This window comes from Impatiens glandulifera, chromosome 6 (assembly GCF_907164915.1).
Source record: "Impatiens glandulifera chromosome 6, dImpGla2.1, whole genome shotgun sequence".
NCBI lineage: Eukaryota > Viridiplantae > Streptophyta > Magnoliopsida > Ericales > Balsaminaceae > Impatiens > Impatiens glandulifera.
In genome coordinates this window covers 30,997,056-31,141,234 of record NC_061867.1, presented here as the reverse complement: position 1 = coordinate 31,141,234, position 144,179 = coordinate 30,997,056, and the positions used below count along the sequence as shown (strand labels likewise).

The 144,179-nt window shown below is 32.1% G+C and overlaps 3 protein-coding genes and 1 pseudogene across 3 annotated transcripts; 1 reads left to right on the top strand and 3 right to left on the bottom strand.

Annotated features, from left to right (window-relative positions):
• Nucleotides 1–53,784: 53,784 nt before the first annotated feature.
• LOC124943490 (LOB domain-containing protein 30-like) lies at nucleotides 53,785–55,058 on the bottom strand. Its single transcript, XM_047483987.1, has 2 exons — nucleotides 54,843–55,058; nucleotides 53,785–54,120 (listed from the first exon to the last, which is right to left on the bottom strand). Exons 1-2 carry the CDS (start codon nucleotides 55,056–55,058, stop codon nucleotides 53,785–53,787), a joined length of 552 nt encoding a protein of 183 aa, XP_047339943.1.
• A 23,424-nt stretch (nucleotides 55,059–78,482) lies between these two features.
• LOC124943489 lies at nucleotides 78,483–89,380 on the bottom strand (annotated as a pseudogene).
• A 34,802-nt stretch (nucleotides 89,381–124,182) lies between these two features.
• On the top strand, nucleotides 124,183–124,728 carry LOC124943488 (keratin, type II cytoskeletal 1-like). The gene has a single exon (XM_047483986.1). It carries the CDS (start codon nucleotides 124,183–124,185, stop codon nucleotides 124,726–124,728), a length of 546 nt encoding a protein of 181 aa, XP_047339942.1.
• A 17,216-nt stretch (nucleotides 124,729–141,944) lies between these two features.
• Nucleotides 141,945–143,293, bottom strand: LOC124943487 (LOB domain-containing protein 30-like). The gene is made up of 2 exons (XM_047483985.1): nucleotides 142,997–143,293; nucleotides 141,945–142,283 (listed from the first exon to the last, which is right to left on the bottom strand). Exons 1-2 carry the CDS (start codon nucleotides 143,291–143,293, stop codon nucleotides 141,945–141,947), a joined length of 636 nt encoding a protein of 211 aa, XP_047339941.1.
• Between the last annotated feature and the right edge of the window lie 886 nt (nucleotides 143,294–144,179).

The window sequence follows — 144,179 nt, the reverse complement described above, 5'->3', positions numbered from 1 at the left end:
ATATATATATATATATATATATATATATATATATATATATATATATATATATATATATATAAAAGCAAAGTAAAAAAAGTTTTGTTAATATCTAATAACATAAATATTGTGTTGATATATTTTAAATATAAATATATATATATATTTTAAATATAAATATATATATATATTTTAAATATATATATATATATATATATATATATATATATTTTAAATATAAATATATATATATATATTAAATATAAATATATATATATATATATATATATATATATATATATATATATATATATATATATATATATATATATATATATATATATATATATATATATATATATATATATATATATGAGATAAGTTATATTAAAAGAGGATGACTTCATTTTAAATTTGAATATTACCATAATCTAATATAATATTTGGTAATTTGTCGTGACGTCAATTTTTATTTTTGAAACGTTTATTTTGTGAAAAGTTTTTCTTTAATTAATAATGTATTTATGAAAGTGACGTCTATGAGATAAACAAATCAAATTAAATCAAAATATTATAATATTAGCTAAATGTTAAGTCAAAATGACAAATAAGATAGATATCCTTAACAGCGTTACGACGTTGATAAGAAAATAAGTAATCTAAATTAATTTTTACAAAATAATTAAGCAAACCAATTATTTCATACGACCAAACATACAAATAAGATCACCATATAATTACACCCAATTGTTTTTAGAAGATTTGACCTAACTATTGTTCTGATTTGTTTCTAAATTGATGTGATTAATTAACTCATGTTAAATCATGTTACTATTGATATTTAAATACATAAGTACCTGATTTTGGAGACCAAAGATTTGAGATACGCAACCATAGATAGGATCTTGGAGACGAGCATGAGCTTCATAGTTTAAAGTCCTAATTGCCTCTGGCCGTTTGTCGATCGGAATATTCGCTAGAAGTTTTGTAACGTTGCTTGCTCCGAAAATCTTATGAATCGACGCGAAATTGGCGGTTCCTTGATCGGAATCAAAGTAAGGTGCGAATATACAATTGTCGAGGCATTTCTTTCGTAAGTATCTACATGCTCCGCATGGTCTAATAATAATTTTGGCGCTGGAATTGGTCTCGGTGCACATTATTTATTGTTTCCTAAGAGAAGTTGGAGTTTTTTTTAGGTAAAAACTTAGGATGAATAATAATTATCTTATATGTGTGTTTTTTTAGATTGTTGAGGGTTGGTAGATTTCTTTTTTCTTGTAAAGTGAAGGGATAGAAAAAGAAAATTGTGTCATTGGTTGTAATTAAATACTATTTATCTTTGATATTTTAGAATTTTTTCATAAAATATTGTTATCACATCATCTATATTTCAAAATTAGTATTCTAATATCTTTTATTTTATTTTTATAAAGTAGATTTTAAAATATATATATATTTTTTAATATTTATTTCAAATAATTATTTCAAAAAGTTTTGTCAACAAAATAAAACAAAAACAAAAATAACAACAAAAATGGCAAACAAAAAACTTCTTCTATAGATGAAATCAAAAACTCTAGCCACAACTTGGTGTTTATCACGGAGATTAAACTAAAGATCATACACAAAACGAGTCTCACTAACAAAACGTCAAATTATTTTTACTCTTCATCTAAGCACTAATCCCTAATCACTTATATCTTGTCGCTTTAGACCGGGTATACACTAAAATTTAATTATTCAGTCTCAATAAGGTCCTAAGTTCGAATTCGTGAGACGAGAAGATAATTAACTCGCGGAGATTTCAAAAGAGTTGCGGAACCCAGCGTTTTAAAAGAAAATTAATTTACCAAATTTATAGAAAATTAAATAATTTAAAATATTATAAGACTCGAAAAGGGATTTAAAATAAATTAAATAATTATTTATGAAATATGTTGTATTCATTTATTCCAGATAATTAATTCAAAGGCCTCTAAATTAAATAATATTATATTTAGAAAATGTTATATTCATTATTTCAATGTAATTAATTCAAAGGCCAAAAATAAATTCAATAATTATTTAGAAAACATGTTGTATACAATTATCTCAAATAATTAATTTAATGACAAAAAATAAATTAAATAATTATTAAGCAAAATTTTTGTATTCATTTATCTCAAAATAATTAATTTAGCGGCCAAAGAAAAATTAAATAACTATTTAAAAAAATGTTGTATTCATTTATCCCAAAATAATTAATTTAAAACGACAAAAATAAATTTAATAATTATTTAGGAAAATGTTGCATTAATCTATCAAAAAATAATTAAATTAAGAGCATTCATAAATTAAATAATTATTTGAGAAAGAATGTTGTAGCCATTTAAATTTTAAAATAAAATTAAAACTCTAAAATACACAAATAAATTAATAAATAGAACAGAATAAGCAAAAATAAATGTTAGGTTTATTAATTTATTTTGTAGATAAAAATAAATAAATAAATTTATATTTATATATATTAAATGTCGTGAAGAATGTCAAACATGACCAAAGTCGTCTGGTCCAAATCAAACCGTCTCTAGACCACACTTAGCTTAAGCGCGGAATGAGCAAGACCAAACGGAAGCCTAGACAGAAGGTTAACGCCAAAGACTCGAGACGCCAAGCGTAGACAAAATCCATTAATCATATTTCACTTCTTAGTCACAATTCGTTGCTTATGGCCACTAGAGTCTATGAGAGCGTAAGGAAAATGATCTAAACGTAATGAGGTTTTTTCCCCTTTTAAATTAACTAATTTGGTAACCAATCAGATATGATTTCAACAATTTTTAAATGAGCCCATGCATCTAGGGCTAAAATGACACTGATCTTGTATCCTCCAAACGCGGCTGTGTGAGGGTGATTGATGATGGTTGATCTCCTCTATGTGCGTTGACCTTTCACGCGCAACGCAGTTTGGTCTTGTTTTTTGCATGAATTGTGTCACGACCCAATCTTCCTTGCCCAAGAAGAGGAGGCTTAAGGAGTATGTCACGACCCAATCTTCCTGACCCAAGAAGAGGAGGAGGCTTAAGACCGCTTAAGCCCAATGCAAGGAATATTCTAGCTGGAAGGCAGGTGCTTGATTAACGCATCACTAATTGAGAGTTGAAAGGCATGTCCTTAATTAGCGCATCACTAATTGATACTTAAAAGGAATGTCCTTGATTAGTCCATAATTAATTGACAATTAGAAGGAATCCCTAAATTAGTGCATCACCGATTGACACTTATAAGGAATGCTCTAAATTAGTGTGTCATTAATGTAATAACTAGAATTAGTCCTATAAATACCTGTGAGGTATTTCATTGTAAATCACCAAGTATTCAAGTGATATAATATTATTCTTTGTAAGTGTTACTCTCTCTCTAGAATTCTTGTGTCAATTATATTAAACGTCGAGGGTTACGTCGAGTAAGGCTAACTAGTTACTCGTTCTTGCGAAGATCGTAACTAGTGTCGCACAAACCGTCAGTGAAAAGACTGAACTCGTGACAATTAGTATCAGAGCTAAAATGACGAAGAGATCGGAAGAAAATTCAAAGGTCGTGGATGAAGTAGAGAATCTTCCCCACGGGACCGGAGAAGATAGTAGGAACTCTCGCAAAGTTCAGGCGAGAGGAACCAAAGCTACCAAAGAAAGAGAAAGATCAAGAGACGCTATCGTTGATATTATCGCCAGGCAGGAGAAGGTATAACTCACCGTGGCGTACAGACAAGATAATGTCGGGGACCTAGAGGAACACATTGCCGAGCTTGAGAAGGATAGAGACGAGCTCCGAGAAGGAATTCAAGGTGCCCTGAACGAAGGCTTGTTCAAATGTCAATAGCAAACTCAGATTCTGGAGAAGACCCTCCTTGGTGAAATCAATACCTTGACCGAGAAATTCGAGGTAATGTCATCTAAATTACAAGCTACTGAAGAGGATGTGGCGTTACTCAAGAAGAAAGTTGCGCAAGAGTGCGGACGCGCGCTTATAGGAGTCCCCAATCCGATAAGGATAGACGTTCCAATGCCTAAAGCGTATTTAGGCGAGAGGAATGCGAAGGAGATTGAATACTTCTTATGGAGTCTGGACCAGTATTTCAAAACACTCGGCCTAGTAGAAGAGGCGAGGAAGATAGATACTGCCACGACATACCTAAAAGACACCGCAATGCTGTGGTGGAGGAGAAGAAGTAGTGACATAGAAAGAGGTCTATGTTCGATCAATACCTGGAGTGAATTCAAGGAGGAACTTAAGAGACAGTTCTATTCAGAAAATGTCATTCGAGAAGTAAGGGCCAAGTTGCGGCGGCTCTCACACAGAGGGAGTACTAAGGAGTATGTCAAGGAGTTCATCGCCACTCTCCTTGAAATCCCTAATTACTCAAACGACGAAGCCTTGTTTTCCTTCACTGATTGTCTACAAATGTGGGCGAAGCTGGAGTTGGAACGACGTGGTGTCCAAGATCTAAACACCTCTATTGTCGTGGCTGAATCACTTTTCGAAATGAGAAGGCAGGAGAAATCAAAGTCGACCTATGAGAGGAATGACAAGGGAGGAAATGGTGGAAACCATATCTACAACAATGAAGACCCAATTAAGTCTACCAAACTCAATGGTAGAGAAGATCGGGATGAGAAATGTGGAGAGAAACCCCGGATAAAGTGTTTCTTTTGTGAAGGGTCATATAGAGCAAGAGAGTTCCCTATGAAGAACAAACTATCAGCATTGATGGAGGAGCAAGAACACCCTCACGATGAAGCTCGACTGGGGTCGTTAAACCTAATAAGTGATGTTACATCAAAGTTTAATGAGCCAAAGTCCACGAAGAAAGGATGAATATTTGTGGAAACTAAAGTAAGAAACCACATGGTTAAAGCTTTGTTGGAAACGGGAGCCAACAACAACTTTCTAGAGGTAAAGGAGGCAGGAAGACTAGGAATCCGGTACACTAAGGAGAAAGGGTGGCTTAAAGCAGTCAACTCGGCACCAAGTGCAACTTCTGGAGTTGCTCGTAATGTAAAGATCAACTTGGGGGAGTGGACTGGCCTTCTGGATTTCTCCATTATTGACATGGACGACTACAAAATGGTTCTCGGCATAGAGTTCCTAGACAATGTAAATGCCATCCTACTCCCTTCTACCAATATGATGTACATTCTAGAGGAAGACAATACTCGCACAATACCTTTGATAGGATCAGCTTTATCAATAGAGATGGGGGTCTGGCTAATGATGAAGGCTTACAAAAAACGGTTTGATAGAAATCCTGTTAGGGATTAATATCTGTTTCTATTCTACGCAAACTTGTGTAAACACTTGAAACAGATTCAAGGCGGAATTGTTTACTTGGGTTTGAAGCAGAAGATAAAATATGAAAATATGACAAAAATGAAGAACACAGCAGTTTGTTTATGGATGTTCGGAGAAACTCTCCTACGTCACCCCTTCTTCTAATCACCGGAAGGATTCACTATATGATGAGAATCAAATACAGTTTACACACACACTTAGCTCACTATTGAACAGAATACTTTCTGTTCAATTACAAGAAGATGAAGAATATCACTCAGCTAATGGTGTTTTGATTCAAGCTCTCTCTCTCGATTCACACACAGTACAATCAGAAAGAAGCTTCACAGAATAAGTCCAGTAAGAAAGATGATTGAGTAGTCTCTCTCTACAAAATCAGATTGCTTGTTCGTAAGATTGCTTGAAAAACCGATAGGTTGATTCGTGAGACAAATTGTCCGTTGCCCTTACGATTGATTAAATACTGAGTAGGAGCTAACAGTCGAATCTTCAAGAATGATACGTGGAGCTCTTCAATTGGAAAGCCTCCATTATACACAGTAGGTTCTGAGGGCAAGGATCGTGGCCGTACCGAACTAGTAGTGCGCCGTATATTCCATCAGGGATGTACCTACAAAACGGGTAATGTGAAGAAAATTCTCTTACGTGGCATTCCTTGATTGGATGCATATAGTTGTTGTACTAATCTTCACTGGAAAGTGGAGCAAGAGTAGGGTACAGCTATAGCACGTGGGTAGCAGAAATGCTAGATTCAAGCGTACTACTTAAACAGAGCATTAGACGTATTTCAGTTAGACGGATTTGAGAAAATCAGTCTAATGAAATAAGTCAACTTCTTTTAATGAGAACGTCTATTAGACCGCCTGGTCTAATAGAATTAGACTCGCGTCTAATTACAATAACCATTAGACGGGTACATCTAACTCCATTGAGTTAGACTACCACGTCTAATTGTGGTTCTACCTCAGACCAGTCTGAAGGAGTTAGACTTACGTCTAACTTTCACTAATTAGACAACCCGTCTAATTATTACATAACCATTAGACGGGTACGTCTAACTCCACTGAGTTAGACTGTCACGTCTAATTCCGGTTCTACCTCAGACTAATCTAAAGGAGTTAGACTCACGTCTAACTTTCACTAATTAGACAACCCGTCTAATTATTACATAACCATTAGACCGACACGTCTAACTCCACTGAGTTAGACTGCCACGTCTAATTTTGGTTCTACCTCAGACTAATCTGAAGGAGTTAGACTCACGTCTAACTTTCACTAATTAGACAACCCGTTTAATTATTACATAACCAATAGACCGGCACGTCTAACTCCATTGAGTTAGACTTCCACGTCTAATTCCGGTTCTACCTTAGACTAATCTGAAGGAGTTAAACTCACGTCTAACTTTCACTAATTAGACAACCCGTCTAATTCTTTACGTCTATTAGAATTACACATCTAACTCCGATGAGTTAGACTGTACGTCTAATTCTATTAGACTCACGTCTAATTCCATTAGACTATCCGTCTAATTTCGTGTATTCATTAGACTATCCGTCTAATTCTTTACACATCTATTAGACTTACACGTCTAACTCCGATGAGTTAGACTGTAAGTCTAATTCTATTAGACTCACGTCTAATTCCATTAGACTATCCGTCTGATTTCGTGTATTCATTAGACTATCCGTCTAATTCTTTACACATCTATTAAACTTACACGTCTAATTCTGATGAGTTAGACTGTACGTCTAATTCAATGCGAATGAAAATCAAGATCGATCTAATGGCCCTCATTAGATCCAAATCTAGAGACATGCTGTCTCAATACTGTATTAAAACTTATAAATTATTTCTTCATCAAAATATCAGGGGATAAATTATTTCAACACTTAGTCAAAATAATTTGACCCAACAATTTCCCCCTTTTTGATGAAGAAATTGCAAACCTACATACATACAACAAGACATGAATTCATCCAATAAATAAATAAACAACTTGTTCACTTACACCAATCATTCAAAAGAGCCAGTATTCGAAAAAACTGATCAAAAACCATGTTCAATAAGTTAAGTAGAGTAAAAGAGGATAGATCATTGTTCTTCCCTTTTCACTCGAGGTTCGGTTGGACTCATTTCTTTCCCGGGAAGCATGTTCATGAAATGAGGATAGCCGCGACCAACACGACCTCCTGCATTCGATCTTCCTCCACGCTCAGCAACACTGCCACGTCCACCTTGATCATCATTAGATAGCCTACTTCGGCCACCACCGCTTCTTCCGCCACGCTCAGAACCACTTCGAGCACCACCTCTCTTGGTTGTCCTAGGATTGTCATCAGAACTTGGGGCCCGCCTGGATCTGGTCCCAGTTGCTACACCATCGTTCCTTCTGCTTGATTCACCTTGAATTGGTCGAGGTTGAGCATTTTCAGCATTATTCAAAGCATCCTCTTTCGCTTGAAACTTCCTGGCATTGGTCTCAGCAAAAGCTTGTCGTTCATTGTCATTTCTGTTCATGCAACCTTGCATTTCTACCAGCTGATTTTTCACTAAACTGAATTCATCCAAGGTTTCCTTGTGGCGTTCATCATTGAAGTGCCTCTCAATATTAAGTAGTTCACTGTGGTGATTGAAGCTTTCCTGTTGAAATTTTGAAAACTTTACATTTGAGACATGGGTCTCATACGTATTCATTTTCAGGGTCTTATCCAGCTCAGTTAGGATATTGAAGATGTTGCTGAAATTCGCCCTTTCTTCTTCCCTAGAGATCATTGGCTGACACATAGTCTTCTGCATTGAGGAGAGCATAGACCTCATTGATTTTAACATTTTATCTCCTCCAGCAGATGGACCTTCGTGAGAAGACACTTCTTCAGACTCTACAGCCATACTTTGAATAGGTTCAAAGTTTGTATGAATCTGTAAGGATTGATCAGGCTGATTTACTTAAGCATCCTTAGCCGCTTTCTCTTGTGCCTCTTCTTCGTCAATTTCTCTTTGTGCCCTTTCAAAATTTCGAGCAGGCTTCCAGAAAAGTGACGGGGAGTGGTTATGTTTTCGTGAACACTTCCCACAACACCATCAGGAAATAGGTAGGTCTTAACAGCCTTTGGTTGCTCATCCTGTTCCTCCTCAGATGAGGAACTTTCTTCTTCATCATTCTTCTCTTTAGAGGGTTCCCCCTCAGTTCTTGCAGTCTCTGGATGAGTTATCTCGGCCAGTTTTTCTTGAACACCCTATGTTCTCGCAACAGGGGTTATAAACACATCTTCTTCAATAGGAGCTTTAAAGCCTCCTCAGCTACATCTTCTAAGATCGCTTCTTCAACATTTGTCACAAGAGCTTGTTCAGGCTCTTGAACATTCACCATTCCCTTTTCTTCATTAGGAAGCTCTTGAACAGGATGATCTTGAATGCGTCTCTCTTCGGCAGAAAGATTCCTGAATTTGATCAGGAGAGCAGCATCTGATTCATCAGCGTTCGGAATATCCATTGCCTCTTCTTCGTTGAGCGGTTCTGCGCCAGAGCAATTGGCGCCATGAATGTATCTGGAAGTAGCAGAAACATAGCTTTCCATGATATCATTCAACTTCTTTAGCACTTTGCCTTCAACAACAGCTCCTCTTGCGTCAGGGTTGAATTTTGCTTTCCTGGCTTCATATATTGGAAACAAGGTTTTCCCAAGAATGCAAGCTTCCACCAGTTCCCTTTTGTTCAACGCTTCACCCACATCTGAAGTTCTTGCCAATTTCAGGACTTTCTTCTCATTTGCCACTCTCTTCTTCCATTCTTTCGTTATCGTAGCATTGGATAGAGAATCGTTGTATTTAGAGGACAGCCTATCAGTACACCAGGAATCATAGATTCCTAACTTTTCAGATGAAAGAACCTTTACTTGATTCAAAATGAGATCAACGATTCCTCTTGCTTCAGACACCTTCTTAGGAGCTTTAAAAGCAGTAAACTTCCCTTTTCCAACAACCTCTATAGGTTTTGGAGCTGGTCTTGGTTCACCAATAACAATTCCTTTTGTCCCTTTCCTGGCCCGCAACAGTTCGAAGGCCGATTGAGGTTTCAAACAGAGCTCAGCAGGAAGCTCTTTACAAACAATTTTTCCGACCACCAAGGAATCCTTGGGAGCGGGAATGATGGGTTCATCAGCGACAAAGTTAGAAACAGCACCTTGTTCTGGCATAGACGACTTTGTAGTGCCGACGGCTACATGATCAGATTGAGTAACAGGGGACTCCGCCCTGTTAATAGATTCAACATTTGGACCGACTAACTCAACAACAGGCCCTTCAGCAGATTCTCTCAAGGGAGAGAAAACAGATTCAACTTGTTCCACTTCGGGAACAACAAATTTTGGCACAGCAACCAAAGATTTAGAAGACGTTACCTTAGCAGATTTAGACGCGCGGGGGGCGCCTTTGTCTTCTTCTCCTTTGAGGCACAAGACCTCGAAGGTTTCCTCAAGAAGGTTGAGGGAGTAGATAATGATGTCATCGGGGTTACAGCAAGTACGCTTGGACCTTGCTTCACCCTTGAATCGACAGATTCTGTGTCCTTCTGACTTGGACTCTTCATGCTGGAGGAACTGGCCTTTGATTCATTCACAGTTCTGGTTCTATTTGCCCCTGTTGACACAATAGAAGTAGAGGGCTTTGATCGGGTGGAAGGCCTTCCACCAGTCTTGAAACTAGATGCCCCAGATGTAGACTCTAGGTTGTTCTTCACCCTAATCAGAGTTTTGTCCACCGTAGAAGCAGTAAAAACTCTTGCAGAGTTAATCTGTGTCGGTTCACCAACAGGAACCCCCAAAAACTTCAACAGGTGGCTCAGTTGAGCCGCATACATGATACTCTCCTTGTTCGTCTGGCTGATAGAGTAACACAGATTCTGAAACAGGGTATGACCCCAATTTACTTGGATTCCTTTAGAAATGGCGCACATATAGTCAAAACAGTCTTGACTATAGAGATTGAAAGAGCCGACCTTCCCCTGCAGCGCCTTCGCCACCACGTCGTTTAGGAGAATAAAGTGGGGTTTGAATACCTTCTTATATCCATTCACATGGATCTTAGAACCGTCAGCGGAGAAGGAAGTCTTCATTTCCTCCATAATTTCTGAAGGGAGCACCAAGTCGAACAGATGACCCTCCGTTGGAAGTTCAAAAAACTCCGCATACACCGCTTCATCAAAAGAGATCTCTTTTCCGTTAACGGTTGCTACGATGGAATCATCCACCATAACTGCCGTTTTGAAGAACTCGCGAACTTCATCTTCATAGAAGATGAACGGTCCGCCCAGATATTTCCTCAACCCATAATATTCTAGGGTTTGGAACATCTTCACCCCCTCCGGCTGATCAAAGGAGTACACCGATGGAAAGTCCACCTGCAAAGTACAGTGACCGAGCGTGATTTTCTTCGCCATTTTGAGAGAATGTGAATCGATACGATATTTCTGAGAGTTTTAGTGAGAGAAATGCAAGAAAACTAGGGTTCTTAGAGATTTCGAGAGATTGAAAGTTTTCAAAATCATGCAGGAATGTCCTTATATAGATGAAAATGGAAATACAGAATAACTGTCTATTCTAGGGGTATGGCCCATTAATAAATGTTAGACGTCCTTTTTCAAGAAGTAATCATTAAAAATGAGGGTATATCAATCATTTTCTCTAAACTTGATAGACACGTGTCTTCATGTTATTAAAAGATGATTGTTCGATATTTTGAGCGGGAATAGAAGATAGCTCTCAGCGTGTGACAGCTGTCCCTGATCAGTCTAATCGGCACGTAGTTAGACGTTTTTCTTACTTCACAAATAACACAGCGTCTATTAGACGGATGAGTGTATTAGACACATACGTCTAATTCCGTGTAAATACCAATTCCGTCTAATGTTTATTAGACGTGTACGTCTAATTCCTCATAAACACCACGTGTTAGACGTGTGTTTATTAGACGTGAGCATCCTTTTGCTCAAGACGTAAAAACGTCTAACGTCTATTAGACGTGTCTGTCTAATTGCGTGGATATAAAATCTCAACATATAGACTTAGATGTATGAATTGTGAGCAAAAATACGTCTAAGTACATACTTTTTCTTTTAGACAACCTTGTCTAATTAGACCGATTAAGGATATTCGTCTAGAGAATATCTTTAATTCCAAAGAAATTTTTCTTCTCAAAAATGAATATGGACATTAGAGTTTTATAAACAATTTTTGTGGTCCAAAGACCAAAAACATTTTTAACAATTAAAAACAATTATTCTTCCAGAATGGCAAGTACAATTGTTGATCTTCCAAGATGTGTACTCAGATGAGTACTCTTCTAGCTTCCTTCCTGCTATCCTCATGCATCACCTACAAAATAAACTATTTACAAATCTTGGTACCCATACTCAATTGGGTCCTCGATCAATTAATCCCTTAGGAATCCATATTTGAGTTATTCTGATGGATTTCCCATTTTGTGTTATGATTAATGCATAAGATTTTGACTTAGCAGATGATTTCCTGCTAGCCACTAATCCTTTGACTTTTGAAGAAGGTTTTAGTTTTCTTTTAAAACTCCTTGACTTAGAGTCAGGTTTTAATTTACCAAACTTATTAGTCTTTTCAAGCTTATTCTTAAGCCAGCTAACAGTTGGTGGAACATAAACTATTTTATTTTTTAATGCAACTTCTTCATGAATAGGATCAGATTCAATGTCAGTCATACTTCCTTTGACAAAACTTATTGGCTTATGTTTGTCATTTGACTTTGACTTTTTGCATGACAGGTTATGATCATTGCTATCAAATCCCAATCCGGATATGGATCCAGCAAGTTTCAACATGCTGATCTGATATTTGACAGCATCACCAGACCTTGTCCATGCACAGACAACATAGTTAAGACTTTTGTTTTCAGATGAAAGAGTTTGAATCTGTTCTTTGAGAATCTCATTTTCAGATGAGATCTCTTCAATTTTCTTTTTAAAAACATGTGACTCTTCCTCTTTAGACAGATTTGGTTCATTTAAATCTAATGAAGATTTAGTTTCATTTAGAGATTCTGCTAGCTTTCTGTACTCGGTGACCATTTCATCTAGTGCAGCTACCAGTTGTTCCCTTGAAAACCTTTCGGAGGAGAAATCAAATACCTCTGTTTCTTGAGTTCCTTCCTCATCTTCTCTGGCCATGAAGCAAGTCACGTCTTCTTCATCGCTTTCACTGGTTGAGAAGTACGAGCCACGGGGTATTCCTCTGTTCTTTCCGTCACCGGCAATAAGAGCCTTCAACTCTTTTCCATCTTCCTTGGCGTCTTCACGTTTTGGCTTCCGGCATTCCGATTCATAATGACCTTTAATACCACAGTTAAAACAAGTAACATTAGCTTTAGATTTTCTATTATCATTAGAATTTGAAGAGTTTGAGTTAGAGTTGCTCTTCTTCATGAAGTCGCCAAACTTCTTCACAAAGTGAGACATGGCATCGCTGCTCAGCTGCTGAGCTGCCATCTTCACGTCCAGAGCATTTGGTGGCTTTTCAGCAGTCACCAACGCCTTGGCAATAATAACGGACGAGGGTTAATCTTCTTCCATCCTATAGTTCAGCTCAAACTCATAGGCCTTGAGGTCAGCGAAGAGATTAAAGAGAGAGATCTTGTTTAGATCTTTGGATTCTCTCATCGCCATAGTCTTTATGTCCCATTCCCTTGGAAAGCACGCATGACCTTGATAGCAAGCTCCCGGTTGCTATAGGTCTTGCCTAGGATGGACAGAGAGGAGACGATCTTACTGAATATGGTGTCGAAATCGTTCATTGTTTCACCAGGATGCATTTTGAAGCTGTCGAACTGTTGAGTGGCAACCATGATTTTGTTTTCTTTGGTTTGCTCGTTGCCCTCACACAGTTGAGTGAGTCTGTCCCAGAACTCTTTGGCAGTGTCACATTCGATGATGTAGTTGAACATACTGTCATCGAGAGATCTGTATAGAACATTAAGAGTCGTGTTGTTGTGTTCTGCCTCTTTTCATCAACAGTCTAGTCAGCCTTCTCCTTATCAATCTTGATAGGACCTTCTGTGACAATACTCCACATATCATCATGAAGAGAATAGAGATGAACACGAACTCTTTTCTTCCAAACAATGTAGTTTTCACGAGAGAAGGTTGGAATGGCTGTAGCACTGGCATCTTTGGGTACGTTTGACATTTTTCAGGAAAGGCTTGAGAATAGAAACAGGGCTCTGATACTAATTTATAGGATCGGCTTTATCAATAGAGACGGGGGTCTGCCTAATGATGAAGGCTTATAAAAACGGTTTGATAGAAATCATGTTAGGGATTAATATCTCTTTCTATTCTACGCAAACTTGTGTAAACACTTGAAACAGATTCAAGGCGGAATTGTTTACTTGGGTTTGAAGCACAAGATGAAATATGAAAAGATGACAGAAATGAAGAACACGGCAGTTTGTTTATGGATGTTTGGAGAAACTCTCCTACGTCACCCCTTCTTCCAACCACCGGAAGGATTCACTATATGATGAGAATCAAATACAGTTTACACACACACTTAGCTCACTATTGAACAGAACACTTTCTATTCAATTACAAGAAGATGAAGAATATCACTCAGCTAATGGTGTTTTGATTCTAGCTCTCTCTCTCTCGATTCACACACAGAACAATCAGAAAGAAGCTTCACAGAATAAGTTCAATAAGCAAGATGATTGAGTAATCTCTCTCTGCAAAATCAGATTGCTTGTTTGTAAGATCGTCCGTTCTCCTTAGGATTGATTAAATACTGAGCAGGAGCTAACGGTCGAATCTACAAGAATGATAAGTGGCGCTCTTCAATTGGAAAGCCTCCATTGTAGACAGCAGGTTCTGAGCACAAGGATCGTGGTCGTACCGAACTGGTAGTGCGCCGAATATTCCATCAGGGATATACCTGCAAAATAGGTAATGTGAAAAAATTCTCTTACGTGACATTCTTTGATTGGATGCATATAGCTGTTGTACTAATCTTCACTAGAAAGTGGAGCAGGAGTAGGGTACAGCTATAGCACGTGGATAAGAGAAATGTTAGATTCAAGCGTACTACTTAAACAGAGCATTAGATGTATTTCAGTTAGACGAATTTGAGAAAATACGTCTAATGAAATAAGTCAACTCCTTTTAATGAGAACGCCTATTAGACCGCCTGGTCTAATAGAATTAGACTCGCGTCTAATTACAATAACCATTAGACGGGTACGTCTAACTCCATTGAGTTAGACTACCATGTCTAATTCTAGTTCTACCTCAGACTAGTCTGAAGGAGTTAGACTTACGTCTAACTTTCACTAATTAGACAACCTGTCTAATTATTACATAACCATTAGAAGGGTACGTCTAACTCCACTAAGTTAGACTGCCACGTCTAATTCCGGTTCTACCTCAGACTAATCTGAAGGAGTTAGACTCGCGTCTAACTTTCACTAATTAGACAACCCGTCTAATTATTACATAACCATTAGACCGGCACGTCTAACTCCACTGAGTTAGACTGTCACGTCTAATTCCGGTTCTACCTCAGACTAATCTAAAGGAGTTAGACTCACGTCTAACTTTCACCAATTAAATAACCCGTCTCATTATTACATAACCATTAGACCGGCACGTCTAACTCCACTGAGTTAGACTGCCACGTCTAATTCCGGTTCTACCTCAGACTAATCTGAAGGAGTTAGACTCACGTCTAACTTTCACTAATTAGACAACCTGTCAAATTCTTTACGTCTATTAGTCTTACACGTCTAACTCCGATGAGTTAGACTATACGTCTAATTCTATTAGACTCGCATCTAATTCCATTAGACTATCCGTCTAATTCCGTGTATTCATTAGACTATCCGTCTAATTCTTTACACATCTATTAGACTTACACGTCTAACTTCGATGAGTTAGACTGTACGTCTAATTCTATTAGACTCACGTCTAATTCCATTAGACAATCCGTCTAATTCCGTGTATTCATTAGACTTTCCGTCTAATTCTTTACACATCTATTAGACTTACACGTCTAACTCCGATGAGTTAGACTGTACGTCTAATTCTATTAGACACTTGGAGTTTAGAGGAAACCGAGTGATAGTAAAACTTCTACTCCATCAAGAGAGACGATTTTCCAAAGTTCACAAGGGGCTTGTGAGGTAATATGAAGACCCTTTCTTAGAGAAGAACCGGTTTGGAGAGCCAGTATGTCACTCAAAACTTCTATCTTATGTGGAGACATCATCCAGGTCTACAAGGAGGAAGCGATGAGGACGTCGCCAGATTGAGTGGGGGAGAATGTCATGGCCCAATCTTCGTGGCCCAAGAAGAGGAGGCTTAAGGAGTATGTCACGACCCAATATTCCTGGCTCAAGAAGAGGAGGAGACTTAAGCCCACTTAAGCCCAATGTAAGGAATATTCTAGCTGGAAGGAAGGTGCTTGTTTAACGCATCACTAATTGAGAGTTGAAAGGCATGTTCTTAATTAGCGCATCACTAATTGATACTTAAAAGGAATGTCCTTGATTAGTCCATTACTGATTGACAATTAGAAGGAATCCCTAAATTAGTGCATCACTAATTGACACTTATAAGGAATGCCCTAAATTAGCATGTCATTAATGTAATACCAAGAATTAGTCCTATAAATACCTGTGAGGTATTATATTGTAAATCACCAAGTATTCAAATGATATAATATTATTCTTTGTAAGAGTTACTCTCTCTTTAGAATTCTTGTGTCAATTCTATTAAACGTCGAGTGTTACGTCGAGTAAGGCTGACTAGTTACTCGTTCTTGCGAAGATCGTAACTAGTGCCGCACACACCGTCAGTGAAAAGACTGAGCCCGTGACAATTGACTTGTGACTTGACCTTCTATGTGTGAGTTGGACCCTTAGTTTTGCCCTATTTGGGTTGGGTCTCGGTAGTTCGCTAGTTACGGTTGTTCGGTGACTGTACACGGCGGTCGCCGGTCACCTTCGATCAACATTTTTTTAAATTTTATTCCAATCTACAGAATAAACATAATTTATATTAATTAATAAGCACATATTTCATTGAACCTATTATGTATTTATTAATTTCTTTGTATTTTTTAATTTTATTTGAAGATAACCTAGATTTTAATTATTTTAGAATTAGATCGATTTTTAAACTAATTATTCATTTTAATCTCGTGCAATGAGTTGTTTTAAACATTGACAAATCATTGATAGATTATCTATTTCTTTTTGGAATGATAATTGGCTACCCATTAAGAACATTAGTAGTGTGTTTTAATTGAAAAATATCTAAGAACCTTATCCCGAGTATAACATATGAACCTTTATTTTTTAGTCGTGTTATTAATCACTCAAAACATCGGGATACAATTATTTTACATGAAATATTTGGTAAAACACTCATAGATTGTATTCTTAAGCTCCAAATTAGTGTGTTGGATCTTTAAACACATGGAATGATAATTCCAATGGAATGTATTGAGTGAGTTATGGATTTAGTTTTGCACTCATAGTCATAAATCTTCTAGATCAATACCCCATCTTCATCATCAAGTGCACCCTAGACTTTGGAAGTCTATTTGGAGTTTAGAATGTCTACAAAAAATTAGGAATTTCATTTGGAAAACTTGTTATAATGCTCACCCTACTCTTGAGAATTATTTTCGACAATAAATCTCGTCATCCCCTATTATCATAGGTGTTCTTCTATTTTTTTTAAACGGTTGAACACTCATTGTTACTGTCACGTCCCAAAATCAGTCTTTCTAGACCGAGGAATCTACGGCCCTGACAGAGATCTAGGATCGTGGATGATGACACCCAGGACCGAGTGGTCCGACCAATGATTCCGCAAACAAGGAATTATCTGGAAAGTACTTTTCTATACGTTTTATAAACCCATACAGTGCTATTTATTCATGTATTTTATATAAACGATGCATATGGTTTTCAAAGCATGTTTTCATTGCAAGTCCATGGTTTTCTAAAGAACGATGTTTTTTAAGTTAAGGGCTATGGAATCTAAGAGATAATTATGAAAGAATTGACAGATACAGGAGGATGGTTACCAGGATGAGCTCTGGTGGTTCGATGCTCCCAAAATATGGCTGGAGGAATTGACGAATGGATGCCTACCTTGGAGGATCAGCTCTTCTGGCTAAGGGTCCCAAATATGTGCTAAGGTATGAAACTGTACATGATTGACTGATGAGATACTCTTAAAAAACCTCATGAATGCAATGTCTTAAAATGTCTTCTTATATAATGCTTGTTGGGTCTTTAGACTCACTATGCTTGTGTGGTGTAGGAACCCAGCAGCACAGATTTCATATTAGGTGAAGGAAGATTTAGAGTGGAGCATGGTGATGAAGATGTGTGTGGGAGGAGGACCGAGACCGTAGGACCGACTTTTATATCAACATTTTCAATGATCATGTCAAATAGGCACCCTAGTGTTTCCGCATTTATCTTCGAAATCACGTTGATTTAGGTGCATGAAAGTAGGAATTTAGGGTGTAATAGTTACTATGCTAAGAAAATCTTGCTACATGGTCACTATTTAGTTTTTCTTATTATGAATGATGTTTGAGACTATTTTAATTACAAAAATGATGAGGGTGTTTATCGATTGAAACTTCCCAAAAGATGTTGTGTGTTGGATACTGTCGGACACTAACTAGATAAATGTCAACTCTGATGCTTATTGCATGAACGCAGATTCAAGGCATCTTCCGAAATCATTATTGAGGAGCATATAGGGAAACTTGTCATAGTCTTTTGTCCATAATTTCAAATGCCTTAACTATATTGTGGTGAAGCCATAGAAATTCATCAAGCAATGTGGTGTGTTGTGGACAATCAATGGCACAATGTCATTTTCGATTCAAACGCCAAAAATGTTGTCTCTCTCATTCTTGATGTACAAAAAAAAGTCATTGGAGCCGCAAACTTGTTATACAAGATATTAAATAAATTATGTCTTGTCACCACCACTTTAAAGTTTAGTTCATCTGTCACAATGTTGATGAACCCGAAAATTGAGTAGCAAAACAATGTTGAGAATTTTATTTTCCGGTATCGTTTTTCTTGTATGTTCCAGAACTACTGGAAAAACTTTTTTCTTTAATAAAATTATAATTTCTTAACTAAATTAAAGATAATTTATTAAAAAAAATTGAGAGCTAAATAAATTATTGCTAAGTTGTTAAATTGGAGGCAAAATGAAGAATTTAACTTCTCAAATATCAACGGGCCTTATCTATATATATATAATGATGCTTAATTTTTAAAGTGTCCGGATTGCCGGATCGAGAGCTATGGTTAATTTGGATATATATGTGAGAGTAAATGGATACTTGGGTCAGATTGTGGTTGACCCGCCCATAAATTTAAAACGGTTAAAAATAAAATTAAAAATGCTATAAGTATGGTTCGAACTTGCAACCTAACAAAAACAAGTACAACACTTTAACCAACTAGGCCAACAACACTTTATATTTAAAATTCAACACCAAATTTGATGAACGCGAGAGACATTTTAACAATAAAAGTTCAAATTTTTAACTAACTAATCTATATATATATATATACTGATGCTTAATTTTTAAAGTGTCCGGATTGCCGTGTCGAGAGCTATGATTAATTTGGATATATATGTGAGAGTAAATGGATACTTGGTTCAGATTGTGGGTTGACCCGCCCATAAACTTAAAACGGTTAAAAATAAAATAAAAAATGCTATTTGTATGTTTCGAACTTGCAACCTAACAAAATAAGTACAACTCTTTAACCAACTAGGCTAACAACACTTTATATTTAAGATTCAACACCAAATTTGATGAACGCGAGATATTTTAACAATAAAAGTTTAAATTTTTAACTAACTAATTTATATATATAATGATGCTTAATTTTTAAATTGTCCGGATTGTCGGGTTGAAAGCTGTGGTTAATTTCGATATATATGTGAGAGTAAATGGATATTTGGGTCGGATTGTGGGTTGACCCGCCCATAAACTTAAAACGGTTAAAAATAAAATTAAAAATGTTATTTGTATGTTTCCAACTTTCAACTTAACAAAATAAGTACAACCTTTAACAAGTGTGATTGAGATGTGGTTTGTCGAGGAATAATAAGCCGGTATCATTTGAAAATGGTTAACAAATATGAATCAAATATATGATTGACCAAAGTGTGAGTTCACGATGCTAATTTTTAAAAAATATGAATCAAATATTTGATTGACAAAGTGAAAGTGTAAAGTCACGAGATGAGAGATTCATTCGGAAAAAATATGTGATGAAACATGTGAGAAAATAAGTTGTTTTACCGAAGTGAATAAAATGTGAATGAGAGCGTTCTATTTTTATTTTAATATATTATTCGTAATTTATTAAGAATTTTAATTATTGAATACATATTATTATAATTTTTTAATTTATTTTGTTTTTATTCTTACCCGTGTGCATCGCACGAAAATTTTCCTAGTGTTCTTAAAAGTCTATGAGATTATTTAATCTATAAAGGCATAAACTCAATCATGCCAAGCAAATAATTGAACTAATTATCTAGATAATAGCTAATAAAAAAGTTATAATAAATCATCTATAAAGGCATAAACTCAATCATGCCAAGCATATAATTGAACTAATTATTTAGATAATAGCTAATAAAAAAGTTATAATTTAAATAAATAAATAAACTCATTATAGTGATTGATAATTTGTTTGTTGATTATTTAGTGTGGAACCTTTATTTTGGATTGTCCTATTCAAGTAACTAAGAATCGAGAATTTATTTTTAAAATAGTGGGTTAACGGTAAATTAGTAGAATTGAGAGATACTTCAAATCTTAAAAATTTAATTAAAGGAAATAGTTATATATTATTATTATATGTATATAATTAATAATTTTATATCTTAATCATTTAAAATTTTATATATAATTAAGTATAAAATAATTTAAAATAATAATAAGTAAATAACGTTATAAAAAATTATATTTTTTAAATTTACATTAATTTATTTATTTGAATAAATAATAATTTATTTAATTTATAATTATAATTTTTCGTAAAATTTTACTAGCGTAAATATAAAATTTTAAGAATTGGACTAATTTAAGAGTTTATCTAATCAGGTGTTAAAAAAAATGATGAATAATTATTGGACTGGATGAACTTTATATTATTTTGGGTATATTATTTAGTATTATAAGAATATGATTGGCTATTTGGTGTGTTATAAGAATATGATTGGTTAGGTTTATTCTAGAGTATAGTGTACTTGTATAAGCACTTCTCTTTGTTTAATCAAATTTCTAAATCCGAACTTGACCTTATATCCAACAGATTGAATGTATAATACAATATGTCGGTTAAATAATTGTTTGAATATCTTATTCTATATATCTAGTAATTCATATTCAAAATGTTTAAAGTAATTTAAAACAATTAATTATACAAAATCAATTACAAACACACCAATATAATGCCAATTTTAAAGAAATCGTTTTATTAAAAACTGTAAAAATAAAGTTGATAAATTTAAAAAAAAAAATATAAGCTAATAATATGATTAATTAATAATTGCAGGAACATGAAACTTTATTAGAAAGACAGATAAACCAGAGTATGAGAACACAACTTGAAACTGAAACTTCCAAAAAAAAATAAATAGAATTTGAGCGTTTTTATTTTGTTTTAATCAATCAAACCAACTCAAATAAGTTACATTAGTTATGTAGAATTTAAAGAAAGCATAATCGAACTATGATAAGTTAAGTTAGAACACGAGAATCACATATTGTGTTGAAATTGGTTTTTTCCAAAATTCGAATGCTAGAAGATTATTGGAGATGATTCAATTACTTACATTGTTTCTAAGTGGGCTTCGGAATAATATCCAATGACCCCTACTATCGAATAGATTTTTCGAGGTGCTTTAATTGCGAAATTTTTTTGGAGATGTCTTTCTTCTCTATTTTCCTCCCCTTTACAAAAGCCATATGAAGCTTTTATAGGCAGCACGACCTCGAACACGTCGAGTGTCGGTTTCAATTTTTAGTAAATGGCATTGATCGTAGGGAAAATATCATGATCATGGGGTCATTTCCCCATTTAAATAAACTCATTTGGTTCACTAACCATTGAGATATTATTTATATAGATTTTCAAATGAGCCCATGCAACTAGGGCTAAAATGAAGCCGATTTTGTCTTTTTAGGCCTTCCTTCAATGCAAACGAGCGACGGCGATGAGTGATGGTTGGTTTTCTCTATGCGTGTTGACCCTTCACACACAACGTGCATGGGTTTAATTCATGTGTGTTGGCTTGTGGCATGGCTTTCCGTATGGAGGTTGAACCCCAGGTTTGGGTGGAACACGACCGTTCTCCAGATACAATGGTCGCCAGTCATGGTTGAGTCAACATTATTTTTCAATTTTATTTTAACATGCAAAACAATCCTAATAATCATATATTTAATTTAATCTATTTATGTATTTATTGATTTATTGTAAAGTTTTTGTTTTATTTGAAAATATTTCTGAATTTTAATTATTTTATAATTCGACCGATACGAAATCATTTTCGAATTAATTATTTAATTTTAATCGCGTGCAATGAGCTATTTTAAAATTAAAAATTATATTGACTCAAGATTATTTTAAAATTATAAATCAGGGATAAAAATTGAGTATTCTATACAATATAAAATATAAAACCGTTTAACCATAACGACAAAAAAATAACATGAAAACATGATTCAAAATTAAAAAGAATATAATTAATTAGCTCAAAATTTTCTCTAATCATTATGTAAAATTTAATAACTATTGTGAAGTAATTTCAATACTAATATATTAGCAAAAAATAAACAAATAAAATGATAAGAGAAATATAATATTGTTTAGAACTAAACTTAAAATCAAACAAGGCATTACTCTTATAATTTACTATAACACTAAATTAAATTAAATTGAGAGGTAAATAAACTAATGTTAAGTTGTTACAATTGGAAGAATGAAGCTTCTTAAACAAAAATGGGCCTTATGTTCTTACAAGCCCATGAGGTGATATAATCCATAAACTCAAACCTGCTTAGCAAATTATTGAATTAATAGTCTAGATAATGGCTAGTAAAAAAAATATAATTTAAAAAAAAAACATTTTAATGTTTGATAACTTGAATGTAGATTATCCTATTTTGTAATGTTCTAATCAAGTAATTATAAGTACAAATAAATGCGGTAAAAATTGAGAATTTATGTAAAATTATTGGTTAGTTGTAAACTTGTTGGCTAGTTGTAAACTTGCAAAAATCTAGAGTTACTTGAAATAGTAAAAGTTTAATATGAAAAAATAATAGTTATATATTATTATTATTTATATATATAATAAAGTATTTTATACTTAGTCAACTTAAAAAATTTATATATTTAAATATAGAATAAATTAAAAAATAATAAAAAAATAAATAACATTATAAAAAATTTATAATTACAAAATTAATTATATTCATTTATTTATTTGAATAAATAATAAATTTATTTTTTTATTATTAAATATAATTTTTTTTAAACGTAAAATTATATATAATCGTAAAATCGAAATTATTTAGAAACTCGTATAATTTTAAATTCTTAAAATAGTTGATAAATGATAAATTAGTAAAATTGAAAGTTACTTCAAATTGTGAAAGTTTACTTTAAAACAAATATTAGCTATATATTATTAATATATATTAATAAGTTTTATACATTGATAATTTAAAATTTTACATAATTAAGTAAAATTAATTAAAAATAATAATAAGTAATGACATTATAAAGAAATTATATTTATAAGATTAATTGGATTAATTTATTTATTTCAATAAATATTTTTTTTTAATTTAAAATCATAAGAATGTGACTAGTTTAAGAGTTTGTTTAAATCAGAAAATACTTATAAAATCGTAAAATTTTAATAATTTTCATAGTAATATAATTTATATTTATAAAATGATTTTTAATCAAATAGTCATCTTCAAAATAAAGTTATTATCCTCTTATTATAAAACTAAAATTAAGAATTTGGTAATAGTGAAAAAGAGAAGAAATCCTACATTTATATGCCACTAAATACTTATAATTGATTATAATAATTTATAAATGGATTAAGGTGCATAGGAAATGAAGAAAGAAATAATAGGAATGATGGTTGGGAAATTATCTTATTTTAAACCTTAGATTGGTCCATAATTTTATATATCTAATAATTCATATTCTAACACTTTTTAAGTTAATTTTAAAATAATTAATTAAACAAAATCAAATAAAATAACACAAATATAATACCAATTCCAAACTAATATTTTTATTAAACAATAAACGTAAAAATTAAGTTGATAAATTTGAAAAAACATATATTAATCATAAAATTAATTAATATATTTCGAATATAAATCATATTAATTTAATTATTTGAATATATATCTTATATTCATACCTCTAACATAGATTAAATGTTTTTTTTTTCAATTTATAATGGTCTATATAAAAGTTTTATTGTTCAAATTAATTCAAAAGTTCACCTCTAAACTCATTGTGTACTAAAGACATAATTCAGAAAAAGCACCCGATCATTCAAAAGTGGGCTCATATTACCAATAAATTAGAATTTAAAGGAAATTATCAGAACTAACTACCATTGCAAGAAGAAGACACAAAACTTCTAAACATGTCGATATTACTTTTCAAAACCCTAACTATTTTTGTAATTTCTTTCCACTTGTGTTACCAATAATTCAATTATAGTATTAATTTTATTGGAGTGACACTATAGGTACAATGGCACAATACATTCAAAATAAATGAAAATTTCAAACTTAGATAAACAACTTTATTCAAATATGTTTTCATATAAGTATTGAATTTACTTAACTCCTTTATTCAATAAACAAAATAGAAAAAAACAAATTAGCATAGTCATGATCTTGGTAATAATTTTTCGTATAAATGCCACATATGATCAATCAAACTCCAAGAAGCGGCGTATCATGGGTGACCGCGCCAAAAAATTATGTTCACAAAAATATATTAAAAATTTAAATCAAATCAAAACCATACTATTTTACAAGAATTTATACTAATATAGTTTCTTGTTTATATATAATAGTATAAATATATGAATGGTAAAAAGGGTTTTATTAATGTTGAATAATATCAATATTGTGTTAGTTTATTTAAAAAATTAATTATAATTTTAAAATAAAATATCTAAGAGAGAAGCTATATTAAAGTCAGATGACTTTACTTTTTTTATTCTAATATTACCATAATCTAATATAATATTTTTTATTTTGTCTTAATGTGATTTTTTTAAAACTATTTAAAAAAAATCCTTTAATTAATAATATGATTATCTCATCGGTAGATAAAAGAATTAATAAAATCAAAATATTATTATATTAACTAAAAATTAAGTCAAAGAAACATACCATGTTAAAGATAATATAGACATTTGTATAATACATTATTATCAAGAAATGAAGATAACTAATAATTTAAACAAACAAAACAATTATTTCACAAAAATAAACAAACCAACACGAATTCATACAAATTTCAAAACATTTTTTCCTACACCAAACATACATATAAATAATATCAAGATGTAATTAGGCAATTTATATCAAGATGTAATTAGGCAGTACAAAGGGTAAGGCATTACATAGCCCCACTTATAAAGACTCTAAATTTTTCAAATTTATCAAAAACATTTAATTAATTAATATATATTATAAATCAATTAATATATTTTTATCACAATTATATTAATATTTTTATATATATTATGAATTTTTTATAAGTAGATATCTTAGTTATATATTTATTTTACATTTTTTTAAAAATATGATTTGTATTAATATATTTTAATTTTGTGACCACAAATTCTTTTTTTGAATAGTTCCTCAAATACTTGGGACACCCAATGTAATTACACCAAAATATATTTTTAGAAGATTTGACATAATTATGGTTTTGATTTGTTTCTAGTTTTAGGTATTAATTAATTTATAATAAATTATATACATACCATTTTGGAGTGCAACCATATATAGGATCTCAAAGACAAACATGAGCCTTCAAACATAAAGTGAAAATGGTATCAATTCGTTTTTGATCAATATATTAGTTAGAAGCTCATAAATATTGTTCGCTTCGAAAATCTTGTGAACGGACGCGAAATTAACTAATACTTGATCGGAATCGAAGTAAGGTGTGAATATGTAGTCATCCAGTCATCTGTTTTTCAATGAATTGGCCTTGATGTTCATTATTGATATTTTTCAGGCCCAGTAATGATTCTATCACAAGAATTCACATTGATGCTCATTATTGGTTTTTTTCTTTGAGATGAGAGTTTTTTTTGGAAATTTAGGATAACAATAATTGATTTTATAAGTGTGTTTTTTTAGATCGATGAGGATTGGTAGAGTTCTTATTTTTGTAAATGGAGTAATAGGAAAAAAAATTAAAATTAATGTTGTAGTAAACATTAATTATTTATAATTTTTTTGGGGAGTTTTTCATTAAAAAATATAATCAAATCATCTATATTTCAAACATTAGTTAATTTATTAATTAAAAAATTTTAATTATATCTTTTATTTTATTTTACTTTTATAAAATTAAATTTTTAAATAAAAAAATAATAATATCTGTCAATGCCAAAGGAAGGTTGTTGCTTCAAAATATATATATATAAATTTTTAAACCACTAATATTCCTAAGAATGAGTATTCATATAAAATAATATAAGAAGGAAAAGGAACAAACATCAAACATACATATAGATACAAATTTTCAAAACCAAATGTAGAATGACAGGTAATCAGGAGAACATTTAAATTTTTGAAAGTTATATAAATAAATAAATTACAGAGTTTGTTTATTCAATAAAGAAAGTAGAACGGTAATAAATATTTGCCAAATTACCATATATATATATAGTTAATAGTTTAGGGATTATCAAAAGTAATTATGAATTAGGGCCATGGTGGCATATATATATAAATATTGGCATCTTCGTTTCTTCTTTGAAAACGTGTTTAGTAATCTCGATATTTCTAGTCACATAATTTACTATTTTCTCAAATATTGTAAAATGTGATGAAGAATCAAATAGTAAACTTGACTATATGATGCTTAATTTTAAAAGTGTCAAATTACCGGGTTGAAATTTTTGGTTAATTTGAATATATATATGGACGGACCCAGAAATTATTTTTAGGGTGGGCTTAAGAAAATTTAATTATTTCGAAAGACTAAGAAAAAAATAATAATATTTACACTAATGTGATTTTAAAATTATCACACAAAAATAATATTACTTTTATTATTTTTAAAATGGAATATGTTTGTAACTTGATACATCTATGTTAATTATTTTAATAAATTAATTATTTATTATAAACTATTATTATACATAAAATAAATAAACATAATTTAAAAGATAAAAAATATCAACAATTTATAAAAATACTCATAATCATATCAAATAAATCCTAAAAATAATATCATTCAAATAATCATAATCAAACAAACTCTTAGGAAAATAATAATAATGAATACATCTAAATCTTTTTGATATTAGGTATTTTATCATTTTATCCAAAACTTAATATTTTATTATATTTCACTGTATTTATCTTATCATTTATTTTATTTATGAAATAATAAAATATTATTTAATATATTCTCTAAATTTTCTCTTTCATTTATTTAATGGATAAAATAATTAATTAATTTTAAAATTTTAATGAATGTAAAAACTAAATCAAATAAATATCAAAAATATCAAATAAAATAAAAAATTAGCAAACTCTAATATTATCAATCACTCCCTCTCCCCTCAAATCACAGTTGTAATCTCGTCAAACCTATATATATTAAAGAATTCTCAAAAGGTTATATATATAAAAAAATCATAAAATTTTAAGATGGGTTAACGTTTAAAAATTAAATTAAATAAGTTATATGTGTATTTTAACTTGCAACATAACAAAATAAGTATAATCCTTTAATCAATTAGGCTAATAAGATTATATATTTTTAATTTAACATCAAATTTAATAAACGCGGAACATATTAACAATATAAGTCTAACTTTAACTTTGTAACTAGCTATATATATATATATATATATATATATATATATATATATATATATATATATATATATATATATATATATATATATATATATATATATATATATATATATATATATATAAACAAGTAGTCCCGTCCGGAATGAGAGATTTTGGGCTAGGATATGTAGTATAATATCCGGGGCTCAATACTGAATAGGAAGGGAATGGGCGAGGAAGGTATATATTTAGTCAGGAGATGGACTTTCACCTTCCACAACGGAAGACCCATATCTTTCGATTACAAAAAAGAATTAAACATTCCATTAGTTCATGAATCATGATAATCATTCGATCTTTATGAATATGGATAGAAGAAAGAAAAATAAAGATCTCTTTTTTATTTTTTATTGTTATTCCATTCTTTCTTTTCTATTCGAATCAGAAAAGGGGATAAAACAAGAAAGGATTACTTCGTTCCTGATAGTCATTTCTTTAATAAGTGGATAGGAGCATACTGAGTTTTAGTGAACACCTGGTAGTCAATCGAGGAGCTGCACCAAGACTCAATTATATCGAGCCTTCGGGTTCTTAAGAAGAAATAAGTGTAATTTCTTCCGATTGCGGTAGCCCTCTTGAGATTTTATTGGAGCTTTGTAACTAGTGGCCGGTTTCCCGTTGCGTTAGCATTTTTCCAGTGCGCGGAGCCCCAACGAGGAAGGTTTTAGCGGTTTTTTCTTATTTTGTTAATGCGACTCTTTTTGTGCTACTCTTACTCGGAAGAAGATAAGAAAGAATGATCGATTCACCATTGGGAGCATTAACCCCAAAAAGATAAATATTATGGTGTTCTACAGCGGATGACTAAAGTGCCCCCAGAATACTTAGGTGCCGGAGAGAAGAAAGCACGAAGAGTCGATGTAATTGAGCTCGACCGCCCTTATGTGAGAGAAGGGGGTGAAGAACTTCTCTGCTCGACTAAAAGATAGGATTTAACATTTTCCTATATGTTTGTATAGAATTAAGGGGCGAATGTCGCTGCTGATATTTCCCGCCCAGATCAAGAGCGATGAGCGAGTTAATTAGGTTGCATAGCATAAAAAAAATATATATTACTCGTGAAAATACTCCGACTACATGCTAGTTGATAATAATAGTGAAAAAGAGAAGAAATCTCACGTATTCTAAGTTATATATAACTAAATACTTATAAATTATTATTATATGTTATTAAATGGATTAAGGTCCATAGAAAAAGACGAAACACAGAATAAAAATGATTTATGGACTTTATTTTATTTTGGGCCTAGAATTTGGGGTTTTTGTAAGAATGAGTGGCCCAATTATTTGTTGCGTTCTCAAAAGTCATCTTAATGGTGCTCTTATAACTAATTCAAAATTTTAAAATCAACCTCCTTATCCTATGTATTCTATATATTGGATGTATTTCATAATTATCTAAATATCTTAATTCATAAATCTAATAATTCCTATTTAAAATATTTTAAAATAATTTAAAAAATTAATTTAAAAAACACTAATATAATACTAATTTCAAGAAAAATCATTTTATTAAAAATCGTACAAAATCAAGTTGGTAAATTTGAAAAAATATACATTAATCATAAGAATTGATTAATCATTAAATAGGGCTGTAAATGAGCAGAGTCGAGCTCAAACTTGCTGAAGCTCGAGCTCGACTCGATTAAGTATTTATTAGCTCGACTCGAACTCGAGCTCGAACAAGCTTATGAATTTGATCTCGAGTTCGACTCGACTATATTACCTACAAGCTCGACTCAATTCGAAAGCTTGAACAAAAAATTAATTTTCAAGCTCAAACTCGAGCTCGAACTCGAACTCGATTCAAACTCGAACTAATACACTTTTATTATAAATAAAATATTAACCATTTTTATTTCTTTTTATACTAAACTAATTATTATATTTTAATATTATTTTTATTATATATAATATATTAATCTTTTTTTATCATTTTCAATATTATATATAATATACTTTTATTATATATAATTTATTAAACTTATAAGCATAAATTTCTTTTAATACATAAAAAAGATGAACAAAGACTTACCTTATTATTGAGTTCACCAATAAAATAGTTTTTTTTCCTTTCTTAGTTGTTGGATTTCCTTAAGGGTAAAAAAAATCAAAATAAAATGAAAAGCAAAAATAATAGTTATCATAAAAGTGAAAATAATTTTAATTACATGTAAGCCTCTTCTGAATGAGATCGATGTGAAGACAAAAAAAAATGAATAGATGAAGAGTGAAAAATATGTGAAGACTAAAGAATAAGAGATTAAGAGCTAAAGAAATTGTGAAGAATAAATGAAAAAAACATTATGAGTGAAAGAACGGTGAAGAGTGAGGAAAGAAATGGTGAAGATGGAAGAGAAAATGAAAGAAATGGTGAAGATGGAAGAGAAAATGAAGGAAGAATGAAAGAAGAGGCGATTAGAAATGATGAAGATGAAAGAGAAAATAAAGGAAGAATGAAAGAAGAGGTGATTAGATGAAGAAGATTATGTTAGATGAGAATGAAAGAAGAGACGATTAGATGAAGAAGATTAGGTTAGATGAAGAGTCGTAGATATGTTAGAAATTAAGATTTTACTTATGGATTGTGGGCCTTCATATGGGTTTTGAAGAGAAAGAGAGAGAAAAATATATTATTTGAGTTTAATATTAAATAAATAAAAAAATATATATTATATACTTAGGATCGAAAAAGCTCTACAAGCCATCGAGCAAATATTATATGAGCTCGACTCGAATTTTAAACGAGCCGGCTCGAGCTCGGCTCGAGCTCGGTCAAAGTCAAGCTCGAGCCGAGCTTTGACTGAGCGGCTCGCGAGTAGCTCACGAGTAGCTTGACTCATTTGCAGTCCTACCATTTAATTATACATTTTGAATTATTTGAATAAATCATATATTATACCCTACATATATCATATATTTTTCAATTCATATGGTATAAAAGTTTTGACTGCTAATATGGATTCAAAATATATGAAATTTTAAAATTTAGAAACATAAATAAATAAAAAAATTGAATTTGCTTAATAGCGTTATTCGGTAAACAAAGTACAGAAAAGAAAACAAATTACATAGTCATGATAATAATTATTTGCTAAATGTCACATTGATTCAATCAGTGCCAGGTGGCATGCTTGGGGCAGATCTTTTCCTTTCACATTGATTCCGCATCAGTAACTCTCCAGCAAACTCTTCCCCACCGCCGGCCGGAGCTCGGCAAAAGGGTTCTGATCATGGAACTGCTGCTGATTGGCTGCCCATGAATTCTGATGATGGAACTGTTGCTGATTGGCTTCCCATGAATTCTGATGATGAGAAGACGTGACATGAATTATTACTTGTTAAAATTAAATTTTCCAATAAAATGAATTAAGAGGAGGGACAAGATAGTAGTACATAAAATATATTCATATAATATTTTGTTAACGTTTAAATAAAAATAATATCATGTTTGTATATATATACATAAGAGAGAAGCTATATTAATGGAGGAGGATTTCAATTTGAATTATTATATTACCATAATCTAATATAATCACTTTTTTATATTACCATAATCTAATATAATATATTTATTTTGTCAAATAACGTTAACTTTTATTATTGAAATGTTTTTTTTTGTAGAAAAGTTTTTTTTTAACTAATAATATATTGAAAATAACGTTTATAAGATTAAATAATCAAATAAAATCAAAATATTATAATATTAATAAAAAAGTTAAATCAAATAAACATATAAATGTTAAAGATAACATTTGTGCTGCTTGCTCCCAATTGTTCTATGTTCCTTCTTATCGGAATGAGAAACATTAATTAATTATTAATTTAATTTTAAATAATTATTTTCCTTCATAATGTGAGAGGAACATGATTGGAGTAATGAATAATTGAGAATAAGGCATCCATTTACAACTATATTATCAAGAAATGACCATGATAAGAGGATAAGTAATCTAATTAATTAATTTTAAAAAAATTATTAAGAAAACAAATATTTCACAAATATAAAAAAAAAAAACCAACATTTCAAACCAATTTTAAAACCATTTTTCTCTATAACCAAACATACATAACACACTATTGACCTTATCAGTTTGTTTTTTTTCATGTGCACGCTCTCCTATCCGCCATCATTATCCCTAAATTTATTGACATTATCTTCCCATAAAACTAGGCTGCCACGAATGAGAAAGAATTAGGGATAAGAATTCCAACGATCAAATTGAAATTGAATTCATCTACCCCAACCGGGCCTAGTTGAGTATAAATATTACTTAGATGATCCTCCACCAAAATATCAAACAAATATCACATCTTACAACCTAAATCAAAGAATCAAGATTCCGGCAAGAAATGGATTTTTGTAAAATCCTCTCCGGTGATCAAACTTTGATCATAGCTTCGGGAAAGCTTCCAACACATCCTAAAAGTGTTCTTCAGTTGTTGGTAAGCTTCCAGATTCACTGTGTTTCGATTTTTGATTGAAACTTGATTTTTTCTTTCTTTCAAGTTTTTCAAGTTTGATAGGTTTGATTTGCTGCCTTATGTGCATGCTTCTACTCGGTCACAACCGGCTACGCGGAGCATTCTTGGGCGCTGAATGAAAATTTAGCGTTGTTTCGATGGTCCTGGCGTGCGCTAGTTGTAGTTTCGACCACGATCACACATATATATATATATATATTAAATCTTTAAGGATATATTTGAAATTGATTATTCTTTCACAATTTTGAATTTAATTTTGATTTTTCAAATTTACAAAATATTAAACTAAATTTGACAAATATTTTATCAATTTATTTTCTTATATATGTTTTTAGGATTTAAATAAAGAATTCTTTTAGGTGAAAGAGATACAACAATTCATCAAAATTATTTATTTTTGTCCTTTAATTTTTCTAAAATTATTTTGAGATAATGTGAGTACAAAATTACCTCAAATAATTTTATTTTTTTATTTTGGCCTTAACTCATGATTAATTTTTAACTCATGATTAATTTGATTAATTAGCACAATAATTTATCATAATTAATTGTTTTAAATGATTTTTTTGCCACTGGGTTAATTATTTTGATCTTATTTATTTAAAAATAATTTAAAATAATTATTTTAATATTATAAATTGGAGTGCTGATTTTTAGTGCTTACAAAAATGATAAGAGAAATATGACTTTTGTTTAGAACTAAACTCAAAATCAAACAAGGCCTTAGACTTATAAAATTACTATAACACTCCAATAAACTGAGAGTTAAAAAAACTAATCCTAAGTTGTTAGGATTTTAGGCAAAATGATGAATTAAGCTTCTTCAGCAACAATGGGCCTTATGTTTTTAAAATCCCATGAAATTATTTAATCCTAAGTTTTTATAAAATGTACTTTTGGTTTAAATTGGTAATAAGAGAAGAAAATTCACATGACTTAAGTTATATGCAACTAAATACTTATAAATTATTATTCTTTTATAAAAAAAAATTATTGTTTGAGAATGGGTTGTACTTTATTTTTATTTTGAACCAAGAATTTGGCGTGTTTTAGGGATAAGTTTTGTCCAAGTCTTTAAAGTCGGATTGAAACTTCGACATCGAATTTAAGGATCATTATCGACTTCTAATAACATTGATTCATCCATGTCGTGACTATGAAATAATTCTCCTCGTAAAAATCCGATATAGACAACCCTTCTTTAATTGGTTGTCTCTAATAATACATAATCCATCCAAAATTGTACTCAATCCAAATTCTACATTCAACCATATATCTAACTTATTTGATGTATTATTTGTGAGTTTGATAATTGGTTGGATATATATATATAATTATCCCGCAACAGCATTGACGCGCGCGTGACGCAACGTTGCTCATGCGAGCCCAGAGTGACGATAGATTTGACGATTTCATTCTTGGTTTGCGTGTCAGACATTGTTTTAAAATAACAATTCACAACTTAAAATTAATTATAAAAATAATTAATTTAATTCAAATTTAAATAATTTAGGGATTTTTATAAATTAAATGAAGATTTGATTTTATGAAATCCGGTTTAAATCAATTAAACATAATGAATTTAAAAAAAGATTATTTATTTGAAAACAGAGTCGTCAATTGATTTTATGAAAATCAATAAAAATGGTGTATGTGTAAAAATGAATTTTGCACCAAAAGTTCCGTTTGGTTCGAAGTTTGGTGATACTCGAGAAATACTTTCGCGATATGTTCTCCGTACCCGTTAAAGAACAGTCTCTACTTTATAAACTTGACTTTTTTTAAATCGGTTCTATAACGTTTTAGTTTTTAACCGATTATTCTTTCGGTCCTAGTCATGCCTATAAGTTTTAGAATTATTTAAAATATTGAAACAATAATATTAAAATGTTGGTACATGTTGCGGATGATCGCTAAGAAAGATTATACTTGAAGAATATTAGTCATTTTTAAGGATGTTAGGGTTTAGAAATAAACACCAAACGAAGCCTTGGTCAAAATATTTGTTTAAATGACATACCAAAAATATTTTGAAATCATTTTCCGATCTCTCGAGATTATTGGAAAATGGATTGGGGTCCCAAAATTAAAAAAAATAATTTTGGATTTTTTAAAGTAGAACCAAATAGGCCTTAGGACCGCAGTCCTAAGGTTTGTGTTCGATTTTATCGGTCGGGGTCTGGAGGCCTTCGGTCTAGGCTCGGGAGCTCATAGTCTGAGTACCGGAGTCCCTTGTTCAAGGTTGTAAGGACTCAATCTTTGGATGAGATTTACAGTCTAGGTGTAAAAACCTATCGGTCTTGAACTAACATAGGGCTAGGCTTCTCGGTCGGAGTGTAGGGATACTTGGTCCTAAGGTCTTGGAGTCTTGCTCTTAGGTCTAGGAAACTTGGTCCTAGGGTTTGGGAGTATTGGTCCCAAGGTTAGAACTCTCAGTCCTAGGTCTAGGAGGCTCGGTCCTAGAGTTAAAACTCTCGGTCCTAGGGTTTAGGAGTCTCGGTCCCAAGGTTAGAACTCTCGATCCTAGAGTTTAGGATGCTCGGTCATAAGGTTAGAACTCTCGGATCTAGGACTTGGACCTAAATCGTGAATATCGGTCATATATCTCGGTCATAACTCAAAAATATCGGTCATATGTCTCGGTCCTTACTCAAGAACATCGGTCTTAGGTCCTGGTCCTAACTCAAGAATATCGGTCCAAGGTCAATTTTCTCGGTCTTTGGTCTCGGTTCGGACCGATGATTCTAATTTGGTTCTCTTAGTCCTAGGTTCACGGGCCTTGGTCCTCAAGAACACAAGAACTCATTTTTTAAATTAGTTTTTTATCTCAGATTTTTTATCAAGAGTTTGAGTAGCTTCACAAATCTCCCATGAACACATTGATCATCATCTAAAGGTATCAATCAATCTAGATGATGATCAATTTGTTCAAAACAGTTTTTGATCAAAATTTAAGTTTTTGATTTTAAAATTATTTTGAAGTGAAATCGATTTTTCTTTCACTTTTTGGCTTTAATTTTGTTCATTTCAAATACAAAAAATATTAAAATAATAGTGAAATTTACAAATTAAATTTATAATAAAGAATATTATACTAGATAATGAAATGTATCTAGTAATTTTTTAACATGACATGAATAGTTGAAGGGAAGAATATTGACCTTTTCTTGATAAAATGTATTCCTAAGTTTGAAGGGCGAAATAAAGAGATTGTTAATCATTGTAAAAATAAACTACCAATTTATTTTATTTTATTTTTGTATATTTTTTGGATTTAAATAAATAATTCTTTTAGGTGAATTGAATATAAAATTCATTCTAAATTATTTATATTTGTCTTATAATTTTTTTAAAATTATTTTGAGATAATATGGGTAAAACATTTATCCTAAATAATTTTATTTTTATTGTATTTTTAACTCTTAATTAATTTAACACAATCATAATTAATTGTTTTTAATTGATTTTTAGCAATGGGGTTAAATATTTTAATCTTATTTATTTAAAAATAATTCAAAATAATTATTTTAATGTTATAAATGAAAGTGTTATTTTTAGTGTTTATAATATCTAATCATTTTTATTTAACCTAATTAAAACTAATTTCGATCATTAATTAAACAAAATCAAGTAAAAAATTACTAATATAGTACCAATTTCAAACAATCCTTCTTACTAAACAAAAATCGAATAAAAACAAGTTGGTATGTTTGAAAAAAATCAAGTTTCATAATTGTTTGGATATTCTAACTTTTTAAAGAACTTTAAAAATACTAGCATAGTACCAATTTTAAACAAACCTTCTTAGTAAACAAAAATCGTGAAAAAGACCTGTTGGTATATTTTAAAAAAAATATTTTCGAGTTCTAATTGAGTTGTTTATATTCATTTGAATTTTTATGAATCACCAATTCCAAAGACTTCGTAATGAACCGAGGGCTCTCTAAAGGTAAGAATTGAAGCTACCATTGCCAAAAGAAGGAACAATGTTTCAAAATATATAGATACAAGTTTTCAAAACACTAAGTTTTAATATATAAATGGCATGGAAGAATCAAAATATATGAAATTTCCAAACTTAGATAAATAATAAATAAAGGATTGAATTAGGTTATTCAATAAACAGTACGGAAAAGAAAACAAATTACCATAGTCATGAACGGTAATAATTATTTGTTAAATCTCAGATATATTATTAAAAATAAAAAGTGATTTAGTTAGTAACAGGTGGCATGCTTGGGGCAGATCTTTTCCTTCCACGTTATTTCCTCATCGGTAACTCTTCTCCACCACCGCCGTCGCCGCCGCCCACCGGAGCTCCGGTGAATGGGTTCCGATCATGGAATCGCTGCTGAACGGCTGCCCATGAATCCGGCTGATGAGATGATCCAATATTAGGATAAAACTCAAAGAGAGGTGCCATGTCATAGGTGGCACCACCACCAAAAGGGTAGTCCGACATGGACAGAGAAGTCTGTGGCTGTTGCTGAGGTGGCTGCTGAGGTGGCGGCTGCCTGGCTACTTGGGCTTGTAAGCACACAATCTCTCGTTGAAGATTGATCACCTATGTCCACAAAGGTATTAAAAAATCAAAATTTTAAGTAAAATAAAAAGCATACCAATTAACAAGAATTTCTACCTAATATCATTGCTTGGTTAAAATTAAAATTTTCAAAGACATATAATAGTACATAATAATAATAATAATAATAATAATAATAATAATAATAATATATATATATATATATATATATATATATATATATATTAAAAGAAGATGACTTTATTTTTAAATTTGAATATTACCAAAACTAATATAATATTTGGTAATTTGTCGTGACGTCAATTTTTATTTTTAAAACGTTTAATTTTTTTAAAAAATTCTTTAATTATTAATATGTTTATGAAAGTGACGTCTATAAGATAAACAAATCAAATCAAAATATTATAATATTAGCTTAAAGTTAAGTCAAAAGAAACATATAAGGTAGATATCCCTTCACAACGTTACGACATTTATAGAATTATTAAGCAAAACGATTATTTCAGAAGAACAAACATACATATAAGATCACCATATAATTACACCCAATTATTTTTAGAAGATTTGACCTAATTATTGTTCTGATTTGTTTCTAAATTGATGTGATTAATTAATTCATGTTAAATCATGTTACTATTGATATTTAAATGCATAAGTACCTGATTTTGGAGACCAAAGATTTGAGACACTCAATCATATATAGGATCTTGGAGACGAGCATGAGCTTCATAATTTAAAGTCCTAACTGCATCTGGCCGCTTGTCGATCGGAATATTCGTTAGAAGTTTTGTAATGTTGCTCGCTCAAAAAATATTATGAATTGATGCGAAATTATCGGTTCCTTTATCGGAATCAAAGTAAGGTGCGAATATGCAATTGTCGAAGCATTTCTTTCGCAAGTATCTACAATCTCCGCATGGCTTGATAACGATTCTGGCGCTTGAATTGGTCTCGGTGCTCATTGTTTATTTTTTTCTAAGAAAAGTTTGAGTTATTTTTGGGTAAAAACTTAGGATGAATAATGATTGAACTTATAAGTGTGTTTTTTTAGATTGGTGATGGTTGGTAGAGTTCTTTTAATTGTAAAGTGAAGTAATAGAAAAAGAAAATTAAGTTTTATGGTTGTAATTAAATACTATTTATCTTTGATATTTTAGATTTTTTTTCATAAAAATATTCACATAATCTATATTTCAACCATTAGTATTATAATATCTTTTATTTTATTTTTATAAAGTTTAAATTTAAAAAAAAATATTTATTTTAATATTTATTTCAAATAATTTCTAAAAGTTTCGTCAACAAAATAAAACAAAAACAAAAACAACAACAAAAATGGCCAAACAAAAACATCAAAACCTTTAAACTTCTTCTATAGATGAAATCGAAAACTCTACCACAACTCGGTGGTTATCACGAATATTAAACTAAAGATCATACACAAAACGAGCCTTACTACAAAAAAGTCGAATTATTTTTACTCTTGATCTATGCACTAACCACTTATTTCTTGTCACTTTAGAACGAGTATACACTAAAATTTGATTTACAATCAGTCTCAATGAGGTCATGAATTCGAACCCGTGAGACTAGAAGTTTTGCTCACTTAGTTAATTGGTTAAAGTGGCTGCAGATTATATACTTAACTAGAGGAGATTCAAAAAGGGTTGCGGAACACAACGTTTAAAAAAAATTTACCAAATTTATAGAATTTTTTAAAATAATTTCGAGTCTTTAAAATAATTTTCGAAATATTATAATACTGGAAAAGGGGTTTAAAATAAATTAAATAATTATTTATGAAAAATATTGTATTTATTTATCCTAAATAATTAATTCAAAAGGTCTTTAATTATAAAATATTATATTCAAAAAAAAATTATATTCATTTATTTCAATATAATTAATCCAAAATGCCAAAAATTAATTCAATAATTATTTAGGAAACATGTTGTATTCAATTATCCCAAAATAATTAATATAAATGCCAAAAATAAATTAAATAATTATTAGGGAAAATGTTTTATTCATTTATCCCAAAATAATAAATGATGAGTGATAGAGTGAGAAAATTTGGGAGGGTATGATGTGTTATTGGATGGAAAAATAATAAAGGATGAAGAGATAAATTTTGTTATTGTTTCGACCAATTATACCGCACAACGTCATTTTCTCTCCCAAATTCTCTCTCAATCATTTCTCATAATAAATTTAACCGTAAAAAAAATTAAATAATTATTTAAGGAAAATGTTGTTTTCATTTATCCCAAAATAATTAATTTAAAAGGAAAAACATAAATTAAATAATTATTTTGGAGAGATGTTTATTAATTTATCACAAAATAATTAAATTAAGGGTTTATATAAATTAAATAATTATTTGAAAAAAAAATGTTAAGACCATTTAAATTTTAAAATAAAAATAAAACTCTAAAATACACAAATAAATAGAATAGAATAAAATAGAATAGACAAAAATAAATATTATGTTTACTAATTTATTTTAAAGAAATGATATTCTCAACGAATGGTTAGCGAAAGTAAGACCACGAATCCTACGTGGCCTTGCCACGTGGCTAGGAGAGAGAAACCAAAAAACTAATTTTAAAACGTTTTAGTTTCCCCCTCTTTCTTCCTTTCATTGCTCATTTTTTGCTATCCCCGACTTCTGACTTCTTCTCTGGCGATTGATTTGGCTCTCCGGCATCCCCGACTTCTTCTCCTTTCTTCATCGTCTTCCAATCGAAAATGGTAGGTCTTCCTTCGTGTATGTGCACTTCATTTATATTTTCTTCCTTCGTGTATCTTCTTGGTCTAGGGTTCATACTACTATTCTTTTCAGGCTGGTGGTCCAGGTACATCGCCATGCAAGATTCCAAGATCTCCAAAGACTCCAAGGTAAATAAGACATCTTATCTTTTAGAAACGTAGATCATTTTGACGATTTTAAGATCGGTTAGGGTTTTGCGATTAGGGATTTTGATGATTTTAACGATAGAAAACTATGATTATTGTGTATTGCTGCATTATGGGTCCTTAAACCACACTTTCGGGACCCGAAAGTATGATTATATTGTGTTTGGTTGAATTATGGGTCTCGAAAGTGTGGTTATATTGTGTTTGGTTGAATTAAAGGTTCTGAAAGTGTGGTTTCGGGACCCGAAAGTTTAATTGTATTGTGTTTGGATATTATGGGTCCCGAAAGTGTGGTTTTAGGACCTGAAATGAGTGTTTCGGGACCCGAAAGTTTGATTCTATTGTGTTTGGATGAATTATGGGTCCTAAAAGTGTGGTTTCGGGACCCGAAATGAGTGTTTTGGGATCTAAAAGTTTGATACTATTGTGTTTGGCTTAATTATGGGTCCCAAAAATGTGGTTTCAGGACTAGAAATGAGTGTTTCGGGATCCGAAAGTTTTATTGTATTGTGATTGGATGAATTATGGGTCCCGAAAGTATTGTTTCTAGACCCGAAATGGGTGTTTTTGGACCTGAAAGTTTGATTTCTATTGTGCTTGGCTGTTATGGGTCCCAAAAGTGTGGTTTCAAGACCCGAAATGGGTGTTTCGGGAACCGAAAGTTTGATTCTATTGCGTTTGACTGAATTATGGGTCCCGAAAGTGTGGTTTCGGGACTAGAAATGGGTGTTTTGAGACCCGAAAGTTTGATTGTATTATCTTTGGCTATTATGGGTCCCGAAAGTGCGGTTTTAGGACCCGAAATTGGTAGTTTCAAGACCCGAAATGGGTGATTTCGGAACCCGAAAGTGTTGTTTCAGGACCCGAAATGCTTCATTTATTTGATTATCTACTTCGTGGTTTTTAAATGTTTATCTTTTGTTTTTGTAGAGCAAATAAACGTAAAAGGAATGCCCAAGAAACCAAAGTAGCCCCCAAAGTAGCAGCTCCCAAAGCAGTAGCAGCCCCCCACAACTTATTTTTAACTAGGACATCTTCTTTTGGCCTTTTCAATATTCTTCAATTGCAGTCTAATAAAGAAAAAGAGGCTGTGAAGTCAATAGGCTTTGGCTCTCTACTATCATTATCGCTTTAAAAATGCCCTGGGGAGATCTCTCGTTATCTAGTCAGACAATTTGACTATAGTAAATGTGCATTCACCCTAGAGATTGGCAAAGTTGTGAAAATCGAAGAAGAGGATGTTCAAATGATATTGGGTATCCCCAGAGGGGAGCTGGACATTATAGAATACGAGAATAATGAGACCGATGACAAGTTGAAGGCATTTAGGACTCGATGGGGTAACCCTGTTAATGGCGCCCCTTTTAGTGACTGATAAGCCAATGAAAATGATTGAGAACAAAGCGGCTGACAACAATTTCAAGATAGACTTTGTATTATTTCTGGTCAGCTGCTTTCTCTGGTGTGATCACCTGGGTCAAGTTACCAGGTATATCTCATTTCTGTTATTTTCATTTGATGAAAACATATATGTATGGTAAATGCATTGTTAAATAATCTTCAAATCTATTTTTTTCACTTACAGGTATAGAATTCTGAAATCTATTTCAGATATTGATAATATCAAGAAGTTCAATTGGTGCAAATTTGTACTTGAAGGATTAGTTAATTCATGTGAAAAATGGAAGGGTAATGAAAAACGACATTTTCAAAGACTACAGACATTCCTTATTATAAGTTATCACTAATCACTAATTTATTTACCTAGTTTCAAAAATAAATGGTTTTAACATATGTATGTTTTTCAGTTGTTCTACGTGTATAGGGTGAGCAACCCTGAACTGAGAGGAGTTAATGAGCGTCGATTTCCTATACTATCATGTTGGAATGACACGATGTTGAAGTTTAGGCTGTATACGGAGTGGACAAATGGAGGATTCGGACGTGGAAGCGATGTTAGACACATTCCACTACCACTTCTTTAGATCGAGGAGACAAATGGGGTTGAGAGGGAGTAAGAAGAGACATATCAGGATAGGGGGCGAATGAGGATGTGGATATGGATGTGGGGGAGAACGAGGAGGTAGATATGGATGTGGGGGAGAACGATGATGCATATGTGGGGGTGTCTAAGCCTCAAAAGACAGCACCTAAGGCAGCACCTAAAAAGAAGTCAACACCTATGAATTCACCACCTCTTACTTCACCGCCTATGAATTCACTACAACCTTTGAAGATAACACCTCTGAAAACAGAAGGACCTGAGAACGCAACAATTATGAATTTTACAGAGAATTTGAAGTGGATTGCTTAATGTACATTGATGATTGACAAAGCCACGAAAAAATTTGATATCTTTAAGTTCCGGATGGGATACAACGCCATCCACATCATACATACAACAATTGACAAGTATAAATGTTTTAGGGATGCCATGCACAGATACTTCAAAGATCGAACACCCACTACAGAAGTCGGGGTACACGATGAGGGGGGTGATGATGAGGGGGGTCACAATGAGGCCGGTCAAAATGAGGTGGGTCTCAATGAGGGGGGTCACAAAGAGGTAGTACCTGATGTGGTGGTACAAAAAGAGGGGGGTCACGATGAGGTAGTACCCGAAGAGGAAGTACCTGAAGTGGTGGCTCTAAAAAAACTCATAAAAAATCCCTTGCGACATATGAAAATTCCAGCACGCCGTCAATCTCCATATATGACGCAGAAAAAACAAATAAATCAACCGAAGAACTTCGAGTCTGCCCAAATAGATTACTAAGATGAAGTCATACCTGATGTGGTGGTACAAAAAAAGGGGGTCACGATGAGGGAGTACCTAATCTCAACCTTCATGCTTCTGTAACGTAATTTCTACATGTTCTCTCATCGAAAGACATGTTTTCATACCCTCTAGCTTTCACTACAATGGATTGAAATGTTTTGGCCACAATTATTTCAGCTTCATCATTTGTATCCAATCTTCTCTTTATATATCCGTTTATTACTTTGTAGGATCTAACATGACGTATCCTCTTAGGGTTTAATGTATGGTTGTGCTCAAGAAAAATAATTGTTATCACATATTTCCCTTCATTTCGAACAACACTATTAATCTTTGCTTTATAATCTGTCTTTGCTATTGGTTTAGGCTGATGAAACTTATTTTTGGTATTCGATTCTTTCATAAAACTCTTGGCACAACCAATGCTGAAGTATTTCCTCTTACCACCTACATTTTTGCTCCCTAACTTAGTAATGCCGAATCCAGTTAAATGGGCATATGATGTGTAGAATTCAAGAAGTTGTTCTTCGGAGAAAAATGTTATTCTAACAGTAGGAATTTGACTGCAAAAATTAAGTGCAACCGTAAAAAATACGTCCCGAAAATACCCTATTAGGTCCTGAAACCACCTTTCGGGTCCCGAAATCACCCTTTTGGGTCTCGAAACCATCCTTTTGGGTCCCGAAACCAACTCTTCTTGTCCCGAAACCACCCTTTCGAGACATGAAACAACGGTTTCGGGATAAGAAACACGGTTTTGGGACAAGAAACAACAGTTTCGGGACAAGAAACAACGGTTTCAGGACAAGAAACAACGATTTCGGGACAAGAAACAACAATTTCGGGAATATAAACACGGTTTCGAGACAAGAAACAAGGTTTCAGGACAAGAATAAAGGGTCATTTCTTGTCCCGAAACCTCCCTTTCGGGACCCTTTCTTTTTCCGAAACCACCCTTTCTGGTCCTGAAACCACCCTTTGAGGACAAGAAAGCACCATTTCGGAGTGGTTTCGGGTCAAGAAAGGTGATTTCAGGACCCGAGAGAGTAGTTTCGGGACCCGAAAGATTAGTTTCGGGACCTAAAACCACCCCATGGGTCTAGAAAGAGTGGTTTCGGGACAATAAACATTCATAATGTGTCCCGAAAACACCCTTTCGGGTCCCAAAACAACCATCATGCGTTCCTTTACCAACTATTTTTAACCATAAACAATCAATGAGGTCCTTAAACCATGTTTTTGGGACAAGAAACCATTCTTTCGGGACCCAAAAAGACCCTTTAGAATCCTTAAACCAAACTTTATGGTCCCGAAATGACCCTCTTTGGTCGCAAAACCATAATTTCAGGTCCAGAAAAGGTAGGTTTCAGGTCATTTTGACACATTGAAATGTACATTTTTTATACCAATCGGGCAATAGGGTACCTTTCGGGTTCAACAAAGGTGGATTTGTTTAGGTTTAGTTCTTCATCTACTGTGTTGTTCAAGTTTAGTGCTTCGACAGTGCTGGTTTCCTAAAAGTTCAAATAGTTCTGAAATAAATCATACAAAAACAAACTGAAATAAATCTATAAACCTTTAGATCTGTAAATAAATAGATTTGTAAAATATAAACCCTAGATCTATAAAAACAAATAATCTAGATCCTTAAAAACGATACCATGGAGAAGTTTCAGGGGGAGAAATAAATGCAGTCGGAGAAGAGAAATAAATGCAGCCGGAAAATATGAAGCCCTATTGGTGAATTATATATTTTTTACTCTCTCCTACCTGGCAAGGCCACGTAGGATTCACGACCTTGCTTTCGCTTACCATTCGTTATATTTAGCATTCCTCTTTATTTTAGAGGTAAATATATATATAGAATAAATGATGAGGAGATGGTCAAACGAGACCAAAGCCGTTTGGTTCAAATCAAATCGGTACTAGGCCACATGGAGCTCAGGTGCGCAACGAGGAAGGCCAAACGGAAGCCTAGACAGAAGGTTAACGCCCACGGTTCGCGAGGCCATGTGTAGAAGAAAGTCATTAATGATATTTCACTTCTTCGTCGCAATTCGTTGCCACTAAGATTTATGAGATCATAAGGAAATGATCTGAGCGTCATGGGGTCATTTCTCCTCTTAAATTAAATGATTTGGTAGCCAATGATATATGATTTCAACCATTTTTCAAATGAGCCCATGCAATATCCAGGGCTAAAATGACATTATTTTGTATTCTTGGGAGTTCCTCCAAACACAGCGTGCGAGGTGATGGGTGAGAGGTGATGCTTGATCTCATCTATGCGCGTTGGTCCTCACTCACGACGCAACGTGCCTGGGTCTTGTTTTTGCGTGCTTTGGCTTATGGCTTAGCTGTCTGTGTGTGAGGTTGACCTTTGAATTTCCCCTATCTTGACTGGGTCCGGTCGTTCTCTAGGTACGTTGGTTCGGTGCCGTACACGGCCGTCCCCGGTCAATTTCGATCAATAATTTTTTTAAATTTTTTTCCAACCTGCAAAATAAACATTAATTATATTAATTAAAAAGCATTTATTTAATTTAACCTATTTATGTATTTATTGATTTTTTAATGTTTTTTCTTTTATTTGAATATAACTTAGATTTTAATTATTTTTGAATTCAATCGATTCCTAAGCTAATTATTTATTTTATTCCTGTGTAATGATCGTTTTAGAAATAAAATAAAATTTTTGGCTCAAAATTATTTTAAAATTAACGACAAAAACATAACATTAAACATTATTCAAAATAAATAAATAAGTAAAAAAAATAAAAAATACAATTAATTAGCTTAAAAGTCCTCTAGTAGTTATTTATGTAAATTTTAATAATTATTGTAGAGTATTTTCAATTCTAATATTTTAGCAAAAATAAAATAAAATAAAAATGATAAGAAAAATATGGAAAATATGAAATAACATTCCCAATAGTTAGTTTTAATTCTCCTACGAGCATTTGGGTGACTTGTGTGTGGATGTTTAAACCATGATGTGATCAAATGTGAAAGTTTTAAAAAATATATGAAAAATAATTGGTATGGTCCATGAATGCGTTCACAGTGGTCTAGTAATCTTTCGACAACCTATCTCGATGAGCCTCTCGATAAGCCTATTGTCATCCTTTTTAAAAATGTAAATATCAAGGAACTCATTCTCTACACTTCTGATATGGTTGTTTGAGGGAAATAAATACCCAATAATTATGCTTCAATCAAATGAAACACACAATCAAATTAATGGGATATCAAATATTATCACACAAGTGTTGGGTGGCAGTTGGGCCTGACAAATTAATAAAGCCCATTAGGGCATATTTAATTAAAGAAAAAAAACACAGCAATTAATTGGTTCTCTCTCCCTCTTCCTCCATAGAAGCATCTCTTCCTCCATTGAAACAGTAATTTCTCCATTGAAACATATCTATCAATGAGAGAATTTTTTGTATGTTGTCACATTCTAAGTTGCCAAAATCCTTTTGGGGAGAGGCAATGAAGACAGCGGTTGATCTGATAAATCTTTCACCCTCAAGTTCTTTAGATACCGACGTTCCAAAAAGAGTTTGGAGAGGTAAAGACGTCTCTTATGATCACTTGAGTGTTTTTGGTTGTAAAGTTGTTGTTCATGTTCCTCGATATTAGAGAGCTAAGCTTGATAGCAAGACGAGACAATGTATCTTTATTTGGTATGGCCACGGAGAATTTGGGTACCGATGTTGGGATCCGATTAACAAGAAATTCATTAGAAGCAGAGATGTGGTATTCTTTGAAGATCAAACCATTGAAGACTTTCAGAAAAAAGAAAAGCCGAAGTCTACGGAGAAAGATTTACTCGATAATTAGGGCTGTGCAAAAAAACTGGAAAACTGTAACCCAACCGAACCGATAGTTAATCGGTTCCATTTTAACGGTTTATTGGTTAACTAGTTTTAGAGGTTCCGGTCAACCGGTTTTTTACCGGTTAAACGGTTCGGTTTTCGGTTTACCTATTTTTCTAACGATTTAACCGGTAAACCGATAATAATTTAATTATATATTTTATATTTTATAATTTATATTAGTTATTTTATAAATAATATTTAGTACTCTATATAAAAAATTATTTTTAAATTTTAAATTATAATTTTATAGAATTATTTTTAAAAAATATTATAATTATTATAAAATTTTACAAAAATAAATTATAAACAAACTGAAATAATTTATTCAGATAACAATTATTTTATTATAACTTACCGATTTAACTACTCGTTTTATCGGTTAAGAATGAGATTCAATCATATTTGTATATACTTGGTTGGTCAAATACTAATTCACATAATGAATTTGAATTTGATTTTTTTCAAGAAATATATAAAAATTTAACAAAAAATAGATATAAAATAAATTATATTATAACATATTATTAAATATATCAATAAAATATATTATATTATATATTATAACATATTCTTAAATATATCAATAAAATATATTATAATAATATAATATATTATAATATATATATTATATTATAATAATAATATATTATATTATATTATATTATAATAGAGACAAGAAAGGATAGAGAATAGTATAACAGGAAAGTACAAACAATAATTTGGAAAATAAAATTATTTAATAAATTTATTACTTAATTTAAAAAATTAAATTACCGGTTCCTGGTTAAACCCGGTTAACCGACCGGAACCGACCAAAACCGGTAGAACCAAATCCAGTAAAACCGATAACATTAACGGTTGGTTAACCGGTTTGTAAAATAATAGGCAAAACCGGTCTTAACCGGAACCATTTAACCGGTTAACCGATTAACCGGCCGGTTGAACACCCCTACTGATAATGGTAGGGTTCGTACACCACAATAAAAGCCCAATAATGTGGAAAATGCCCAAGTTGAGGTTGATGAGACTGATCTAGTTGATGTTGAGCCAACAGAGGAAGCTGAACAAGGTGATGATAGTTCTCTAGAGCCATCTGATGATCAGCATATTATAAGATCTAGTAGGCAGCGAAAACCTTCTAGTAGGTATCCTCCCAATGAGTATGTGATGTTGACTAACGAGGGAGAACCAGAAACCTATCAAGAAGTATTTTCTCATTAAACAAGAACAAGTGGTCGGTGGCAATGCAAGAAAATATACATTCCTTGCAAGAGAACGAGACTTATGACTTGGTGAAACTTTTGAAAGAAAAAAAGACTTTGAAAAAAAAGTGGATATTCAAGTTGAAGCATCAAGAAAATAGCTCACAACCTCGATACAAAGCAAGACTGGCTGTGAAGGGCTTTGGACAGAAAAAATGGATTGATTTTGAAGAGATCTTCTCACCGGTTGTGAAGAGGTCATCCATTAGAGTTGTGTTAACATTGGCTGCTAGTCAAGATTTGGAAATTGAACAACTAGATGTGAAGACTGAATTTCCCCATGGTGACTTGAAGGAAGAGATCGATATGGAACAACCCGAGGGTTTCAAATTTAAAGGTAAAGAAGATCTTGTCTACAGGTTGAGGAAAAGCTTGTATGGGCTCAAACAAGCGCCTAGACAATGGTACAGAAAATTTGACTCATTCATGGAAGCAAATTGGTATAATAAGACTACTTCTGATCATTGTGTTTTCATCAAGAGATACGGTATTGATTATTATGTTATTCTTGTGCTCTATGTTGATGATATGCTGATTGTTGGACAAGATATTGCGAAAATTGAGAAGCTCAAAAGGGATTTAAACAAGTCTTTTGCGATGAAGGATTTGGGTTCAATGATGCAGATCCTAGGCATGTAAATCACAAAAGACAGAAAGAAAAGAACACTTTGGCTATCACATGAGAAGTACATTGAGAAGGTACTTGAGAGGTTTGCAATGAAAAATTGAAAACCGATTTCAGTTCCACTTGTAGGTCATTTCAAGTTGAGTTCTAAACAATGTCCTACAAGTGAGAAAGAGAAATATGAAATGAAGAATGTACATTATGACTCCGTAATTGGTAGTCAAGTTGGTTGGTTATTAAATGGATTCTCAGATATCTTCGAGGCTCTTCGAAAGCACGTTTATGCTTCGGAAGTGATACTCCTATTTTTGAAGGCTTTACAGATTCTGATATGGCGAGTGATGTTGATTCAAGAAAATCCGTATCAAGTTTTTTGGTTACCTTTGCAGGCAGTTTTTTTTCGTGGTATTCAAGGTTACAAAAGTGTGTTGCTTTATCTACTACAGAAGCTGAGTATATTGCAGCTATTGAGGCATGTAAAGAGGTGTTATGGATGAAGAAGTTCCTACAAGAGTTGGGTCAAAAGCAAGAGAAGTTCACTTTGTTTTACGACAGTCAAAGTGTCATTCATCTCTCAAAGAATTCAGTTTTTCATTCGAGATCCAAACACATCGACGTGAGATATCATTGGATACGTGATGTGCTTGAGGCAAAAGAGCTGAACTTGGAGAAGATTCATACAAGTGAGAATGGTGCCGATATGTTTACAAAATCCTTGCCTACGGAAAAGTTTAAAGATTGTCGGGAGAGATCGGGTTTATTGATGCCCGCAAAGTTGCGCTGACGGGGGAGATTTATTGGGTCAGCTCATTTGACAGTTGGGCCTGACAAATTAATAAAGCCCATTAGGACATATTTAATTAAAGAAAAAAAAACACAGCAGTTGATTGGTTCTTTCTCTCTCTTCCTCCATTGAAGAAACTCTTCCTCCATCGAAACAACAATTTCTCCAATGAAGTAGTATGTTCTTCTTCTAATTTCCTTTATCTCTTCTCCATTTGATTAGCCATCTTTAGTGATGATGATAATGTATGTGAATGACAAGTTAGGATGAGGTTAATTGATAATTTTATTAGATTACCTCTAGGCTTGTATTAAACAGCATTTTATACTCATTTGATATAGTGGATGATTTAAGTGGCCGAAGTGTCTCGTGGTTTTTACCTAATTTGGGTTTTCTATGTAAAGTCTTGGTGTCTTTCTCTCTGATTCTTTGATTGTTTAATTGTTTGATGCTCAATTGAATTGGCTACCTATTTGATTATATAGAAGGGGAAAAAATTTGTTAGGCCTTTGTTGTAGTTTGTCTATTTCTGGATTGCTACACAGGTGTTATTATTCGATTTCTCTAACAACAAGGGATCACCTAAACTTGGGACTTCCTTCTAATGGATCTCCTCTCGATGAGTCTGTTGTCATCCTCTAAGCCCTCCCACGATACACTATTTACACAACCTAATCCAACCCAACTTCCCTTAGATCATTTTCTCATTCCACTACCTTCACCAACCCAACTTACCACAAACTCTTCCATAACCCTACTAACATCAAATGCCACACTTATATGTCAAGATTACCAAAATAATCCCCTCCACTTCGACAATACTAACTACTCTAGTGAGGTAATAACTATAGCCCACTTACCTTGTAATTGTCTTCACCCTGATTCTATAATTAATATCGTCTCTTAAATTGTGGAGGAACCTAAGAGTCTCACATATAGAGTATTGTAGTGTCCAATTGATGATACTCATGGAACACAATTATGAGGTATCATTCCTATATCATCACTCATCTCTAATTTTGATGAATATATATCTCTAAAATGGATAAGAGAGCGTGCATTGAATGACAAAGACAATTACCTAGGAAAATAATTTAAGAGAGAAAGAGAAACTCAAAGAGTTTCAAAATCAAATTAGGTCTTCGTAGAAGAAACAATTAAGATCGATGTTGGTTCGTCGATACAAAACTAGCAGATTTATTAGCCGCAGCAAACGAACGTCAACATCATCCGAGTTGAGAAAATCGACTATAATGTGATTCAAGTATGGTAGATATTCCTATCTTAAGACATGACTTACTTTCAATCTCATCCACAATTTCTTTCTTTTCAAACTCTCATCTTATGTCTACTACTTCCTCACAAAATTCTAACTCTTTCACAAAGGGTTCTGATTGCTGATCCTAATTAGCCATAAGTTCCTCAATGAGTATCTTGTTAATAAACTATCATGGTTTGAGGACTTTTTTTAACAATCTATTAGTTAAAACGTCTTGTTTGAATACATAAAATAGATCAATTAGTATTCTAGAAATTAGTACATTTGTCATTATTTTCAAATTTTTGAGTCATAACTTAGGATTTACACATCACTGTCACATCGATATCTGGTTGACCAATATAGAGGTATTGCATTATTTTGGAATAATATGTCAACATATATTTCTATTTAACTACACAATACTGGATAAATACATATAAACACATATATGTCTTTTAATCATATCCCTTATCCATGGAGACTCTGTTTTGTATATGGATGTATTTGATAGAGACGTTCTTTGAGAAACAATTTCAAAAACTTCCACCAAATGCTATTCACCCTAGCTATATGTGTAAAATTTTAATGACCATCTATATAACTTGGAGAAAGATAGTAGAACTGAGAGTAATAAATTTGGGAAATCTGCTTTTCAAATTATTAATCATGGTCATTTTCTAGATATTGGCTCCAGTAGGTGCAGTACACATGGTGCAATAACCGTTCGGGTGCATACCTCCTGAGGAAAAAAAAGAAAGAATAGGAATGATCGTTGAGAATTTATCTTATTTTAAATCTAAATAGATTGGCCCATAATTCCATATATCTAATAATTCATATTCTAATATGTTTTAAGCTAACTTTACAAAAAGTAATTAAACAAAATCAAATCAAATAACACAAATACAATACCAATTTAAAACTAATATTTTTATTAAACAATAAACGTAAGACTTAAGTTGATAAATTTGTAAAAACATATATTAATCATAAGATTAATTAATATATTTCGAATATAAATCATATTTTTTAAATTATTTGAATATATATCTTATATCATACCACTAACATTGATTAAATGTTTTTTTTTCAATTTATAATGGTCTATATAAAAGTTTTATTATTCAAATTAATTCAAAAGTTCACCTCTAAACTCATTGTGTACTAAAGACATATAATTCAGAAAAAGCACCCGATCATTCAAAAGTGGGCTCATATTACCAATAAATTATAATTTAAAGGAAATTTTCAGAACTAGCTACCATTGCAAGAAGAAGACACAAAACTTTTAAACATGTCGATATTACTTTTCCAAACTCTAATTATTTTTTTAATTTCTTTCCACTTGTGTTACCAATAATTCAATTATAGTATTAATTTTATTGGAGTGACACTATAGGTACAATGGCACAATACATTCAAAATAAATGAAAATTTCAAACTTAGATAAACAACTTTATTCAAATGTATTTTCATATAAGTATTGAATTTGCTTAACAACTTTATTCAATAAACAAAATAGAAAAAAACAAATTAGCATAGTCATGATCTTGGTAATAATTTTTCAGATAAATGCCATATATGATCGATCAAACTCCAAGAAGCGACGTGTCATGGGTGACCGCGCCAAAATAATTATGTCCACAAAAATGTATTAAAAGTTTAAATCAAATCAAAACCATACTATTTTACCAGAATTTCTACTAATATAGTTTCTTGTTTATATATAATAGTATAAATATATGAATGGTAAAAAGGGGTTTATTAATGTTGAATAATATCAATAATGTGTTAGTTTATTTAAAAAATTAATTATAATATTAAAATAAAAAAATATATATATAAGAGAGAAGCAATCTTAAAGTCAAATGACTTTACTTTTTATATTCTAATATTACCATAATATAATATTTTTTATTTTGTCTTAATTTGTTTTTTTTTTAAACTATTTTTTAAAAAAAAATTCTTTATTTAATAATATGATTATCTCATCGTAGATAAAAAAATTAATAAAATCAAAATATTATTATATTAACTAAAAATTAAGTCAAATAAACATATTATATTATATTATGTTAAAGATAATACAGACATTTATATAGAATTTTGTATAATAGATTATTATTAAGAAATGAAGATAACTAATAATTTAAACAAACAAAACAATTATTTCACAAAAATAAACCAAACCAACACGAATTCATACAAATTTCAAAACCATTTTTTTCATACACCAAACATACATATAAATAATATCACGATGTAATCAGGCAGTACAAAGGGTAAGGCATTACATAGTCTCACTTATAAAGACACTAAAATTTTCAAATTTATCAAAAATATTTAATTAATAAATATATATTATAAATCAATTAATATATTTTTATCACAATTATATTAATATTTTTATATATATTATGTATTTTTTATAAGTAGATATCATAGTTATATATTTATTTTACATTTTTTTGAAATTATGATTAGTATTAATATATTTTAATTTTGTGACCACAAATTCTTTTTTTGAATAGTTCTTCAAATACTTGGGACACCCAATGTAATTACACCAAAATATATTTTTAGAAGATTTGACATAATTATGGTTTTGATTTGTTTCTAGTTTTAGGGATTAATTAATTTATGATAAATTATATACATACCATTTTGGAGTGCAACCATATATAGGATCTCAAAGACAAACATGAGCCTTCAAGCATAAAGTGAAAATGGTATCAATTCGTTTTTGGATCAGGATATTAGTTAGAAGCTCATAAATAGTGTTCGCTTCGGAAATCTTGTGAACGGATGCGAAATTGACTATTACTTGATCGGAATCTAAGTAAGGTGTGAATATGTAGTCAACCAGTCATCTGTTTTGCAATGAATTGGCCTTGATGCTCATTGATATTTTTCAGGCCCGGTAATGATTCTGTCACAAGAATTGACATTGATGCTCATTATTGATTTTTTTTCTTTGAGATGAGAGTTTTTTTTGGAACCTTAGGATAACAATAATTGAATTTATAAGTGTGTTTTTTTAGATCGATGAGGATTGGTAGTGTTCTTATTTTTGTAAAGTGGAGTAATAGGAAAAAAAATTAAAATTAATGTTGTAGTAAACATTAATTATTTATGATTTTTTTTGGGAGTTTTTTATTAAAAAATATAATCAAATCATTTATATTTCAACCATTAGTTAATTTATTAATTAAAAAATTATAATTATATCTTTTATTTTATTTTACTTTTAGAAAATTAATTTTTTAAATAAAAAAATAATAATATCTGTCAATGCCAAAGGGTAAGTTGTTGCTTCAAAATATATATATATATATATATATATATATATATATATATATATATATAAATTTTTAAACCACTAAATTTTAATTTATAACTCATATTCCTAAGAATGAGTATTCATATAAAACAATATAGGAAGGGAAAGGAACAAAACAACGAAACATACCTATAGATACAAATTTTCAAAACTCAAATGTAGAATGACAGGCAATCATGAGAACATATAAATTTTTTAAAGTTAGATAAATAAATAAATTACAAGAGTTTGTTTATTCAATAAAGAAAGTACTGAAAATCCGGAAAAGAAAAAAAATTACCATTCAAGGACGGTAATAAATATTTGCCAAATTACCATATATATAGTTAATAGTTTAGGGATTATCAAAAGTAATTATGAATTAGTGCCATGGTGTCATGCTGCTTGGGGCAGATCTTTGATACTTCAGCAGTAACTCCCTAGCAAACTCTTCCCCAATCCCGCCGCCCACCGGAGCTCCGACGAAAGTGTTCTGTTCATGGAATTGCTGCAGATTTGCTGCCCATGAATTGGCCTGCTGATGAGATGATCCAATATTTGGATCAAACTCATAGAGAGGTACTGACATGTCATAGGTGCCAGCGTCAGCAAAAGGGAAGTCCGACATGGACAGAGAAGATGTCGGTTGTTGCTGAGGTGGCGGCTGCCTGACTACATGTGCTTGCAAGCACGAAATCTCCGATTGTAGATTGATCACCTACATATAAAATTCATGTCCACAAAAATGTATTAAAATATTAAAAACTAATATTGCTTGTTAAAATTAACTTTTCAAAAAAAAAAATTGAATTAATAGAAGTGACAAAATAATAGTACATAAAATATATCCATATAAAATTGTGTTAATGTACAAATAACTATAATATCATTAATTATTTAAAAAAATAAACCATAATTTTTAAAACTAAAATAAAATATATTTTAGAAGAAGATGACTTTACTTAAAATTTATATTATAATCTAAAATAATATATATTTTTATTTTGTCGTGACGTGAATTTTAATATTTGAAATAGTTCTTTTGTGAAAAGTTTTTCTTTAGTTAATAATATATTTATGAAAGTGACGTCTATAAAATAAAATAATCAAATAAAATCAAAATATTATAATATTAGCAAAAAAGATAGTTAAAGAAAGAAATATATAACGTTAAAGATAGCAAACCATTATCCTAGACATTTCTCATAGTGGTATAACAATGATAAGAACTTAAATAATTAAAATTATATTTTACAAAATTATTAAGAAAATCAATTATTTCATAAGACCAAATATACATATAACATCACCATATAATTACACCATAATTTACTTTTATAGAAGTTTTGAACTAATTATTGATCTAATTTGTTTCTAATTGACATGATTAATTAATTCATGTTAAATCATGTTATGGTCGATATCTAAATACATAAGTACCTGATTTTGGAGATCACGGATCTCAGACATGCAACCATAAATAGGATCTTGGAGACGAGCATGAGCCTCGTAGTTCAAAGTAAAAACGGTGTCGGGTCGTTTGTGGATTGGAACATTGGTTAAAAGCTTTGTAACGTTGCTCGCTTCGAAAATCTTATGAACAACCGCAAAATTGACGGTTCCTTCACCGGAATTAAAGTAAGGTGCGAACCGCATGCCCTGATTCTGGCGCGAGAATTGGCCTTGATGCTCATTGTTTATTTTTATTCCTTGAAAAGTTAGAGGTTTTTTTGTGTGTAAACTCTTAGGATAAATATTGATTGAATTTATATATGGGTTTTTTTAGATTGGTGAGGGTTGATAGAGTTTTTTTTATTGTAGAGTGGAGTGATAGAAAAAGAAAATAGAGTTTAATGGTTGTAACTAAATATTAATTATTTATAATATTGTAGGATTTTTTTATAAAAATATTATCACATCATCTATATTTCAACGATTAGTTAATTTATTAATTACAAAATATTATAATATCTTTTATTTAGTTTTATAAAGTTAAAATTTAAAATAAAAATTATTTTAATAATTTAATTATAAACAAGTTTAAAAAATTCAATTTTCACAAAAATAAAGAAAAAACAAAAATAGCTAAACAAAAAACATGGATCAACCCTTAAGCTTCCTCTTGAGATGAAATCGAAAACTTGGATCACAACTCTCGTCACGACAAAAACTCAATTATTTTTACTCTTGATCTATGCACTACCCACTTGTATCTTGCCGCTTTGAAACTCACCTAGTCAAAATTACTATCAAATTTCTTTTAATAATTGAAAAAAAAAAATAGAAAACAAGTTGTTATAAATATTGTTACAAAATTTATACAATCATCTTTGAGTTTGAAAAAATATTTATTTTTGCTTTATAATGTTTTTTTTATAAAATTAAATGAATGCTTGCTTGAAATTTGTTAATTATGTTGGCATAATACTGACTCATAATTGTACATTTTTTTATAATAAAATGAAATAAATCTTTTATAAATAAAAATAAAAAGGTATAAGGTTTGTTTCATAATCTTCTCATATTGCTATCAAAATTTATTTTAACGAAAAAAAATAGATAAAATGATGTTTAAGAAAAAGTAATCACATATGAAGTTAACGGAAAGAGAAGCTGTACAAAAAAAAATTATATTTACTAACTAAAATTTATAATTTATTTAATGGATTCTAAAAAAATCATAACATAAATTATATATATATTTTAAATGGTCATAGAATTTGTAACACCCAACATGTTCTTTTCTTCTTTGAAAACGTGTTTAGTAAGCTCGATAGTTCTAGTCACATAATTTATTATTTTCTTGAATATTGTAAAATGAGATAAAGAATCAAATAGTAAACTTGACTATATGATGCTTAATTTTAAAAGTATCGAATTACCAGGTTGAAATTTGTGGTTAATTTGAATATATATCTGGACGGACTCAGAAATTATTGTTATGGTGGGCTTAAGAAAATTTAATTATTTCGTAAGACTAAGAAAATAATAATAATATTTACACTAATGTGATTTTAAAATTATCACACAAAAATAATATTACTTTTATTATTTTTAAAATGGAATATATTTGTAACTTGATATATCTATTTTAATTATTTTAATAAATTAATTATTTATTATAAACTATTATTGTACATAAAATAAATAAACATAATTTGAGAGATAAAAAATATCAACAATTTATAAAAATACTCATAATCATATCAAATAAATTCTAAAAATAATATCATTCAAATAATCATAATCAAACAAACTCTTAGGAAAATAATAATAATTAATACATCTAAAGCTATTTGATATTAGGTATTTTATAATTTTATCCAAAATTTAATATTTTATTATATTTCACTTTATTTATCTTATCATTTATTTTATTTATGAAATAATAAAATATTATTTAATATATTCTCTAAATTTTCTCTCTCATTTATTTAATAGATAAAATAATTAATTAACTTTAAAATTTTAATGGATGTAAAAATTAAATCAAATAAATATTTTTATCAAAAATCTCAAATAAAATAAAAAATCAAGCAAACTCTAATATTATCAATCACTCCCTCTCCCCTCAAATCACAACTTATATATATTAAAGAATTCTCAAAAGGTTGTCCATCCCTATATATATTTGAGTCGAATTGTGGGTTAATTCGCTTATAAACTTAAAACGTTTAAAAATTAAATTAAATATGTTATATGTATATTTTAACTTGCAACATAACAAAATAACAAAATAATAAAATAAGTACAATCCTTTAACCAATTAGGGCTAATAAGATTATATATTTTTAATTTAACATCAAATTTGATAAACGCGAAACATTTTAACAATATAAGTTTAACTTTGTAACTAGCTATATATATATATATATAATGCTTAATTTTTAAAGTATTCAGATTGTCGAGTCAAGAGTTATGATTAATTTAGATATATATATGAGAATAAATGAATATTTGGGTCAGATTGTGGGTTGACCCATTCATAAATTTAATACAGTTAAAAATAAAATTAAAAATAATATCACATTCTTAACGTAATTTTTTTTTCACGATTTTTTATATATTACTCGTGTAAATGTTCCAACTACATGCTAGTTGATAATAATAGTGTAAATCTCATGTAGTCTAAGTTATATTATATTTTATTAAATGGATTAAGGTCCATAGAAAAAGACGAAACAAAGAATAAAAATGATTTTTGGACTTTAGTTTATTTTAGGCCTAGAATTTTGGGTTTGGTAAAAAATGAGTGTCCCGTAACCCAATTATTTGTTGGGTTCTCAAAAGTCAACTTAATGGTTCTCTATAACTAATTCAAAATTTTAAAATTCAACTCCTTATTCTATATATTGGATGTATTTCATAATTATCTTAATATCTTATTTCATATATCTAATAATTCATATTTAAAATGTTTTAAAGTAATTTTAAAATATTAATTAAACAAAATTAAGTAAAAAAACACTAATATGATACTAATTTCAAACCAATCATTTTATAAAAAAATCGTACAAAATCTAATTGGTAAATTTGAAAAAATATACATTAATCATAAGAATTGATTAATCATTAAATAGGGCTGCAAATGAGCCGAGTCGAGCTCAAACTTGCTGAAGCTCGAGCTCGACTCGATTAAGTATTTATTAGCTCGACTCGAACTCGAGCTCGAACGAGCTTATAAATTTGAGCTCGAGTTCGACTCGACTATATTACCTACAAGCTAGACTCAATTCGAATGTTTGAACAAAAATTTAATTTTCAAGCTCAAACTCGAGCTCGAATTCGAACTCGAACTCGAACTCGAACTCGAACTCGAACTCGAACTCGAACTCGAACTCGAACTAATACAATTTTATTATAAATATAATATTAACCATTTTTTTTCTTTTTATACTGAACTAATTATTATATCTTAATATTATTTTTATTATATATAATATATTAATCCTTTTTAATCTCTTTCAATATTATATATAATAAACTTTTATTATATATAATTTATTAAACTTATAAGCATAAATTTCTTTTAATACATAAAAAAGAAGAACAAAGACTTACCTTATTATTGAGTTCACCAATAAAATAATTTTTTTTCCTTTCTTAGTTGTTGGATTTCCTTAAGGGTAAAAAAAATCAAAGTTAAATAAAAAGCAAAAATAATAGTTATCATAAAAGTGAAAATAATTTTAAATACATGTAAGCCTTCTTCTGAATGAGATCGATGTGAAGACGAAAAAAAAATGAATAGATAAAGAGTGAAAAATATGTGAAGACTAAAGAATAAGATATTAAGGGCTAAAGAAATTGTGAAGAATAAATGAAAAAAAGATTAAGAGTGAAAGAACGGTAAAGAATGAGGAATGAAATGGTGAAGATGGAAGAGAAAATGAAAGAAGAATGAAAGAAAAGGCGATTAGAAATGGTGAAGATGGAAGAGAAAATGAAGGAAGAATGAAAGAAGAGACGATTAGATGAAGAAGATTGGGTTAGATGAGAATGAAAGAAGAGGCGATTAGATGAAGAAGATTAGGTTAGATGAAGAGTCGTAGATATGTTAGAAATTGGGGTTTTACTTATGGATTGTGGGCCTTCATATGGGTTTTGAAGAGAAAGAGAGAAAAATATATTATTTGAGTTTTAATATTAAATAAATAAAAAAATATATATTACATACTTAGGCTCGAAAAAGCTCTACAAGCCATCGAGAAAACATTATATGAGCTCGACTCGAATTTTAAATAAGCCGGCTAAAGCTCGGCTCGAGCTCGGTCAAAGTCAAGCTCAAGCCGAGCTTTGACCGAGCGGTTCGTGAGTGGCTCACGAGTAACTTGACTCATTTGTAGTCCTACCATTAAATTATACATTTTAAATTATTTGAATAAATCATCATATATTATACCCTACATATATAATATATTTTTCAATTCAGATGGTATAAAAGTTTTGACTGTTAATATGGATTCATAACAATAGCATTGACAATCAAAATATATGAAATTTTATAATTTAGAAACATAAATAAATAAATAAATAAATAAAGTATTGAATTTGCTTAATAGCTATTCGGTAAACAAAGTACGGAAAAGAAAACAAATTACATAGTCATGATAATAATTATTTGTTAAATGTCACATATATTATTAAAAATAAAAAGTGATTCAATTAGTGCCAGGTGGCATGCTTGGGGGCAGATCTTTTCCTTCCACGTTGATTCCTATCAAGAAATGAAGATGATAAGTAATCTAATTAATTTTTTTTTAAATTATTAAGCAAACAATTATTTCACAAGTATACAAAAACCAACATTTCATATCAATTTTAAAAATATTTTTCTCTACAACCAAACATATATAACACACTATGTAACAACACCAATTTTGATTTGTTTAGGTAGGATCTCAAAGACGAGCAACAAAGTGAAAATAACATCGCTTCGTTTTTAGATCTGGATATGCATTAGAAGCTTGGAATGTTGCTCGCTCCGAAAAATATTATGAACAAACGCGAAATTGGTGGTTTCTTCATTGGAATCAATGTAAGGAGCAAATATGCAGTCAATTAGGCACCTATTTCGCAAGAATATGCAGTCCCGCATGGCCCAATAATGATTCGGGCACAAGAATTGACCTTGATGCTCATTTTTTATATTTTTTTTCTTGAGAAGGAATTTTTTGTGGTTGAAAATTTAGGATGAAAAATGATTCAATTTATTGGTTTTGTTAGATTGGTGAGGGTGGTCGAGTTCCTTTCCTTGTAAAGTTGATGGATATAAAAAGGAAAAATGAGATTATTGTTCTAATTAAACATTAATTATTTATGATATTTTAGATTTTTTTATATAAAAAGTACACAATCTAGGTTAGATATAAATCCAAACGAACAAAATGTTGTTTCGGGTTCGCTTAGATAATGAAGATCTAATTCTAGGTTATGTTTTAAGAAAGATCCAACATAGTTTTATCTGGATACTACCGAGAGATAGAGTCAAAATTGAAGTCAGACATTATGATTCAACTCGAGGGAGTATAATTTATCAACTCCGCAAAAAGGATTTGATAGATTAGTCGGTTGAACATATATTTTCAGGGAAATACTATTCGAGATTCAAAATTCCAAGAAATCCATTTTCTTCCAAGCTGCCTTAATTCATTTCAGACATCCATGGATCCTGTTTTATTTTCTTTTCAAATAGCTAGAATGCATCTACCCATATATAATTTTTTACATGTCGAAAAGTTTTATAACTTATGCTCAGCGAAAGACACATCTTATACCATATTCGACTAAATAGATATTTGTGTTATGATACAAGTCTAAGTTTTCGAAAATGAAAGATATAATATAGAATATAGATGAGATTTGTTCTTAGTTATATATGAATTAAAAATATATCCAATTTTCCATACTATTGTGAATTTATCTAGGGGTGGGAGTATCGATCCCAATGTTAGATATTTTGGTCCTAAATCTATGAGTCTCGATCATAGGGTTAGAACTCTCGGTCTTAAGGTTTGGGAGTCTCAGTCTCAATGTTAGAACTCTCGGTCATAATTCAATAACATTGGCTCTAGGTCTCAGTCCTAACTGAAGACCATCAGTCCTATGTCTCGGTCTTAACTAAAGAAGTCGGTCATAGGTCTCGGTACTAGGTCAATTATCTCGGTCCGGACTAAGGATTCTTGGTTCTAGGCTAATAAGCCTCGATCCTCAAGAACACAAATATCCTATTTTTAAAATTCATTTTTTTAGCTCTGATTCTTTGATCCAAGAGATTATGTAGCTTCACAAATCTCCCAATAATATGTTGATCATCATCTTAAATCTTAAGATATCAATCGACCTGGATGATGATCAATTTGTTCAAAACAATTTGTGATCAAAATTTGAGTTTTTGATTTTAAAGTTGTTTTAAAGTGAAATGAGTTATTCAATAATTTCCTTATATCACATATACTTGATCGGTACCAAAACAAGAACATTGACTGTTCGTTTTGACTAATTCAAGAACTCAAAAATTTTATTTTTGTTTGAAATTTTTGATTTTGATCAAAAATTATCGAGATAGATTAAACATGATCTTATTAGTTTCCCAACATATTTACAATCATGTTGTGAAGCTTTCTGGGCAGTGATTCAACGTAATTAACCCAAGAAAAACAAACCCGTTTTTTTTTTTGAAATTCAAATTTTTGTTTTTGTTATTTAGATCGATTGATCGATTATATCATATGCAGATAGTTTTTAAATGATCATATGATCAATATTCAACCATAAAATCACATTAACAACAAACATACAAGATTCTGTAATTTGAAATACTAAAAAAATTAAATTCAAATTGTAAATGTGAATTAGAAGGTGATTGGAACCTTAACAAAGATTGGAGAACACTCCTTGATCCTTAAGGAAGCTTTCGGGATGCTCAGATCCAAGCTTTGAGGTCTCAAATAGAAAATTCAAAATAATCGAAAGCCTCAAGTTTAATGGCTGATTTTGATTTTTTTTAAATATGGGGGTTGTGTGTTGGTTCATTAACTTCAGAATGATCCATGAGAGTTATTTATAGCTGCCCAATGTTGGTTGGAGAAGCCAAGTGAGCTGAATAAACCAAAAGTTATGGCTTTTGATTGGTCTTGGCTTGTAGTCGTCGGAATAGGCAGTGACAAAGCTTACTCTTGTAGGGGAAATGATCACCATCATATGGTGATCATTTCAAGCTTTGAATCAATCAATTTGGTAAACTAACGAAGGAGTTCCACTTTGACTTGAAGATCAAAGGGGAGAGCTCTTATCCACTCTGGCGTCGCGTTGGAGAAGATGGTCGCGAGAGGAAACAACGTAGTTTCGAGGCTAGGCCGCGTTCCGTCAGCGGTCTATTGGCGTTCCGTCGGCATATGGTGTTCCATTAGCGCTTTAGCTAACGGGCATGAACCAATCCTCTACCTTATGTGCACGCTTCTCCTTAGTCACAACCGGCTACGCGAAGTGTTCCTGGGCGTTGGATAAAAATTCAGCGCTAATTTGATGGTCGTGCATTTCAACTATATTTGTAGTTTTGCCACATAAGATTACATATTTTTTTTATTAAATCCTTAAAGGTTTATTTGAAGTTGATTTTTCTTTCACCATTTTAGCTTTAATTTTGATTTTTTTAAATTCACAAAATATTAAAATAAATATGACGAATATTTTACCAATTTATGTTATATATATTTTTAGGATTTAAATAAATAATTCTTTTAGATAAAGGGATACAATAATTCATCAAAAATATTTAATTTTATTCTTTAATTTTTCTAAAATTATTTTGAGATAATATGCGTACAATATTTACCTCAAATAATTTTATTTTTTAATTTTGATCTTAACTCTTAATTAATTTGATTAATTAGCACAATAATTAATCATAAATAATTGTTTTAAATATGTTTTTGGCCATTGGGTTAATTATTTTGATCTTATTTATTTAAAAATAATTCAAAACAATTATTTTAATATTATAAATTGAAATGTTGATTTTTAGTGCTTACAAAAATGATAAGAGAAAGATGATATTTGTTTAGAACTAAACTCAAAATCAAACAAGGCCTTAGACTTATAAAATTACTATAACACCCAAATAAACTGAGAGTTAAATAAACTAATCCTAAGTTTTTAGGATTTGTGGCAAAATGATGAATTAAGCTTCTTAAGCAACAATGGGCCTTATGTTTTTAAAAATCTCATGAGATGATCTAATCCATAAACTCAAACCTGCCAAGCAAATAATTGATCTAAGAATCTAGTAAACGGCTAATTTTATTTTTATAATTTAAAAAGAAAAAAGAAACCTGGTAAAATTTTCATTTTAGTCTTTGATATGACTTGATTGAGGATTATCTTAATAGTGTCTGGGCCCGTAATTTCGGACTGTATTAATATAATTTTTTTTTATAAAATGTACTTTTCGTCTAAATTGGTAATAATAGAAGAAAATTCACATGAATTAAGTATATGCAACTAAATACTTATAAATTATTATTATATTTTATAGAAAATTATAGTTTGAGAATGGGTTGTACTTTATTTTTATGTTGGGCCTAAAATTGGTGTGTTTTAGGGATAAGTTTTATCTAAGTCATTAAAATTGGTTTCCCCTTTTAATTGATAGTTCCGCATTGAAATAATGGATCATTATTGATTTCTAATAACTTTGAGTCATCCACGTCGTGACTATGGAATAATCCTCCTCGTAACAATCCGATATAGACAACCCTTCATTAATTGGTTCCATAATGATACATAATCTACTCAATCCAAATTCTACATTCAACCATATATCTAACTTATTTGATGTATTATTTGTGAGTTTGATAATTGTTTACAAATATATGTATTATTTGTGAGTTTGATAATTGTTTGGATATATATCTTATATATTTGTAACCCTGGAATTATCCCGCAACAGGCATTGACGCGTGCGTGAGCGCAACATTGCACATGCAAGCCCATAGTGACGAGAGGTTCGATGATTACAACTATGATTTGCGTGTCAGACATCGTTATAAAATAACACTTGGCAACTTAAAATTAATTATAAAAATTATTAATTTTATTCAAATTTTAATAATATAGGGATTTTTTATAAATCAAATTACGATTTTATTTTTATGAAATCCGGTTTAAATCAATTAAAAATAATTAATTTTAAAAAACATTATTTATTTGAAAACAGAGTCGCCACTTGATTTTATAAAAATGGTGTACGTGTAAAAACGTATTTTGCACCAGATTTTCGTTTGGTTCGAAGTTTGGTGATACATAGGAAAAAGCTTTCGCATTATGTCCTGCGTACCTGTTAAAGGACGGTCTCTAATTTATAAACTTGACTTTTTGAAAGTCGGTTGTATAACGTTGAGTTGTTAACCGATTATTCTTCCGGTTCTACTCATGCTTATAAGTTTTAGAATAATTTGAAATATTGAAACAATAATATTAAAATGTTGGTACTTGTTGCGGATGATCGCTAAGGAGGATTATACTTGAAGAATATCAATAATTTTAAAGGATGTTAGGGTTTAGAAATAAACACTAATCGAAGCCTTGGTTAAAATATTTGTTTAAGAGAGATACCGAAAATATTTTGAAATTATTTTTCGATCTCTCAGAATTATTGAAAAATGTATTTGGGTCCTAAAATTACAAAAAATAATTTTGGATTTTGTAAAGTATAACTAAACAGGCCTTAGGACAATAATCCTAGGGTTTGGGTTCGATTTTATCGGTCAGGGTCTAGAGACCCTCGATTTGGGCTCGGGAGCTCACGGTCTGAGTACCGGAGTCCCTCGGTCAAAGTACTAAGGACTCGATCCTTGGATGGGATTTATCGGTCTAGAAGTAAAAACATATCAGTCTTGGACTAGCCTAGGGATAGGTTTCTCGGTCGAAGTGTAGGGATACTCAGTCCTAAGGTCTAGAAGTCTTGGTCCTATGTCTAAGAAACTCGATCTTAGAGTTTAGGAAACTCGGTCCTAGGGTTTAGGAGTCTTGGTTACAAGGTTAGAACTCTTGGTCCTAGGTCTAGGAGGCTCGTTTCCTAGGGTTATAACCCTCGGTCCTATGTATAGGAAACTCAGTCCTAGGGTTTAGAATGCTCGGTCCTAAGGTTTGGAAGTCTCGGTCCCAATGTTAGAACTCTCATTCATAGGTCTAGGAAACTCAGTCATAGGGTTTAAGATGCTTTGTCTTAAGGTTAGAATTCTCGGATCCAGATCTCGGTCATAACTCGAGAACATCGGTCATATGTCTCGGTCTTAACTCAAGAACATCAATCATATAATTTGGTCCTAACTCAAGAACATCGATCCTAGGTCAATTTTCTCGGTCTTTGGTCTAGGTCCGGACCGAAGATTCTCGCTCAGTTCTCTCGGTTCTAGGCTCACGGGCCTCGTTCCTCAAGAACACAAGAACTCATTTTTTAAATTAGTTTTTTTAGATCTGATTATTTGATCCAAGAGCTTGGGTAGCTTCACAAAGCTCCCAGGAACACATTGATTATCATCTCAAGGTATCAATCGACCTAGATAATGATCAATTTGTTCAAAACAATTTGTGATCAAAATTTGGGTTTTTAATTTTAAAGTTGTTTTGAAATGAAATGAACTATCCAATAGCTTTCGTATATCACATATACTTAATTGGTACTAATACAAGAACATTGTATGTTCGTTTTTACTAATTCAAGAACATAAAAAATTTCATTTTATTTTAAATTATTGGTTTTGATCAAACATTATTGGGATGGATCCAACATGATCAAAATACTTGCCCAACATGTTTACAATAATGTTGGGAAGTTTTCTAGGCTGTAATTTAACAGAAATAACCCAAGAACAGCACACCCGTTTTTTGATTTTGGAAATTCAAATTCGAATTTTTTGATTTTTATCGATTATATTCTACCTAGATAATTTCTAAATGATCATAGGATCAATATTCAAACATAAAATCACATGAACAACAAGCATGCAAGCTTCTCTAATTTGAAATATAAAAATTTCAAATTCAAACTGTAAATATGAATTAAATGGTGATTGGAAGCTTACCAAGGATTGAAGAACACTCATTGATCCTTATAAAAGCTTCTTGGATAAACATATTCAAGCTTTAAGGCCTTAAATGAAAAATTCGAAAAATTCGACACTTTGAAGCTTTAATGGAAGATTTTGATGTTTTTTGCGATTTAAGGGTTGTGTGTTGGTAGGTTAACTTTGGAATGACTTGAGGAGGATATTTATATTCATCCTAGGTTAATTGGGGAAGCATAGTGACCTAAATTTGCAAAAAGTCATTAATGACGTTTGACTATTCTTGGTTTGTAGTCGCTGGAATAGGCCGTGACAAAGCCTATTCTTGTAGGGGGATGATCACCATCGTAGGGTGATCATTCCGAGATTTGAATCACCTCATTTTGTGGACCAATGGCCGAGTTCTAAAAATCCAAGATCAACACGAATCTTGAAGCTTATATTCACGACGTCGTGATGATGAAGAAGATCAAAGGCCAAAACGACGTCGTTCCATGTGTGTCCTGACATTTTGTTGGAGGTACATTAGCATTTGAGCGTTCCGTTAGCGTTTAAGATAACAGTGCTAACATCTTAGTTATTACAGTGCTTCGCGTGTGCGCTTCTCCTCGGATACAACCGGCTACGAGAAGCATTCCTGGGCGCTGAACGAAAATTCAACGCTGATCTGATGGTCCTGATGCGCTGCAACCAATTTTCTTGGTTTCGGCCACATAAGATCACACATTTATTTTTATTTTAAAACCTTAAGGGTTTGTTTGAAATTGTGTTTTCTTTCACCCTTTTGACTTTAATTTTAATCTTTTCAAATACACAAAATATTAAAATAAATATAGAAAATATTTTAATTACCAATTTGTTTTATTTATTTTTAATATTTTTAGAATTTAAATAAATAATTCTTTTAGGTGAATTGGATACGAAATTCCATTTAATTATTTATTTTTCTCCTTTAATTTTTTTTAAAATTATTTTATATAATATGAGTATAACATCTATCTCAAATAATTTTATTTTTTTTTATTTTTGTCTTAACCATGAATTAATTAATACATTAATTAATTATAATTAACTATTTTAAATTAGTTTTTGGTTATGAGGTTAAATATTTTAATTTTTTATTTTAAAATAATTCAAAATAATTATTTTAATATTATAAATTGGAGTGTTGATTTTTATTGCTTACCATATCTAATAATTAATATTTAACATATTTAAAACTAATTTCGATCAACTACTTCAATAAAATAATGTAAAAAATTACTAATATTGTACCAATTTCAAATAAACCTTACTAAACAAAAAGTAAAAGAAACAAGTTGGTGTATTTGAAAAAGAGTTTGGATATTCTAACTTATCATATTTTAACATGTTTTAAACGATTTTTTTTAACAACTAAACAAAATCATACAAAAAAATATACTAGCGTAGTACCAATTTTAAACAAACCTTCTTAATAAACAAAAATCGTGAAAAAGACCGGTTGGTATAATTGAATAAAAAATCCATTTATATCAAATTATATGTTTTAAAGTTCTAGTTGGGTGGATTACACATTTGGATTGTTTGAATTCATTTGAATGTTTATGGGTCACCAATTCCAAAGACACACGAAACTATTCAAAAGTCATTGTTCTAAATTACCAATGAATGAGCATTGGTGAACCTAGGACTCTCCAAAGGTAAGGATGGAATCTACCATTGTCAAAGGAAGGAACAAAGCTTCAAAAATATATAGATACAACTTTTCAAAACACTAAGTTTTAATTTATAAATGGCATAGAAGAATCAAAATATATGAAATTTCCAAATTTAGATAAATAATAAATAAAGATAGAATTTTCTTAGTAGGGTTATTCAATAAACAAAGTACGGAAAAGAAAACAAATTACCATAGTTATGAACAGTAATAATTATTTGCTAAATGTAGGGCTGTAAATGAGTCAAGTCGCTCGGTCAAAGCTCGATTTGAGCTTGACTTTAATCGAGTTCGAGCCGAGCTCGAGCCGGCTCGTTTAATATTCGAGCCGAACTCGAGCTCATATAATGCTTGCTCGATGGCTTGTCGAGCTTTTTGAGCCTGATAATATAATATATTTTTTATTTATTTTTAATATTAAATTTTAAAATAATATTTTTTCTCTTTCCTCCTCTCTTTCCAAAGCTCATATAATATATAATAGGCCCAATCCATATTATTATATTATATTATCTAAAGCAAAACCCTAATTTCAATCTACATAACTTTTCATTTTCTTTTTTCTTTTTTTTCTTCTCTCTTCCGTCTTCACAATTTCTTCTTCATCGCCATTTCATCTTCTTCTTCAAGTATTTCATCTTCTTCTTCAAGCATTTCATCTTATTCTTATCTTCTTATTCTTTTTCATCATTTCATCTTTTTTTTCTTTTTTCGTCCTTACTATTTCTTTCACTCGTTGATAATAGGTTGATTCCATTTTTTATATTATCTTTCATCTACAATATTTCTCTCATTAATTCACAAGCTTACAGCTAATTAAAATCTATCTATTTTTACTTCTACTATAGATAACTTTGATTTCCTTATGTATGATAAGAAACTAATGCTTATATGATGAATATAGAAAAACACTAATATTATATATATAAGCGAAATTATATTAAAGGTTGGATAAATATAAAAACATTATTATATATAATGATTTTCAATTTATATCAGGGTTTATATAAAATGATTTTCAATTTATATTATGGTTGGATTAATGATAGAAAAAAAGCGTAAATAAATATATAATAATTAGTATATAATATTATATAATATCGAAGGAGAAAAAAATTGTTAATATATTATATACAATATTAAAAGAGATAAAAAATGTTAATATATTATATATAATAATAATTAAAAAAATGTTAGTATATATTTTATATATTATATGAAGGGATAAAAAAATTATAGTATATATATTATATATAATATGTTGAGAGGAAAAATGAATTTTTAAGATTAATAGTATATTATAATATATATATATATATATATATATATATAAAATTAGTATATTCTAGCTATAAATAAGTTTATAAATATCTTTTTTTGGTAGTATTTACTCCTTAATATATAAGTTAAATTTTAGATATTTTTTAACGTGTATTTTTATATTAATTATTTTTTAGCTTAAACATTTCATATTATTGACTACAGGTAAGTAAGTGTTATGCTTGAAGAACAGACTGAAAAAAGATTAATATATTGATTATTCAAACAATTTATATTGTTTTGTACTTTAATTTTGAAATTTTATGTTTTAGAATTTTGATTAGTAATGGTGGTTTGATTTTGGACTTTGGACTATCATTTTTGAAATTTTGAATATTTATGATGGTTTAATATTTTATTTTGAAATATAATGTTTTAAATGTTGAATATGTATGAAAGTTTGATATTTTCATTTTGAAAATAAATTTTGGTTTGGGTTTGGGTTTAGGTTTGTGTTTGGGTTTGATTTTGAGTTTGAGTTTGAGTTTGAGTTTGAGTTTGAGTTTGAATTTGAGTATGAGTTCGAGCTCGAGCTCGAGTTCGAGTTCGAGCTTGATTTCAAGTTCGAGATCGAGTTTGAAAATTTAATTTTAGTTCAAACTTTTCGAGTCGAGCCAAGCTTGTAGGTTAATAGTCGAGCTCGAGTTCGAGCTCAAATTTATAAACTCGTTCGAGCTCGAGTTCGAGTCGAGCTAATAAATACTAAATCGTGTCAAGCTCGAGCTCAAGCTGGTTCGAGCTCGACTCGACTTTGCAGCCCTAACTAAATGTCACATATATTATTAAAAGTAAAAAGTGATTCAATTAGTGTCAGGTGGCATGCTTGGGGAAGATCTTTTCCTTCCACGTTGATTCCTCATCAGTGACTCCCCAACAAACTCTTCCCCACTGCCGCCCCCACCGGAGCTCCGGTGAATGGGTTCGCTCCGGTGCATGGGTTCTGATCATGGAACTGCTGCTGATTGGCTGCCCATGAATCCTGCTGATGAAATGATCCAATATTAGGATCAAACTCAAAGAGAGGTTCCTTGTCATAGGTGGCGCCGCCAACCAATGGGTAGTCTAACATGGACAGAGAAGACTGTGGCTGTTGCTGAGGTGGCGACTGCCTGGCTACTTGGGCTTGCAACCACGCATTCTCAAGTTGAAGATTGATCACCTTTATACATATAAGATCATTAACAAGATTAAAAAATTAAAATTTTAAATAAAATAAAATAAAAAGCATACCAATTAACAAGAATTTCTACCTAATATCATTGCTTGTTAAAATTAAAATTTCCAATAAAATAAATTAAGAGAACAGACAAGATATATAATAATAATAATAATAATATATGAGATAAGTTATATTAGAAGAGAATGACTTTGTTCCTAAATTTGGATATTACCTTAATCTAATATAATATTTGATAATTTGTCGTGACGTCAATTTTTATTTTTGAAAAGTTTATTTTGTAAAAAGTTTTTCTTTAATTAATAATGTATTTATGAAAGTGACGTCTATGAGATAAACAAGTCATATAAAATCAAAATATTATAATATTAACTAAAAGTTAAGTCAAAATGACAAATAAGGTAGATATATACCATTCACAGCGTTATGTTGATAAGAAAATATGTAATCTAAATTAATTTTTACAAAATTATTAAGCAAACCAATTATTTCATATGACCAAACATACATACCATATAATTACACCCAATTGTTTTTAAAAGATTTGACCTAACTATTGTTCTGATTTGTTTATAAATTGATGCGATTAATTAACTCATGTAAAATCATGTTACTATGGATATTTAAATACATAAGTACCTTGATCATAATCAAAGTAAGGTGCGAATATGCAATTGTCGAGACATTTCTTTCGTAAGTATCTACAGGCTCCGCATGGTCTGATAATGATTATGGCGCTGGAATTGGTCTCGGTGCTCATTGTTTATTTTTTCCTAAGAGAAGTTGGAGTTTTCATACAGGTAAAAACTTAGTATGAATAATGATTATCTTATATGTGTGTATTTTTTATATGGTTGAGGGTTGATAAATTTCTTTTTCTTGTAAAGTGAAGGAATAGAAAAATAAAATTGAGTCATCGGTTGTAATTAAATACTATTTATCTATAATATTTTATAATTTTATCATTAAAAAAATATTATCAAATCTTCTATATTTCAAATATTAGTATTCTAACATATTTTATTTTATTTTTATAAATTTTATATTTAAAAAATATATATATTTTTTAATATTTATTTCAAATAATTATTTCAAAAAGATTTTCAACAAAATAAAACAAAAACGAAAATAACAACAAAAATGGAAAACAAAAAACTTTTTCTATAGATGAAATCAAAAACTCTAATCACAACTTGGTTGTTGTCACTAATATTAAACTAAAGATCATGCACAAAATGAGCCTCACTATCAAAAAGTCAAATTATTTTTACTCTTGATCTATGCACTAACCACTTATATATTGTCGCTTTAGAACGAGTATACACTAAAATTTGATTTACTAAGTCTCAATGAGGTCATGAGTTCGAACTCGTGAGACGAGAAGATAATTAACTCGCGGAGATTCCAAAAGAGTTGCGGAACCCAACGTTTAAATTTATTTTTTTTACTAAATTTAAAGAAAATTCTCAAATAATTCCGAGTCCTTAAAATAATTTTCCAAATATTATAATTCTCGAAAAGGGGTTTAAAATAAAGTAAATAATTATTTATGAAATATGTTATATTCATTTATCCCAAAATAATTAATTCAAAGGCCTCTAAATTAAATAATATTATATTTAGAAAAAATGTTATATTCATTCATATCAATGTTATTAATTCAAAAGCAAAAAATAAATTTAATAATTATTTAGAAAACATTTTGTATTCAATTATCCCAAATAATTAGTTTATTGGCCAAAAATAAATTAAATAATTATTAAGGGAAAATGTTGTATTCATTTATCCGAAAATAATTCATTTAGCGGCCAATGAAAAATTAAATTATTATTTAAGAAAATGTTGTATTCGCTTATCCCAAAATAATTAATTTAAAACGACAAAAATAAATTTAATAATTATTTAGGAAAATGTTGTATTAATTTATCACAAAATAATTAAATTACAAAATAATTAAATGAAGAGCATAAATTATGTTGGGTTGAAATTTTTAATGAACTCAACCGATTTTGATAATTTAATTTAAATAATCAAAAAGGGAGAAATTGTTAGGTTAAAATTTTTAATTGATTTAAAAAATAACTTAACTTTTGATTTGATGATTGATGAAATAGTTTTTGGATAAAACTAAGTTTAATAATTGTTAGTCATATCAAATATATAAATATATATTTAGATATCAACATTTTAAGTGGTGTAGTAGTAAGCATGCCCGCTTGTCATATAGGTGACCTGGGTTCGAATCTCACCAATTACAGAATTAATAATTAGATTTTTGTTAATTTGCAGGCACAACTGATAGTCAACGCGGAGTTAGACCGATTTTATGAAAAACGTCTAAGGTTAGACGTGGAGTCTAATAGATGCAAGGAATTAGACGTGTGAGTATAACAGATGCAAGGAATTAGACGTGTGAGTCTAATAGATGCAAGGAATTAGATGTGTGAGTCTAATAGATGCAAGGAATTAGACGTGTGAGTCTAATAGAAGTAAGAAAGTTAGACGTGCAGTCAAGAAAGAGAAAGTTAGACGTGGAGTCTAACCAGTGTGGTTAGACGTGGGGGTCTAATATCAGATGAAAAACGTCTAATAGACTGATCAGATGAAAAACGTCTAATAGACTGATCAGATGAAAAGCGTCTAATAGACTGATTGCGTCTAATCAGATGAACGGACGAGATGATCAGATAGGCATCTGAAGGCAGATGATCTTCTTGGCAACTGGTAACAGAGTATTCCGGGCAGCTGACAGCAGAGCTCAACAAATGAATAACCGCCACGTATGCCATAATTCAAATTGCATCTACTGCATTGTACTACCACGATCTCAAGAATCTTTTTATGATGTACTACCCAGTACCTCATGGATAGTACATCCAACGGAAAGATGACATGTGTCCAAAAGAAGGATTTGATCGTTGAAGCTTTTCAAGAATAAATTGCTGGCTAAGACAACGGACAAATTACTGGATGAAAAATACAAGAAACAGAGAGAGAGCTGCTTCATTAATTTTTCTTTCAAGAAAGTTCCTGAAATCAAACATCTCACTTATCATCTAGCTGTGAATACATTGTATTACATACTGTCTTTTCTGTGAGAAAACTTCAGTGTTGTAAGTTGAACAAAGGTTGTTTTGTTCAACAGAGAGTTAGCTAGATTAGTGAACTGTATTTGATTCAAAGAAGTATAGTGAATCCTTCCTGTGGTTGGAAGAAGGGGTGACGTAGGAGAGTTTGCTTCGAACATCCATAAACAACTTCTTGTGTTCTTACTTTCTGTCATTCATCTTTCATTGGTTCGAAGCTTCAAATCCAACGAACAATTCCGCACTTGAATCTGTTTTAAGAGTTCGAAGGATTTGCGAAGAATACAAAGAGATATTAATCCCTAACATGATTTCTATCAAACTGTTTATCCGAAGTCGTCAACAATAGTCAGACCCCCGTCTCTATTGGTGCCGTCGATCCTAACAATTGGTATCAAAGCCTCGTTTTTTATTCTCAAGCTTCTAAAGAATCTGAATTATGTATATGGCTGTCATCAACAATGTTCCTATGTTCTCAGAGGAAAACTATGTTGTGTGGAAGGCAAGAATCCATGCTCATCTAGCTGCCATAGATGATGACATGTAGTTTGTCATCACCGATGGTCCGATAAAGATTGAGAAGGCTAGATCTGAGTGGACCAATGAAGATAAAAGAAAGAACAACCTCGACAGCATAGCAAAACACATCCTCTATAAGACATTGGATGACAACATGGTATACAAGATCATTACATGTCCCAGCGCCAAAGATATTTGGGAGAAGCTGACTAAACTGTGTGAGGGCAACGAGCAAACAAAAGAAAACAGACTCATGGTTGCCACTCAAAAGTTTGATAACTTCCAGATGCGTCCTGGAGAGACGATGACTGAGTTCGATGAGAGATTCAGTAAGGTTATCACTTTTCTATCCACTCTGGGCAAGACTTACAGCAACAGAGAGGTTGCGATCAAAGTCATGCGTGCTTTGCCCAGAGATTGGATATTAAGACAATGGCGATGAGGGAGTCTAAAGACCTCAATAAGATGAAGCTCTTTGACTTGCTGGCCGATCTAAAGGCCTATGAGTTCGAGTTGAACTATAGAAATGAAGAGAAGCACCCCACATCCACCATCATAACAAAGGCATTGGTGACTGTTCAGGAGCCATCTACTGTCACTGCTGTGAAGGCTGCTGCTATGCAGATTAGCAGCAATGCCATGGCTCTTTTCATGAAGAAGAGACACTTCAAGGAAGGAAACAGCAAGCCGAAGCGTAATGAGAAAAAGAAAGATGAGAAAAAGAACAAAAAACAGTTAAAGACTCTCATGGCAGCTGAAAACAAAGCCAAGTGGGCGACAGCGACTTAGATGATTCATCATCCAACGTCAGTGATGATGAAGAGGTCACTTGTTTCATGGCAAAAGAAGAAGTTGACTCTGAGGTATTTGATTTCTCCTCTGAAAAATTCTCAAGAGATGAGTTAATTACTGCACTCAATTACGTGGTCATTGAGTACAAGAAACTGTCAAACTCTTTTGACGAACTAAATTTGAAAAACAAATCTAACAGCTCTTCTTCATCTCAAAACAATGATTCTGGAGTTTTTGAAAACAAAATGGCTGAGCTCTCATCTGAGAATGAGAAGCTCAAGGAAAATGCTCAAACTCTGTTTTCTGAAAACCAACGTTTGACATATGTGGTCGGTTCCTGGACGAAGTCTGGAGATGCAGTCAGACAGCAGATAAGTATGCTGAGGCCTGCCAGATGCAAATCCGGTTTAGGATTTGATGGCAATGACTCAGACAAGTCTTGTGAAAAGTTAAACCCAGAAACTAATAAGTTTAAGTCTATAAACTTTGTCAAAAGGAGCTTAACTGAGAATGGAAATGATCCAAGCTGTGATGAGTTAACCTTAAAGGATAAGATTAATTATGTTCCACCAACTGTTAGCTGACTGAAACTTAAAATGGAAGCAGTTAGTAAGTCTGGCATATTAAAACTTCACAAGAAGTCAAGGAGTTTTAGACAAAAATCATCATCTAAGATTAACAGTTCAGCTGCTAGCAGAAAGACGTCTACTAAGCATAAATCATATGCACCGATCACAACGCAACATGGGAAATCCATAAAATAATCAAAGTATGGATTCCCAAGGGACTAATAAGTCATGGACCCAAAGAAAAATGGGTACCAGATTTGTTATTGTCTTTGAATGCAGGTAAAACAGGAAAGTAGCTTGGAAGAGCCAGAAGGCATCTGGACAGCCGACTACTCGGACATAGCATATGACAATCATCAGCCTGAAGTGGTTGACATCTTCTCAAAGCCACTTCTCGAGTCTAAGTTTTCTTACCTTAGAAATATTTTTAAGATTGTTAGATTATGATAATGCCTAGATTATGTTTAAATCATGAACTCAACTAGTTTTGATAATTTAATTTAAATAATCAAAAAGGGGGAAATTGTTGGGTTGAAATTTTTAATGAACTCAACAGGTTTTGATAATTTAATTTAAATAATCAAAAAGGGAGAAATTGTTGGGTTAAATTTTTAATTGATTTAAAAAATAACTTAACAATTTGATTTGATGAAATAGTTTTTGGATAAAACTAAGTTCAATATTTGTTAGTCATATCAAATATATAAATATATATTTAGATATCAACATTTTAAGTGGTGTAGTGGTAAGCATGCCCGCTTGTCATATAAGTGACCTATGTTCGAATCTCACCAGGTGCAAAATTAATAATTAGATTTTTGTAATTTGCAGACACAGCTGAAAGTCAACGTGCGCGAGAAAAGTCAACGCGAAGTTAGACCAATTTTATGAAAAACGTCTAAGGTTAGACGTGGAGTCTAATAGATGCAAGGAATTAGACGTGTGAGTCTAATAGATGCAAGAAAGTTAGACGCGCAGTCTAGAAAGAGAAAGTTAGACGTGGAGTCTAACCAGTGTGGTTAGACGTGGGGGTCTAACTAGTGTGCTTAGACGTGGGGGTCTAATATCTGATAAAAAACGTCTAATAGACTGATTAGATGAAAAACGTCTAATAGACTGATCAGATGAAAAACGTCTAATAGACTAATCAGATGAAAAGCGTCTAATAGACTGATTGCGTCTAATTAGATGAACGGTCGAGATGATCAGATAGGCATCTGAAGGCAGATGCTCTTCCTGGCAGGTGACAGTAGAGTAATCCAGGCAACTGACAGCAGAGCTCAACAAATGAATAACCTCCACGTATGCCATAATTCAAATTACATCTACTGCATTGTACTACCACGATCTCAAGAATCTTTTTCTGATGTACTACCCAGTACCTCATGGATAGTACATCCAACGGAAAGATGACATGTGTCCAAAAGAAGGATTTGACCGTTGAAGCTTTTCAAGAATAAATTGCTGGCTAAGACAACGGACAAATTACTTGCTTAAAAATACAAGAAACAGAGAGAGAGATGCTTCATTAATTTTTCTTTCAAGAAAGTTCCTGAAATTAAACATCTCACTTATCATCTAGCTGTGAATACATTGTATTACATACTGTCTTTTATGTGAGAAAACTTCAGTGTTGTAAGTTGAACAAAGGTTGTTTTGTTCAACAGACAGTTAACTAGATTAGTGAACTGTATTTGATTCAAAGAAGTATAGTGAATCCTTCCGGTGGTTGGAAGAAGGGGTGACGTAGGAGAATTTGCTCTGAACATCCATAAACAACTTCTTTAGTTCTTTACTTTCTGTCATTCATCTTTCATTGGTTCAAAGCTTCAACTCCGACGAACAATTCCGCACTTGAATCTGTTTTAAGAGTTCGAAGGATTTGCGAAGGATAGAAAGAGATATTAATCCCTAACATGATTTCTATCAAACTGTTTATCCGAAGTCGTCAACAATAGTCAGACCCCCGTCTCTATTGGTGCCGCCGATCCTAACAAATTAAATAATTATCTATGAAAAAATGTTGTTGCCATTTAAATTCTAAAATAAAAATAAAACTCTAAAATACACAAATAAATCAATAAATAGAACATAATAGGCAAAAATAAATGTTATGTTTATTAATTTATTTTGTAGGTAAAAATAAATATATATATATATATATATATATATATATATATATATATATATATATATATATATATATATATATATATATATATATATATATATATCTGGCGCGCAATGAGCAAGGCCAAAGGGAAGCCTAGACGGAAGGTTAATGCGAAAGACTTGGGACGCCAAACGTAGACGAAATCCATTAATGCTATTTTACTTCTTAGTCGCAATTCTTTGTTTATGGCCACTAGAGTCTATGATAGCGTAAGGAAAATGATCTTATTTTACCCTTTTAAATTAACTCATTTGGTAACCAATGATATATGATTTCAACAATTTACAAATGAGCCCATGCATCTAGAGCTTAAATGACACTGATTTTGTATCCTCCAAACACGGTTGTGTGATGGTGATTGGTGATGGTTGATCTCCTCTATGTGTGTTGACACTTCACGCGTTGCACTTGGATCTTATTTCTACGTTCATTGGCTTGTGGCTTGACCTTCTATGTATGAGTTGCACCCTTGGTTTTTCCCTATTCGGGCTGGGTCTCGGTAGTTTGTTAGCACTACAACAAAGAAGACTTCTGGCGACCCTTAAAAAGACTTATGTCAACCCTTAAAAGCGTCGCCAGAAATATCACCGACCCTTATTCTTGCGTCGCCATAAGCAGGGTCGGCGCAAGTTATAACAACCCTTGAATAAGCGTCGGTAACATTAATTTAAGCGTGGCCAAAACCACATTTAATTTTTAACAATTTCACTTTTTAATTTTTGTTTTTATTTTAATTTTATTTTAAATTAAATAATCATTAAAAATATTTAAAAGAACATTTCCTATTCATTATTGAAAATTTAAATAATAAAAAAAACATAAATTTTCTCAATAATATTTTCTTATAAAATTATATCATAATCAAATAAATAAATATTAATTACCATATATTACAAATTTTTAATAATGTTATAATGTTCAAATAAACAAAACATTAGATTCCCGTTTATTTTCAACTTCGAGTGAACTCTGGCTATATAGGTAAATGACATGTTTGTGATGTTCACTATTCTAGTCGGAAAACTGCTAACCAACAAAACTATTAAACATTAATGGAGTGATATGATAAACAAAAATGAATCATTAATCACCCGACAAATATTAACAAGTTGAAATAAATCTATCTAAATAGTGCACTTACAACTGTGATGTTCATAGGCTCCAAAGGGTTTGATGCTATAAAATTTCTTCTAATCTGCAACAAAAATATTGAAGTCATATATTTGAGACAAAGACTAAAAGACAAGAACCTTAAGAATCTAAAAAATTCACATGACGATAAGTTATGTAGATACAAAGAATGTAGGAATTACGCAATTTCAAATGCAATAAACAATGTTTAATGACTTAACTACTATCTATAGCCATGGATAATTATCTCTCCAAAAATAAATAATAAAATTTATAAGTGCTACAAAGAACAGTACCTTTTGATTTAACAAAAAAAGTAAAAATTATTGGAAAACAACTTTTTTAGAATTACCATCATGGTGAGCTTCCTATCTAGTGATGCAAATCATTTAATACAATGTTACTATCACTAAACCCAAAATAAAATAAAATTAATGAACCAACAATTCTATTTGACCAACATAAATTATAAGACTATATTTGGTTCAATCAATACAAATTTAAAATCATTCATCTAAAAATACATACCTTCTTGATGTTGCCAAAACATTTGGTTCTCTAGGGTTTAATCGAACAGATATAACTGTGTCTTTATCCCACTCAAACCTGTTTACTGTTCCACGAAACAACAGGCAATTCAAACTCCACATCATTCAAATGCTCAATGAAAGGAAAAAGAAAAGAGAGATTAATACCTATTGGGTTCCCAAACCATTGGTAATCAACCGCCCTAATAAATCTCCCCAAATCAACAATTTGTTCATAACAATACTAATCTAATATAAACCATCATTGAAACAAGGCATTCATTATCTTTGATATAAACATCATAGAGTTTAACCCTTTGAGGAACAAATTTCAAACACATAATGTGGGGAAAATAAAGCATATTGTTTAAGATTTTATCCTTACGTTGAGTCAATTCTACATGAAACAAGAAGATGTTCATCTGTTGACATTGTCTTCCTTAGGAGGTAAGACTAAGAGATATCCTTAACAAACCTACCAGGTATTTAAACAGAATCCAAGCACTGATCAATGAGTCATTACTCCTCTTAGGGGGCTTCTTCGTTACATATTTGTCTGGTGGATTAAAGCCTAAAGATGTAGTAGGTGGTCCATCAGTAACAAGATTAACCCATAGTAGTTGAACTGGTATGAGACCCTCCGAAATGCCTAAAGCAGCCTTCAAGAATATACACGCAACTTCACCGATATTTGAAGAGATCATGTACCTGGAAAAACCCATAAAATCCTTTGGTTTACGAGTTAAAAAAATAAAGATAATTCAAAATTCAAAGAGAGAAGAGAGAAGAAAGGAGGACCTGATGAAAGCCTTCATGTTGTTGTAAATAGATCTGCCTTCACCCATCCAAATAAGTTAATGACAACAAAATTAAAAATACCTCGGTCCCAGAAATACCCATGGCAATTCCGATATCAACCAATTTCAGGGTAGGCGCATCATTCACCCCATCCCCAGTCATGGCAACAACTTCACCATCTTCTTTAAGCAATCTGGCTATGTCTTGTGTATGCCTTGGTTCGGCCCTGGATAACAACAGCGTGAGGAAATATTAAGAAAGAACCTAGGCAAAAAAATTACAAACTTACTCTTAGACCCGCAAAACAACAAAAATGAGGTTACATTCTATTGAAGAATATGTGGATGGATTCAGCAAAAGTTGGTGTGCTGAGTGATCTTCATCACCGGTGTAAGTGACAAACTCTGGAAGATCCTCCTTGTATGCAAAACCCAAACATCGTAGCGCACTTGTTGACATTTCATCTAGACTTTTTAAGATTGTGTTTCTAGAACTTTGATATAGTGTTACAATAGAACCGTATAGTAGTTGAATGAAGGAACTTCGTTCCAACAAGTTCACTACACCCTACATTATCATATAAAATCTTAACTATTATTAGAAGAAAAGGAAATATTTTTAAAAGATTTAGTGTACCATCTATGTAAAGTTAGATAAGTTCACATACCTTCACAAACAAGGACTTTCTTCCTCCTGAGGTAGATCCGACAATAACTCCCATAGATTTTATGTCCCGGTCAAACTCAAGAGTAACGACCCATGGATCATGTTTATTCCAAGAATTGCATAAACCTTTTAAAGATAAAAACTTTGTCAACATTCATGTAAAAATGTTTGATAGAGAAAATTACCACAAGTATGAATAACTTACAAAGTAAACCACCGTTCACTAAGCTGAGGATGAACCAAAATTCATACCATCAGGAAGTCCCATTTTCTCAACCATCACTTATGATAAAAGGAAAACATCATAATCATGAGCAAATTCTAAAATATATATACATATATTCTTCTCTTTATTATCTGATCTGATCACCTTCAGAGCTGCCTCGATAGGCATTCCATTTGCAACAAAACGATTCCCACTTTCTTCAATGCCTGCATCATTGCACAAAGCAGCAATTTTGACTATCATTTGAAGATTATGATCTATTCTTCGCACAGGCCATCTTTGAATTTTTCAATCAAAAGGTCTATATGTAGTCCCTTCTACATTAAAAGGCCGAACAACGTTTGCTCTATCACTTATGGCCACGAGCTTTGATACAGACATCTAGTTTGTGGTTAAAGTACATGTTTTATCCGAGCAGATGACTGTTGTACATCTTAGGGTTTTAGCACTTGGCAACTTCTGCACAAGTGCATTCTTCTAAGCCATCTTCCGGGTCCCAAGGGCCAAACATGTGGTTATGACTACTGGTAAACCTTCCGGGATCACAGTTACTTCCAGTGCAACTGCAATCTCGAAATAATTGGTGCACTTCTCGAACGAGAACTAAAAGTTGGTGCCACCCATCAACGTACTCCCAGGTGAGGAAATATTTAAGATTTATAAGCCACACCAGAATACATATTACTCCTATAATAGTTGTCAAGGCTCATCCAAATTCATTCAACTTCTTCTTCAATTGACAGTTATTAGTGTGTGAATCACTTAATTGACACAAAGGAGAATAGCATAATAGTCTTTGATTTTGTGAATACATATTGCAGATCTAATGAGAGAAATACAATCCACATATAATCCGGAGGTAGAGATCAGGTTATATATATATACCAGATTACAGAATTGTAAAATTAGCAATAAAGAAGGTTAGAAAAACAGATCACCAAAGTGAAACAACAAAACTGAACAATGTAAACCTAAAATTTATTAAGAAGATCAAGGAAGAACATATCAATACTATAATTATAGGGAAAAGAAAGAAAAGGAAAGAGTACAAGTTCAATTCCGCATGAGTTGTTGAGTTCCAATGGTTTGTAGAAAGACAAGATTGGGGATCTGAGAAAGGTAACGAACCAGAAAGAAATTGTAGAGTGATCGACGAGAAAAACAACAGGAAGCTCAACGAACTGACGCCTAAGAAGTCTGTCATCTCTATCTCTGTCCTCTATTATTTCTTCTCTCGTTCTTTCTATGAAGACCTTTATTTCTACGCTACCACCGCTGGCGTTTGTAGAACAAGAACTTGTCTTCTCCTCTAATCAATTCAGAGCACGATTTTTCGAGAGGAAGGGAACTCAGATTGAGCGATTTCCGTTGTTTAGAGATGAAGTGCAAAGTCTGATTAGGTTTTGGAAGAGAAAAGAAATGGGAACAATGTGTTTCTAATTTTAAAAATAAATAGGTCTTAAACTTATTATAATATTTAATTTATATTATATTTTACTTTTAATTAAATTTAAATAATTAAAGGACAGATGTTAATAAATATATTAGTAATGAAATTTAATAAATATGTTATAAAATATTAATAATTAAATTTTAATGTAATAAACTTAATTATTAAATTTTAATGTCAATAAAATTATAAGTCAAATTTAATTTAAAATTTTAAAATAGTGAAATAAAATATTTATAAAATTAAAAAAATAAAAATATTAAAATTTAGAATAGTTAAATAATGAAATTATCAACAAGAAGTATGTATATATAAAAAAAAATTTTATTAAAGGTTGTTGTATATATAAGGGTTGGTATAAGTTTTGTTTCTTTTGATTTTTAGCGACGCTTAATATGCGTTGGCATATAAGGGTCGCCGAAAATCTGTTTTATTGTAGTGTAGCTACAGTTGTCTGGTGGCCGTTGGTCACCTTCAATCAACATTTTTTAAATTTTATTCAAACCTGCAAAATAAACATAATTTATATTAATTAATAATCATATATTTCATTGAACCTATTATGTATTTATTGATTTCTTTGTATGTTTTGATTTTATTTGAAGATACCTTAGATTTTAATTATTTTAAAATTAGATCGATTCCTAAACTAATTATTTATTTTAATATCATACACTGAGTTGTTTTAGAAATAAAACAAAATTGTTGGCTCAAAATTATTTTAAAATTATAAATTCGGGGCAAAAATTAGGTGTCTACACAATTAAAAATATAAAATTATTTAAATATATAATGACAAAAACATAACATTAAAACATGATTCAAAATAAATAAATAACTAAAAAAAATACAATTAATTAGATCAAAAGTCCTCTAGTTGTTATTTATGTAAATTTTTATAATTATTGTATAGTAATTTCAATATTAATATTTTAACAAAAAATAAATAAATAAAAATGATGAGAAAAATATGATTTTGTTTAGAACTAAACTCAAAATCAAACAAGGCCTAGACTATATAATTATTTTAGGTTCATTTCTAATTGATTACACCAAACTAAATTGAAAGGTAAATTTTAAATATTATATTTTTTGAAAAAGGATTGAATAATTTTTTATCATTCTCCCTTTAGAATAATAATGTTCTCATTCTCTTGCCATTAGGCAAGATAAAAAAAATAATTGGAATGGACCTTTCACCGTGGTCTAGAAATCTTTCGACGAACGATCTCGAAGAGTCTCTCAATGAGCTTGTTGTCATCCCTTCTGAAAATGTATCTTTTAAAAAAAAATTGAAGTTGTATTTCTTCTCCTTTTTTCCTCTCCTCCTTTACAAAAGTCATATGAAGCTTTAATAGGCAGCACGACCTCGAACACATCGAGTGTCGGTTTCAATTTTTAGTAGATGGCATTGAATGTAGGGAAAAAATCATGATCATGGGTCATTTTCCTATTTGAATAAACTCATTTGGTTTAATAACAATTGAAATGATTTATGTAATTTTTCAAATGAGCCAATGCAACTAGGGCTAAAATGACGCCGATTTTGTCTCTCTAGGCATTCATCGAACGCGAACCTGCGATGGCGATGAGTGATGATTGATTTTCTCTATGCGTGTTGACCCTTCACACGCAACGCGCTTGGGTCTACTTCATGGTGCGTGTTGTCTCGTGGCTTGGCTTTCCGTGTGGAGGTTGGACCCCAGATTCGTGTGAGTCGCGACCGTTTTCCGGATACAATGGTAGCTAGTCACGGTTCAGTCAATATTGTTTTTCAATTTTATTTCAACATGTAAAACCATCCTTAATAATCATATATTTCATTTAACCTATTTATGTATTTATTGATTTATTGTAAGGTTTTTGTTTTATTTGAAAATATTCTGAATTTTAATTATTTTATAATTCCATTTATATGAAATCATTTTCGAATTAAGAATTAAAAAAAATATTGGCTCAAGATTATTTTAAAATTATAAATTAGGAATAAAAATTGAGCATCTAACCATTTAAATTATAAAACTGTTTAACCCTAACAACAACAATAATGACATAAAAAACATGATTCAAAATAAAAAAAGGAAAAAGGAAAAATCAATAATATAATTAATTAGCTCAAAAATTTCACGACTCGCTCCGTAAACTTTAATAACTATTTTGAAGTAATTTCAATACTAATATATTAGAAAAAAATAATTAAACAAATAAAATGATAAATGAAATATGAATTTGTATAGAACTAAACTTAAAATCAATCAAGGCCTTAGTATTATAAATTACTATACCACTAAATTAAATTAAATTAAATTGATAGGTAAATATGATAGGTAAATAAACTACTGTTAAGTTTGTTACAATTGGAGGCTAAATGGAGAATGATGCTTAAAAAAAACATAGCCTTAATGGGCTTTATGTTCTTACAAACCCATGAGATGATATAATCCTTAAACTCAAACTCAAACGTGACGAGTAAAAAAAATATAATTTAAAAAAAAAACTCATTTTAGTGTTTGATAACTTAATTGTAGTTATCCTACTTAGGCATTGTAATGTTCTAATCAAGTAACTAAAAGTCCAGACTTAAAATAGTTGGTTAATGATAAATTTGTAAAATTAAATTTACTTCAAATTGTAAAAGTTTACTTTAAAACAAATATTAGCTATATATTATTATTATTATTATTATATAATTAATAAATTTTATACATTGATAAGGAAATTATATTTATAAAATTAATTATATTAATTCATTTATTTCAATAAATATATTTTTTAAATTTAAAATCATAAGAATGTGACTAGTTTAAGACTTTGTTTAAATCAGAAAACACTTATAAATCGTAAAATTTAAAAACTTAATTTTAATAATATTTGTCGTAATATAATTTATATTTATAAAATGATTTTTCGTCAAATAGTCATTTTCAAAATAAAATTATTATCTTTTTATTATAAAACTAAAATTGAGAATTTGGTAACAGTGAAAAATAGAAGAAATCCTACATTTATATTACATTAATATGCAACTAAATACTTATAAATAATTATAATATTTTATAAATGGATTAAGGTGCACAGGAAAGGAAGAATATGAATGATTTTAAACCTTTATAAATTGGCCCATAATTCCATATATCTAATAATTCATATTCTAACATGTTTTAAGTTAATTTAAAAAAAAATTTAACAAAATCCAATAAAATAACACAAATATAATACCAATTTCAAAATAAGATTTTTATTAAATAATAAACGTACAAATTAAGCTGATAAATTTGAAAAAACATATATTAATCATAAGATTAATTAATATATTTTGAATATAAATCATATTAATTTAATGATTTGAATATATATCTTATATCATACATTTAACATAGATCAAATATTTTTTTTTAATTCATAGTGGTATATATAAAAGTTTTATTGTTCGAATTAATTCAAAAGTTCATCCCTAAACTCATCGTATACTAAAGACACTATACATAAATCACTTAAATCATTCAAAAGTGTGCTCATATTACCAATAAATTAGAATTTATAAGGAAATGATCATAACTACCATTGCAAGAATAAGGCACAAAAACTTCTAAACATGTCGATATTACTTTTTAAAACCCTAACTATTTTTTTAATTTTTTTCACTTGTGTTACCAATAATTCAATTATAGTATTAATTTTATTAGAGTGATACACTACAGGTACAATGACACAGTACAATCAAAATAAATAAAAATTTTAAATTTATATAAATAAATAAAGTATTGAATTTGCTTAACAACTTTATTCAATAAACAAGTAGGAAAAAGAAAATAAATTTTCATATGATCTATCAAACTTTGAGAATTGATATGTCATGGGTGGCAGAGTCTATCTACAAAAATATATTAAAAATTTAAATTAAATAAAAAACATACTATTCAACAAAAAAAAATTATACTAATATCATTGCTTGTTTATATATAATATTATAAATATATATTTATATATAATATTATAAATATATGAAAGGTACAAAAAGGTTTATTAAGGCTGAATAATATTAATATTATATTAGTTTATTTTAAAAAATTATTATAATTTAAAAAAAAAAAATTAAAATAGATAGGAGAGAAACGGATGACTTCACTTTATGAATTCGAATATTACTGTAATCTAATATAATCTAATATTTTTTATTTTGTCTTAATGTAATTTTATTTTTAAAATTAATTTAAAAAAAAAAATCTTTATCTCATCATAGATAAAAAAAATAATAAAATTAAAATATTATTATATTAACTAAAAATAAGGCCTTGTTTAGATTGGGGTTATTGTAATAAACTAGAGGGGAAAATGAGTAATGATTAATGATGATTTTAAGGAGATGAGAATATTTTTGATAAAATTAGTTAAAGGGTATTAATATTTAATAATAAAATAATAAATAGTAATTTAAAATAAAGGGTATTTTAGTATTTTGGATAATGAATTAAGTGATGTGATTCATGAGAGAGGGAGTGAAAAGATGTTTGAGTGGGTTAAGTTAATTAAATAACCCCAACGAATAAGGCCTAAGTCAAAACAACATATTAACATTAAAGATAATATCAAATACATTTATATACACATTTGTATAATAGGTTATTATAAAATAAATGACCAATACTCTAAGCAAACAAAACAATTATTTCACAAAAATAAACCAAACCAACATGAATTCATACAAATTTCAAAACCATTTTTTTCCTCCACCAAACATACATATAAATAATATCACGATGTAATAGACCAGTACAAAGGGTAAGGCATTGTATAGCACCACTTATAAAGTCTAAATTTTTAAATTTATCAAAAACATTTAATTAATTAATAAATATATATTATAAATAAATTAATATATTTTTATCACAATTATATTAATATTTTTATATATATTATGAATTTTTTATAAGCATATATCTTAATGATATATTTGGTTAAAATTATGATTAGCATTAATATATTTTAATTTTGTGGCCACAAATTCTTTTTTAATAGTTCCTCAAATATTCGGGGATTCTCCATGTAATTACACCAAAAATATATTTTTAAAAGATTTGACATAACTATAGTTTTAATTTTGTTTCTAGTTTTAGTGATTAATTAATTCATGATGAATTATATACCTACCATTTTGGAGTGCAACCATATATAGGATCTCAAAGACAAGCATGAGTCTCCAAACATAAAATGAAAATTGTATCAATTCTTTTTTGATCATGATATTATAGTTAGAAGCTCATAAATAATATTTTCTCCAAAAATCTTGTGAACAGGACGTAAAATTGACTATTACTTGATCGGAATCGAAGTAAGGTGTGAATATGTAGTCATTTAGTCATATGTTTTTGCAAGAAATTGGCCTTATGCTCATTATTGATTTTTTTCAGACTTGATAATAATTCTGTTAGAAGAATTGACATTGATACTCATTATTAAAAAAAAAATTATTTATATTGGGAGAGTTTTTTGGTAAAAATTTAGGATAACAATGATTGAATTTATAATTGTGTTTTTTTAGATTAATGAGAGTTGGTAGAATTCTTATTTTTGTAAAGTGGAGTAATAGAAAAAAAAATTAAATTAATGTCGTAGTTAAACATTAATTATTTATAATTTTTTGGGGGGAGTTTTTCATTAAAAAATTATTATCAAATCATCTATATTTCAACCATTAGTTAATTTATTAATTAAAAAATATAATTATATCTTTTATTTTAGTTACTTTTATAAAGTTAAATTTTTAAATAGAAAAATAATAATATATGCTGATGCCAAAGGAATGTTGTTGCTTTAAAATATACCTATATAGTTTTTTAAACTACTAAATTTTAATTTATAACTCATATTCTCAACTCATATATTAACAAAAGGCACAAAACATCTAAAGATATAGATACAAAATTTCAAAACCCAAATGTAGAATGATATATAACAATCAGAACATATGAAATTTAAATTTAGATAAATAAATAAATTACAGAGTTTGCTTATTCAATGAAGAAAAAGAAAATAAAAATTACCATTCAAGAACGATAATAAATATTTGTCAAATTACCACAGTTAATAGTTTAGTTAATAGTTTAGGGATTATCAAAAGTAATTATGAATTAGGGCCATGGTGGCATGCTTGGGGGCAGATCTTTGATACCTCAGCAGTAACTCCCTAGTAAACTCTTCCCCAATCCCGCCGCCCACCGGAGCTCCGGCGAAAGTGTTCTGTTCATGGAATTGCTGCAGATTTGCTGCCCATGAATTGGCCTGCTGATGAGATGATCCAATATTTGGATCAAACTCATAGAGAGGTACTGACATGTCATAGGTGCCAGAGAAGATGACTGTTGTTGCTGAGGTGGTGGCTGGCTGGATAAATGGGTTTGCAAGCACGAAATTTTCGATTGTAGATTGATCACCTATATATAGAATTCATGTCCACAAAAATGTATTAAAACTAATTAACAAGAATTTATACTAATATCATTGCTTGTTAAGATTAAATTTTCCAACAAAATTAATTAAGAGAAGAGACAAGATAATAGTACATAAAATATATACATATAAATGAAAGTTCAAGTTTTGTTAATGTCTGAATAACAATAATATTGTATTAGTTTATTTCAAAAAATAAATTATAATTATAATTTTAAAATTAAAATAAAATATTTGTAAGAGTAGTAAATATATTTTGAAAGAAGATGACTTCACTTTTGAATTTGAATATTACCATAATCTAATATAATATATATATTTTATTTTGTCGTGACGTCTATATTAATATTTAAAACGGTTCTTTATGAAAAAAAATTCTTTAATTAATAACGTATTTATAAAAGTGACGTCTATGAAATAAAGAAATCAAATAAAAAAAATGTTATAGTATTAACTAAAAGTTAAGTCAAATAAATATATAAGGTTAATGATAACAAACTATTACCGTAGACCTATTTTCATAGCGTACCTGATTTTGGAGATTACAAATCTGAGATACGCAACCATAAATAGGATCTCGGAGACGAGCATGAGCCTCGTAATTTAAAGTAGAAACGGCATCGATTCGTTTGTGGATTGGGATAATTGTTAAAAGCTTTGTAATGTTGCTCGCTCCAAAAATCTTATGAACAGCCGCAAAATTGACGGTTCCATCACCAGAATTAAAGTAAGGTGCGAATAGACAGTCCTCGAGGCATTTCTTCCGGAAGAATTTGCAGGCTCCGCATGCCCTGATTCTGGCGCGAGAATTGGCCTTGATGCTCATTGTTTATTTTTTTTCTTGAGAAGTTAGAGTTTTTATTGGTGTAAACACTCGGATGAATATTAATTGAACTTATATATGAGTTTTTATTTAGATTGGTGTGGGTTGATAGAGTTCTTTTTTATTGTAGAGTGGAGTGATAGAAAAAGAAAATTGAGTTTAATGGTTGTAATTAAATATTAATTATTTGTAATATTTTAAAATCGATTTTATAAAAATATTATTCATCATCTATATTTTAACCAATAGTTAATTTAATAATTATAAAATTTTATAATGTCTTTTATTTAGTTTTATAAAGTTAAAATTTAAAATAAAAAATATTTTAATAATTTAATTCTAAAAAGTTTAAAAACCTCAAATTTCAAAAAAACATGAAAAAACAAAAATAGCCAAACAAAAAACATCATCAACCTTTAAACTAAAGACCATATACACAAAAGAACCTCACTAACAAAAAAAATTCAAAATTATATTTACTCTCTCCATGCACTAACCGTTTGTATCTTGCTGTTTTGAAACTCACTTAGTCAAAATGACTATCAAATTTCTTCTAATAATTGAAAAAAGGAGCAAACAAGTTGTTATAAATATTGTTACAAAATATATACGATCATCTTTGTGTTTGAAAAAAAATATATTTTTGCTTTATAATTTTTATAATACCGAATGAATGTTTGCTTGAAATTTGTTAATTATGTTGGTATAATACTGACTCATAATTGTACATTTTTTATGAAAAAAATGAAATAAATCTTTTATAAATAAAAAATAAAAATGTGTAAGGTTGTGTCTCATAATCTTCTCCTATTGCCACCAAAAATTATTATAAAGAAAAAAATAGATAAAATGATGTTTGAAAAAAAAAATCAGAAATAAAGTTAACAAAAAGAGAAGTTGTACAAATAAATTACATTTACTAACTAAAATTTATAATTTATTTAATGGATTCTAAAAAAGATCACAACTTAAATTATATATATTTTTTAAATGGTTATAGAATTTGTAACACCCAAAATCTTCGTTTCTTCTTTGAAAACGTGTTTAGTAAACTTGTTAGTTCTATTTCCATAATTAGTTATTTTTTTGGATTTTGTAAAATGAGATGAAGAATCAAATAGTAAATTGACTAGATAAAAGTTTGTTTTTTTTTTTTTAAAAAAAAAGAAAGAAAGGTCAACGTTCTGTCTTAGTGAATATAAGGAACCAAATTATTTTTTAAAAACTTAGGTCATTATATAAAAAATGTGTTAGCATTTTATTTGTCTAAATTTTATATTAATTTATTCCTTGGAAATGAAATTGATTTAAGTCGTAACATGAATGTAATTAAAAATATATATTTTAATAATATTACAAAACCTAAAATATAATCAAAATTAAATCATAAACGCTTAAATGAAATTGAACCAAAACTAAACTATATTAAAAATCATAACAAATGTTCTTAAACAAATACAAAATAATAATCAATATTACACCAAAATTTGAATTCTAATTATACATAAAAAAATATTCTTATTTAATATGCGTCGTCTTCCCCAAAATCATCGTCATCTTGTTTTTGGGGCTGCACGGGTTGAATTATCGTGGATGAACCATGACTAGATGATTGACCGACATTATAAGTAAATTGCTCAAAGACGACATGATTGATGAACCACCGCCACACATAAACTGTGATATAAGACGCATCATCTCGATACTCTCCTCCCTCAACCTGACTTACATCTTGGCCCTCTCCTATCTCATCCTCTCTTCCAACGTTCTTTGTTGGTCACTCATCATGTCTTCCAAATCATTGAGTCTTTACTGCATTGTGAAATTGTCTCCGTGGAGTTGTTTTTTAGACTGCGCTGGCCTCGAACTTGGGAAGCTAAAATTGATCACATCCCAATAAATTTTCCATTGTCTTGAGGGCCAAAAACTCCTTCAACTAAATCGATATTAGAAATGACGAGACATTCAGCTCGCATATGTCTTAGTTCATCTTACAACAAAATATGTTATTGTCAATAATAGATAAAATGTAAAGTAAACATATTTTATACTTATCACTTTCTCTAGTACGTGCGGATCAACAAATTTATCATTTTTGGTCCTAGTCGCCAAAAATAATTCTTCATAGCTTGGAGTTGACCCTTATTGCACTTCTAAAGATTGAAAGATCAATTTTAATTTATTTGAAAACAAATTTAAAAAAATAAGTCTTACAATTTCTCGCTGCAACTTTGTGAATGTATTGCTATCAAGCTGATGTGCATAGTTTAATTTATTTTTGTTTTCTATGCCGGTAGCGCTTCGTTTATGCAATTAATATATAATGTTAGATTAAATTTTTTATATTAAGTAAAAAATTTGAAAAAAGAAACCTGAAATTTATTGGGAAAATAATAGTTTTCAAGCAGTCACTCACAATCTTGTTGGTTCATTTCATTAAGCTTATCCGCCCTGACTCCGTACACTTTTCCATCGTGGGGCCTTATCTTGGTGACATTGTCTTCACGTGTCTCAAAGTGTCATCTCGATAACTCTCAATATCATCATAATCAAATTTATTCTGAAATATAAACGATTTATATGAAACAAATTATGATTGATTTTAAACTGAAATGTATATTAAAAGCAATTAACTTACGATTATGGACTATCATAGATGATCTAAGGTGTTGTGATGAGGTGGCGCCAATGAATTGTGTAATGTGGGATAATATTATTCTCTTGAATACTGGCCCCCAAATGCCGACTCCATAAACCCCTATTAGTGCAACACATCTTCCTTTCAATTGGGTCGAATGTGACCCGCACCTTTTCTCAATTTCAGGACCAAGTGAGTCCCTCTATCAACGGACAATCCAATGCGAGAGTCATTCGCTTGAGGAGTAGACCAAGTCGGAAGGGGATCCGGGATCCTTGGTTGACTAACCTTTTTTTTGGTCGGATGACTTTTTCTTTTCTCGATCAGATGACAGGCCAATGTTGTATATGACTATCTTTCCTCGGTCAGATGACATGCCAAATGCATTGTCGTTGGTAGGGATTACAGTTGTAATCCATCACATGGTTTTCGATTTGAATTACCCATTAGGGCAATTTTTTCTCGGTTTGATCGGTAGCTGACTGGAGATAGATCGATGATGGTATTTGTGTCCATGTTATTATCTCACCCCGATTCTACCCCGAATATTAAAAAAACATAATTAATTTATAATATAATAATATATTTAATTATTATTCATATTTAGTATGAGTTTTAAATTTATTTCTTTTTAATTATATAAAGTTTTAATATATTATCACATATATATATAATATTAAAAATTCGTTCACATAAATTTATCAAAAGTATTTGTATTTTTTAGAGATTATGGTATAATTCTACGGGGATGGTAGTTGAAAAAAATATTCCGAAGTAGAATGAGGCGAGAATGATAAATGCATTCCTTGCCCGATCCGTCCCATTGTCATCCTTAGTCACCAGCTAGTTTTTTCCTTCAAAAACCAAGTCGTGAAAAGGCCCTTTTCAGACTAAACCATTTTTTTTTCGACAAAGCAATCAAAACAACACTAAACCATTTTTTTTTCGAACCCCGTTCAGACTATATTTCCTCGATCAAATGACATGCCAGATAAACTATCGTTGGTAGGAATGACAGTTTTAATCCATCACATGGTTTCCGATTTGAATTACCCTGTTAGAGAAGTTTTCCCCCAGTATGACCGGTAGTTGACCGGGGATGGAGCGATGATGGTATTGGTGTCCCTCGTCCTGATCACACCCCGATTCTACCCTGATTATTAAGAAAACATAATTAATATATAATATCACTAATTTATTTAATTATTATTCATATTTTGTATGAGTTTTAAGTTTATTTATTTATAACAATATAATTTTCAATATATTACAATATATATATATATAAAATCAAAAATTCGTTGACATAAATTTATCAAAAATATTTGTATTTTTCTTAAATTATGATATAACAGTATTCTGCGGGGATGGTAGTTGAAAAACTACTCCAAAATAGAATGAGGCAGAATGGTAAATATATTTCCGTTCGATCCGTTCTATTGTCATCCCTAGTCACCAGATAATTTTGTCATTCAAAAATTAAGTCGTGGAAAGGGATAATGGAGATGATTCAATTACTAACCTAGTTTCTAAGATAGAACACAAAATTCACATTTTTTTTTGTTGAAGTCAATTTTTTTCAAAATTCAAATGTTACATGATAATGGAGATGTTTCAATTACTAACATAGTTTCTAAATGGGATCATGACCAATCTATAATGATTCCCACTATCGAATAAAGTTTATAGTTCAAAATCTAAAAAAATAGAAAACAATTGAGGTGCTTTGACGACGGAAATCCTTTGGAGTTGAATTTCTTTTCCATTTTTCTACTCCCATCTTCACAAAGATCCTATGAAACTTTAATAGGCAGCCCGAGGGTCGGTTCCAATTTTTAGTCGAGGTCGTTAATGGTCTTTCACTTTTCGGCTGCAATCTATCTCCTCTAGCGACTAGGGTTTACGAGATCGTATGAGAAATGATTCTTACGTCATGGAATCATTTCCAATTTGGTAGAGTAAAGAATATTATATGATTTCTACAGTTTTTCAAATGAGTCATTGAACCCAAGGCAACAACGACAACATTTTTATCTTCTTGGGCGTTGCTCAAAATGCGAGCCTCCGCCTAGGCTGGCTTGAGGCCGATATGGTCCGGTGGCCATCGGTCAACATTTTTTAAACAAATATAGTAAAGATTAATTAATAAGCATATATTTTATTTAACCTAATTTATTAATATGGATTCATAACAATAACATGGAAAATCAAAATATATGAAATTTTATAACTTAGAAACATTTACAGGTGGCATATGCTTGGGGGCAGATCTTTGATACCTCAGCAGTAACTCCCTAGCAAAGTCTTCCCAACCGTCGCTGCCCATCGGAGCTCCGGCGAAAGTGTTCTGATCATGGAACTACTGCTGATTGGCTGCCCATGAATCTTGTTGTTGAGATGATCCAATATTTGGATCAAACTCAAAGACATGTGCCATGTCATGGGTGGCAGCGCCAGCAAAAGGGAAGTCCGACATGAACAGAGAAGACGACGGTTGTTGCTGAGGTGGCGGCTGACTGGCTACATGGGATTGCAAGGTCATAAGCTTAGATTGAAGAGTTATGACCTATATAATCAAATTAAAAGCATACTAATTAACAAGAATTTCTACTAAAACTATTGCTTGTTAAAATTAAATTTTCTAATAAAATGAATTAAGAGGAGGGACAAGATAGTAGTACATAAAATATATTCATATAATGATTTGTTAATGTTTAAATTCAATTAATGTCATTATATATATATATAAGATTGATAATTATATAACTGACTCCCTAACATTAAATGTTAAAACACATGGATATAATTATGCTCCCAGATCGGAAGTAATGTGTGTTTGTTATAGAATATATATTATAAACCATTATTCACTTTAAATCCACTTTGTAGAATAATGGACAAACCTAATAATGAAACAATTTTAATACAAACAAATTGTGATAAATCAAACATAACTAGTAGGAGACCAATTAAATGGGAAGAAATATCGTTCCCAGATAACTGGAAAATAGAACAAGCTGTACCTGTAAAACCACAGGTCCAGAATCATAATAATATATTAGATATTTGTCAAAGTGAGGAAGGAAGTGTCGAAGTAAGATTTGACACAAACCTAAAGTTATGTCCAATACAAAGACATATCTCTATCAAATCATATATCTCACCATTAGATTATAAGGTTGAGTATCCCTCTAGGGCATCCACCTCTCAAATAAGGGAATCAACGTTTTCAGAAGATTCAACTCCAATTACAGAAAGATTATATATCAACAGACAAAATATTGTTAGGGAAAATAACACTCAAACTCTAAATGAACCTGAACCGACAATGTCGGAAATGAACTTTTCTATTTAAATGATTATTACACCCAAAATAGATTTCAATACTAGCTCTACAGCCAGAAAAATAATTTCAAATGAATTCAAAAATCCGGGATATACCCAATTCAGAAAATGGTTTTTTGAAAGTTTTCACACCAACGAAATAAAACAATTCGAAAAAGAATTTTATGAGTTCTGTACTGCGAAAAATGCTTTAATTCCTTTTACCTCTTGGTTCATAAGCACCTATGTTAAAAATTATATTTCGGTAATTGAAAGAACTTTCAAATTAGAATCAGGAAAAACCTATCTAGGGACATATCCACCCCAACAACCTTTCCATATTGAAAAGGGAGAAAAAATACTAAATTTCGCGCCATACAAAAATTTAATTGAAAATGATACGCTCCCAATAACATGCAAGCATATCAATAATATGTTTGAACAACAAAACTACACAAGTCTATTCCTAAATATTCTAGGAGAACAGTTACAATCCATGGAAAATAAAATTGAAAAATTAATAAAATCTTTAAATGAAATCAAACCAGGAACGTCAAAAATAATTCCAAAAGAAAAAGAAGCTTTACCAACTTTCCAACCACCTCCCATCATATCTGATTTCAAACTAAGGCCAATGCAAGAGTTTGAGAAAATTCTTGAAGAAAAATTTAGCAAGCTAAGCATTAAGACATTAGACAAGGAAAACAGAGATCATATTAATAAAATAGATAAATGGGCTGATAAACCTATACAAAGTAAATTTTACTACAATAGACCAACACCAATGGATGTTTTACATGAAGAATACACAAATACAATTGATATTAGTTATTCAGGAAACAAAATCTATGAATGGAATATTGATGGATATTCAAACAAATAAATTTATAATACAGTACATAGGATGCTAATGTACTCAACAGTTTGTAAAAATAGTAAAAATAGTGATAAAACAATAGCAACAATGATTGTTGCCGGATTCACTGGACAATTAAAGGGCTGGTGGGATAATTATTTTTCCCAAGAAAATAGAGATTCTATTCTTAACACTGTAAAACAAGAAAACAATAGCCTAACTGAACATGCAGTTTATACATTAGCAATTAACATCATTGAACACTTCACGGGAAGGTTAAGTGATAATAGTGATACAATTAGAACATTATTACAGAACCTAAGGTGCAAGACACTCTCAGATTTTAGATGGTACAAAGATACCTTTCTAAGTAGAGTAATGGAACTACCAGAATGTAATAATGTACATTGGAAATCCAAATTTATAGATGGCCTCCCTAGCTTATTTGCTGAAAGGGTTAGAAGAAATCTCAAAAAGAGTCATTCAATGATACCATATGAAAATTATACATATGGTGTATTAATAGATACCTGTATACAGGAAGGACTAGCCTTATGTAATGAAATAAGGTTAAACCAACAAATTAAAAGACAGAGTCAAAATGAAAAACAACAATTAGGTCAATTTTGCCAACAATTTGGAATAGATAGTCCTACATCTAGAAAAGAGAAAAGGGTGAAATATAATAAATTTCACAAATATAGAAAACCATTCCGAAAGTACTCGGACATAAAAAATGAGAGGAGGGAAGAAAAGGTTAAAAACAAGTCAAAAAAATTCAAAAATAGTAAGAAATGCTACAACTGTGGAAAATTAGGACACACCTCAAAATTCTGTTGGGCAAAGAAAAAAATTAATAATCTTGAAATCCCAGAAGACACAAAAAGATTAATAATACAAACTTTACAAAACTCAGAATCTGAAGAATCTGGTTCAGATTCAATACCTAGTGATTCTGAAATAGATGACCTAGATAATGAAAATATTTCGGAATCAAGCTCGGAAGACTCTGATAGTGAGCCTTGCCGATCAGGATTAAGTTGTCCTAAAAAGGAAACAAATAACCTAGATCAAAATATTGACAAATCATAATTATATAGAATCATATCTCAATTTTCAGATATGAAAGTTAATGTTTTAACATCAAATCATGCTTTTGAATTACTAAAAGCCATCAAAGACCCAGAATTAAGAATGCATATCATAGATCAGTTTAATTCTGAAGAAGGAACTTCATCCTCTAAAAATGAAGAGCCCGAAGAAAAGAGATTCAATTATAATAATCATAATAAATCTTACACTATGAGTGAAGTAATGAATCAACTCAGACACATGATTCAAAACAAAGAAGAGAATACAACACTCACAAATCTTTACAAAGAAATTAATAATTTAAAGGAAGAAATTAAGATATTAAAAAAGAAGAATGTTATACAAGAGTCTAGAATAACTAAGCTTGAGGATAACCATAACGAAAAAAATCACTATAATGACAACAAAGTAGAAATTGAAGAAAATATCTTCTCAGAAATTTTTTTATCCACAATAGAAATGGTTAAATCCCAAAAATGGCACATAAAAATATCTCTCCTAATAGATAATCATTATACAAGATCATTTACTGCTCTTGTTGATAGCGGAGCAGATTTAAATGTTATTCAGGAAGGACTAATCCCTACTAGGTATTTTCATAAAACAAGTCATACCCTGTGGCATGCAGGGGGAGATAAACTCCAAATCCAATATAAACTTCCAAAAGCTTATATATGTACTGATAATAAATGCATTCCTCAGAGCTTTATACTTGCTAAAGATATATCAAATCAGGTCATACTTGGAACCCCATTTTTAAACACAATCTACCCTATTAAGATGATTAATAATAAAGGTATTACAGGAACCTTCCAGAAACATGATATTTTTCTAGAATTTATTGTGGAACCGTTTACTAAAATGTTACATAGTATATATGATAATATCAAAGCAAAACAAGATCAAATATATTTTCTAAAGCAAGAAATAAGTCTAATAACAATAGATGAACAACTAGAAAATCCTAAATTACAAGAAAAAATAGATCTGCTAAAAGACCAACTTTCAATAGATATTTGTAATGAACATCCTAATGCATTTTGGGATAGAAAGAAACATATAGTTTCACTACCATATGAGGAAGCTTTTAATGAAAAGAATATTCCTACAAAGGCAAGACCTTGCCAAATGAATTCAGAATATCTAGAATTATGCAAAAAAGAGATAGATACAATACTGCAGAAGGGATTAATAAGTCCATCACAATCACCTTGGTCATGTACGGCTTTCTACGTAAATAAACATTCAGAAATCGAAAGAGGCGTGCCAAGGTTAGTAATAAACTATAAACCCCTAAACAAAGTATTAAAATGGATTAGGCACCCAATTCCTAATAAAAAGGATCTGTTAGATAGACTGTATGATAGTTTAATATTTTCAAAGTTTGACTTAAAATCAGGATATTGACAAATCCAGATTGAAAAATCTGACAGGTATAAAACAGCATTCAATGTCCCTATAGGACATTATGAATGGAATGTAATGCCATTTGGATTACAAAATGCTCCATCCAAATTTCAAAAAATTATGAATAATATCTTTAATCCTTATAGCACATTTATAATTGTTTACATTGATGACATATTAGTTTATTCAAAAACAATTGAAACTCATTTCAAACATTTAAATATGTTCAAAACAATAATAACTCAAAATGGACTAGTAATTTCTAAACCAAAAATGGATTTTTTCAAAACAAGAATAAGGTTTTTAGGTCATATCATTGAAAAGGGAAATATTACTCCCATTAATAGAAACATAGAATTTGCGGAAAAATTCCCTAATGTGATCACTGATAAAACACAGTTACAAAGATTTTTAGGCAACTTAAATTATGTGGCTCCATACTATAAAAATCTAACAGAAGATACATCAATCTTATATGAAAGACTGAAGAAGAACCCTAAACCATGGTCAAACCATCATACAGAGGCTATTAAGAGAATTAAAAATAAAGTAAAGGTACTCCCTTGTTTAATGATAAGTAACCCGAATTGGGAAAAGGTAATTGAGACTGATGCATCTGACATAGGATTTGGAGGAATACTAACTCAATTAGATCCAGAAACAAAATAGGTCTATCTTGTCAGATTCCATTCAGGGAAATGGAACAACTCTCAAAAGAATTATGCGACAGTCGCAAAAGAAATTTTGGCGATAGTCAAATGTGTTTTAAAATTCTAAGATGATTTATATAATCAAAAATTTATTATACGAACAGATTGCAACGCAGCTAAATTCATGTTCCGGAAAGATTTTAAACATGATGTGTCAAAACAAATGTTTGCCAAATGGCAAGCTCATTTAGCCCCATTTCATTTTGAAATATCATACAAAAAAGGGATAGATAATAATCTCCCTGATTTCTTGACCCGTGAATTTTTAAATTTACAGAAATGAGCGGAAGGGGTTATGATTCTTTCTCTAATAGAGGAAGAGGATCCTCCTCTATCAGAGGAAGAGGTCGGGGCAGAGCACCAGAGATCATATCTCAGTATGGTAAACAAAAACTGATAGCAATGGATCTATCCCAAAGTTCGGACCAAAAAGACAATCCAACGTACGCCAGAATACTGGGAGATGAAGAATCAGAATCCAATAATATTGGATTTATAAGAAATGAATATAAAGAAATTATATTTCTCCTAGAAGAGAAGGACGTCAAATGGAGGAATGAGCCATGGACAATAATGCAAAGGTATTTGGATAATACATCCACTCCGTCAAGGACTTACAAGTCTCGGATATTTTACGAGCAAATACTTATTCAAAGTGGGTCATGTGAAATATCACATTTCTCTGGGGCAAACAAAGAAATTTATAATTTCAGCAAAATAATAATAAAAAAGACAATTTCGTTGGAAGATTGGGGAATATTGTTATGTAATACTATATATGTTGTCTGTTCTCTTAATTCATTTTATTTGAAATTTTAATTTTAACAAGCAATGATGTTAGGTAGAAATTCTTGTTAAGTGGTATGCTTTTTATTTTATTTAAAATTTTAATTTTTTAATACTTTTTGTGGACATAAATTATATATATACATAGGTGATCAATCTTCAACGAGAGAATGCGTGGTTGCAAGCCCAAGTAGCCAGGCTGTCGCCACCTCAGCAGCAGCCACCTCAGCAACAGCCACAGCAACATGCACCTCTCTTTGAGTTTGATCCAAATATTGGATCATCTCAACAACAGGATTCATGGATAGCCATCAGCAGCCGTTACCTGATGATCACAAAACTTTCGCCGGAGCTCTGGTGGGGGGCGGCAGTGGGGAAGAGTTTGCTGGGGAGTTACTGATGAGGAATCAACGTGGAAGGAAAAGATCTGCCCCAAAGCACGCCACCTGGCACTAATTGAATCACTTTTTATTTTTAATAATATATTTGACATTTAGCAAATAATTGTTATTGTTAATGACTATGGTAATTTGTTTTCTTTTCCGCATTTTGTTTATTGAATAACCCTATTAAGAAAATTCAATCATTTATTTATTATTTATCTAAGTTTGAAAATTTCATATATTTTGATTCTTTCATGACATTTATAAATTAAAACTTAGTGTTGAAAAATTGTATATATATTTTGAAGCTTTATTCCTTACTTTTAGAGAGCCCTTGCTTCATTAGGAAGTCTTTGGAATTGGTGACCTATAAGCATTCAAATGAATTCAAACAATACAAATGTATTATCCACCCAATTAGAACTTGAAAACATATAATTTTTTATAAACGATTTTTTTTTTTAAAATATACCAACCGGTCTTTTTCACAATTTTTGTTTACTAAGAAGGTTTGTTTGAAATTGGTACTATATTAGTAATTTTTACATGATTTTATTTAATTAGTTGATCGAAATTTGTTTTAAATATGTTAAATATTAATTATTAGATATTGTAAACACTAAAAATCAACGCTCCAAATTATCATATTAAAATAATTATTTTGAATTGTTTTTAAATAAATAATATCAAAATAATTAACTTCATCGCCAAAAACCAATTTAAAACAATTAATTGTGATTGTGTTAATTAATCAAATTAATTAGGGGTTAAGGACAAAATAAAAAACAAAATAATTTGATATAAATGTTATACCCATATTATTTCAAAATAAGTTTAAAATAAATAAAGAACAAAAAATAAATAATTTTGAGTGAATTTTGTATCAAATGCACCTAAAAGAATTATTTATGTAAATCCTAAAAATATAAAAAAAATAAATTAAATAAATTGGAAAAATATTTTCCATGTTTATTTTAATATTTTGTGTATTTAAAAAGATCAAAACTAAAGCCAAAATGGTGAAAAAAAATTAATTTGAAACAAACACTTAAGGTTTAAAAATAAAAATAAATGTGTGATCTTGTGTGGCCGAAACTAAGAGAAAAATTCAAATTTCAATCACAAATTGAAATACAATGAATCTGGAAGTTTACCAACAACTAGAGAACACTCCTAGGATGTGTCTTTCCCGAAACCTAGATCAAATCTTTGATCGTCGGAGAGGATTTTAAAAAAATACATTTCTTGCCGAAATTTTGATTCTTTGATTTAGGTTGTTAAATGTTGGGTCAAATTATTTTGATCAAAATAATCAAGAGAATTCTATTCTATACCAACTTTATTTTGATGATATGTGTTAGGATCTAGGTAGTCGCTAGAGGACCGGGGGTTGGACCGGTTAGCGGTTCTCACTCGAAGGGTGGTGGTTAATCCGGTTAGAGATTAACACCGGGGTTTCAATACTACACAACCTGTCACAAACCCTTGAACTAGGTTCAAGCGCGGAAGAGGTTTGCTTTCAGGTTGAAGCGACACACTTGTATGATAGGCAGAATCGGTATTGTATAATGGAGGTTTGAAATTTGATGGGTCGGCTTCGGTAATCTGGAAGTTCGGCTTGGATAGGGTTAAGTCGGTTATAGCGGTACAGATCGGTTAGATAATGAAACCGGCAGACAGTAAATAATAAGACAGATTTTATGGATGTTCGGAGATAAAACTCCTACGTCACCCCTTCCTCTCGAAACCGCGAGAAGGATATTCACTAAGGAATACAAGTACAATCCGATCGAGACTTATTTTCTGCTCGATAACACTCTTACAATTTACACCGAAATTGTAAAACACACTTTAACTTTAGCACTTAGGCTTTCTTAGAACAACACAGTCTTATCACTTGTAGAATAAATGCTCTTAGAGTTTCTCACTTGTCCCACTGTGTCGCGCTGTGTCCCGCATTTACTCTTCTTCAACTGCCCCTTTTATAGGTGAAATATGCCAACGGTCATATTTCACTGCCTTGAATTTGATTGGCTGAGCAGAGGTGCAGTGATTCAGTGTTTCAGAGATTCAGACCTGCGGTCGTTTCCTCAGACCTGATGGTCAACCTCAGACTTGGCAGTCTGTTCTTCCGGTATGTAAGACAGACCTGCTAGGTTTATCTTTTACTCAATGTAGGCACTGTCTGTTGGACAGTTGTCTGTACTTGGAAGATCTTCTTTCTGACTTATCCCGAAGTGGAAAGATCCGGTAGTACTGTCTTCTGCAGCCTACAGTCTTTCCTCAGACTTGTATGGATATGGAAGTGTTCAGTCTGTTCCTTTGGTATCATTCTCAACAAATACCCGAATTGTCTTCTTGTACTGGTCGGCCATTTATCTTAACCGAATGACTTTTGGTATGAGTGATGTAACCGGACTTCTTCCGGTTATTCCTCTGCCTTGTGGCTGATCGGCTGTTTGATGTTTCCGGTTTTAAGCTTTGGCCAATCCTTTCTTTGTGCGGTCAAGTTCCAGGTATTCTTGGTCGGTTTACTAGCTTGACCGGTTAGTTTTCTTTAGCCGGTTCTTTTGTTTATTCGGTCCGGTTCCTTGTTCCTGCATGGAAAGTTTATTTAAGTTAGGTTTATTTGAACCGGTCTGATTTTATCTAACAATATGTGATTAAAACTTAATGATTAAAACGTAATTATAATTAAATAAACGAAGCTAAGTTTGTCTAATTGTTTTTATGTAGCTACATCAGACTATACTGAATTAGAAGTGAAACATAGTTAGACGTGCAAGTCTAACAGATGCGTAGTTAGACGTGCAAGTCTAACAAATACATAGTTAGACGTGCAAGTCTAACAGATACGTAGTTAGACGTGCTAGTCTAACAGAAACGTAGTTAGACGTGCAAGTCTAACAGATACGTAGTTAGACGTGCAAGTCTAACAGATACGTAGTTAGACGTGCTAGTTTAACAGAAACGTAGTTAAACGTGCTAGTCTAATAGATATGTAGTTAGACATGCTAGTCTAACAGATACGTAGTTAGATGTGTTAGTCTAACAGATACGTAGTTAGACGTCGCAGTATAACAGATACGTAGTTAGACGTTGCAGTCTAACTTCATTAGACGTGGTAGTCTAATGGGAAACGTAGTTAGACGTTGGCGTCTAACTCCTTTAGATAAGTCTGAAGTGATACGTAGTTAGACGTTACAGTTTAACTCCATTAGACGTGGTAGTCTAATGGGATGCATAGTTAAACATTGCAGTCTAACTCCATTAGACTTGGTGTTCTAATGGAACTCGTTGTTAGTCATTGACGTCTAACTCCCTTAGACTTGGCAGTCTAATGGAGCACGTCTATTGCCTCGCTTCAGCAGCCGTTTAAAGTCAACATACGTCTTCCCACGATCAACTAGCTGTACGCTAATCCTGCTCTACTCTTTCTTGTAGTTCAGTATGCCAGCAATTTGCATCAAATGAATGAACGCCACGTACGCGAATATTCTTCTCAGAACTTGTTTAGTACATGACAGTTCCAAAAGGATATCCGGCACACTACCGTTCAGTATGGCCATGATCCATGAGCACAGAGTCTGATGTACTCTTTTACTATAGGGGCTTTCCAATGGATGCTTTCCACGTGTCCATGAAGAAGATTCTACCGTTGGTGCCCTTCTACTACAAATAGATGCTCAAGGACAATGGCCGAATCACCGGTTACTTTGCTCATTTTCTACAAGCTTACTCTTGCACTTACTGATATCTATCATCTTCCAAGTTCAAGAGAGAAAGAATAAAAAATTGTCTAGCTGAGTGAATATTGTTCTTAATATTGTAAGTTGAACAGAGGTTGTTCTCTTAAATAGAGTATTTAGCTAGATCGGTAAATTGTGTTTGATTCAAAGAAGTATATAGTGAAATCATTTCGGTTGTTAGAAAAATGGGTAACGTAGGAGAGTTTGCTCAGAACATCCATAAACAACTTGTTGTGTTCCTTACCTTCTGTCTTTCATCTCTCATTGGTTCAAAACTTCAAACCTAAACAAGCATTTCCACATTTGAATCGCTTCAAGAGTTTGTAAAGTTTGCGAAGAATAGAAAGTGATATTAATCTCTAACATGATTTATATAAATTCGTTTATCCGAAGTTGCTAACAATAGTCAGATCCCCGTCTCTATTGGTTGCACCGATCTTATCATAAGATGTGATATTTTTTGATATTTTTGTAGAGGGTCACCTAAGGAGTATTTATATTAATCTAGGTCGGTTGGGGTGGACAAATTCAATTCCAATTAGATCGTTGGAGTTCTTATCTCTGATTCTTTCTCATTTGTGGAAGCCTGGTTCTAGGGAAAGATAAGGTCAATAGGTTTAGGGGTAATGATGGAGGAGAGGAGATGTGCACATGGGAAAAAAACGAAGTAATAAGGATATGTATTGGCGAAGATAGAGCTTATGAAAGAATCGTTGGCGATCGATCGTGATTTTGGCGATTGCCATGTTTGATCGGGAAAGACGAACGAAACAACTTTGTTTCGTTTAATTGAAACCTTTTTGTTGCGTTCCATTGGAGATCCGTTAGCGTTGGAGCGTTTGGACTAACGGGAGTTAGCGTCCCGTTAGTCAATCTGTTGTGGACCCGGGCGCGTGCGCGCTTGGCTACAACTGACTACGTAGTCGATTCCTAGGCGCAAGATGAAAATCCAGTGCTGATCCAATAGCCGAGAGTTCAACTGCAACCGTTAAACATAATTTCGGCTACACAGGATTATAAATTTATTTTTTATAAAAGGGTTATTTGAAATCGAATTTTAACATATTTCTTACGTTTTTCTTCAAAAAGAATCTTTAAAAAATTGGAAACATAATAAAAATTATGTCCATTATTTTTTTTATAGATATTTTGGGGTATTTATTTAATTATTTTAAGCCAATAATTACACATAATTCGTGTTTAAATCATAATTAAATAATTTTAACCCCTTCTTAGGTTTAATTTGGATAAAATAAATAAAATATTTTAATCTCAAATTATTTTTGAATTTTTGAATAACTTCCTTAATTAGAGTGTAATTATTATAATAAATAACCCTTAATTTGGTTTTAACTCATTCTTTAAGTTATTTTGATTTCAAAATTTTAAAATATTATTTTAAAATTATAAATATTATTATAAATTAGTGTATTTTAATTTTCATGTCACCGTGTTCATTAAAAAGCTAATTACTTGGAGTGAATTCAAGGAGAAACTTAAGAGACAGTTCTATCCTGAAAATGCCATTCGAGAAGCAAGAGCCAAGTTGCAGTGGCTCTCACATAGAGGGAGTATTAAGGAGTATGTCAAGGAGTTCATCGCCACTCTCCTTGAAATCCCTAATTACTCAGACGACGAAGCCTTGTTTGCCTTCACTAATGGTCTACAAATGTGGGGGAAGCTGGAGTTGGAACGGTGTGGTATCCAAGATCTAAACACCGCTATTGTCGTGGCTGAATCACTTTTCGAAATGAGAAGGCAAGAGAAACCAAAGTCGACCTATGAGAGGAATGATAAGGGGGAAAATGGTGGAAACCATATCTACAACAATGAAGACCATATTAAGTCTACCAAACCCAATGGTAGAGAAGATCGGGATGAGAAATGTGGGGAGAAACCCTGGATAAAGTGTTTCTGTTGGGTCAAATTATTTTGACCATGTGTTGAAATAGTTTGACTATTGGAATTTTGATGATGAAATGATGAATGGATTATATATGCGTCTAATTGTTTTTGATGCAAGTGTATTGAAAACAATTTCATTAGACTTGGTTCTAATGAGGTTAATTAGACCGATTTGGCATTAGATGCACAAAGTTAGACGTGCAGTCTAACTAGCAAAATTAAACGTGTAGTCTAATTAAGCGGAGTTAGACGTGCAGTCTAACTGGAGGAATTAGATGTGCAGTCTAACTCGTGGAGTTAGACGTGCAGTCTAACTCATGGAGTTAGACGTGCAGTCTAATAGACTCGTAATTAGACGTGCAGTCTAACTCGTGGAGTTAGACGTGCAGTCCAATGGATTCGGAATTAGACGTGCAGTCTAACTCGTGGAGTTAAACGTGCAGTCTAATAGTCTCGTAATTAGACGTGCAGTCTAACTCGTGGAGTTAGACGTGCTGTCTAATGGATTGTGAAAGTTAGACGTATAGTCTAACTCCTTCAAATTAGTCTGAAGTGGAACGTAATTAGACGTGCAGTTTAACTCGTGGAGTTTGACGTGCAGTCTAATAGAAAGAGAAAGTTAGATGTGTAGTCTAACTGGTGAAAGTTAGACGTGCTGTCTAACTTCTTCAGATTAGTCTAAAGTGATTGCAATTAGACGTAAGTCTAATCCCATTAGACCAGGTGGTCTAATGGATTCTGTTATTAGACGGGGACGTTTGATTTCATTAGACGAGGTCGTCTAATTGAAATACGTCTAATGCTTTGCTTAAGCAGTTGCTTGAAGCTAGCACCCGCCTACCCACGTGCTATGGCTGTACGCTACTCCTGCTCCACTTTATAGTGAAGATTAGTACGACAACCCGATGCATCCAATTAACTAATGACACGTAAACAAATATCCTTCCCACTACTTGTTTTGGAGGTAAATCTATGAAGAATATTCGGCGCACTACTTGTTGTGTACGGCTACGATCCTTGTATACAGAGTCTGATGTGTACTATGGAGGCGTTCCAATAGAAGAGTGCCACGTATCATTCTGAAGATTCGACCGTTGGTACCTGTGCATATTTAAAGATTCCTAAGGACAACGAACAATCTCTCGATCATCTTGCTTACTGAAATTACTAAGAAATCAAGTTTTTGAATATTCATACCGTGAGTTGCTTTCCTGATTGTACTGTGTGTTAATCAAGAGAGAGTTAGAATCAAAGCATCCTTTAGCTGAGTCATATTCTTCATCTTGTAAGTTGAATAGAGTGTGTTTTGTTCAACAGTGAGCTAAGTGTGTGCAAACTGTATTTGATTGAATCGTATTATAGTGAATCCTTCCGGTGGTTGGAAGAAGGGGTGACGTAGGAGAGTTTTCTTCGAACATCAATAAACAAACTGCTGTGTTGTTCTTTTCTGTCATCTTCTAATTTTTTATCTTAAGCTTCAAATCTAAGTAAACATTTCCACACTTGTTTTTGTTTCAAGTGTTTACAAGGGTTTGCGTAGAATAGAAAGTGAATTAAATCCCTAACAAGATTTCTTTCAAACCGTTTTTCATAAGCCTTCATCAATCGTCAAACCCCCGTCTCTATTGATTAAGCTGATCATATCAATTGGTATCAGAGCTCTGTTTCTATTCTCAATCCTTTCCTGAAAAATGACAACCATAACCAAAGATGTTAGTGCAACCGCTATTCCAACTTTCTCCCGAGAGAACTACATCGTATGGAAGAAGAGAGTTCGTGCTCATCTCTCTTCTCTTTATGACGATATGTGGAGTGTCATCACAGAAGGTCCTATCAAGATTGATAAGGAGAAAGATGACTGGACCAGTGAAGAAAAGAGGAATAACAACCTCAACAATATGGCTCTTGATGTTCTGTACACATCTCTCGATGACATCATGTTCAACTACATTATCGAGTGTGATACTACTAAAGAGGTCTGGGACACACTCACCCAACTGTGTGAGGGAAACGAGCAAACCAAGGAAAACAAGATTATGATTGCCACTCAACAGTTTGACAGTTTCAAGATGCGTCCGGGTGAAACCATGAACGAGTTCGACACCAGATTCAGTAATATTTTTTCATCCCTAACCATTCTAGGCAAGACCTATAGCAACAGGGAGCTTGCTATCAAAGTCATGCGTGCTCTTCCAAGGGAACGAGACATAAAGACGATGGCTATGAGGGAGTCCAAAGATCTCAACAAGATCTCTCTCTTCGATTTGTTTGCTGATCTCAAGGACTATGAGTTCGAGCTAAACTGCAGAATTGAAGAAGATCAATCCAAATACATTATCATTGCGAAAGCCCTAGTGACTGCTGAAGAACCACTTGTATCTACTGATGTGAAGATGGCGGCACATCAACTGAGCAGCGACGCCATGTCTCTCTTCGTGAAGAAGTTTGGCGACTTCATGAAGAAGAGCAACCCTAACTCAAGCTCTTCAAATTCTAATGATAATAAGAAATCAAAGGCTAATATTAGGTGTTTTAATTGTGGTATTCTAGGTCATTATCAATCGGAATACCGGAAGCCAAAACGTGAAGATACGAAAGTTGATGGAAAAGAGCTGAAGGCTCTTATTGTAGGTGACGTGAAGAACCGAAGAATAATTCGTGACTCCTACTTCTCATCAAGTGATAGTGATGACGAAGAAGTGGCCTGCTTCATGGCAAGAGAAGATGAAGAATAGACTCAGGAAACTGAGGTATTTGACTTCTCTTCTGAAAGATTTTCAAAGGAACAATTGGTGGCTGCACTAAATGACATGGTCATTGAGTACAGAAAGCTAGCAGAATCTCTAAATGAAACTAAATCTTCACATGTTGTATTTCAACCAGTTTTACCTCAAACTCTTGAATCAAATGTTTTTGAAAAGAAAATTAAAGAGATCTCATCTGAGAATAAGATGCTCAAAGAACAGATTCAAATGATTTCAGATGAAAACAAAAGGTGAAACTATGTTATCAGTGCATGGACAAGGTTTGGAGAAGTTGTCAAATATCAGATCATCATGTTAAGACCTACTGGATCTAGATCCGGTCTAGGATTTGATGGAAATGACCTAACATGTCCTGCAAAACATCAAACTCATCAAATGACAAGCTTAAGCCAATAAGTTTTATTAAAGGGAGTTTGACTGATAGTGAATCTGATCCTATTCACCAAGAAGTAGCTGTTAAGAATGAAATTATTTATGTTCCGCCGACTGTTAGCTGGCTAAAGAACAAATTAGAAGCAACTAGCAAGTCTGGCAATCTAAACCTGACTCAAAGTCAAGGAGTTTTAAAAGAAAGTCTTCTTCAAAAGCTAAGGGATCAGTGGCTAGTAGAAAGTCGTCTTCTAAGTCAAAATCATACGCATTAATCACAACGCAACATGGGAAATCCATTAGAATATGTCAAATATGGATTCCTAAGGGACTAATATATCGAGGACCCAATTGAATATGGGTACCAAGTTTGTAAATAGTTTGTTATGTAGGTGATGCAGAAGGATTACAGGAAGGAAGCATGGAGAATACTCTTTTGAGTATACAGTTCAGAAGATCAACAATGGATGCTGTCATTCCAGAAGAATAAATGATTTTATATGTTTTTATATTAAAATATTTTTGGGTCCGAAGGATCTCAAAACATTTGGTTATTCATTTTTGTAATTATACAAAATGAGAGGGAAAAATTACTCTGAAAGTAAAGATACTCTCAAGATGAATGACCTTAATCGGTCTATTAGAGAAGGGTGTCTAAAAGAAATGGTCTGTACTTAGGCTTATTTTTGCTCAAAATCTATACATCTAGGTCTATATGTCATTGTTTAAAACCAACGCGGTTAGATGTACACGTCTAATAGACGTTAGACATTTTTACGTCATGAGCAAGAGGATGCTCACGTCTAACCAAACTCACGTCTAATAAACATTAGACGAATTCTTTACAACACGCAATTAGACGTATGCGTCTAATAAACATTAGATGTATTCTTTACAACACGCAATTAGACGTATGCGTCTAATGGACCCACACGTCTAATAGACGTTTAGTTTTATAGATTTGTGTAGTAAGAAAAACGTCATATACGTGCCTTTTAGAATGATCAAGGACAGCTATCCACGTGAGGAGATATCTGATTTTCCCGCTCAAACATTAAAACAGTCATCTCATAATAACATGAAGACATGTGTCTCTTAAGTTAAAAGAGAATGACTGATATAACCTCAATTATAATGATGACTCTTTGGAAAGGACGTCTAATTTTAAATGATGGGGCATACCCCTAGGAAAAACGACGGTTATCCTGCATAACTTCCCATGGTCTATATAAGGACATTTTTGCATGAGATTGAAAGCTTTTTATCTCTCAAGATTTCTAATAACCCTAAATTTCTCTGCCTTTCTCTCTCAAAAATTGTTAGATAAAATAAGACCGGTTCAAATAAATCTAACTTAAATAAACTTTCCATGCAGGAACAATGCACATGACCGGAAACAACAATTTGCTAACCGATATCAGAACAGTAACCGGTGCTTTAATCACTTTTGGTGACAACTCAAAAGGTAAAACTGTGGGCAAGGGTAAGATTGTCCATGGTAACCTAACTATTGATAATGTACTTTTAGTTGAAAACCTAAGTTTTAACCTACTTAGCATTAGTCAGATGTGTGATGCTGGATACACGGTAGAATTTCTTAAACATGCATGCTTAGTTAAGAACTCTCAAGGTATCGTACTGCTAACCGGAAATAGGATAGGTAACATTTACAAGGTAGACTGGAAAACTAAAGTAGAATATCCTATACGCATGATAGCTAAGACTGATCAAACCTGGCTATGGCACAAGAGACTAAACTATCTAAACATGAAAACCTTAAACTACATTCGCGGTAAAAAGCTAGTTGAAGGTATTCCTGACATAGTATTTAACCAGGATAAGGTTTGTTCAGCATGCCAAATGGGTAAACAAACTAGGTCATCTTTTAAAAGTAAAGGAAACATTCAATCTAGCCGATGCTTAGACCTCCTTCATATGGACTTGTTTGGACCGATTCAGGTTGTTAGTTTAGGAGGCATGCTCTACACCATGGTAGTTATTGATGATTATTCTAGATATACATGGGTAATATTTCTACCATCTAAACGTGAAACCGTATCAAACCTGATTACACTTCTTAAGCGACTGCAAAATGAAAAATCAACTCGCATTAATAGCATTCGAAGTGATCGAGGTACCGAATTTACCAATAGTACATTAACTGCATATCTTGATGAATCCGGCATTAGACACGAGTTGTCTAGTGCTAGGACTCCTCAACAAAATGGCCTGGCCGAGAGAAGAAACCGGACTCTCAAGGAAGCCGCACGGTCCATGATAGCCGACTCCGCATTGCTCAGAAATTTTGGGCTGAGGCTATCAACACTGCATGCTATACACAAAACCGCTCTTTAATAAACAGATTTCACAACAAAACACCGTATGAGGTTTATTTTAACAGAATTCTCAAACTCAAGTACCTCAGGATTTTCGGTTGTAAATGTTATATTCATATAAATGGTAAAACCCAACTCACCGTTTTTGATTCAAAAACCGATACCGGCATCATGCTAGGGTACTCGGCAGTAAGTAAAGCATATAGAGTATATAATAATAGAACTGCAACCATGGAGGAAACAATTCACGTTGTTTTCGATGAATCGGTTGAAAGCAACACTGCTTCATGTTTTGATCTACACAACAGATTGGAAAATAATGATATTCATTCTGATAGTGAAGATGAGACTCCGGTCTTCAGGCGGTTTATCCATGACCAAATGGGTAACATTGAAACCCAGCCGGATCAAGCTGTTCCAAAAAAGGAAGCTGACACTTCGGTCCAATCCGAGGGAGTCGGTCGGTCTGACAATCTCGTTCAGCCTACCGACATGTCTAGCCTTGATCAAATAAACGGTAATTTGGTAGACATCCCTGAACTGAATCTCAGAAGAAACAGTAAACATCCTCCTGAGCAAATTATAGGTGACCCTTCAGAACCTGTTCGAACTAGGAGTCAACTTCTGGAAGGATATTTTAACTCTGCTTTCATATCCCAGATTGAACCGAAAAGAATAGATGAAGCATTGTCAGATCCGGATTGGATCTTGGGAATGCAAGAAGAGCTAAACCAGTTCGAGAGTAGTAAAGTCTGGTACCTAGTCCCCAGACCGAAAGATCAATCGGTCATAGGAACAAGATGGGTATTCAGAAACAAACTCAATGAGGACGGTTTGGTCACAAGAAACAAAGCCAGATTAGTGGCACAAGGTTACAAACAGGAAGAAGGCATTGATTTTGAAGAATCATTTGCTCCTGTAGCCAGGATTGAAGCCATTAAGATTTTTCTAGCTTTTGCGGCTTTCAAAAACTTTAAGGTTTTTCAAATGGATGTTAAAAGTGCATTTCTGAACGGTGACCTACGTGAAGAAGTGTATGTTGAACAACCACCCGGTTTCAAAAGCGCTGCATTTCCAAACCATGTATACCGGCTAAATAAAGCTTTATACGGTCTAAAGCAAGCACCTAGAGCCTGGTATGATACACTAACCGCATTTCTATTAAAACATGATTTCACCATCGAATCGGTGGATAAAACACTGTTCAAATTTGAAAAGAAGGAACATATCGTACTTGTTCAAATTTATGTAGATGACATTATTTTCGGTTCCACCGATCCTAAGCTATGTGACAAGTTTTCAAAAATGATGACTGACAAGTTTGAGATGAGTATGATGGGAGAATTAAGTTTCTTCCTAGGTCTTCAGGTCAAACAACTCAAAGAAGGAACATTCATCAGTCAACCTAAATATACCAAGGAGCTACTAAAGAAATTCGGGATGGACACCTGCTCCTCGGCGGCTACTCCAATGAGCTCATCCATTAAACTGGACAGAGATGATGAGGGCCAATCGGTAGACCAGATTGCATACCGGGGCATGATCGGTTCCCTACTGTACCTGACAGCGAGTAGACCGGACATCCTATTTGCAATTGGTGTTTGTGGGAGATTTCAAGCAAATCCAAAGCAATCCCATTACACAGCCGCAAAGAGGATACTGAAGTATCTAAAGGGCACACCTGATGTCGGTCTGTGGTACCCAAAGGACTCGTCCTTCAATCTAACAAGTTACTCAGATGCAGATTATGCAGGGTGTAAGATTGACAGAAAAAGCACCAGCGGAACATGTTAGTTCCTTGGTGACCGGCTCGTTTCATGGCATAGCAAGAAACAGACATCAGTGGCCACATCCACTGCAGAAGCTGAATATCTGGCGGCCGGAAGTTGCTGCTCTCAACTCCTCTGGATCCAACAACAACTGAAGGACTTCGGTGTCATAGCCGAAGAGTCCCCGATATTCTGTGACAACACGAGTGCCATAGCGATCACCTACAATCCGGTTCTCCACTCCAGAACCAAGCACATCGACATAAGGCATCACTTCATCCGGGAGCATGTCACGCTGAAGAATATCCGGTTGGAATACGTACCGACCGATCAACAAGTAGCCGATATCTTCACAAAGCCGCTACAGGAAGCTAAGTTTTCTTAATTCAGGCTTACTCTCGGCTTAACCGACATTAGCCAAATCCTTCGAAAGGATGCTTAAAGGGAAACCGGTTTAGATAGACAAAACCGGTAATTCTTCCTAAGCTGTTGAATTTCGAATCTTCAGGGTGTCTGTGGAAGAACCGCCCAGTTTATCAGATAGAGTAAACCGACCGGCTACTTGGTGCATGCGCCAAATAACCGCATCGGGATGAACAACTGATACCTGACCGGTTCGGAAGCAGGCAACCCTAGATTATTTGAATTTCAAACAGAAGAGGAATAGTTATCAGGGATTAAGGATATCTGTTCTGAAACATTACCCTCTCAAAGTAAAATAGGTCGCGCCTAAAAAGACGTGAAGATCTTTTGATATCTTTCACAGTTCAGGCCTATGACCGACACCCAGACTGCAAACCTGCCTATTTCATGCAAAATCTCTTATCCTGCAGTTAATACATACCATCTCATTTAATGCCTGGACAATAGGATAGTCCCTAAACCAGTATTTAAGTGAAGCAAACACTCACCACATCATACAAGACAAAAGAATACCCCCTCACTAAGGCAAAAATGTCTCAGTTTCCCAACATCATTCAGGTTGATTTTCAATCCTGCTCAACCACAGATCAATATGAGATATATAAGATGATCAAGTCTCTAGAGGAAACCGGCCTTCAGTGTTTCCTAGACGACAAACATACCATCTATCCGGAATCCGTTTTGGAATTTTTCTACCACGCAAAGGTGTTTAGGGGCACCCCCCACTTTGAAACCCACATCCAATCCAAAGTGGGAGGCATTGTCTTTGATTTCACCGAACGGGACTTTGCGCGGTGTCTCAGCCTGCCAAGGCACGGGATAACAGATCTAGACATTCCGGCAGATGTAAAGGCCGAGGTCTCCATCGCCTTTTCCCGGTCTGACGAACCAGTTGAAGATCACGGAGCAAAATCGCGTCTGAGAGCTGAATATCAGCTTCTAAATGATGTGATCGGCAAAAGCATATTTGGTAGGGACGTCACAAACACCTACAGTGTCTCGAACTTCAACATGATGGCGGCTATAATCACCGGCACACCGGTAAACTGGTCTAGGGTGCTCTTTGACACCCTTATCTGGATGGTCGGCATCCGATCAGTTGGTTTCATTCCCCAAATAAGCAGCCTCCTTGTGGAGCTTGGAGTCCCAACCTGTCCCGGTGAAGGTTTGAACCAAGCTCAGGTGCTGACTAAAGAAGTAACCGATCCATTCTATAGGCGGTTCGAGAGGGCCTGGAGGAGAAGGAACCGCAACAACGGTGATGTCAACCCCTATGCACCCTGAAACACTCCTTCTTGCACCCGGTCGTTTTGCTTCATGCACCGGGTGTATTCTTATTCAACACAAGTTTGATCGTTTCGACCTCTCCTATGTTTCTTTCGGCTTTATTTGTGTCTTTCTTGATTTCATCGCTCTTTATGCCATTTTCGGCATTGTCTCTGTTATTTTCGGCCTCTATCTAATTAATCTCGGTTATGTTCAAGTGCATTTAATGAGATAATCCCAATCAATGAGATAACCCCCAACTACCCGCACATTTAAAATCTAACTAACCTGGTTACTTCCCAACTAACACTTACCTAGGGCTTTGCTATCTACCGCTTCCCCATGCGCCTTGAAAAGGTAAAGATTCATTTCCTTAATAAAACAAAACTGACCATCAATGCTCAGATTTTCCCTCCAAAACCGATCCTATATAAGGAGCCATCCACTACTCATTTTATCACATCCGAAAAGCACAAACTCACTTCTGATATTCTTGAATCCTGTCTCTCTCAATACCGAAATCATGCCGAGCAGAACTCTGGGAAACTTTCTAAGCATTGATTTCAACTCTTGCACGGGCGAGAGGGACTGTACTACTAAGCAGAAACTCATGTATGACTCTCTCGCTGAAACCGGTCTTCGACCTTTTCTTGAAGAGGCCGGCCCTATTCTCCTAGACGATGTCAAGGCCTTCTTTCGAAGCGCCTGCATCAGGGGGAAGTATATCGTCTCTACTGTCAGAGACCACACGTTCTGGACCGACGAGGTTGAATTTGCCTCACTATTTGGTCTACCCACTGAAGGTTTCTCTGACTTTCCGACTATTCAGGACCTTGCGGGATTTGAAACCGCGCAATACCTGTCGGCCACCCCTTCTCCGGTGGAACACTTTGGGCCAAAAACCCAACTTGCTAGTCACGGTCAGCTACTGCTCGAAATCGTGACCCGGTCAATTCTTTGTCAATCACCTAATCAACGGTATTCTAGGAATACCTACAACATCATGACCCACATTCTTTGCGAATCGGCCATCAACTGGTCAACGGTCATATGGGAAAACCTAAAGAATATGGTGCTGACCAAGAAAGGGCTCGGTTATGCACCGCATATTAGCAAGCTGATTCTTGGGTACCGACCAGAATTCGGACCGGGCACACCGGCTTCCTCTTCAAACATCCTCGACAGGGATTCGGCAATAGACCGAATCTGGAGAATGTCTTTTCAATAGGCTATACTTTACATTATTTCTGTATGCCTATCTCTGTACCGAATCTTATATCGGTTTCCTTTCTCTGCTATTTCTTGAATTTTAATATCATTTCAGTTTAAATGACCGTGTCTTCTCAATTCTTTGAATATTTATCTAAGTAACTGGTTAACATCTTCAAATTATAACCGCATTCTTATCCGGTCACATAAAATCTGCTTAATCTGTTAACACTCTAATCACTCAAAATAACCGATTGGACTTAGAAACCGAATCATCAATCGGTTTCTAGAAGAAGAGTGCGTCATCAATGACATAAGCAAAGGCTTTTGAAGGGAGATTTCCCGCCCAAAATTGCCGCCCCTCTGTTTGCCGCCCTTTGTTTGGCGCCCACGGTTTGGCGCTCATTTCAATTCGGAGGGAAAATTCCCGCCTTTTATTGATGGGACGGTTGGGCTTCCAAACCGCATCTATAAAAGGGACTTTCGGTCATTTTACTTCATTCTCACGCGGATCTGCTTTCTCTCTCTAAGCTCTCTTACTCTCTTAAGCGGTTATCTCTCACATTCTCAAATTCTTAAACATGGGGCGTGATTCGGCTTTGTTCAGACTCTACTCTCAAGTGGATTTCGAGGAAATCCGGTTGAATGGTACGCCCGAGGCGAAGGAAGTTATTGACCGGGTAATTAAAACCGGTCTGGAATATTTCCTCGGCGGTCCCCATATTATATACAAAGATGCGGTCGAAGAGTTCTTCAAAACCGCAATCGTCGCCTACGACAAGATCACCGCGACTGTATGCGGTTCACAAATAGAGCTCACCGAAGCATTGGTGGCCGAGAGCCTGCATCTTCCAACAACCGGCCAGGATGCAACGGCAGAAATAGAGCAGGACACCTTTGAGGCGGCTTGCCACATTCTATCGGCAACTGATGAGCCGATCAAAACATCCGGGAGCAAACAAATGTTGAAGCCGGAATATATCCCGATATGTGACATCTTTACAAGGGCGATCCTGGCGAGGGGAGGAAACCTCAACAACCTCACAAGAGACAAAATCAAGATGCTGATCGGTCTGATGGAGGGAAAAGAGGTCAACTGGGCAAGATCGGTGTTCAGTAATCTAATGGACATGGTGAAACCGGATTCAAACCGGTCGTGGGGATACGCCGTGCCCCTCGGTAAAATCTTCCTCCACCTAAATCTCGACATCGGTCCCGGCGTTGCTGTAGCAGAACGCTGCCTCATCAGATCAAGGCAATTCCTTGAAAGAACGCAGCCGGCCCCCAGTTCCACAGGTGGCCAAAAGAAGAAAACCGCCAAGAAAGCTGCCTCAGCCAAAGCAAAGGCCGAAGGGAAAGGCAAAGAAAAGATAACTTTCTCAGAACCACCTCAGCACACAGAAGATGAGGAGTGGGCTTCAGAGAGAACAGACACGGAAAAGACGGAGGATGATAGAACGGTCCTCAATGAAGACGGCTCGGCCCAGAGTCCTAAGGATGCCGCACCAAACACCAACCCTGAGACCACCGAGGGTGGAGAAGAGGTTGATAAAGAAGCCGATGATGAAGGCGACAACACAGAGAGGGAGGAGGCCGAAGAAGCAGAGGCCGATAGGATAGCTGGGAAACTCCTTCAAAGCATTAGAAGAAGAGCCGAGTCGGTTGAAGAACTATACCTGGAGTGGCACGAGCACCGGTTTGATACACCGTATAGACAAATCCTACCGGGCCACACAGATGAGCAATGTATAAACAGACTGGAGGAAGTGGAGGACCTAATGATGAACATTACGAACTCCAACACACTCCAAGAGGTACAACACCGAACTTGTCTCTTGTTACCGAAGGTTCAACTTCGGAAACTAAAGACAAAAATCAGGAAAATTAAGGAAAAACTCAACAAGATGGAATCGGTGGACACCGTAGCGCCGCGGGTGTTAGCAAGGCTTGAAAAAGCCAAAGGGGAACTAGTTCAAGAAGTCGAGCGGCTGGAAGCCATATGCAGCCGAATGCAGGTACCGGTTTATACTGCTCCCAAGATCGAAAGGTTTCCGGCTAACTGCCCAACACCTCCACGGGAGAATGCGGCACCGATAGAATCCAGTGAAAGAGCCGATCCAAATCTCACCGAGCAATCACCTCCCCCACCACCGGAAGTCACCGCTTCGGACTTCACTAAAGAATGGGTTGAGAACCGACTTCAAGAGTTCGAAGGTACAGTGGTTCAACCATTCAAGGATAGATTCCAAAGAATCACTGGCTCGGCACTCAATTTCGCCGATGCCACATGGTTTCTTTTGAACTCCAATCGGGACCGAATCTCAGAAATCGGCGACGATATGCGGGAAGAGACGGTTCAGCGAGATAAATGTGTTCAGCGAACCGCAATTCTGGAGGATATGACCTCCGATTTAAAGGATGACCTCGACCGGCTTGAGAGAGATACCGATCAACGGCTGACTGCGATGAGTGAGGATCTGATCGGCACGACACTTAACCGGGTCTCTGAACTCGAGAAGATAAATGGGAATCTCGTGGCCGAAGTGAAGGCGCTTTCCGAACAAATAGCAGAAATTCTAAGGGCTAAGGTGAACGCGGACGCCGCGGCTGTAGCGGTTGATGCTCAAGTAGCTAAGAGGGTCCAGGATGCGCTGGATGCCGAAGCAGGAAAAGATAAAGAGACACCGCGCTCATCTCAGCTGACCGAAGCGGAAGAGGAAGCCGCGCGGATTAAAAGAGGAGAGGCCCTGTTCCCAGGATTCGCTAAGAAAGCAACCGCTCTAGCAGCAGAGGATGCTGAGCGGTTGGAAAGGCAAAAACGGAAGCTGGAAGAATTCGCCGAAGAAAACAAGAAGAAGAAGGCGGCCGCCTCCGCCTCAGCGCCGAAAAAGTGGAGGAGGGAAGCTCCTAAAAAGGAGGCCCTTAAGAAGGTTCAAATTGCCGAGCTGCTCAGAGAGGTCTCTGAACCGGTCATCCCGAGTACATCGCAGCAGGACGACCAAATCGAAGATGAAGTCGAAGAACAACTACGGTCTCGGTCTACAAGACGACGATCTTCCGAACCGACCGGCCGACAGCAACCGAAGAAGAAGAGCATATATGACTTCACGGATTCTGAATAGGGACTATCTTTCCTCTTCTTGCCTTAGTACTTTTATATATATCTCTCTCTTTCGGTTATCTATCTATATATATAAAGTTACTTTTTGAAACCGGCCATCTTTTGCATTTCTGCTTAGTTTTGATAATTTTAAATAAAATAATCAAAAAGGGAGAAATTGTTAGATAAAAGATAAAGACTCTTATAAAGACTTCCAAAACTTTTCTCAACAGTTTTCGAAAAATTTCTCCCAAGTCAGTTTATAAAATCTGGCCAAACAAAACAACCGGCCTACGGTTGCAAACTTACATGATTTTGATAATTTTAAATAAAATAATCAAAAAGGGAGAAATTTTTAGATAAAATAAGACCGGTTCAAATAAATCTAACTTAAATAAACTTTCCATGCAGGAACAAGGAACCGGACCGGATGAACAAAAGAACCGACTAAAGAAACCTAACCGGTCAAGCTACCAAACCGATCAAGAGTATTCGGAACGTGACCGCACAAAGAAAGGATCGGCCAAAGCTCAAAACCGGAATCATCAAACAGCCGATCACCCACAACACAAGAATAACCGGAAGAAGTCCGGTTACATCACTACCAAAAGACATTCGGCTAAGTCAAATGACCGACCAGTACAAGAAGACAATTCGGGTATCTGTTGAGAACGATACCAAAGGAACAGACTGAACACTTCCATATTCATGCAAGTCTGAGGAAAGACTGTAGGCTGCAGAAGACAGTACTACCGGATCCTTCCACTTCGGGATAAGACAGAAAGGAAATCTTCCAAGTACAGACAACTGTCCAACAGACAGTGCCTACATCAAGTAAAAGACAAACCCGGCAGGTTTGTCTTACACACCGGAAGAACAGACCGCCAGATCTGAGACAGAACACCAGGTTTGAGGTTGACCATCAGGTCTGAGGAAACGACCGCAGGTCTGAACCTCTGAAACACTGAATCACTGCACTTCTGCTCAGCCAATCAGATTCAAGGAAGTGAAATATGACCGTTGGCATATTTCACCTATAAAAGGAGGCAGTTGCAGAAGAGTAAATGCGGGACAACAGTGTGATATTGAGATATTAAGAGACACATTATTGAGATAACGAGCGCTAAGAGCATTTACTACAAGTGATAAGAGTGTGCTGTTTTAGAAAGCCTAAGTGTTGAAAGTTAAAGTGTGTTTTACAATTTCGGTGTAAATTGTAAGAGTGTTATCGAGCAGGAAATAAGTCTCGATCGGCTTGTACTTGTATTCCTTAATGAATATCCTTCTCGCAGTTTTGAGAGGAAGGGGTGACGTAGGAGTTTTATCTCCGAACATCCATAAAATCTGTCTTGTTATTTACTTTCTGCCGGCCTCATTATCTAACCGACTAACTTAACCACACCGCTCTAAACCGACTCTATACTAACCATACCGAATATCCAGATCACCGAAACCGACCCACCATTTCCAAATCACCATCATCCGAAACCGGCCTTGTCTATCAAACAAGTGTGCTGCTTCAACCTGAAAGTAAACCTCTTCCGCGCTTGAACCTAGTTCAAGGGTTTGTGACAGGTTGTGTAGTATTGAAACCCCGGTATTAATCTCTAACCAGATTAACCACCACCCTTCGAGTGTGAACCGCTAACCGGTTCAACCCCCCGGTTCCCCAGCGGCGATCTAGATCCTAACAAAAATCTATGCTAATCTTGTGTCTGTTCGTATTCTATTGAAAATGGTGAACAAGAGAATTATGCTGGGTCATTGTACTTTACAGGTGGATTTTCCACCAGTCTACACTTTCGATCAGCCTGAAGTGGTAGATATGTTTAGAACCCTCGAGTATTTCGGTCTTGGAAAATATCTTGGCGGTCTTTTCATCTTTTACAAGAATGAAGTTAGAGAGTTCTTTAAATCTGCAATAATGGTGGAAGATTTTATCTTAGTAACTGTAAACGAGATGGAAATATCTTTCGATGAAGCCTTTTTCGCGGATTTCTTTGAACTTCCGTCGGAGGGTCATACCTTCAACAAGGATCTGTCACCGGAAGTAAAGGAAGAGATGAAGAAGGTTTTATCTGCTGATGGCTCGGCGATTCATATAAACGGAAGTAAGAAAGTTCTTAAACCACAGTTTATTTTGCTAAATAATGTGGTGGCTAAAGCGCTTCAGGGGAAGGCTGGTTCATTCAACCTCTATAGTCAAGATCGATTTGATTATATGTGTGCAATTTCAAAAGGAATCCAGGTAAACTGGGCCTTAACATTATTTCAGAATCTATGTTTCTCTATCAATCAGGAGAATAAGGAAAGTATAACGTTCGCTGCTCAACTAATTCGTTTGTTGGAGCATTTGGGTGTTCCGATGGGTGAACCTCAACCGATCAACTCAAATAGGGTGTATAATGCGTTCACAGTTGCCAACACTCTGGTTAGAATGAAGAATCTTAAGGAATCTCCTTCGGGTGCTTCCAGCCAACAGACCGGTGGAAAATCGATTATCCGATCTAAACAGACAGCCGCTTCCATCTTGTCGACGGGAGAAAAGAGATCCAAAACTGTCATCGAATCAGAGGCTAGTTCTACTAGCCTAAGGAGCTCTTCAAAAAGGATTCTGAAACTGTTGATTCCAGAATCAGGCAAGGTCCAGTTGAACTTGCCACCATTCCCATGTCTCCCCTGTCTCCGACTGCCAGTCAGTTGAGGAGATCTTCAAGGTCATCTGTTTCAAAAGGTGACAAGTCAAAGGCACCCCACGCGTATAAATCGATGAAGGCGTTATCGAAGGTAACCTCTTCTCTACCCCCTAACCGATGTGCCTAAATTAGATGTTCCTGTGATGGAACAAGATAAATCTATTTTTATTCTTGAGAAGGAATCTGCTGAAGGGCATGCTGTTGAGTCAGCTGGTCCAAATATTGAGAATATTGATAGGACTGAGTCTCCTGTTCAACAACCGGATCAAGTAGTCGCTGGTGCTACAGAATTTGCCCAACTAGAACAAGGTGCAGTCCTTACCCATTTTGCTGGTGATGATGCTGAAAAGGCTTCTTCTGTCTCTGTTAGAGAGACTCCCTCCACTAACCCAATTTCGAAAGATTCAATAGTTATCGGGAAAGTCATTCGAGGAGAGCTCCCTCCAAGACTCTTCAAGAAACCTGTATCTGCTTATGAATTGATGCGTTCCACAAGGTAGTCGTGTGGAATTGTTTTTGGTGAGCCAAGACCATCTCCAAAACCTGTTGAGGTTGTTGGAAAAGGGAAAAATGTTGTAATTGAAAAAAGTGAAGATGTTTCTAAGGCAACATGCATTGTTGACCTCATGATGAATCAAGTCAACGCTATTGCTGCTGAGAAAATGGAAATGTTTGACTCTTGGATCCAGAACAGATTATCTATCCAGTATGATGAGGTCATCACTGGTTCAGGAATAAGTACTCAATGGCGCAAGCTTGTAGCAGATGAAAAGAAGGTTCTCAAATAGGCTAAAACTACGTAAGTGTCAGAAGCTCTGAAAAAGAAAGATCTTATCAAAGCTTGTTTGAGAGGAAGAGCTCTATTCCCCATCCTTAAAGGCATAAAAGCCAATTTTAACCCTATTGAGAAAGGTGCTGAAGTGGAAGTGAAAGTCTTAAAAGAGATTAAACGAGATCATGGCTGACTATCTTTCTATAGTCACTCGATATGTTGATGGAGCTAACTGCTTAGGAGTGAGCTATTTTGGTATTTTCTCTGATGAAGACGAATCAATGGATGTCTCTATTGATAATACTGATACAGATGAGCAAGCTGCTGCTCTTCTGATATAATTTAGAAATATTTCTCAAGAAGAAAGACGTTTACTGGCTCAACCTGTTATCGATCTAAATAAGGAACCCATTCCAGAGAATTCATCACTAGAGGAAGAAGAAGAAGAAGAGATAATTCAAGAGCCAGAACAAGCTCTTATAAATCAAGAAGAAGTTGTTGTTGAAGAGCTGGTCCAAGCTCTTGTGACATAAGAGGAAGAAACTGTTGTGGAGACTGTTCAAAATCCAAATGAAAAAGAGGTTTTAATATCCCCTGTTATCAGAATAGAGGAAGCTCAAGGAAAGGTGGCTGAAGTTAGTCATCCTGAGATTGCCATATCTGAGGGGGAGCCCTCAAAAGACAAAGATACAGAAGAAGAGAGTTCCTCGTCTGAGGGGGAACAAGATCAAAATTCTGTTACTGTCAAGCCTCTTCCATTTCCCTATATTATTGTTGGTAGTCTTCATGAGAATTTTCTTCATCCTCTCCACAGCAAGGGAAATCTGTTTGATAGGTTTCAAAGAGCAGAAAGGGAGCTGGATGAAGAAGAGCGAAATAAAACTGGAAATGAGTCTGATAAGGGTGAACCCGAGCAATTCTTGCAGATTCACATCGAAGCTAATCCCATTCAGAGCATGGCAGCAGAATCACAGGATGATTCATCCAATGAAGGATACTCTGCAGATGGTACCAAGCTTCTGAAGTCGATGACTTCTCTGCTTACCTCTCTTCAGACGAATGTGATAGCTATGGGATCACATGTAGTAAATATTTTGAATACTCAGAAAGAGGATAGAAAAGAAGTTGCTGAATGTGTCAAAATCCTTAAAGAATTGGATAATACACTGAAGAAGAATACGTATGAGACTCATGTTTCAAATTTAAATTTCTCCAAATTTTAAAAGCAGCTCTTCAGTCGTCAATCTAAAATGATGAGTCTTGAAAGACAAATCAATCTTGATAATCATCGTGAGGTCATGGAATCAATGGAATTATACAAGAATCAGCTTGTTGAAATTCAAGGAAGCTTGAGAAGAACAAATGGTGAAAGGTTGGAGTATGCCGACTCCGTTGCAAGAAAGTTTCAAGAGAAAGAAAATGCAAAAGGTGCTGCTGAAAGAGAACAGACTCGTATCACTCAAGGTGAGCCTAGTAGAAGAGGTCACTGTGTATCAACCGGTACCAGATCTAAGCGTGCTCCAACCAACAATGAAAATCCAAGGCCAGCCAAAAGAGGAGGAGCTCGAAGAAGTGGTGATCGCGGAGGCCGAAGTAGTATTGGTGGTGGTGGTGGGCAATCTGGTAGTGATCGAGGAGGTCGCACTAGTGGCGGTGATCGTGGTGGGAGATCTAGTAGAAGCGGTCGCGGTGGTCGTGCTCATCCTCCGTTTCAAAATCTGCTAACTAGTGAAGGGATAAGAGGTGGAGGTTTCAACTATCCAATTGATCCTCGTGTAAAAAGGGAAGAACAATGATCTCCTTTCTCTTACTTTGTTTTAAACTATGTTTCTTTGACTATGTTTTTGGAATAATTGTTTTTGAAAGTGGTTATGTGTGATGGATGAACAAGTTTTACCCTGCATTTATATGATGAATGCTTAATTTGTTATATATGCAAGGTTTCAATCACATCATCAAAAAAGAGGAAATTGGTGGGTCAAATTATTTTGACCATGTGTTGAAATAGTTTGACTATTGGAATTTTGATGATGAAATGATGAATGGATTATATATGCGTCTAATTGTTTTTGATGCAGGTGTATTGAAAAACAATTTCATTAGACTTAGTTCTAATGAGGTTAATTAGACTTATTTGGCATTAGATGCACAAAGTTAGACGTGCAGTCTAACTAGCGAAATTAGACGTGTAGTCTAATTAAGCGGAGTTAGACGTACAGTATAACTGGAGGAATTAGACGTGCAGTCTAACTCGTAGAGTTAGACGTGCAGTCTAATAGACTCGTAATTAGACATGCAATCTAACTCGTGGAGTTAGACGTGTAGTCTAATGGATTCGGAATTAGATATGCAGTCTAACTTGTGGACTTGATGTGCAGTCTAATAGACTCGTAATTAGACATGCAGTCTAACTCGTGGAGTTAGACGTGCAGTTTAATAGATTGTGAAAGTTAGACGTATAATCTAACTCCTTCAGATTAGTCTGAAGTGGAACGTAATTAGACGTGCAGTCTAACTCGTGGAGTTAGACGTGCAGTCTAATAGAAAGAGAAAGTTAGACGTGTAGTCTAACTGGTGAAAGTTAGACGTGCCGTCTAACTCCTTCAAATTAGTCTAAAGTGATTGCAATTAGACGTAAGTCTAATCCCATTAGACCAGGTGGTCTAATGGATTTCGTTATTAGACGGGGACGTTTGATTTCATTAGACGAGGTCGTCTAATTGAAATACTTCTAATGCTTTGCTTAAGCAGTTGCTTGAAGCTAGCACCCGCCTACCCACGTGCTATGGCTGTACGCTACTCCTACTCCACTTTATAATGAAGATCAGTACGACATCCCGATGCATCCAATTAACTAATGACACGTAAGCGAATATCCTTTCCACTACTTGTTTTGCAGGTAAATCTCTAAAGAATATTCGGCGCACTAATTGTTGTGTACGGCCACGATGCTTGTATTTAGAGTCTGTTATGTACTATGGAGGCGTTCCAATTGAAGAGTGCCACGTATCATTCTGAAGATTCGACCGTTGGTACCTGTGCATATTTAAAGATTCCTAAGGACAACAGACAATTTCTCGATCATCTTGCTTACTGAAATTACTGAGAAATCAAGCTTTTGAATATTCATACTGTGAGCTGCTTTCCTGATTGTATTGTGTGTTAATCAAGATAGAGTTAGAATCAAAGCTTCCTTTAGCTGAGTGATATTCTTCATCTTGTAAGTTGAACAGAGTGTGTTCTATTCAACAATGAGCTAAGTGTGTGCAAACTTCAAACCTAAGTAAACATTTCCACACTTGATTCTATTTCAAGTGTTTACAAGGGTTTGCGTAGAATAGAAAGTGAATTAAATCCCTATCAAGATTTCTTTCAAACCGTTTTTCATAAGTCTTCATCAATCGCCAGACCCCCGTCTCTATTGATTAAGCCGATCCTATCAGTTTCTTTTGTGAAGGGCCACATAGAGCAAGAGAGTTCCCTATGAAGAACAAACTATCAACATTGATGGAGGAGCAAGAACGCCTTCACGATGAATCTCGACTGGGGTCGTTAAACCTAATTAGTGATGTTACATCAGAGTTTAATGAGCCAAAGTCCGCGAAGAAAGGATGACTATTTGTGGAAACTAAAGTAAGTAATCACATGGTTAAAGCTTTGTTGGAAACGGGAGCCAATAACAACTTTCTAGAGGTAAAGGAGGCGGGAAGACTGGGAATCCAGTACACTAAGGAGAAAGGGTGGCTTAAAGAAGTCAACTCGTCACCAAATGCAACTTATGGAGTTGCTCGTAATGTAAAGATCAACTTGGGGGAGTGGACTGGCCTTCTGGATTTCTCCATTATTGACATGGACGACTACAAAATGGTTCTCGGCATAGAGTTCCTAGACAAGGTAAATGTCATCCTACTCCTTTCTGCCAATATGATGTACATTTTAGAGGAAGGCAATACTCGCACAATACCTTTAACAAGAGAGGGCAAGAGAGAAACTAGGCAAGACCGCCAAAAGAATGAAGAAATGGGAGGACAAAAAGATAAGACACTTGGAGTTCGGAGGAAACCTAGTGATAGTAAAACTTCTCCTCCATCAAGAGAGACGATTTTCCAAAGTTCACAAGGGGCTTGTGAGGAAATACGAAGACCCTTTCTTAGAGAAGAACCGGGTTGGAGAGCCAGTATGTCACTCAAAACTTCTATCTTATGTGGAGGCATCATCTAGGTCTACAAGGAGGAAGCGACGAGGACGTCGCCAGATTGAGTGGGAGAGAATTTCACATCCCAATCTTCCTGGCCCAAGAAGAGGAGGCTTAAGGAGTATGTCACGACCCAATTTTCCTGGCCCAAGAAGAGGAGGAGGCTTAAGCCCGCTTAAGCCCAATGCAAGGAATATTTTAGCTGGAAGGCAGGTACATGATTAACGCATCACTAATTGAGAGTTGAAAGGTATGTCCTTAATTAGCGCATCACTAATTGATACTTAAAAGGAATATCCTTGATTAGTCCATCACTGATTGACAATTAGAAGGAATCCCTAAATTAGTGCATCACCGATTGACACTTATAAGGAATGCCCTAAATTAGTGTGTCGTTAATGTAATTACTAGAATTAGTCCTATATACATGTGAGGTATTACATTATAAATCACCAAGTATTCAAATGATATAATATTATTCTTTGTAAAAGTTGCTCTCTAGAATTCTTGTGTTAATTCTATTAAACGTCGAGTGTTACGTCGAGTAAGGCTGACTAGTTACTCGTTCTTGCGAAGATCGTAACTAATGTCGCACGGATCGTCAGTGAAAAAACTGAGCCCGTGACAATTGACTTGTGGCTTGACCTTCTATGTGTAAGTTGGACCCTTGGTTTTACCCTATTTGGGCTGGGTCTCGGTAGTTCGCTAGCTACGGTTGTTCGGTGGCTGTACACGGCGGTCGCCAGTCACCTTCGATGAACATTTTTTTAAATTTTATTCCAACCTGTAAAATAAACATAATTTATATTAATCAATAAGAATATAATTCATTGAACCTATTATGTATTTATTAATTTCTTTGTATGTTTTTGATTTTATTTGAAGATAACCTAGATTTTAATTATTTTAGAATTAGATCGATTTTTAAACTAATTATTCATTTTAATCTCGTGCAAGGAGTTGTTTTAGAATTACAACAAAACTATTGGCTCGAAATTATTTTAAAATTATAAAATCCAAAAATTGAGTGTCTACCCAATTAAAAATATAAAATTATTTAACATACAACGACAAAAACATAACATTAAAACATGAATCAAAATAAATAAATAAGTAAAAAAAAAAATACAATTAAATAGCACCAAAGTCCTCTAGTAGTTATTTATGTAAATTTTTATAATTATTGTAGAGTAATTTCAATATTAATATTTTCAAAAAAATAAATAAATAATAATGATAAGAAAAATATGATTTTAGGTTCATTTCTGATTGATTACACAAAACTAAAACTAAATTGAGTGGTTCTGCAGAGTCTATTTTCCCTGCATCTAAGTTACAAGTTTTTTCTATACTAATAATTCATCACTACTACTCCATTATCATCACTTATATCATATTCTTAGACAACTTACATTCTCAGGACATTATTTCTAAAGATTTGGAAATATTGGATCTTTATGACGGGTAAGTAATCATACTATGACTCTTTAGCTTTCTATTACTCAAATATTCTCTTGGTGATTACTCGTTCTTCTATAGTTCCTATGTTTTTCTTCTTCACTTTCTTCTATTGCTCTAATTTCTAATTTAATTTAATTTTTTCATACTCGTTCTAATTTATAATCATTCATTGTGTTCCTATTTCTTTGTTGTCATATTTGAGATAATAGTATTGATAAAGAAAACTATTCGCAAACAATCTGTATACAAAACTATTTGGGTGGTCGTTGACATCCTAAAGAGAGTCCAATCAGAGTCGGCCCCGAGTTTTGGGCTACCCTAACCCCCGATAGAAATAAAAAATTATTTTTTTTATTTCTCTAGGTCTAGTATTAAAAATTGATAAAAAAAAATTGTTTTTGGTAAGGTTTGAACTCATAATTAAATAAAAATTTAAAGTTTTAATGTTAAGCCACTAAGATGAAACATTTTATGTTCAAAACATTCATAAATTTATTTAAATATTTATATACTTTATTAAATGGACAGCCTAGGAAATGGGCTGCCCTAGCCCAAGGACTTGTCGGGCTTACCTCGGGCCGACCCTGAGTCCAATTATTATAAAACTCTCGAACTATCTATTTAAAATGAGATTTACAAACTTAGTTGATCATGATATATTCCTTAAGAACTCTCCATCGACAATCGAAGGAAATCTCATGTTCATTAAAGAATGTCCAAATGACTTACTTGCCGATAAAACGACTTCACATTTACCCCAATAACCATTCATATCCCTACTTTGCCTACTCCTCTAAAAAATAATCACATCATAACCACAATTCTAAGTAAATTGAACCTCAATTTTATGAATAAAATTTCATATAATATTTGGATAATTTCATCAAATGTAGAGTTATATCATTGATACAACAAAACCACTATATAGCATTGAAGTGTCCAATTGAGGATACTCATGGACCAAAACTATTGTATCATCCCTCATCTCTAATTTTAATGAATGTATATCTCTAAAATGAACAAGAGAGTGTGCATTAATTCATGAAGACAATTACCTAGGTAAATGCTTTAAGAGAAAAAGAGAAACTTAAAGAGTTTCAAAATCAAATTAGGCTTTTGTGAAGAAACTGTTAGAAATAATGTCTTGAAATAACAGAAATATATATAAAATGATGTTACAAATAAATTAAATAAATTAAATATTACACAGAACGAAATCACCAGATAAAATGTTGATTCGAGGCATGTGTTAGACACATTTCCCTTAAAACATTTTCATCGTCTCCCGTTTGTGCTGGAGCTTATCGTAGATGGCTGTCTCCTAGGGTACAACGAATCCAGTAGTGATTATGCACTGAAATCACTACTTGTCGAACTTGATCAACGTACTTGAACTATCACCGTGTTTCAACGGAAATATCGATTTCAACAGAAATATCGAGCAAAGAACTCGAAGAACACTCACAAAATAAGAAGAGGGCTTTTGGAATTATAGAGTGAGAAAAATATAAAATGATTGAATGATGTGAAATAAATAATGAATGGGTATATATTTCTGAGAATTAAACCTTTAAATAAAACCATCCAAACGTTTATTAAGCAATAAATATTGCTCATTCATTTGTTAATTAGTCCATAACTAATTAACATCGTTACCTATACGTTAATTTGTTGAAATACAATGTTAAACATTCAATGCTAGCAAATTGAAGAGTCTAAACGTTAGCCAATTGATAGGCAATTAAAGTTAAATTTTTATCATGACATTATACTTTATTTTTCTAATTAGACATTAAATATTAATTAAATAATTAATATTTAATTATAATTTAGATTAAATTCACCGTTAATTCACATTTGAATTTGTTTGAAATTTATTTGATTTTATTTATTCACAGTCTTATTTCCATTTATTAATGGAAGTAGCTTAATTCCAACAGAAACAATTAAGACGGTGGTTCGTCGATACCAAACTAGGAGATTTATTAGCCGTGAACGTCAAGAAAATAGACTATATGTGATTCAAGTCTTGTGGATATTCCTATATTAATACATGGTTTACTTTCACTCTCATCCACAATTTCTTTCTCTTCAAACTCTCATCTTATATCTTATGTTTACTACTTCCTCACAAAATTCTAACTCTTCACAAAGAGTTTTGGTGGCTAGAAAATGAAGAATTTATTAAGATGATTAAAGTACATTGGCAAGACCTAGATACTAAGGGTCTCCCTTTTTGCACTAAGTTACATCGAATTGCCGAAACCTTAAATAATTGGGATAACACTATGTTTGAAAATTTTCTAAACAGATTTATGATCTTACCAAGAAACTCACTAACTTACTTAATTATGATTGGTTTGTAGGTCTTGGAAATGATATTAAATAGGTGAAAGAAATGATATTAAATAGGTGAAATAATTGGGATAACAACTCAAGAAGAATGAGGAGAAACTTTGGGGATCAGTGAGTTCGAGAATTAAAACTCTCAAATTTTAATCCAACTATTGAACTTGTCTAACCTAAATAATGATATTAACATCCAAATTTTACAACCCATTACTATGGAGGAGGTTGGTGTTACCACATTTAATATAGAGTAAAAAAGCCCATGAGCCTGATGGGTATTCGGGTTTATTTTTTCAATCATGTTGGGAAATCATTAAAATAACCTTTTCAAAGTTTACTTTAATTTATTTACTCATGGTATTCTACCAGCCTCATTAAATGAAACTAACATCATAATGATTCACAGAATCCCAATTCCTTAGTGTGTGAATTAATTTAGACCCATTAGGCTATGTAACTTTGCCTATAAGACGATCTCAAAGATTTTGGTGAATAGACTATAATATCTTTTAAGAATGATTGTAAGTAGAGAACAAGGAGCATTAATTAAAACCGACAAATCCAAGATAATATTTTTACCTCCCAATAAATGTTCCATAACTTTAAGAAAATAAAAAAAAGGGAGAAAATTTGATTCTACTATAAAAATTGATATGGAAAAAGCATATGATAGTGTAAAATTGGCTTTTCTAAGAGCTATGTTAACTAAATTAAGTTTTCACCTCAAAATTGTTGACACCTTAATGTCATGTGTTAAGATTGTATCATACAATGTTTGTCCATATTTTGTTATGCAAGAGGACTGCAACAATGATACCCGCTTTCACCATATCTTTTTAATCTTTTGACTAACTGTCTTTCTAATATTTTCTAGGATGTAGAGCACAAAAACTTATTTGAGAGAGTTAAACTTAATCATAATTGTTCATATATTGGTTTAATCATGTTTGCAGATGATATTCTTATTTTTGTAAAAGTTTCTCAAAATAATATTTTGTCTATTTCTGGCCTACTTTATAAATTCTCATTTGCATCAAATCAAAAAATTAATATGCATAAATCTTTAATGTCCTTCTCAAGTAATATTTGTATTCATACTCAAAACTCCCTTAGTTCTTCGTATTAGAATTGCACATTATCAATGTCAGTATCTTGGTATTCATTTGTATTGGGGTGTTTTAAAACATGAATTGTTAAGAAAACTAAAATATGGTTATTTCAAAATTAGTAGGCTAGAAAGTTAGCTTCTTAGTCAAGTTGGGAAAGATATTCTCATTAAGTATTTTGTCCAGCGATTCCAGCACACTACTTATATGTCTTTAAGCTTCATAAGCAATTAATCAATTTATTCATTCACAAATCACTGCATTTTGGTGTAAATCTAACCAGGAAAAAATATGTTCATTGACATATTGAAAAAAATTGGTAGCTCTTGGTGTTTGTCTAGTATCCTCCTAGGAAGAGACTTATTCATAGCCCATGAACATTGACAAATCATTGATAGATTATCTATTTCTTTTTGGAATGATAATTGGCTGCCCATTAAGAACATTAGTAGTGTGTTTTAATTGTAAAATTTCTAGGAACCTTATCCCGAGTATAACATATGAACCTTTATTTTGTAGTCGTGTTATTAATCACTCAAAAGATCGGGATACAATTATTTTACATGAAATATTTGGTAAAACACTCATAGATTGTATTCTTAAGCTCCAAATTAGTGTGTTGGATCTTTAAACACATGGAATGATAATTCCAATGGAATGTATTAAGTGAGTTATGGATTTAGTTTTACACTCAACGTCATAAATCTTCTAGATCAATACTCATCCTTCATCATCATCTCAAGTGCACCCTAGACTTTAGAAGTCTATTTGGAGTTTAGAATGTCCACCGAAAATTAGGAATTTCATTTGGAAAACTTTTTATAATGCTCACCCTACTCTTGAGAATTATTTTCGACAATAAATCTCGTCATCCCCTATTATCATAGGTGTTCTTCTATTTTTTTAAACGGTTGAACACTCATTGTTACTGTCACGTCCCAAAATCAGTCTTTCTAGACCGAGGAATCTACGGCCCTGACAAAGATCTAGGATCGTGGATGATGGCACCTAGGACCGAGTGGTCCGACCTATGATTCTACAAACAAGGAATTATCTGGCAAGTACTTTTCTATACGTTTTATAAACCCACACAGTGCTATTTATTCATTTATTTATATAAACGATGCATATGGTTTTCAAAACATGTTTTCATTGCAAGTCCATGGTTTTCTAAAGAATGATGTTTTAAGTTAAGGGATATGGAATCTAAGAGATAATAATGAAGGAATTGACGGATATGGGAGGATGGCTACCAGGATGAGCTCTGGTGGTCTGATGCTCCCAAAATATGGCTAGAGGAATTAATGAATGGATGCCTACCCTGAAGGTTCAGCTCTCCGAGCTAAGGGTCCCAAATATGTGCTCAAGTATGAAACTGTACATATTGACTGATGGGATACCCTTAAAAACCCTCATGGATGCAATGTCTTAAAATGTCTTCTTATATAATGTTTACTGGGTCTTTAAACTCACTATGCTTGTATGGTGTAGGAACTCAGCCGCACAGATTTCATATCAGGTGAAGGAAGATTTGGAGTGGAGCATGGTGCCAGAGATGTGTGTGGGGGGAGGACCGAGACCGTAGGACCGAATTTTATATCAACATTTTCAATGATCATGTCAAATAGGCACCCAAGCGTTTCCGTATTTAACTTCGAAATCACATTGATTTAGGTGCATGAAAGTAGGAATTTAGGGCTTAAGAGTTTAGTATCCGAGCAATGGTTCCGAACCTTTGTACTTTCACACCCATGCTTCTGCAGATGCACATCCAAGGCCTTCATGTCTATAAATTGTTTTAAAATGATGTTTTGCATGACATGAAACCGTTTTTCATAATAATTGGAAATAATGTTTTTCATGAAACCATTTTCATAAACACACTAGTAGTATTGCCCTTATGATCGAATTTCGGGGACAAATTCTTTATAAGGGGGTAATTTGTCACGTCCCAAAATCAGCCTTTCTAGACCGAGGAATCTACGGCCCTGACAGAGATCTAGGATCGTGGATGATGGCACCCAGGACCGAGTGGTCTTACCAATGATTCCGCAAACAAGGAATTATCTGGAAAGTACTTTTCTATACGTTTTATAAACCCACACAATGCTATTTATTCATGTATTTTATATAAACGATGCATATGGTTTTCAAAGCATGTTTTCATTGCAAGTCCATGGTTTTTCTAAAGAATGATGTTTTAAGTTAAGGGCTATGGAATCTAAAAGATAATCATGAAGGAATTCACGGATACGGGAGGATGGTTACCAGGATGAGCTCTGGTGGTTCGATGCTCCCAAAATATGGCTGGAGGAATTGACGAATGGATGCCTACCCTGTAGGATCAGCTCTTCGGGCTAAGGGTCCCAAATGTGTGCTCAATTATGAAACTGTACATGATTGACTAATGAGATACCCTTAAAAACCCTCATGAATGCAATGTCTTAAAATGTCTTCTTATATAATGCTTGTTGGTCTCTAAACTCACTATGCTTGTGTGGTGTAGAAACCCAGCCGCACAGATTTCATATTAGGTGAAGGAAGATTTGGAGTGGAGCATGGTGATGAAGATGTGTGTGGGAGGAGGGACCGAGACCGTATGACCAACTTTTATATCAACCTTTTCAATGATCACGTCAAATAGGCACCCTAGCGTTTCCGCATTTATCTTCGAAATCACGTTGATTTAGGTGCATGAAAGTAGGAATTTAGGGCGTAACAGTTACTATGCTAAGAAAATCTTGCTACATGGTCACTATTTAGTTTCTCTTATTATGAATGATGTTTGAGACTATTTTAATTACAGAAATGATGAGGGTGTTTATCAATTGAAACTTCCCAAAAGATGTTGTGTGTTGGATACTGTCGGACACTAACTAGATAAATGTCAACTCTGATGCTTATTGCATGAAGGCAGATCCAAGGCATCTTCTGAAATCATTATTGAGGAGCATATAGGGAAACTTGTCATAGTCTTTTGGCCATAATTTCAAATTCCTTAACTCTATTGTGGTGAGGCCATATAAATTTATCAAGCGATGTGGTGTGTTGTGGACAATCAATGGCACAATCTCATTTTCGATTCAAACGCCAAAAATGTAGTCTATCATTCTTGATGTACCAAAAAAAGTCATTGGAGCCGCAAACCTGTTATACAAGATATTAAATAAATTATGTCTTGTCACCACCACTTTAAAGTTTAGTTCATCTGTCACAATGCTGATGAACCCGAAAATTGAGTAGCAAAATAATGTTGAGAATTTTATTTTCCGCTATCGTTTTTCTTGTATGTTCTAGCACTACTGGAAAAACTTTTTTTTTTAATAAAATTATAATTTCTTAACTAAATTAAAGTTAATTTATTAAAAAAAATTGAGAGCTAAATAAATTATTGCTAAGTTGTTAAATTGGAGGAAAAATGAAGAATGTAACTTCTCAAATAACAACGGGCCTTATGTTCTTAAAAGCCCATTGGATGATTTAATCTATAAAGGCATAAACTCAATCATGCCAAGCAAATAATTGAACTAATTATCTAGATAATAGCTAATACAAAAGTTATAATTTAAATAAATAAATAAACACATTATAGTGATTGTTAATTTTATTGTTGATTATTTAGTGTGGGAACCTTTATTTTGGATTGTTCTATTAAAGTAACTAAGAATCGAGAATTTATTTTTAAAATAGTTGGTTAATGGTAAATTAGAAGAATTGAGAGATACTTCAAATCTTAAAAATTTAATTAAAAAAATTAGTTATATATTATTATTATATGTATATAATTAATAATTTTATATGTTAATCATTTAAAAATTTATATATAATTAAGTATAAAATAATTTAAAATAATAATAAGTAAATAACGTTATAAAAAAATTATATTTTTTAAATTTATATTAATTTATTTATTTGAATAAATAATAATTTATATTAATTTATTTATTTGAATAAATAATAATTTATTTAATTTATAAATATAATTTATTCGTAAAATTTTCCAATCGTAAATATAAAATTTTTAAAATTTGACTAATTTAAGAGTTTATCTAACCAAGGTGTTAAGAAAAAATGATGAATGATTATTGGAGACTGGGATGAACTTATCTTATTTTGGGTATATTATTTAGTATTATAAGAATATGATTGGCTATTTGGTGTGTTATAAGAATATGATTGGTTAGGTTTATTCTAGAGTATAGTGTACTTGTATAAGCACTTCTCTTTGTTTAATCAAATTTCTAAATCCGAACTTGACCTTATATCCAACAGATTGAATGTATAATACAATATGTCGGTTAAATAATTGTTTGGATATCTTATTCCAAATATCTGATAATTCATATTCAAAATGTTTAAAGTAATTTAAAACAATTAATTATACAAAATCAATTACAAACACACCAATATAATACCAATTTTAAAGAAATCTATTAAAAACTGTAAAATAAAGTTGATAAATTTGAAAAAAAAAAACATAAGCTAATAATAAGATTAATTAATAATTGTAGAACATGAAACTTTATTAGGGACACAGATACACTAGAGGTTGAGAATACAACTTGTAACTGAAACTTCAAAAAAAAAATAGAATTTGAGCGTTTTTATTTTGTTTTAATCAATCAAACCAACTCAAATAAGTTACATTAGTAATGTAGAATTTAAAGAAAGCATAATCGAACTATGATAAGTTAAGTTAGAACACGAGAATCACATATTGTGTTGAAATTGGTTTTTTTCAAAATTTAAATGTTAAAAGATTATTGGAGATGATTCAATTACTTACAATGTTTCTAAGTGGGCTTAGGAATAATCTTCAATGACCTCTACTATCGAATAGAGCTTTCGAGGTGCTTTAATTGCGATTTTTTTTTTGGAGTTATCTTTCTTCTCTATTTTCCTCCCCTTTACAAAAGCCATGTGAAACTTTTATAGGTAGCACGACCTCGAACACGTCGAGTGTCGGTTTCAATTTTTAATAGATGGCATTGAGCGTAGGGAAAAAATCATAATCATGGGGTCATTTCCCCATTTAAATAAACTCATTTGGTTCACTAACCATTGATATATTATTTATGTAGATTTTCAAATGAGCCCATGCAACTAGGGCTAAAATGAAACCGATTTTGTCTTTTTAGGCCTTCCTCCAATGCAAACGTGCGACGGAGATGAGTGATGGTTGGTTTTCTCTAAGCGTGTTGACCCTGCACACACGTGCTTGGGTATAATTCATGTGTGTTGGCTTGTGGCTTGGCTTTCCGTATGGAGGTTGGACCCCAGGTTTGGGTGGAACGCGACCGTTCTCCGGATACAATGGTCGCTAGTCATGGTTCAGTCAACATTGTTTTTCAATTTTATTTTAACATGCAAAACAATCCTAATAATTATATATTTAATTTAACATATTTATGTATTTATTGATTTATTGTAAAAATTTTGTTTTATTTGAAAATTTTTCTGAATTTTAATTATTTTATAATTCGACAAAATCATTTTTGAATTAATTATTTAATTTTAATCGCGTGCAATGAGATATTTTAAAATTAAAAATTATATTGACTCAAGATTATTTTAAAATTATAAATCAGGGATAAAAATTGAGTATTCTATACAATATAAAATATTAAACCGTTTAACCATAACGACAAAAAAATAACATGAAAACATGATTCAAAATGAAAAAATAAAAAATTATAATTAATTAGCTCAAAATTTTCTCTAATCGTTATGTAAAATTTAATAACTATTGTGAAGTAATTTCAATACTAATATATTAGCAAAAAAATAAACAAATAAAATGATAAGAGAAATATGATTTTGTTTAGAACTAAACTTAAAATCAAACAAGGCATTACTCTTATAATTTACTGTAACACTAAATTAAATTAAATTGAGAGGTAAATAAACTAATGTTAAGTTGTTACAATTGGAGGCAAAATGAAGAATGAAGCTTCTTAAACAAAAATGGGCCTTATGTTCTTACAAGCCCATGAGATGATATAATCCATAAACTCAAACCTGCTTAGCAAATAATTGAATTAATAGTCTAGATAATGGCTAGTAAAAAAAATATAATTTAAAAAAAAAATTATTTTAATGATTGATAACTTGAATGTAGATTATCCTATTTTGTAATGTTCTAGTCATGTAATTATAAATATATATATAAATGCGGTCAAAATGGAGAGTTTACGTAAAATTATTGACTAGGGGTAAACTTGCAAAATCTAGAGTTTACTTGAAATTGTAAAAGTTTAATTTGAAAAAATAATAGTTATATATTATTATTATTTATATATATAATAAATTATTTTATACTTAGTCAACTTAAAAAATTTATATATTTAAATATAAAATAAATTAAAAAATAAATAACATTATAAAACATTTATACTTACAAAATTAATTATATTCTTTTATTTATTTAAATAAATAATAATTTTTTTTAATTATTAAATATAATTTTTTTTAAACGTAAAATTATATAGAACCATAAAATCGAAATTATTTATAAACTCATATAATCATAAAATCTTAAAATAGTGATAAAGGATAAATTAGTAAAATTGAAAGTTACTTCAAATTGTGAAAGTTTACTTTAAAACAAGTATTAGCTATATATTATTATTATATATTTAATAAGTTTTATACATTGATAATTTAAAATTTTACATAATTAAGTAAAATTAATTAAAAATAATAATAAGTAATGACATTATAAAGAAATTATATTTATAAGATTAATTAGATTAATTCATTTATTTCAATAAATATTTTTTTTTATTTAAAATCATAAGAATGTGAGTAGTTTAAGAGTTTGTTTAAATCAGAAAATACTTATAAAATCGTAAAATTTTAATAATTTTTATAGTAATATAATTTATTTTTATAAAATGATTTTTAGTAAAATAGTCATCTTCAAAAAAAAGTTATTATCCTTTTATTATAAAACTAAAATTGAGAATTTGATAATAGTGAAAAAGAGAAGAAATCCTACATTTATATGCAACTAAATACTTATAATTGATTATAATATTTTATAAATGGATTAAGGTGCATAGGAAAAGAAGAAAGAAATAATAGAATGATTGGTGGGAATTTATCTTATTTTAAAGCTTAGATTGGTTCATAATTTTATATATTTAATAATTCATATTCTAACATTTTTTAAGTTAATTTTAAAATAATTAATTAAATAAAATCAAATAAAATAACACAAATATAATACCAATTCCAAACTAATATTTTTATTAAACAATAAACATAAAAATTAAGTTGATAAATTTGAAAAAACATATATTAATCATAAGATTAATTAATATATTTAGAATATAAATCATATTAATTTAATTATTTGAATATATATCTTATATCATACCTCTAACATAGATCAAATGCTTTTTTTAATTCATAATAGTCTATATAAATGTTTTTTTGTTCGAATTAATTCAAAAGTTCACTCTTAAACTCATCGTGTACTAAAGATATTAATTCAAAAAACACGAGATCATTCAAAAGTAGGGTAATATTACCAATAAATTAGATTTTATAAGGAAATGATGAGAAATGCCATTGCAAGAACAAGGCACAAAACTTCTAAACATGTCAATATTACTTTTCAAAACCCTAACTAATTTTTTAATTTCATTCCACTACAAGTACAATGGCACAATACAATCAAAATAAATGAAATTTTCAAACTTAGATAAACAGCTTAGTTAACAGCTTTATTCAAATGTGTTTTTATATAAGTATTGAATTTGCTTAACAACTTTATTCAATAAACAAATTAGGAAAAAGAAAACAAATTAGCATAGTCATGAAATTGTTTTTTTTTTTTTTTTGCCAAATGCCACATATAATCGATTAAACTCCAGAGGTGACATGTCATGAGTGCAGCGAAAAAAATATCATGTTCATAAAAATGTATTAAAAATTTAAATCAAATCAAAAGCATATTATTTAACCAGAAGTTTTACTAATATAATTACTTGTTTATATATAATAGTATAAATTTATGAAAGATAAAAAGGGTTTATTAATGTTGAATAATATCAATATTGTGTTAATTTATTTAAAAAAATTAATTATAATTTTAAAATAAAATATAAAATATATAATAGAGAAGCTTTCTTAAAGTGGGATGACTTCATTTTATGAATTCAAATATTACCATAATTTAATATAATGTTTTTTATTTTGTCTTCATCTGAATTTTAAATTTTAAACTATTTTTTTATAAAAAAAATTCTTTAATTAATAATATGATTATCTCAATCATAGATAAAAGAATTAATAAAATAAAAATATTATTATATTAACTAAAAGGTAAGTTAAAGAAAAATATTAACGTTAAAGATAATATCAAGATATTTTTATACAACATTTGTACACTACATTATTATCAAGAAATGAAGATAACCAATAATCTAAGCAAACAAAATATTATTTCACAAAATAAACCAAACCAACATGAATTCATACAAATTTCAAAACCATTTTTCCTACACCAAACATACATATAAAGAATATCAATATGTAATCAGCCTAGTACGAAGGGTAAGGCATTTCATAGTCCCACTTATAAAACTCTAAAATTTTCAAATTCATCAAAAACATTTAATTAAATAATAAATATATATATTATAAATCAATTAATATATTTTTATCACAATTACATTAATATTTTTATGTATATTATGAATTTTTTATAAATTTATTTTATATTTTGTTAAAATTATGATTAGTATTAATATATTTTAATTTTGTGGCCACAATTTTTTTTTTTTTAATAGTTCCTCAAATACCCCGGGAAGGCCCATGTAATTACAACAAAATATATTTTTAGAAGATTTGATATAATTATGTTTTTGATTTTTTTCTAGTTTTAGTGATTAATTAATTCATAATAAATTATATACATACCATTTTGGAGTGCAACCATATATAGGATCTCAAGGACAAACATGAGCCTTCAAGCATAAAGTGAAAATGGTATCAATTCGCTTTTGGATCAGGATATTAGTTAGAAGCTCATAAATAGTGTTCGCTTCGCTTCGAAAATCTTGTGAACGGACGCAAAATTGACTATTACTTGATCGGAATCGAAGTAAGGTGTGAATATGTAGTCATCCAGTCATTTGTTTTGCAATGAATTGGCCTTGATGCTCATTATTGATTTTTTTTCAGGCCCGGTAATGATTCTGTCACAAGAATTGACATGGATACTTATTATTAATATTTTTTCTTTGAGATGAGAGTTTTTTTTAGAAACTTAGGATAACAATAATTGAATTTGTAAGTGTGTTTTTTTAGATCGATGAGAATTGGTAGAGTTCTTATTTTTGTAAAGTGGAGTAATAGAAAAAAAAATTAAAATTAATGTTCTAGTAAACATTAATTATTTATAATTTTTTTGGGAAAATTTTTCATTTAAAAATATAATCAAATCATCTATATTTCAACCATTAGTTAATTTATTAATTAAAAATTATAATTATATCTTTTATTTTATTTTACTTTTATAAAGTTAAATTTTTAGATAAAAAATAATAATATCTGTCAATGCCAAAGGAAGGTTGTTGTTTCAAAATATACATACAACTTTTTAAACCACTAAATTTTAATTTATAACTCATATTCCCAATGAATGAGTATTCATATAGAACATATAAGAAGGAAAAGGAACAAAATATAGAAAGATATAGATACAAATTTTCAAAACCCAAACGTAGAATGACAGGTAATCATGAGAACATATAATTTTTTAAACTTAGATAAATAAATAAATGACAAAGTTTGTTTATTCAATGAAGAAAGTACTGAAAATCCGGAAAAGAAAAAAAAATACCATTCAAGGACGGTAATAAATATTTTAGGGATTATCAAACCTAATTATGAATTAGGGCCATGGTGATGGTGGCATGCTTGGGGAAGATCTTTGATACCTCAGCAGTAACTCCCTAGCAAATTCTTCCCCAATCCCGCCGCTCATCGGAGCTCCGGCGAAAGTGTTATGTTCATGGAATTGCTGCAGATTTGCTGCCCATGAATTGGCCTGCTGATGAGATGATCCAATATTTGGATCAAACTCATAGAGAGGTACTGACATGTCATAGGTGCCAGCGTCAGCAAAAGGGAAGTCCGACATGGACAGAGAAGATGGCGGTTGTTGCTGAGGTGGCAGCTTTCTGGCTACATGGGCTTGCAAGCACGAAATCTCCGATTGTAGATTGATCACCTACATATAAAATTCATGTCCACAAAAATGTATTAAAAAATTAAAAACTAATACCATTGCTTGTTAAAATTAAATTTTAAAAAAAAAATGAATTAAGAGAAGAGACAAAATAATAGTACATAAAATATATCCATATAAAATTGTGTTAATGTACAAATAACTATAATATCATTAGTTTATTTCAAAAAATAAACCATAATTTTGAAAATTAAAATAAAATATATTTTAGAAAAAGATGACTTCACTTAAAATTTATATTATAATTTAAAATAATATATATTTTTATTTTGTTGTGAATTTTAATATTTGAAATAGTTCTTTTATGAAAAAATTTTCTTTAGTTAATAATATATTTATGAAAGTGACGTCTATAAGATAAAATAATCAAATAAAATCAAAATATTATAATATTAGCAAAAAGATACGTCAAAGAAATATATAACGTTAAAGATAGAAACCATTATCCTAGACATTTCTCATAGTGGTATAACAATGATAAGAACTTAAATAATTTAAATTAGATTTTACAAAATTATTAAGAAAATCAATTATTTCATAAGACCAAATATACCTATAACATCACCATATAATTACGCCATAATTTACTTTTATAGAAGATTTGAACTAATTATTATTCTAATTTGTTTCTAATTGACATGATTAATTAATTCATGTTAAACCATGTTAGGGTCGATATCTAAATACATAAGTACCTGATTTTGGAGATCACGGATTTCAGACATGCAACCATAAATAGGATCTCGGAGACGAGCATGAGCCTCGTAGTTTAAAGTAAAAACGGTGTCGGGTCGTTTGTGGATTGGGACATTGGTTAAAAGCTTTGTAACGTTGCTCGCTCTGAAAATCTTATGAACAACTGCAAAATTGATGGTTCCTTCACTGGAATTAAAGTAAGGTGCGAATATGCAGTCCTCGAGGCATTTCTTTCGCAAGAATTTGCAGGCTCCGCATGCCCTGATTCTGGCGCGAGAATTGGCCTTGATGCTCATTGTTTATTTTTTTCCTGGAGAAGTTAGAGGTTTTTTTTTTTTGTAAACTCTTAGGATGAATATTGATTGAACTTATATATGGGTTTTTTTAGATGGGTGAGGGTTGATAGAGTTCATTTTATTGTAGAGTGGTGGGATAGAAAAAGAAAATAGAGTTTAATGGTTTTAATTAAATATTAATTATTTATAATATATTAGGATTTTTTTATAAAAATATTATCACATCATCTATATTTCAACCATTAGTTAATTTATTAATTACAAAATATTATAATATCTTTTATTTAGTTTTATAAAGTTAAAATTTAAAATAAAATTATTTTAATAATTTAATTCTAAACAAGTTTGAAAAGTTCAATTTTACAAAAATAAAGAAAAGACAAAAATAGCTAAACAAAAAACATCGATCAACCCTTAAGCTTCCTCTAGAGATGAAATCAAAAACTTGGATCACAACTCTCGTCACGAAGATTAAACTAAAGATCATACACGCAAAAGAACCTCACTAACAAAAACTCAATTATTTTTAATCTCGATCCATGCACTACCCACTTGTATCTTGCCGCTTTGAAACTCACTTAGTCAAAATTACTATTAAATTTCTTTTAATAATTGGAAAAAAAAAGTAGAAAACAAGTTGTTATAAATATTGTTACAAAATATATACAATCATCTTTGAGTTTGAAAAAATATATATTTTTGCTTTATAATGTTTTTTTTTATAAAATCGAATGAATACTTGCTTGAAATTTGTTAATTATGTTTGCATAATACTAACTCATAATTGTACATTTTTTTATAATAAAATGAAATAAATCTTTTATAAATAAAAATAAAAAGGTGCAAGGTTGTGTTTCATAATTTTCTCATATTGCTACCAAAATTT

Bases quoted from the DNA above. Each gene is read 5' to 3' on its own strand.
- LOC124943490 (XM_047483987.1), bottom strand. From the start codon at position 55,058: ATGCGGTTCGCACCTTACTTTAATTCCGGTGAAGGAACCGTCAATTTT. The intron at 54,121-54,842 runs GTACTTATGTAT...TTTTATATGTAG, and splicing joins TCCGTGATCTCCAAAATCAG to GTGATCAATCTACAATCGGA.
- LOC124943488 (XM_047483986.1), top strand. From the start codon at position 124,183: ATGATGAGTCTTGAAAGACAAATCAATCTTGATAATCATCGTGAGGTC.
- LOC124943487 (XM_047483985.1), bottom strand. From the start codon at position 143,293: ATGAGCATCAAGGCCAATTCTCGCGCCAGAATCAGGGCATGCGGAGCC. The intron at 142,284-142,996 runs GTACTTATGTAT...TTTTATATGTAG, and splicing joins TCCGTGATCTCCAAAATCAG to GTGATCAATCTACAATCGGA.